Source organism: Falco cherrug, chromosome W (genome assembly GCF_023634085.1).
Source record: "Falco cherrug isolate bFalChe1 chromosome W, bFalChe1.pri, whole genome shotgun sequence".
NCBI classification, from domain to species: domain Eukaryota; kingdom Metazoa; phylum Chordata; class Aves; order Falconiformes; family Falconidae; genus Falco; species Falco cherrug.
The window spans coordinates 6,326,977-6,438,529 of NC_073719.1; the positions used below are offsets into that span (position 1 = coordinate 6,326,977).

The following is a 111,553-nucleotide window of genomic DNA, read 5'->3' on the forward strand; positions in this document are numbered from 1 at the left end:
GCAGAGGGTGCCAGTCGCACCAACAGAGGGGGTCCAGAGGAGGTGTGAAAGTGCAGGAAATGTGGTTATTCTGTACACTTACATTATGCTTTCTTATTGTTTGAGGAAGATATTCAGGAAATGTAAGACGTCTTTTGCAGAAGGCTTTGTGACTGTACTACAGCTCTGTTACTACTTCTGTTTGATCACAGCTCCTGAACCTAAAGAAGAAATTAACTGGAGCTGAGTGGAGTGGAAAAGTAAGACTTTGGATCCTAATACATTTTTAAGGGATTTCTGATCAATGTAGTTGGAAGTGTTTGTGGTGGTCTCCTTTGAGGGAAACATGACTCAGTTTCTTGAACTCAAAAGTTGCAATCTAGAGAAGCCTAAGACTATTTTTTCCAATAATTTGACCTTTACTCACATCTTTTCTTGAGTTCTTTAAAAGGCAACATTCAAACGTAGTCCTACTATCAGAAGAAAGTTTTTCTTCTGTCTTTAAATTTGTCTTGTCTATCCATTATTGTCATGATTATTTTGTAGCTCCAGAAATACTAGATATGTATACAGTGGTCCCAACTCTACTAGAGGAACACACATCTCCAGTTCTGTGTCTAATCCTCTTCTTCCTCTCCCAAACAAAGCTTATTCTGCAGTGTATGTATGACTTGTTTTTTTTCTTTAATGTTACAGTTTTTTGCTAATGGAATAAGGTGTCTTTGACCTATAAGCTGGTGGTCATTACTCATTTAAAATGAGAGACAAAGAATGAAAAATGGGATCTTTTTACTATTTTTTCTGGTGCTTTCAAATGATAATCTCAGGGACTTTTATGAAGCAGGACAGATGAAACAGTCAAGATACCAGAAGAAGCTGTAGCTCTGCGATCACATTTGTATGCAGAGCTTTACATGTGTCTTTGGATTCAGTATATGTAAAGTCTTGCAGAAGGCCAGTTCTGTCAAGCAAGTGAAAGGAGGAGAATTAATAGGCCCCTAAGGGCAGCATTATTCTCTCTAAATAATTCTCATGATAGTTGTCATTAAAATGAGAATGATCCTTAGGAGTTATGCTGTCCCAAAAGCAAATAGCAAATAAACTTGAAAGTGCAACAGAGCTTGATGGTAACATGTCAAGACCTAAACCAGAGCATCTGGCACTTTTAACATAAAATGGTGAAAGTGTCTTAATTATTTTTTTCCAGGTGTATTTGGCTGCTGGGCAATACTTCTGTCTTCAAATACGATACTGCAGAGGTCCATATAAGCAAATGAGAACAATATTCTTTAATTACCATGACCACAGTTAAGTACTACAGCCATATTATGTTTCTGATAGCCTGACTGAAATTATGGTATTCTCTCAACTTGGATTTGCCATGAGAGACTTGGGAAAGAAGTCTGTTACCATAGTTTATCAGTATACCCATTCACTCCAGTATAAGGCATACAGCAATATGTTGACTGTAGCAGAGAGAAACAAAAATTTGTCTTATGCACAGATAACCTTTTTTGTTATCTAGCAAATAAATGTCTCCAGGTTATTCATTATTCATTTAGTTAAGCTTCTTTGTGACAAATTTAATTTCTGAAATCTGGGAGTTTGGAACACTGAAATCTCCAATCTGAATGGGTCAAATTTTATTATCATATGCTGTCTTTCAAGTGTAACTCTAAGGTGTATTGGCAGGCATGTAGGTGCTAATAGGAAAGCAAACCTGGCCATTTTATCTTTGTTTCTTAGCAAGATATACTGATCAGCAGGATAAATTAATAGTTTGCCTATTTCAGCTGTATACTGAACTAAATTCTTCTCTGGTATAGGTCAGGTGATTGTACCATATACAGTACTTTGAAAATATTCTGTATGTTAATGTGGCTGTAAAATGACTAATACTACTAGGTTTGGAGTTTTTTTGTTTGTTTTTTAGGTTCATACCATCACAGAAACTCACCTTGAAGTATTTTTCTACCCTTCTCATCAATGTGATAAAAAGAACAGAATCGGAAAAGGGAGAACACTTTTTTTTCCTTTTTAAATATTGACAGCCTCACACTAACATTTCATGCATAAAAAAAGCTTTCTTTGCTTCATTTTTTAAATAGCAATATATAGTTATGGTTTTATACATCCTTATATTTCATAAAATTAAATGTACCAGTTGTTCCCAATACATTAGTAACAGATTGTTAATGAAATCTGGCATAACTTTTGGATGACTCTCAAGTACATGCTTCATGTTTGGAATTGTCTTTATAGATATTTAGTAAAATATGTATAGCTTCAAGCAGCATGACGTATGGAAGCATTAAACAATATAACCTTTCATCTTTTCATAAAATACATTAAAATATATTCAAGGAGCAAGTATAGTCTGCATTGATTTAAGATAAATACATGACTCTAGCATTGCCCATGATATGGGGCATGAGCCTAGTCCAAAATCTGAGGCAGTCAATGAAATTGTTTCCACTCACCACAGGCTTTGGCTCAGACCCAAAGTTAGCTAAAAATAATTCTGCCTAGATTTTGTAAAATGGTTTCTTCCACAGTGCTGTACTATATAAGGTATAGTTTTATTTTCCTGTGTTTCTAGAACATACATTTTGATGAATCTGTAGATTATTTTGTTTTTTAACTCAAACGAAAATTATATTGGCTTGGCCTTTGTATTGTCATCTGTTTCCAGTGTGCTTTTCATTAGAAAACATGTTCATGTTGGTAAAATTAATAAGGGCACGTGTGTGAGAGAGCATCTGCTCCCTTAAGGTGATCTGACCAAGGAACTTGTCAAATGGGACAACAAGGAAAATGGGGAAGCAATACATATAGAGGCACAAAGCTGAATGACAAACTTTAACAGAGACAATAACAAGAACCAAACCTGGTCAGTGACACTAATTGATAAGGGCATGTGAAGTGTGAGAATATTTATTTCAGTACAATTATCTGATTGAGGTCTTTGTCAAATTGGATGGTAAGGAAAAGGGGGAGGCAGAGACCTGACAGACAAACATAATGGGGACAAAACCAAGAAACCAACCTTTTCAGTCACACACTAATTGATGGGCTATCGAGAAACTGCAGGCATCACTTCAAAGAAGGCCAACCTGGACTTTGCAACTGATAAGGAAGCAAACATCCAGGTCCCAGGTATTGGGGGGGCGCAGCAGGTGTCAGTGGAACTGTGAACTGATGAAGGAATATGCAGGGAAAGGGAATTGAGGAACAGCGGAGGAATAGACAGAAAGGGGTAGGTCATATGTAAACTGTGGTGGGTCAGTATGCTTGTCTGACTGAGCCATGTGCTTGATCACTGCAGCCTGTCCTATCTTCTCATTAAATCTTTTCTTAACTATCTTTCTGTGTAATCTCAGTCTCTATCCTGCATGCGTGAGTGCTGTAAGGATGAGATGCCAGCTAATGGTGAGACTGGCATGAGTAGATTTGGTGCTAGCAACTGCAGTCAAACCGGGGGTGTGGGCACCCCAGCCCATGGTGTCAGCAGCTTGAGCAAGTGGGGGTCTCAGTGCAAGTGGCTGGAGGGAGTAAGGATCTCCAGCACCCGGGACAGGACCAGTGTGTGTCCAAAGTGCCAGCTACTGGGAGGGACCGGCACAAGTGAGGTGCTCATGCCAGTGGCTGCGAATCTGGAGAGTGTCATGTGTGTGTCTTCACTAATTAGTGACCTTCTATCTCTACCAGCCAAAGAAGAAGGGGACTTGGCTGTCTATGTTTTATGTGAGTCCTATACGTCGGCGCTGCTGAAGGCAGCGCCTTTATGGCAGTCTGTGTTGCTGGCTGTGTCAATGTCCTATGTGTATCCTCTGTGGGTGTCTCTGGGCTACATGCTCAACTTTACTACTGGTTGAACCTGCAAACCATGTCCATTGGCCTGGGACAGAGACCCTCTGGTCTGGGCTCCAGTGGTGAGATGGGACTGGAGGTGCTGGAGACAGCAGCTGCTTATAACCTCTCTTAACAAATCTGTTTATGTTTCTGAGAAGTTTGGGCATAAAGAACAAATTTTATGACTGTGAGCTTGTACTTCACTGCTTTTTATGGAAGGCAATACATCAGGTTCTGCTGTAGAAGGAAAAAAGAAGTAAAAATAGTAATTTGCATAATGATAAATGAAATTAGATCTGTGAAAGAAAAATACCTTCAGACTGCTCATTTTGTCACAGTCTTCTCTGAAAATTCAGCATTATCTTTGCTGTGTAATTTCCCCTTCTCCTCTTCCCTCCCCTTTGCTCATATACACATACAGGAGAAAAAAAAAAAAGAAACCCTTTGTCTAGTTCTGCTATATTATGTCAGAAAAAATGGTAGTCAGCTTAGTCTTAAGTGCCCCCCACCCCTCCCTTCTTCCTGGGATTAACTTTACTCCCAATTTTCTCTACCTCCTCCACTCCAAGCAAATGGTGCAGGGGAACAGGGAATGGGGGTTGTGGTCAGTTCATCACACATTGTCTCTGCCGCTCCTTCCTCCTCGGAGGGAGGACTCCTCACACTTCTCCCCTCCTCCAGTGTGGGATCCCTCCCACGGGAGACAGTCCTCCACAAACTCCAACGGGAGTTCTTCCCATGAGAGTCCTTCTCCTGGGCTGCAGTTCTTCATGAACTGCTCCAGCATGGGTCCCTTCCACAGGGTGCAGTCCTTCAGGAACAGACTGCTCCAGCGTGGTTCCCCCATGGGGTCACAAGTCCTGCTAGCAAACCTGCTCCAGCGTGGGCTCCTCTTTCCATGCATTCTCAGGTCCTGCCAGGAGCCTGCTCCAGCGCAGGCTTCCCATGGGGTCACAACCTCCTTTGGGCATTTCCACCTCCTCTGGCATGGGGTCCTCTATGGGCTGCAGGTGGATATCTGTGGATAACTGGCTAGCTGAAAAAGTTCACATAGACATAGTCCAGCTGGCTGGACAAAAATGCACATCGCTCTCAGCTTATCTGAAGTAAAGCAAAAATACACTATACTTGGCTGTTCTTGTTACACAATATCAGGAAGATTGCGGTGGGAAAAGAATGTTGCAGGTGGGAACAGATAGCTACAGAAGAGAAACTAGGGGCGGGCTTGGTATTTAGGCAACTAACCAATAATGAGCTTAACTTTTGTAATATGTATGAGCTAATTATAACAAGGCATAAAAGGTGACTGTAAGAGACAATAAACGAAGTCTGCTGATCACTCATATTGAGTGACTGCGTCTTCCCTCCGTCGCGACAAATGGCGCCCGAACAGGGACCCTAGAGAGGGCTGAACCTGCGAGCCACGGCTCGACGGAGATTCGGGTACCGGTGCTGAAAGCAGCGCAGGAGGCGGAAGGGCACAGTCCCCGCGCCCGGGAGCACCTACAGAGGGTCCCGCCGGCCACGCGTCGCCGAAGTCTCGCAAAGGCTGCAACAGCGCTGACGACGGTATGGAGAGACAAGCGACGTATGATTTGCTCATTTGCTTTTTAGAAAAGCGGAGCATTCGGGGCATAGATTGTATAAAGGAATTACCAGGGTTATTAGCGTATGGGGTAGCGAGGGGTCATTTTGGGAATCCAGATACGGTTTTCGAGCATGCAGAGTGGCGTAATTATGGGGACACACAGTTTGCCGAAGTAATAACCGACAATAAAACTGCCAAAAACCTGATGAAACCGTGGCAAGCTGTCACTAATGCCCTTTTGCAACATCGAGCCGAACAGAGAGCGGCTGCTGCTGCCTCTGAGCGGCTGGGAGTTGCATGCGGGACTGCAATAGCCACACGGCAGGGGGAATCGGCTTCCCCCCGCGATTGCCCGTTGCCTCCCTCGGTGCGTACGCTGACGGTTCAGCAGGGGGCTGCGGAAAGCTGGGACCAGTCGCCCTTCCCGCCGCCGCCCTCTTCGAATCCCTCAGCCCCTCCGTCGGGGAATGATGACGTAAGCGAGGAGATAGACCGTAAAAAACCGGTAGAGAGTAGGGAATGTACGAATCCTTTTGCAGAATGTCTTCAGGTTGCCCAAAATAGGCAAAAGGTCTGGAAGCAGATAGCAGACAGCGCTATGCTTGAGGGTGAACGCGATTTTGCCGCGGGAATCGTGCATGAGGCTTTCCCAGTCACGTGTTCACAGCCAGATGCGCAGGGGAATATCACGGTTTCTCTCACTAACTTAGATTGGAAATTATTAACTCAGCTACGGGCTACGGTGAGTGAGTCAGGTTTAAAAGGGGAACCCACCAGGCAAATGTTAGATTATATTTGGGGAACTAATATCTTACTCCCGAGTGACATACGCAGTATAATGAAGTTAATCTTGAGCCAACATCAGCAGCTTCTGTTTAACGCTCATTGGCAGGCTGCTTGTCAGGAATTGGTAGCAGTGGTTAGAAAGCCAGGGGACCCACTGCATGGGGTTACTCTACAGGAGCTGATGGGTTTAGGACCCTATTTTCGAACCGAAGCTCAGGCACTGATGGGACCAGATAAGGCAAAGAAAGCGATGAGGCTAGCTAGACTAGCGCTTGACCATATAAAGGAGCCCGGGGGAATCCCTTCATATATGGGAATCAAGCAGGGAACAGAGGAGCCATTTGGGTTATTTATCGATCGGGTAGCAAACGCCATACAGGCGGCTGGGGTGCAAGACTATCTCAAAGGCTCCATTTTAAAGCAGCGTGCCATACAGAATTGTAACCCAGCCACACGTAACATCCTAGCTACGCTACCAGGGACATGGACCATAGAAGAAGCTTTGGAAAGAATGGCACAAGTGCCAGTCGGGCCCCAGGCTATGTTAGTCGAGGCAATAAAAGAACTAGGGAGTGCTTTAAAAGAGCAGGCGCAGGCTACCCAAAGTCAGGTCTTGGCAGCCCTTGCTCCTTTGCAAGCCTTTGCTGAGCGATCAAATGACCGCGGCCCATCTCGTCTACGGTGCTTCCGTTGCGGTGTCACCGGACACGTGAGACGGGACTGCAATGTCAACTCTGTATGGTGTCGAAACTGCCGCTCAGACACTCACAACGAAGCTGCTTGTCATCGATCGGGAAACGGGCGACCCAGCGGGAAGAGCCGCCCTGCGCCGACACAAAAAGCGGCTGCTTGCCCAGCAGCACAAAATCCTTTCCTCTCCGACCCACAACCAGCGGAAGCCTCGGCTTGGACCTGGCAACAACAGTAGATTGTACCCTCTTGGACTCAAAGCCTACAAAACTTGCTACTGGCATACAAGGCCCAGTTTGTATAGGCGGATGTGGATAACTGACTAGCTGAAAAGGGTCACATAGACATAGTCCAGCTGGCTGGACAAAAATGCACATCGCTCTCAGCTTATCTGAAGTAAAGCAAAATACACTGTCTTTGGCTGTCCTTGTTACACAATAGCAGGAAGATTTTGGTGGGAAAAGAATGTTGCAGGTGGGAACAGAAAACTACAGAAGAGAAACTAGGGGTGGGCTTGGTATTTAGGCAACTAACCAATAATGAGCTTAACTTTTGTAATATGTATGAGCTAATTATAACAAGGCATAAAAGGTGACTGTAAGGGACAATAAACGAAGTCTGCTGATCACTCATATTGAGTGACTGTGTCTTCCCTCCATCGCGACAGGCGGACAAGCTGTTGGAGCATTACTCATAGGGCGTTCATCAGCCACCATGTTGGGACTCAATGTTTTGGTGGGACTGATTGATAAGGACTTTCACGGAGAAATTCATATTATGGCTCAGACGCTGTTTCCCCCACTCTTTATACCTAAAGGGACCAAGATAGCCCAGCTGATTCCACTACTGCATCTTGCAGGCACGCTCCAACCACTGCAAGAACAACCTCGAGGACAAGGTAACTTTGGGTCTACAGGGCAAATGGCTTTATTGACTATTGGCTTGCGTCAACAACCACGGCGATTGGTCACAGTGCAGTATGGAGACCAGACACTCTCGATTACTGCGCTGTTGGATACTGGCGCTGATGTCTCTATAATCAGTGCACAGAAATGGCCGGCGCATTGGCCAACCTGTACGACCAATGCCACAGTTGCAGGAGTGGGAGGATTGACCCTCGCTTGCAAATCCCCCCTTCTGCGATGGACTATAGCTGACAAAGTTATAAACTGTTGTGTCTCGATTATTCCACTGCCTGAGGGGGTGCATGCTTTGATAGGCCGTGATATCTTGGCCCAAATGGGGGTGGTCCTCACTTCAGACCTCCCTTTCTAGGAGCGGCCATTGCTTGGACTTTCCCGATCCCACTCCGATGGAAGACAGAGGAACCAGTGTGGATAGAGCAGTGGCCGTTAAAAAGGGAAAGTCTAGAACAGGCGCATGAACTGGTTAAAGAGCAGTATCAACAAGGTCATTTGCGTCTGTCAACGAGCCCCTGGAATACCCCCATCTTTGTTATCAAGAAAAAGTCTGGAAAATATCGATTGCTTCACGATCTGCGAGCGGTAAGCAAACAGATGTATGATATGGGGGCCTTACAACCCGGCTTACCCAACCCAGCAATGATACCGGAAGGGTGGCATTTACTCATTGTAGATTTGAAAGACTGCTTTTTCACAATTGCTTTACATGAAGATGATCAGCGCAGATTTGCCTTTACCTTACCCGCGATCAACCGGGAGGGACCAAACCAACGCTTTGAATGGACGGTCCTCCTACAAGGAATGAGAAATTCGCCCACCTTGTGTCAACTCTATGTTGCTGCCACACTACAACCTTTGCGACAACGCTGGGCTAAGACTTTAATCTACCATTATATGGATGACATCTTGTTAGCACAGCCGACACCCTTCTCTTTACAACAAAAACAGGTTTTAACAGAACAACTCAAGCATAGAGGCTTGGTAGTAGCACCTGAAAAGGTGCAAGAATCAAGCCCCTGGAAATATCTGGGGTGGCGCATTACTGATACAACAATTCAGCCTCAAAAGTTGTCACTCCATTTGGATATCCGAACCCTTCACGACGCCCAACGACTGCTCGGTGATCTGCAATGGCTCCGGCCTGTAGTGGGCATCCCCAATGAACTATTAAATCAACTACGCCCCCTGTTGAGAGGGACAGATCCTTCAACCCCAGTACAGCTTACTGAACAGCAAGAACAAACGTTACAACAAATAGCATCAATGGTGACTACGCGCTCCACGCATCGGCGTGTTGTAGGGTTACCCATCGATTTGACTATCTTATGTGGCACTCAGTACCTCATGGGTGCTCTAACACAGCAAAAAATAAAAACGGGGGAGAAAGGGGAGTACTCCACCATCGTATTGGAATGGATAGCTCCCCCGCTGCAACCACGACACACAATACAAGACAAGATCTCGACGCTGATGGAGCTGATCAAGAAAGGTCGCTGTCATATTTTACAGGTGGATGGCACTCCTCCTGGCATGATATGGGTGCCGATGAGACAGATCGACTTGGAGTGGTACTTGCAGAACTTCGAGGAACTGCAGGCTGCATTACTCCACGATGGAGCAGCGATAATAGTTAAACCACTCCCATCGCCCAACCTGTCGTGGATGGAGAACATGGGCTGGATTGTTAAGCTGAAGCGATCCAGCCAGCCTATCCCGCACGCTCTCACGGCCTTTACTGATGCGGGTCGACGCTCTAGGACCGCTGCCATAACGTGGAAAGATGAGCAAGGGTGGCAACACCAAATTCTACAAGCACAGCCAAAGGATTCTCTACAGACGCTAGAACTCTTTGCAGTGGTCTGGACATTTATTAGATGGAGAGATGTCCCACTGAATGTAGTCACAGATTCTCTCTATGTTGCCGGCATAGTCAGCCGGATTGAAGATGCAAGCGTGCGTGATTTAAAGAATCAACGCTTGACAGAACTGCTTGTGAGCTTGCAGCTTGCAATCACACAGAGATCGGAATCGTATGCGGTGATCCATATCCGAAGCCACCAGTGGGAAGAAGGCCTCGGAGAGGGCAATGCTCGAGCTGATCATCTCGTCGCAATCACTACTGAACCCCCATTAGCACCACATTGTCGAGCCCGAGAAGCCCATTTGATCTTCCATCAAAACGCGAAGGGGCTGGCACGAGCCTACAAACTCTCTGTGGAGGAGGCTCGGGCCATTGTGAAGGCTTGCCCTATATGTAGTCACCATAACTCAGGCTTAGGGCTCAGTTGCGGGGTCAACCCGTGAGGACTAAAGTCTAATGATGTTTGGCAGATGGATGTTACTCATGTTCCTGCATTCGGTCGATTGAAATATGTGCATGTTACTATAGACACCTATAGCCATATGTTATGGGCCACACCACAGCCCGGGGAAAAGGTCCGGGACGTGCGCCGGCATTTAACTAGTTGCTTTGCTGTTTTAGAGGTGCCTATTAGTATTAAAACTGATAACGGTCCTGCATATGGTAGCGGATTACTTAAACGCTTTATGCAAATGTGGAATATTAAACATGTTACTGCAATCCCTCATTCTCCAACTGGACAAGCAATTGTAGAGCGGGCTAACGGGACGCTAAAACGTTATATAGAAAAGTTCAAAGAGATTCAGGATGTAAGAGAAAGGGTAGAGAAGGCCCTTTTTGTGCTTAATCATTTGTGTGTATTTGGGGACAGTAATGAGCCGCCTATAATAAGGCACCACGCTGGCTCAGAACCCCCCAGGCCACCACACATGAAAGTACTGTATAAGGATGCAAAAACAGGACAATGGGTAGGTCCTGTGGAGGTGATTTATGTGGGGCGTGGTTATGTCTGTATTTCTACCAATTCAGGCACTATTTGGGTTCCCAGCCGTTGGGTAAAACCTGCTGTAGAGCATGCTGGAGGAGCTCGACGCGAGAACGCTGCTTCGCCTGCACCTTGCGATAGGCCCTGTTCTGGAATCTATTCGACATCTGTTCCGATCCCACACACAGAGGACCACGCGTGAAAAACTCGAACTTTTGACAGCAAAGATACAATCTCATAGCAAACGGGATTATTATTTTTGATCATTATTGTAATAGTTTTAGTAGTGCTTAGCTGTGTATTTTTCTGTGTTAAAACGCTGTTATTGAAAATGGTCAACCAAGCCTGTGTTGCCCAAAATAAAAACGGGGGATATCTGTGGATAACTGGCTAGCTGAAAAAGTTCACATAGACATAGTCCAGCTGGCTGGACAAAAATGCACATCGCTCTCAGCTTATCTGAAGTAAAGCAAAAATACACTATCCTTGGCTGTTCTTGTTACACAATATCAGGAAGATTTTGGTGGGAAAAGAATGTTGCAGGTGGGAACAGATAACTACAGAAGAGAAACTAGGGGCGGGCTTGATATTTAGGCAACTAACCAATAATGAGCTTAACTTCTGTAATATGTATGAGCTAATTATAACAAGGCATAAAAGGTGACTGTAAGGTACAATAAACGAAGTCTGCTGATCACTCATATTGAGTGACTGCGTCTTCCCTCCGTCGCGACAGATATCTGCTCCACTGTTAATCTCCATGGGCTGCAGGGGGGCAGCCTGTCTTACCACAGTCTTTACCATGGGCTGCAGGGGAATCTCTACTCTGGCGCCTAGAGCACTTCCTCTTCCTCCTTCTTCACTGATCTTGGTGTCTGCCATTGCTCTTGCACAGCAACTTTTCCCCCCCTTCTTAAATATGTTATCACAGAGGCACTACCATCTTTGCTGATTGGCTCGGCCTTGGCCAGCAGCAGCTCTGTCTTGGAGCCAGCTGGCATTGGCCCTATCGGACATGGGAGAAGCTTCTAGCAGCTTCTTACAGAAGCCACCTCTGTAGCCCCCTCAGCTGCCAAAACCTTACCACACAAACCCAATGCAATAATGATTAGTTCTGTTTCTAATTTCTAAAGCTTCTATTTCTGAACTTTCTTTTCATCAATTTACTTCAGATTCTTTAGATGTCAATTGATTCCAGTTGATATCAACTTTTAAAACAAACAGACAAAAAACAGAACAAACCACAAACACTTCCTCTTTCTGAGGTGAAGGGTTTTATATAAAGCAAGAGCATGGTATCTCCAGAGCAAATGTGAAATGGAAGATAAAGGAAATTTTTAGGAGTGAATTAGTTGCTAGCGAATATAACAAATGAATCACAGTTGAGCTCATTAAGGAATTTCCTTTGATTTTGAATGATTGGTATTCCAATAATAATGTAGCTTTAACTAATGCTGTTACAGACTTTGAAAAATTAAAGCAAGTCTTTTGAAAAATAAGATTAATTTTTACCATATCAACAAATTTCAAACATTATACTGTGTTACAAAGTTATGGCTGCAGAAAGGAAATATAAATGCATATATTTATATATTTTGAAATAAGATTACAAATTAGAACACTGAAAAATAAGATTTTGCTTTAAGGTTGCTTATGTCACTTCAGTTTGGTTCACATATTCATGCATTAGAACATTCTTTTAACTGATATATATTTACATTAGCTTCTCTTACTGAACCTCATTTGATAAAGATGATATGCAGAACTACAGAAAGAGCAGCTCATGGGAATTTTGGATTTTATTTGTATTAGTTAATGTGTGTGTGGTCTCTGTACTTTCTCAATTACTTGCTGAACTTTGCTTTGAAAGCAGAACTATTGTTTACTCAGAGTGGTTTGTCAAAGATTAGAATTGACATGTCCCCTTCCCCAACTCTGGCCCTTATTCTTTTAGGCAATATCTCTGTCCACTGTATTGGAGAGTCACGCTCTCTCCATTTTTAATTCAAAGTTGAAATAGCTTCAAAAAGAAAGCCTGAGATGATTTCACAACTTGTATCCTAACAGCTAGGACAGTAAGATGGAGATGTTGAGCTGAATCAGCTTTGTGCTTGAGAAGAGACTTAAAACAAGTGTATGATCTGATTGTTGAGCTGCTAAAAGAAAACAAAAGGTATCAACAGCTCATTTTCCTGTGCATTGTGGGAAGCTTGATCAGTTGTTCTCTATGAATTTTTCCATCCATGTTGATTGGTTTATGGATACTGAGGCATTTGAATGGCTATTTTGGTGCTTTGGGCAATGCCAGTATTTTTGGCCAAGTGAAGATTTTTTTTTTGTTATGCAACTTTTGGATGTCTAATTTAAGATAAATAGCTTCTTAGTTTTAAACATACTTGTCATTACAGAGAACTTTGAGTTAACTGGCTTTTAGTTGCAGCTTTGAGGATCCAGGTTTTTGGCAAATCAAACTCTGAAGTATGGATCTGAAAGCTTAGAATGTGAAGACAACAACAACAAACAAAAGAGCTGTAACACGTGTTTAACTTCATGCAGCAAGTCTGTCAGAACACCATGAAAAATTAACATCTGATTTTTCATTTCCAAAAAATGAGGCAGGAAACTATGAAAAGAAAGTATTTTGTGCTACTGTTGTCCATTCTTGGTACAGAGCTGTACCGTACCTTGCACTGAAAAATTTAATGGTGTGGGTTTTGGAATAGTAAAAAGTAGCATATGACCATGGAGTTAGTGCATCATAATACATGTGCACAAAGAGAAGGAATTAAGATTGCTTCAGTCCTTACTGTTAGTTTTGATGCATGTTGATGCTTTTGCTCAAACAACTGAAAACAATCACTAGAATCTGAGTTTGCCAGAGCAGAGTGGTATAGGTTTATGTGGCAAGGCTTTAGTAGCAGGGGTGGGGAACTGCAGGGGTAGCTTCTGTGAGAAGACACCAGAAGCTGCCCCCATGCCATGCCCACTCCAAGACAGAGCTGCCAATGGCCAAAGCTGAGCCAATCAGTGATGGTAGCACCTCTGTGATGACATATCTAAGAAGGGATAAAAAAAGGTGCACAGCAGCATCTAGGAGAGAGGAGTAAGAAAAAATGTGAGATGATCAGCCCTGTAGGCACCAAGGTCAGTGAAGAAAGAGGGGAGGAGGTGCTCCAGGTGCTGGAGCAGAGGTGAAGACCATGGTGATGCAGGTTGTCCCTCTGCAGCCCATGGAGGTCCACAGTGGAGGCCACAGAGGACCCCACACCAGAGCAGGTGTACGTACCCTAAAGGAAGCTGTTATCTTGTGGAGAGCCTACGCTGGAGCAGGCTGCTGGCAGGAACAGTGGCCTGTGGAAAGGAGCCCAGGCAGGAGCAGGATTTTTGGCAGGCCCTGTGGGGGACCCACATCAGAGCAGTGTTTTTCTGAAGGACTGTCTTCTGTGGGAGGGACCCCACACTGGAGCAGGGGAAGAGTGTGAGGAGGAAGGAGTGACAGAGATGAAGTGTTATGGACTAAGCACAATCCCTATTCCCCATCTCCCCTGCGCTGCTCTGTGGGTTAGGAAGGTAGAGGAGTGAGTTAGGAGTAAAGTTGAGCCTGGGAAGAAGGAAGGGGTGGAGGGAAGGTGTTTTTAGTTTTGTCTTTCTTTCTCACTATTCTACTGTATTTTTAATCGCCAATAAATTAAATTAATCTTCCCCAAGTTGGGTCTGTTTTGTCCGTGATGATAATTGGTAAGTAATCTCCCTGTCCTTATCTCGACTCACAAGCTTTGCATCGTATTTTCTTCCCTTGTCTTGTTGAGGAGGGGGAATGAGTGAGTGGCTTGGTGGGCGCCTGGTGGCTAGCCAAGATCAACCCAGCACAAGCATGTTTAGTTACTCTGTACAGTCTGGACATCTTTATAGGAGTTAGGAAAGGCTAGACAGTTGGGTTTTTAAAATCTAGGGCAACTCTACGGAACATATGACAACTGTTTCTGGTTTTATTGGAAACAAATAATAACACCAACTATAAATGAATTTCAACAGAGCTGGTAAAAGCTGCATCCCTGAGCCTGGTCCATAGCATAAGGAAGCTAGATCTACTGGGGAAAAAACATTGTCTGAACAGAAAGAAAAAAATATTAGTCCAAATAATTAACATGTGTCAAAGTTTTGCACAAAGGATAATTAATATGTTTTCTGAAATGGGAAAAATCAGTCATGTAACCTTAATGACACTATTATTGTTAGTCCCAGCTATAGTCTCTGAGAGAGAAAGAGATATTTTTATTAGCTTTACTTTGTTTTCTTTTTTCTTATGTGTTTTTGATTTAAATGAACCATATTTAGCAATAATTAACTTGATCCTTTTTATTTTCTGCTGATTTACAGGGTAAAAGAATGTTCATTTGGTAATTTGAACAACAGCTGTGAAGAATATTTTGAGATTCTTTTCTGGGTTTGAGTGTTCTGCTTTTGTTATTTTTCTCCCTCTTTGAGGCATTTCATACAAAATTCCAAGAAATTATTTTAAGGAAAAAGCAATGTAGGGTAAATAAGCTCCATAAAGAACATGTTTCTTCTGAATCTCTCAGGTTTGGAGAGAGATTGGAGACATGGAATAGAAAACCTTTTGTACTTTAAAAACTGGCTTCTTCCTTCTTACTCATTTGTCCATCTCACTAGGAAAAACACCTTCTTCTACCATTTTTTTGTATACACGTTCCCTTTAAGGACAGGTTATATAATTCATTTTTCTCTTTTGTGCCTGCCAAGTTATGAAAATGGATATTTCTCCTCTTGAATCAAGTTCTCAGTGACCTGGTCCCAAAAGCCATTTATGTTGTGCTGGCTGTGCCAGAATCTCTGTGCGGAGTGAAGACTTTGAGGTTTCTATCTGGCTGCCTGTGAGAGTTTCCATTAGCACAGGTGTGTGTGTGTGTGTGTGTCGGTGGCATAGGCCTGGCTCTTTCTCTGTTGTGGGAGTGGGATGTGACCAGGGCTTAGGCTCAGATTCAGAAACTTGGAAGTGCATTCTGTCTTCTGAGTCTAGACAGAGTCGTATCCAGTCGTGGGCCTACATTGGTTGTTCCTGCTTGCTTATTCCAGCTTCCTCTTTTACCACTTTGACAGATTCACGCCTTTCAGGCTTTGTCTGCAATGCTGGATTTTAAAGACGATGCTTGGCATATTGCTGTCCTGCCACTTTGCAACTAATTCCCTCTGCTTTTAAAGACAGGCAAAAAGCCCTCCTAATATCTGAAATTTAGTATTTACCTTGTGCTATGAAACCTTAAGATTAATATCTTTTATACATTTAAATCTTGCTACTGCAACCTTGGTTGTTCTTGTTATGCATATAACAATTCACTTTTGAATCCTAAAATTTAGGTCTCCTGTGATAGTGTCAGGAAATACTACATGTTAATAATAGTGCTTCCTTTTATCCATATTTAACTTGTTTCTTTCTTTTTCATTGGATCAGTCATATCAAATGCAATGTGTATGAATTCTGTTTTCCACAGTTTTAATGGAAAATGTCTTTTCAATAGCTTGGATTAAAGAAAAAAAGTACTGAACTGTTTGAAATCTTGATGCTAGTCTTATTCCTGTATAACAATTTTATTGTTAACAAAGTAGTTTATCCTTAAATAATGCTTTCTTCTCCTTTCCTCTAGGACTGCTAATTATAAGATTGAGTAATTGAACATGCAGTATTATACAACCTATATACTGTAACAGAATTGTGTTCTAGGTGTGTTTCCTTCTTTGTGATTTGAGGCAGAAGAGATTAAGTACAAATTTATTTTTCTTGACTTGTTTTTGTCTCTTTTTTTTATTAACTAAATGCACTGTGACATGTTGCTTTGCTGTATGGCAAATATTTCAGGCTATAGAAAATATATTTCACAATGATATTTGCAATGGCATTTTAATTTTCTTCCATTGCTTACTAAAAATTACTTTTATGAAATTCTCTCTTAGAGGTAAGCCAAATCTTAATGCTAGGCAAATGTTTAGCCAAGAAAATATTGGTTATTCTGCAACTAGATTTTAGTAAGAAAAACATTCTATAATCTGCTGGCTAGTACACTTTTCTGAGGAACTAGAACATGGATTTTTCCTCTGCTATTGGGTAAAAGTACTGGCCTAGTCTGTTTAGTTCAGTAGAGACATTAGGATTTGGAACCCCAAGTGAAAGGCAATACCTTCAGGATATCTCACAATTAGGAGCTTAACTCTCTCAGAACTGGTGTCATTGTGGTGACTGACAAACAGCCAACAGCCAAATGCCTGCTTCCCTCTCCCACAGGATGGGGAGAAAATAGAAGGCAGGCAAGAAGACTTGTGGATCGAGATAATGACAGTTAAATCAGTTAAATAAGGAAAGCAAAGGCTGCACACACAAACAAAGCAAAAAGAGGAATTCATTCATTACTTCCCATTGGCAGGCAGGTCCAGCCAGTTCCTGGAAAACAGGGTCTCGGCACGCATAGTGGTTCTTTGGGAAGACAAATGCCATAACCACAAATTTCCCTGAGCTTTTCTTGCTGAGCATGATATCATATGGAGTATTTGGTTTATGTGGCAAGGTTTGAGGTGGGGGCCTGCAGGGGTGGACTCTGTGAGAAGAAATTAGGGGCTGCCCCTATGTTGGACAGAGCCAGTTCCAGCTAGGCTTGCAGTGGACCCACCGTTGGCCAAAGCTGAGCCAATCAGAAAAGCTGGTGGTGCCTCTGTGATAACATATTTAAGAAAGGGTAAAAACCACTGCACAGCAGCTGGGAGAGAGGAGTGAGAAAAAATGTGAGAGAAAGCCCTGCAGGCACCAAAGTTGGTGAAGAAAGAGGGGAGGAGGTGCTCCCAGTGCAGAGCAGAGATTCCCCCCCATGGAGGAGATGCAGCCCATGGAGGTCCATGGTGGAGCAGATATCCATACTGCAGCCTGTGGAGGACCCCACACTGCAGCATGTGGATATGCCCTGAAGGAAGCTGCAGTTTGTGGGGAGTCTACGCTGGAGCAAGTCTCCTGGCAGAAACTGTGGCCTGAGGAGAAGAGTCCACACAGGAGCAGGTTTTCTGGCAGGACCCATTCTGGAGCAGTCTTTTCCTGAGGGACTGCACCCTGTGGAGAGGATCCACACTGGAGCAGTTCGTGAAGTACTGTATCCTGTGGGAGGGACCCCATGCTGGAGCAGGGGAAGAGAGTGAGGAGGAAGGAGCAGCAGTGATGAAGTGTTATGAACTGACCTCAACTCCCATTCCCCATCCCCTGCTCCACTTGGTTGGGAGGAGGTAGAAGAGTTGGGAATGAAGGAGTGAAGTTGAGCCTGGGAAGAAGGGTGGGGTGTGTGGGGGTAAGGTGTTTTTAGTTTTGTCTGTCTTTTTCACTATTCTGCTCTTTTTTTTTAATTGCCAATAAATGAAATTAATCTTCTCCAAGTCAAGTCTTTTTTGCCTGTGACAGTAATTGGTGAGCGATCTCTCTGTCCTTATCTTGACCCACAAGCTTTTTTTCATCTTATTTTCACCCCTTGTCCTGCTGAGGAGGAGTAGTGAGAGAGCAACTTGGTGGGTGCCTGGCAGTCAGCCACATTTAACCCACCACATGTATGGAACATCACTTTGGTCAGTTTGGGTCAGCTGTCTTGGCTATGTACCCTCCCAACATCTTGCCCGCCCCCAGCCTGCTTGCTTTGAGGATAGAGATGGGGAGAGAAAGCCTTGACGCTGTGCAAGCACTGTTCAGCTATAGCCCAAACATTAGTGTATTATCAACACTGTTTTAGCCACAAATCCAAAGCACAGCACCATACTGGCTGCTATGAAGGAAGTTAATTCCATCCCAGTCATACCCAGTACAGTCATGTAAGGCAAGCCCTCAGTCCTTGTATTTCCAACTGACTACTAAAATTTATTGAATTTAGACTTACGTTGGTTTTATGTATTCTTTTTTGTAATTATTTATTATTTTTTTCTGTACATTTCTATAATTATCATCATGCAGGGCTGAAATTTTGTCAGGATGTAACATTTTGCACAAAATGTAGAAAAAACCCGAAAACATTGCTTCCTATTTTCATCTTCATAAGAAAAGTTTTCCATCTGAAGTACAGAAAGGGTCATGTTCAAAACTCAAACATGTTTGTGTAAGCATTTATTTGTATTTAAGTCAGTTACAAGCTTTAGAATATTCATTGTGGCTTTAGGTAATTTTTTTGAGCTCATCATGTCACTTATGTGATATTCGGAAGGGACTTGTATGATACATAGGCTTTCTTCTGCCCTCCTGAATGGCATAAATACATATCTCTCTGTGTATCCATATATTTCATGGCTGTAATTTGCAAGGTTTGTTAAGTAAAGACTGAAATCCATAACATTTAATATAGATTGGGGGGAAAAACAATGCCAGATCTCTTTGTGTTGTGCAGAGCTCTGTGTTGATGAGTTAAATTATATTTGGGGGTGTTTTTGTTACTACTGTAGCTGTGTGGTGGGTTGACTCCAGCCAGCAACTAAGCACCCAAAAGTTGCTCGCTCACTGTCCCCCATCACAGGATGGGGGTGAGAATGAGAAGGGGAAAATTGAGAAAAACTTGTGGGTCGGTATAAAGATGTTTTTATAAGTGAAGCGGGAAAAAAAAGAAAAAAATTAAGTGGGACAAAGGCAGTCCCTCACGATCTCTCACCAGTAGAACAATGCCCAGCTAAGTCTCCAAGAAATGGCTAGTTTAGAAAGATTACCCTCCAGGTTTTATTGCTGAGCATGATGTTATATGGCATGGAATATCCCTTTGGTCACTTTGGGTAAGCTGTCCTTGCTGTCTCCCCTCCAAACCTCTTTCCCACCCCTAGCCTACTTGCTGTGAGTGCAGAGTGAGAAACAGAGAAGACCTTGATTCTGTGCAAGCACTGTTCAGCAACAGCAAAAACATTAGTGTGTTATCAACACTGTTTTGGTCACAAATCTAAAGCACAGCACCATACAGGCTGCTAGAAAGAAAGTTAATTCCATCCCAGTCAGACCCAGTACAATCTCTACCCTTTATTCCATACCATTTGCTCAGGTCCCACATTACTTACACATCTAAGTATCCTCTGATTGTACCATTTGTATATTTTTTCATTCCTATACCCTACTCAAACCTTTTTACTTACTTAACCCACACTGCATTGCAATATTTGATCCTTCTATCCCATACATTACCTTTCCCTTTGTATTTCTTATTTCCAAAATTCCCTCTTACCAATGCTTATAGCTTATACTACATACTTAATCCATCTTTACATCCAAGCCAGGTTTATACATCCTCATTAACCACCATCCGCTGTCCCTTGACATATACACACATATTAATCTCCCATTTTATGGGCCCCTTACCAAATGTCTGTAAGAACAGTTGTGGTAGGTTGACCTTGGCTGGCTGCCAGGTACCCACCAAGCCACTCTATTACTCCCCTCCTCAGCAGGACAGGGGGATAAAATAAGATTAAAAACTCGTGGGTCAAGATAAAGGCAGTTTAATGAAGGAAAGCAAGGGTCGCTCTTGGAAGCAAAGGAAACAAAAAAGATTTATTCTCTATTTCCCATCAGCAAGCAATGTCCAGCCACTTCCTGGGAAGTAGGGCCTCAGTACATGTAGCGGTTGCTTTGGAAGACAAATACCTTAATAATGAATGCCCCCCGTTCCTCCTCCTCCTTTCTGTTAGGTTTTATTGCTGAGCATGATGTTGTATGGTATGAAATATCCCTTTGGTCAGTTTGGGTCAGCTTTCCTGGCTATGTCCCCTTCCAAGATCTTGCCCACCCCCAGCCTACTGGCCTTTGGGGGTGGAGGGTTTGAGAGACAGCCTTGATGCTGTGTGAGCATCAGTAGCCAAAACACTGGTGTGTTATCATCACCTTTCTAGCTACCAATACAAGCACAGCACTATGGGGAAAGTGAACTCCATCCCAGCCAGACCCAGTATAACAGTCAATGACTTGGTCCCCATCTGTCAAGGACAGGGGAAGCAGTGTGTTGAATTGTTGGGCACAAAGAATGGCTTGGGTTGGGTCACTGCAACACTCACCTGGTTCCTTGTGAGGCTCATTCTTTGTCAGTTCAGGTGGTTCCTGATGTAGTACTTCCTATAACATACAACTCAAATAAAGGATTATTTTCCTTAGTTTTACACCCCAGTGCTTCCATGCCCCAATGCCCAATGCTCTCGGCATAGTCTTTAACAGTCCATTATATTGTTCAATCTTTCCAGAGACTTGTGGGTGATAAGGGGGTGTGATGCACCCTGTCGGTGCTGTGTTCTTGGCCCAGAAGTCTGTGATCTTATTTCAGAAATTAGTTCTGTTGTCTGATTCGATTCTTTCTGGGGTACTGTGTTGTCACAGAACTTGCCTTTCCAGGCCCAGGCTGGTGTTTCAATTGGTGCCATGGTTCACAGGGTATTTTTTAGACACCCAGTAGTTGCTTCCACCATGAGCATGTGGCACTTTCCTTGGCATATTTGTGCCAGTGGTCCAATATAATTGATCTGCCAGGCCTCCCCATATTGATATCCTGGCAACCATCCTCTGTTCCAGGGAGACTTGTGTGGCTTGCTTGATTGTGGCACATGTTTAACATTCATGAGTGACCTGCGTGATGGCCTCCATGATCAGGTCCACCTCTCAATCACGAGCCCATCTGTATGTTTCATTTCTCCCTAGATGTCCCAATGTTTTATGGGCCCACTGAGCTATGAGTAGCTCATCCTTACATTCCCAGTCCAGGTCTACCTGAGATACTTCAGTTCTTGCAGCCTAGACTACCTGCTCATTGTTTTGATGTTCTTTAGTGGCATAGCTCTTGGGCATGTGAACATCTACACGATGTATCTTTACCTTACATCAGTGTTTTCTATCCATGCAGTGATGTCTTGCCACAATGCAGCAGCCCAGATGGGTTTGCCTCTGTGCTGCAAATTGGTCTGTTTCCATTGCTATTGACAATCCCCACAGGGCATTAGCCATCATCCATGAGATAGAGTACTGGCCACTTCTTCAGCAATCTCTAGGGCTAGTTCAGTGGCTTTCACTTCTGCAAACTGGCTTGATTTGCCTTTTCCTTTGATGGTTTCTGCTACTCATTGTGTAGGCCTCCTTCCTTTGAACATCCAGTTCAGCACAGGCAATCATGTTGCCAAGAGGAGCTGTGTTTCTGTACTGACTACTTCTGAAGCAATTTGAAACCTTTCATATGCTGCTAATATTTTTTTTTTAGTCAGCATGTAGCAGGCCTCAAATCCTCTATACCCCCAGTTCTAAAACCATAGAGGTCAACCTCAAGTCTCTCTGGGTGCTTTCTACCAGAGGCTCCAGGTGAAGCCATACTCCCTGGCTGTAGCATAGAGCACACTTTTCACATCTGCTCCTGTCTGGACTGGCCTAAGGGCTACCGCATGAACTATCTCCTGGTTAATCTGTTCAAAAGCTTGTCACTGCTCAGGGCTGCAGTCAAAACAGTTCTTTTAGGTTATTCAATACAGAGGGCTCACAAGCTGACTGTAACTCAGAATATGTGTTCTCCAGAAACCCACAACACCTAGAAAAGCTTGAGGCAGTTGATTATAGGTGTGTTGGACACCCCTCCACATGAAAGCAAACTGTGGCCTGCACTCTGCTGCCAAAGGAATTGAGAAAAATGCACTGGCATATTAGTTGTAGCATACCGTTTGGCAGCCTTCAACTCCAGTTGATATTGGAGTTCTAGCATGTTCGATATGGCAACACTCAATGGTGGCATGATCTTATTCAGGCTACAATAAACCACTGTTACCTTCCACCCTGTCAGACTTTTGCACTGGCCATATGGGACTATTAAAGGGTACGTGAGTCTTGATGATCACTCCTTGGCTCTCCAGTTGATGAATCAGCTCACGGATGGGAACCAGGGAGTCTCAGCTGGTGCGATATTGCTGTCAGTACAATGTCATGATAGCAGTCAGCACCTGCTCTTCTTCAACAGGCAGACAGTCCCCCAACAGAAGGATCCTCCGAGAGGCCAGGCAAGGTAGACAGCTGTTTAATCCCTGTGTTCACAGTGGCTACAATAAAGACCCACCGGTACCCTTTCGTATCCTTGAAGTACCCTCTCCTGAGGTAGTCTATGCCAAGAATACACTGGGCATCTGGGCAAGTCACAATGGGGTGCTTTTCCCACTTGTCCCCTGTTAAGCTCACCTCAGCCTCTAGACAAACAACTGTTGGGAACCCCCTGTCACTCCAGAGATCCAGATGGGTTCTGTGCCCTTATATTCTGATGGCATTAGGGTACACTGTGCACCAGTATCTACCAAAGCCTTATACTTCTGTGGGTCTGATGTGCCAGGCCATAGAATCCATACAGTCCAGTAAACCCAGTCATCCCTTTCCTCCACCTCACTGGGGTGAGGGCCCCTCTATTCCTGGTCAGAGCATTCATTACCTGTCTCCTGGAACTGCAAACCAGAAGTCCCTTTATCAGGATCAGCCCTTCCACTGTGTCTGGGGAATTGCTCTACAGCAAGCGGAGCAGTCATCTTCCTGGGTGAATCCTTTTTGTGTACTGTTTTTCCTCACAGGGGGCTTCTAGGTTTGAGGTAGGTGCACCATCCTACTTCCTCATGTTGTCCTTGTGGTCGTGCAGCTAGAACCACAGGGTGGCACATAGCATATGTACATGGTTCCCTTTCCCTTGAGCAGAGAAAGGCTGACTCCATGTGCTATGCTTGATAGTTGAGATGCTGGACTGTAGGGACAAGGAGGAAGATATATTCTCTTTGAATTGCTGAAACTGTTAAGACAGTTTGTCCACAGCTGAGATGTAAGCCCATAGGGTCAAGGAGGAAGATAGATTCTCTTTGAATTGCTGAAGCTGACAGGCCAATTTATCCACTGTTGGTGCCTCAATATCTTTCCAGTCCATTATTGCCAGGGTGCTGGCATACAATGTCAATATGTTCCAGTACAAACTTCCAACACATGGACCACATGCACTGGACATCATCTGGATCTTTGGAGGCCTGGTTGTTTTCCAGGTTGCTGTAGATCACCTTCACCACTGCTAAGTCCCTAAGATACTGGACACCTTCCTCAACAGTGGTCCACTTGCCTTGGTAGTTTACAAGATCTCCCTTGAGTGGATACCTTGCCTTCATGCTCGACAGGAGCTGCTTCCAGAGGCTGCGGATTGTTGCTCCTCTTCTACTTCCTTTGTCAGTTCCCCAGTCCCTAGCAAGGGATCCTAGCTGCTGTACTTTCCTACCCTCTAATTTCTGACTGTTGACTCCAGCATCCCAGCACTGGAGCAAGGAGGTGATAATTTGCTTGCCTGGCTGATGGCTGTAATCTTTCTGCATATCTTACAGCTCATTCAGGGATAGGGATCAGGTATTTTCCGACTTATGATGTCTGTCTCTTCCCTCTCCTGTTATTGAAGCTGCTCTGCTGCAGAACAGACTGCCTCTTCTGATTCTTCCTCCTGTTCCTTCTCAGGAAGAGCTGCTTCCTCCCTTACTAACCAAGTTGACCTCTGCTTCCATTGTTTTTTCTTGACTACAGAAGTGACTGTTATAGTTGAGGGTTGGGTCTCTGGCTTAGCCACAGTGTCTGTTTGTATTTCCTCAGTTCCAGAGACCTTCTTGTTCCTTTGAAGTTGCTGGACACAGGCTCAGTACATGTAGGCAAAGCCCCAACAGAGTGCTAAAAGTTGTGTCTCTCTGGTATAGGCAAGGCATCCTTCCTTCCAGTGGTTTGCCACTTCAACAGGATTCCATGCCTGTTTGGGTTTGAAGTCCCAGACCATCAGAGGTGAAAATCGCTCTAAGCATCTGCCCAAATTCTCCCACTCACCTTGCCACCCATGACTCAACTATCTCAGAGCACAACCCTGTGTGGCATTTCCAAGCAGTTGGTTAACTGTAGGAAAAGCTGAAATCAGATTTATGGAACACACTAATATGAGCATTCTGGTTATGCAGCAATGTTCAAGAAACTGAAGGGCCATTGCAACAAGGCAGGAAACATCTGTGAAGAAAGGGGAGATGCCATTCTTCATTTTCCCCACCACGTGTCTCCTGGAGGAGGAGAAAGGTGTAATTGCCGATTGTCTCCATGAGATGGCTCCCAGAGTACTGGAATGGCAGCAGTGCAGGGCCCAAATACCAGATTAAGCTCCAAGCCAGTGCTTTTATCATAGCTCTCCCAGGAAAAACACAATAGTGATAAACAGCACAGCAAATGGCAAAAGCCAAAACCAGCCATTAACAAGCCCCAGAGTTTGATGTACAGCAAGAGAAGGAAAACTCCAAGGAGCAGATGAGGGACAAAATAAACTGGCAGTGAGAACAAACAAGTCAACATCATGACTAACAACAACATAGTCAAGAGAAAACCAGTTTAATAAGTGAAAGAAAAAAAACCCAACCAAACGATGCAAAGGCAGTCACTCACCACCTTTCACCAGCAGATGCCCAGCCAGTCCCTGAGCAATGACTACTTTGGAAAGACTCCCCCCCAAGTTTTATTGCTGAGCATGACTTTATATGGTATGGAATATCCGTTTGGTTAATTCAGCTGAGCTGTCCCAGCTGTGTTCCTTCCCAGCCTCTTACCCACCTCTAGCCTACTCACTGCAGGGGCAGAATGGGAAACAGAGAAGGCCTTGATGCTGTGCAAGCACTGTTCAGCAATAGCTAAAGCATCCATGTGTTAACACTGTTTTGGTCACAAATCAAAACCACAGCACCATATGAGCTACTGGGAAGAAAATTAACTCCATCCCAGCCAGACCTAGTATAAGCTGTTGTGATTATCATTATTTGTGTCACTGTCATCCTTAGGAGCTCCAGCTGTGGACTGCTACTGCATTGTTCTAGATGCTACAATAACAGAAAAACCTACAAAAGCTTGTATAAAGTATGTGAGAAACACAACACTGACACCAACAGAGAGAAGAGTACAGGCAAACAGAAAATGGAGCAATTTAGTTTGGAATGATCACTGCAGACTTTTCAGTCTAAGAGTTTTTAGGTTTTTGTAACCATTAGGGCATAGGCAAGAATTTGAAGAGCAGAATGAAGGTATTTTGCAGATACTTATAGGGAATATATTGCAAGTGAGAGAACAGGGAATTTCCTGACACCATCTTTGTGCTCACTCTGCATTTTTGCTCCATCATTCATTGAGGTCTGGAAAGGAAGAAAACCAAAGTAATTATTTCAGTGGTGGAAAGTGGGTTGCCTGTGGATTTATGAGTTAATTACCTAGTGGAACTCTGTGACCCACTGTGAGACAGTGATTTAGGGACTGGTTAAAATAATACCCTTTAGGATCCAACAGCACAAGTAACTAACCTGAGGCTTCACAGCAGCTGCAGGGGTTATTTCAACCTTGAGGCTGCAGTAGCAGCCAGGTAGTCTCTGTCGCAGAGATATTCTGTGTCTGGGAAGCAAAATTACATCTACATTAACGTTAGGCCTTTTTTACTCACAGAGTGAGTAGTAACAGCAGTTTTCATACCTAAAACATGTTCTTATGGCTTCCCAGTTGAGTTGATATACATGTAATGTGAAGACTAGACTATTAATTTAAGCTTATTTTCTTTAAAGGAAAAAATGAACACATTCTATTAGGATGGTAAAACAACAAATAGCACATCAGGAAATTACATTTAATAGTAAACTTTAACACAAAAGGAAGGTTTCCTTATTTTAAGGTGAAGAACTTGTGATGACAAGGAATACAGTGGCATACAGTTCTATTTAACTTAAACATGCTAAAGGAGAGGGAGGAACCTAGGTTGTTTAATTCAGCATTCACGACAGTTCATTATTAGATTACTAATTACAGACTTAAATTTAGGCCAAGGAAACAGAGATCTGCTCTCTGTCCACACATCCATTTCTGACTTTTGTATATGCTTCAGACTGGAGCAACTATAGTAGACTTATACAACTGCAGAGGATCAACAGGACTTGTACCCCTATGAAAAGACTCTCTTAAAAAACAAGAGGTTTCTGCTATTTTAATGGTAATAACAGAATGCTAAAATTTAAATGGCATAAATATCTGTACTACTTGTGCTATTGTTGTATCTTCTGTTTCTTTACTGTTGATGTTGTATTTGAGTTTTATATAATCACTTATAAGTGCTTTTAAAAAGAAATAATTGTAAATTACTAGAATATCTTTATCACCAGTGCATTGGGTATATATGGCAAGGTTTGGGGAATGGGGGGGAGTGCAGGGGTGGCATCTGTGCTGGACACAGCTGGTTCCAGCTGGCTTGGCAATGTACCCACTGCAGGCCAAAGCTGAGCCAATCAGTGAAGTTAGTGGTGCCTGTGTGAAAGCATATTTAAGAAAGGGCAGAAAACACTGCACAAACAAAGGAGAAGAGAAAAAGAGAGTGAGAAACAGCAGTGCAAACACCAAGGTCAGAGAAGGAGAGAGAGAAGGTGCTCCAGGCACCAGAGCAGAGATTCCCCTGCACCCTGTGGAAGAAACCATGACAGATCAGGTATTGTCCTGCAGCCCATGGAGAGGTCACACACTGGAGCCAGGGAAAAGTGTGAGAAGGAAGAAGCGACAGGGAGGAACTGTTATGTTGTGGGTTAACCCGGGTAGGCAGATAAGCACCACACAGTCGCTTGCTCACTTCCTCCCCCCAGTGGGACAGGGGAAGAGGAAAGGAACACTAAACCCAAGCAAACTTGAGGGTCAAGATAAAACAAACAAACAATTAAGTGAATAAGTGGAAGAAAAGGGAAGAAAAAAAAAAAAAGTGATACAAAAGCAATCACTCACCACCTCCTGTGGGTAGAACAATGCCCAGCCAGTACCCAAGCAAAAGATAGCTAACCCCCTAAAGCCCCTTCTTTTCCCTTTTATTGCTGAGCACGACATTATACGATATGGAATATCTCTTTGGTTAATTCAGGTCATCTGCCCAGTTGCGTCCCCTCCCAGCCTATTCACTGGGAGGACAGAGTGAGAAACAGAAAATGCTTGATGCTGTGCAAACACTGTTCAGCAATAGCTAGAATATTAGTGTGTTATCAGTACCGTTTTGGTAAAAAAATCCCAAACACAGCACTATATGAGGTGCTTTGAAGAAAACTAACTCTTAACCTAGCCAGGCCTAGTATATATATACTGACCATAACCCCCATCCCCTTTGCGATGCTTGGGAGAAAAGGCAGAAGAGTCAGGAGTGAAGTTGAGCCTAGGAAATGAGGGGTTGGGGGGAGGTGGTTTTCTAGTTTTTATTTTTGTTTCTCATTACACAAACCTATTTTGTCCCCCCCATCTTTCTGAGCAGAGAGGTGGGCATTTGGCTGTTAGCCAAGGTTGATCCACCACACACCAGTTAGAAAGATTTCTTTCTGACAGCACAAAAAATTTAACAGAACTTTTTTCATTATAAAGAAATTGTTTTCTTTTCAGGTACCATGATCAACAGGATGTTACAAGCAACTTCCTTGGAGCAATGTGGTTGATTTCAATAACATTTCTATCTATTGGATATGGTGACATGGTACCTAATACATACTGTGGGAAAGGAGTCTGCTTACTCACTGGAATCATGGTGAGTGTTTCAGAATTTATTAACTGGATATCAGATTAAGTTTGTTGGAATTAAACCCCAAAATCATGGTAGTCATAACAGAAATATTTGGGCCATATTTATGGACCAAATATTTATATGGTCCATAGTTTTCCATTGCTTTAAGTGGATTTACGTAGTGCAGTTTTCATTATAAGAGTTTTGTTACCATTGATTTAATTGCTAGATCATACACATTCAGTACATATTTATTAGCTGTACTTAATATCTAATTTCAATTTTTTTTTTATTGTAGCTTTTGGCCAAGTTAGATAGAGAGTAAGGCAATAAATTATAATAGAAATTTCTCCATATTTACAGTAAATTAGAAGTAAAAAAACTCCTGACCCTGACGCTTTTATTTGTATCAAGCTCCTGTGTACATGTCCCTGTGAGTGAGTTCAGGATGGGCATCATATATAATATATATGACAGTAAGATCCATTGATCATTAAAAGTAATGCAGCTTCAATATCTACCTTCTATTAAAACAGGTATATTGGGATTATAGATGAAAACAAAGGGTGGCAAAAAGTTTCCCTTTCTGACCATGTGTTTTAGTAAATCTGTTCTTTATAAAAGTATGTATTTTATGTTCAGAGCATAAAACAGAACAATGCATTTTTGTAGTGTTGAAAGCTTTTTTTCCAAATACTTCTTTTTTATTTTTTAACATCTGACAGTTATCAGGTCCTTAACATTTATTAAGAAAGACTTCCAGTAAATTTTTTGTAGTCAAATACATATCTCTAAGTACAGAGTTTGCAATCTAGTGAAAACACAGGTGGAAAGCACAGGAATGAATCGCAGAATCATTTAGGCTGGAAAAGATCTTTGAGATCATCGAGTCCAACTGTTAACCCAGGACTACCAAGTCCATCGCTAAACCATGTCCATAACCACTGCATCTACATGTTTTTTAAACACCTCCAGGGATGGTGATTCCACCACCTCCCTGGGCAGCCTGTTCCAATGCTTGACCACCCTTTCAGTGAAGACATTTTTCCTAATATCCAATCTAAACCTCCCCTGGCAAAACTTGAGGCCATTTACCTCTTGTTCTGTTGCTTGTTATCTAGGAGAAGAGACCTACCCCCACCTGCCTACAACCTCCTTTCAGGTAGTGGTAGAGAGCAATATGATCCCCCCCTGAATGTCCTCTCCTCCAGACTAAACAAACCCAGTTCCCTCAGCCACTTCTCATAAGACTTGTTCTCTAGACCCTTCACCAGCTTTATTGCCCTTCTCTGGACACACTCCAATACCTCAATGTCTGTCTTGTAGTGAGGGGCCCAAAATGGAACACAGTATTCAAGGTGCAGCCTCACCAGTGTGGAGTACAGGGGGACAGTCACTTCCTTTGTCCTGCTGGCCACACTGTTTTGGATACAAGCCAGGATGCTATTGGCTGCCTGGGCACACTGCTGGCTCACATTTAGCTGTCTGTCAACCAACTAGACCTGTATCTGCTGTCTTCTGGGGTATTTGCCTTTGTTCTTCATTCCAAGCTGGATTTTTATGACAGATAGAGTAAAAAGCGGCCATAAATTCATTAGGAAAAGAGAATATGCAGCATATATCGCCACAGGGATGTGCAGAACTCTGCTATAATGCTTTCCTTCTTCCCAGACACTGTTTAGAAATAAGAAGCAAATGCTTCAAGAAGCAGTTATTAGATCATTAGCCCTCCTCATTATCATCTCTGACTACATCCTTGACAACAGCTAAATTCTAGGTTAACTTGCCTTTAACATTTACTCAAAACAAATTGTCCAGCATTCTTAGCGTTTTCAGAATGAAAAAAAAATTACTGTAACAAATCTTTCCTGGTTTCCAAGCCCTGCAGAAGTGTAATGAAAATGTTAGTATTGTGTCATGGTTTAACCCCAGCTTGCAACTAAGCACCATGGTGCTGCTTACTCACTCCCCCCCACCTAGAGGAATGGGAAGGAGGATCAGAAAGGAATGTGAAACTCAAGGATCAACGTCACAGCACTCTCCAAACTATCAAGCTGCAACAAGATCTTTTACCATCTCTATACCAATATACTCTTCATACAGTCCCTCTGCTGCCTTCTCCTCACCTCATCCAGGCAACACTTCTCATCTTTCCTCTGCTTCTTCCTCCTCTCTCCTCCTTAGCTGCTCTCTCTTCACTAGCTGCCCAACGTCTTAACCAGCCACAGCTGCACCTTATCTACATCAGCCAACTCACTGCCCCTGAAGCCAGCCCACAGCTGTATATTATCAATGATAATTAACCCAGATTCATTCCTCTACAGGTTGAGATATGAACAATTTAATTGGTAAAGCAAAAGCCACACACACAGGCAAAGCAAAGCAAAAAATTCATTCACCACTTCCCATGGGCAGGCAGATGTTCAGCCATTCCCAGGAAAGCAGGGTTCCATCACACATAACAGTTACTTGGGAAGACAAACACCATAATACCAAACATCCCCACCTTCCTTCCTCTTCCCCCTGTTTATATACTCAGCATGACATCATATGGTATGGAATACCTCTTTGGCTAATTTGGGTCACCTGTCCTGGCTGTGTCCCCTCCCAATTTCCTGTGCCCCTCCAGCCCTCTGGCTGGCAGGGCCCAAGGAAACAAAAAGTCCTTGATTTAGTATAAACATCACCCAGCAACAACTAAAAATATCAGTGGGGTTATCAACATTGTTCTCACATCATAGCCAAAACACAGCACTGTACTAGCTACTAAGAAGAAAATTAACTCTATCCCAGCTGAAACCAGGACATATTGATACTAATCATCCATGTGTTTCACACTGTTATTGGGTTTATATTGATGAAAATAACAGCAGAATCTGGACTGATCTGAAAATTTTAATGGTTATGGGTAGGCCGTATGATTTTATTATGATGAAAACAAGGTAAAAATAAAATAACAGAAACAGTCTCCAGGTCCTTGCAAGTTTATTCTATGTGCTCATGAATGAACCGCACCAGAAGCTGAAATTATATGCTGTATTTGTCATTTTGCTTATGAAAGCACTATTTGGAATCAGGTATAGAATTATTTACAGCAGCTGTATCCATTGCTTTAGTGAAAAGCTACAGTACTGGTTAATATATACTGATTACACACATAGCATTTATTTTTCAGAACTGAAACAAGACCACTTTGAAAACTAGGGTTGTAAAAGGTACAGATGATATTCACCTGCATGTCTTTGGTTGCTTTTTATGATTGTAGTAGATTTGCATGGCAAGGTTGTTTTTTTTTTGGGGGGGGGAGGAGGGGCTACAGGGGGGCTTCTGTTCCCCCATGTCCAATGGAGCTAAAGCCAGCTGGCTCCAAGAAAGACCCACCGCTGGCCAAGGCTGAACTAATCATCAAAGGTGGTAGCACCTCTGTGATAGCATATTAAGCATGGGGGAAAAAACAAAGAAAAATCTGTGCCAGCAGAAGAGAGGAGTGAGACTATGTGAGTGCAACAACTTGGCAGACACCAAGGTTGCTGAAGGAGGGGGAGGAGGTGCTCCAGGTGCCAGAGCAGAGATTCCCCTGCAGCCCATGGTGAAGACCTTGGTGAAGCAGGCTGTCCCCCTGCAGCCCATGGAAGTCCATGGTGGAGCATATATCCACCTGCGCCCATGGAGGACTCCACACTCCCAAAGGAGGCTGTGACCCATGGGAAGCTCGCACTGAAGCAGGTTTGCTGGCAGGACCTGTGACCCTGTGGGGGACCCACGCTGGAGCAGTCTGTTCCTGAAGGACTGTACCCCATGGAAGGGACCCATGCTGGAGCAGTGTGTGAAGAACTGCAGCCCGTGGGAAAGATTCATGTTGGAGGTGTTCATGGAGGACTGTCTCCCGTGGGAGGGACCCCATGCTGGAACAGGGAAAGAGTTTGAGGAGGAAGGAGCAGCAGAAACAGTGTGTGATGAACTGACTGTAACCCCCAGTCCCCATTTCCCCTGTGCCACTCAGGGGGAGGAGGTAGAAAAGTAGGGAATTAAGTTAAGCCCAGGAAGAAGGGAGGGTTGGGGGGAAGGTGGGTTTTTTTCTGATTTGAATGGTAATAAATTAAACTATTTTTCCCCAAGTCGAGTCTGTTTTGCCTGTGTTGGTAATTGCTGAATAATCTCCCTGTCCTTATCTCAACCCACGAGCCTTTCATTATATTTTCTCCCCCCTGTCTGGTTGAGGAGGGGAGTGATAGAGCAGCTTTGGTGGGTACCTGGCATTCAGCCAGTGTGAAAAACTTATACAATGATTAAAAACTCTGCAGCTACATATGAAGCAGTAAGGCTCCAAGGACTCAGTAGTACTTACATAGTCAGGATCACGTGGTGAGTTTGAGATAAATACCTCCAGAGACAGAAAGCATTCTTAACAAAAAAGAGGTCAGGCAGGTAGTGTGTGATGGTAGTTAAAACAGTAATGAAAATCTGACCCTTAATTAAATTTTAAAGGCTATCAGCAATATGGCTTTGGCAAGCTGTCATCTTTGAGAAGAAAATTATGAAGCAATGTGAGAAATATTGCTGTTGAAATTACTGGGGTTTTTTTTGCTAAAGGATCTGAAAGATATGAAGTGTGAAACAGTGAACATATTAATGAACATATCCTCCAGACTAAACTCCAAGATCAAAAAGTTCATAGCTCTTAAATATAATTCTTTAAAAACAGCTACTCTTCCAAAACTTGTATAGTAACTAATTAATGTTTATTGTGGAAAAGATGTGATTTCAAGAAGAAAAATTTGATTCCCTAGCATCTAAAGTAGCAAGTAGATTACTATGATCAATACCCAATACCACTGAATTTTTGCTTTTGGATAAGGCCCCTGTTAAAATGTATAGAAGGGAAAATAAATAGAAATACTTATGAATACATGTTTAATTCAGGGAAACATCTGTAAATGACTGGTTACAAGAGTGGTTACAGAGACCACTGAAGAGTTAATGTTGACTTTGCAGAATTGATGGCCCAAGGAGGACTCCTTTTGTGTCTTGATCCTACAGACCAGAGAGAGCCCATGTATGCCCTGGCTGTCCTCCAGCTTTTGCCTCAGGAATTGGTTTCTGTGGGATGGAAATTGGACTACTCAGGCTAAAACCTGCATTGTGCTTCTACCAGGGAAATAGACTTTATGCAGTCTGCTGATGGCACCAAGTTGTGCTGGCTATTAAAACTGAAGTTATTGCTACCTAGAGGTACTGGTTCAAGTGATATGTTTTAAATTCTCCTGGAAAACAGGAAAATCTTTACATATTATTCTGATGATACTAAAGGAAAATAAGCAGTTGAGAATCATTAAGTGAGACAGTAGTCTAATTTATGTATTAGAAAAAGTAAAATAAGCAAAAAAACCCCTGTGAATCATTTGTATTCTTGAAAAAATAAGGTAAATATTTAAAGAATGTGTTCTGTCATATTGAACAATTTATTTTGGATCTTGAAAAACACTTAAATGTGTGAATCTAATGAAAATATTGAAACTGCAGTACAGAGTTGGTGGCATTGGTAAATGCAGAGGCTGTTTATATACTGGCAAGAGAAACTGAACTGGGTACCTCTCTAAATCACCTATCTGGTTTTGTAATGAGATTTCACTAGGAAGCAGTCTATTCAGACCATGCAGTCCATGCAGACTAGCAGACTATGGACCAGGTAGATGAGAAATTGGATAGTAAATATGTTCTCTACCTTCTCTATACATTAATTAGGCCTGCAGAGAGTGATTGATGAATAGAAATATGAGTGCCATCTTCTGTATCAGAACAGGATATAGAATAGATGGGGAGACCTGCACCATTTTTACCAGGCCATGCAACTTGTCTGAGTTTTGGCTACCCACTGAATATGCGGTGGTTATCAATGCATACCTGCCAGATCTCACAGTTCCTGGTCAACAGCCTGAGCTCAGCTACAGGTGGAGCACTTTATTTGTGCCGTTAACTTCAGTGGCACTGTTTATACATGGATAGTATTTTCATCTGATTAACTATTTTATAGAGTTGGGGCCTTGGAGTGTTTTTCTAATTTTCCTTGTTTTATGAGGAGTATATAATGAAGATAACAAAATTGTAAAGAAAGGAAGTAGAAATTGGTAGACATAAAAGGAGAGGCAATCATGAGAAGCTATAGAAATATGCATAATTATTGAGTGTGGGATGGGAAGAATTGGAATGAATGAATGAAGTATTAAAAATATATGAAGAATATGGAGGATATTGAATAGCTCCTGGTCTAGTATGAGAATAGGGAGTTTATTTGTCTATATTAAAATTCATTACATTTGGAACAAATAAGTAGAAGTAAGATAACATGGATGAGTTACAATTAACTGTTTTATCACAGGATGCACAGAGTAGGTGGCCATAGCTTGAATGAAGATTGCTTTCAATGAAATAGATATCCTGTAGGACAGGGGTCCTCAAACTATGGCCCACAGGCCAGATACGACCCCCCAGGGTCCTCAATCCGTCCCCCTGTATTTACAGAACCCCCCCGCCCCCCCCCCCCCCCGCCGGGGGTTGGGGGGGGGGAAACCAAGCAGCCACAGATGACCTCCTGCCACTTCATCCGCACGCCGGCCCCCTGTTTAAAAAGTTTGAGGACCCCTGCTGTAGGATTTTCATGTTGGCCTTGCTGTTGCTGAAATTGCAATTTAAATGCTTCTTATTTAAATTAATTCCAAAGAGATCATTAAGCCTATCAAAGAAGCAAAAAAATTATAAGGATTTTCTTAAAGGTGAATCATACAGGTAGGCAAGGAGATTAGATGTTTCTTTTGGAAAATTTTAAAGTAGCATCTTTTAACTATTGGATCTGAACCCCACCCATGTAGGTGAATAATTCTTATCAGAGCAGTAACAACGCAGTGTGTATAATCTAGCCTCCAGAATACTAGCTTTTTAATTCCAAGTACTGAATTAAAATTTACTCAGATACAATTGTAAAACTTCTCTTATAGCAATTTTTAAAGTCCATGTGGAAGTCTGCATTTGATTTAAAAGGATTGCAGATCCTTTCCTACACATGCTAAAAAAGCCACCAGAATGAGGTGTTTATGCTGTATGACAAGGGGAACTCTTCATATAAGGTTAAATTGTATTTGCTCATGGGGTTTCATCTCAGACCACCCTGGTCTTATCAACAAATATAAAGAAACATGCCATCTGCATGAGGAACATGGTAACTAGGATAGCATAATTTTGAAACATCTGATTTATGTTGGTAGCAAAATCTGATCTGTAACATCTTTGAAATTTAATAGTTACTAGATTTTAAGAAAAACAGAAAAAAGTAGATTCTAACTTCAGAGCTAACATTGGCTGAAGATCTTATGGGAAGATTCCTAAACAAAAGAAAAAGAAGGTAAACATCAGAATAGAACAGTGAAATGTGAAAATTATTTTATAGAACATATAGATAATGTACATAAAGGTCATAAATTATTTTGCATTGTAATGCCTAGAACATTGTGTGATTTTTAGGAAAAATGTTTTTACACTGTTTAATATTGTAATTATTTGCAGAAACACAGAATTGTTTATTAAACACAAAAATGTGTTTGGAATTATGCTCAAAGTGCTGAAAAGGTATGATTAATATACTGCCTTGTGGGTAGATATGTATGACTAAACTGATAGAAGCAACAATTTTCTGTGATAACAGTAAGAGAATAATAGATTGTATTGCCATTTAAAAGTTTACTTAGAACATTTTGCACATTTATCAAGAACCTATAATATTTTTAGCATTTCTAGCGTCTGGTGGCAAAAGGTCAAAGCAATGTGGTAAATAGTTTTGTCGATAAGAATCTCAAAAATCTAGAACACAGTTCAGTTTTTACTTCCTGAGAATATAGGAAAATATGAAAAGCTTTTCATGCAGATTGGTAGCATTTCAGGTCCACCTCTCAGATATATGGTTGACTATAATTAATTTGACTCTGTGAATTCAATAATAAATATCAGTGACCTCAGGATTCAGAACAGTTTGTATTTAATCCTTCTAACACAATACAATCTAACTGGAAAATCTGTCAAGCAGAAACATAAAATGGAGAAGACAGTTAAGGATGCTTGAATTATTAGGGTTGAAACTATTAAAAGTTGGACTGGTCAGAATTTCTTCAGCTCCTTTATTATTGTTGTTACAGCATATCAATTTGCCAAAGTGAAAACTTTTCTCAGGAACACTTACTTCTGTATTATTTTATGGCTGTGGCTTCCTGGGATAAAATTTCTAATTGGTGTAAAGAAATGAGAACATATAACGATTAAAATGAAGTTGAGTAGCTACAGAAAGATTGAGCAATCGGTCCCTGAGGCAGTAGTGGTTAGTGCAGTGATCTGGAATGCGAGAGAACAGAGGTAAAAGAAAGCCTCTGCTATTTGAGTAAACAAAGTCTTCTAGAAGATGTAACTATATTTTAGAAAAACACAAACACCCTCAGAAGCTCTTCATTTCATCCCAATAGAATAAGGAAGATTTTTAAATGTGAGAGGACAGGAAAAAGCTGTTTCCAATTTAGATCTAATTAGAAATTACAGCTGCATTTCATCAAGTTCAAAGGCAGTCAATTACTGACTGGAATAAACGGCAATTCTCCCAAGATATCTTTTTTCTACATAAATATTACTGGGGATGACTGAGGTACAGAAAAACTTTTGTTTTGAAAACATGTAGCTTGGTTTGGTTCCATCTGCAATAAGTTTGAATTTTAATGCAACAAGTTTTCATATACCTTTACATGTATTTTCATGAAACTTTTGTATTTATACTCTGGGTTGCATGATTTTTCATGACAGATGTTGGACAAGAGCATCCTTGGTAGACATCCTGAAATATTAAACTAATGTTTATCATCAGCATTATAGGCTGTTCTGCCTGCTGATTGAGGGAAATCAAATTTCACCTCCTTGCTCAGAAAAAAAGTTTTTGCATGCCAGGTGGCTGGGTTTTTGATATGGCGACACCTGGCAAATTGACTGTATTGGACCATCGCCACGAACATGCCAAGGCAAGCACTATATACTCACCATGGTGGAAACAACTACTGGGTGGCTAGAAACATACCCTGTATGTGCACATACAGGTCCCTGTAGTGCACATAGGGAAGTGGCTGAGGAAGGTGGTGTGAATTGCTCCTCCCATGGGAAAAGGAAAACCAATTTGTGGGATTGTCTTCACTCAAGGACCTGGGTGTACTTAGTGGGTAATGCAGAAGGATGGGGATACCCGGTGCGTGCCTCAAGGAAATTTAACCTTGGGGGGAAAAATAAGCTGTGATGCGAGCTGTACATTGTAGGAAGTAATGTAGCAGGAGTGACCTGAACCGATTAAGAGTGAGATTCTCAAGGAACCAGACAACTGCAATGCTGACCCAAACCAAACTGGTGCTGGTGCCCAACAATCGAACATACTGATTCTGATGTCCTGAGTACCCATCTTGACATATGGGGCCCAAGTCATAGCCTTTTGTGAATATCTGAAGGAGTAGAGGAAGCTCATGGAATGGAAAAGTAATTATCTATCATTTAAAGGACAGGGGATAGCAGTTAATGAGAATGTATAAATCTGTATGTTGGGTATAAAGATGGTTTAAGTCTGTAGTTTCAGTTGTAAGTGTTGGTAAGAAGGAATGTCAGTAATGAGAATGAAATACAGTGGAATGGTTAGAAGATATATATATGTATATATGTATTAAATTATGTGGGACCTGAGCATGACGCAAATGGTATGGAATAAGGGGTGGAGATTGTATTGGGTCTGGCTGGGTTGGAATTAATTTTTCCCATAGCAGCCCTCATAGTGCTGTGCTTTGTATTGATAGCTAGAAAGGCGGTGATAACACACCAGTGTTTTGACTACTGCTAAGCAGTGCTCTCACAGCATCAAGGCTGCCTCTCCAATATACTCCCCCTCACCAGTAGGCTGGGGGTGGGCAAGATCTTGGGAGGGGACATAGCCAGGACAGCTGACCCAAAGTGACCAACAGGATATTCCGTACCATATAACATCTGCTCAGCAATAAAGCTAAGAGAAAGGAAGAGGAAGGGCGAGGCATATGTTATTTATGTCATTTGTCTTCCAGAGCAACTGCTACACATACTGAAGTCCTGCTTCCCAGGAAGTGGCTGAACATCGCCTGCTGATGGGAAGTAAGGAATAACATATTTTGTTTTCCTTTGCTTCCCACACGCAACCTTTACAATTAGTTTATTAAACTTCCTTTATCTTGAGCCACAATTTTTTTTTCCATCTTATTTTCTCCCCCTGCATCCTGCTGAGGAGGGGAGTGATAGAGCATCTTGATGGACACATGGCATCCAACCAAGGTCAAACCACCACATTATTCTTTCTTAAAAAATAAAAAGAGAATGTACAGTTCACATTATAGCCAAAACACAGCACTGTACTAACTACTAAGAAGAAAATTAACTCTATCCCAGCTGAAACCAGGACAGTTTCCCACCAGTCATATGTCTGCAAAGCAGACACATGGATCCCAAGGGAAATGAGAAAGAAATGTGACAGCTGCATCCTTTCAGCTACAGACACGTATAGCAGTACATTTTTTGTGACAACTACAACACTAAACACTGAGATTCACTTCCAGTCCAGCTAAACCAAAGCTGCCAGAAAACTTTCAGCTAGCCACTGATACACCATATTCCTTTCTTACCGATAGCACCCTCTAGGCATATATATCAGTTTTAGGCAGACAATGTGGTTGCAGAAAATGCAAAAATGAATTGAACGACTTTCATAGAATGGTTTGGCCCTGGCTGAATGCCAGGTACCCACCAAAGCTGCTCTATCACTCCCCTCCTCAACCAGACAGGGGGGAGAAAATATAATGAAAGGCTCGTGGGTTGAGATAAGGACAGGGAGATTATTCAGCAATTACCAACACAGGCAAAACAGACTCGACTTGGGGAAAAATAGTTTAATTTATTACCATTCAAATCAGAAAAAAACCCACCTTCCCCCCAACCCTCCCTTCTTCCTGGGCTTAACTTAATTCCCTACTTTTCTACCTCCTCCCCCTGAGTGGCACAGGGGAAATGGGGACTGGGGGTTACAGTCAGTTCATCACACACTGTTTCTGCTGCTCCTTCCTCCTCAAACTCTTTCCCTGTTCCAGCATGGGGTCCCTCCCACGGGAGACAGTCCTCCATGAACACCTCCAACATGAATCTTTCCCACGGGCTGCAGTTCTTCACACACTGCTCCAGCATGGGTCCCTTCCATGGGGTACAGTCCTTCAGGAACAGACTGCTCCAGCGTGGGTCCCCCACAGGGTCACAGGTCCTGCCAGCAAACCTGCTTCAGTGCGAGCTTCCCATGGGTCACAGCCTCCTTTGGGAGTGTGGAGTCCTCCATGGGCGCAGGTGGATATATGCTCCACCATGGACTTCCATGGGCTGCAGGGGGACAGCCTGCTTCACCAAGGTCTTCACCATGGGCTGCAGGGGAATCTCTGCTCTGGCACCTGGAGCACCTCCTCCCCCTCCTTCAGCAACCTTGGTGTCTGCCAAGTTGTTGCACTCACATAGTCTCACTCCTCTCTTCTGCTGGCACAGATTTTTCTTTGTTTTTTCCCCCATGCTTAATATGCTATCACAGAGGTGCTACCACCTTTGATGATTAGTTCAGCCTTGGCCAGCGGTGGGTCTTTCTTGGAGCCAGCTGGCTTTAGCTCCATTGGACACGGGGGAAGCTTCTGGCATCTTCCCACAGAAGCCACCCCTGTAGCCCTCCTGCCACCAAAATCTTACCACGCAAACCCACTAAATTTGAGGTGGAAAGTTTCTTCAATGATCGTCAAGTCCAACTCCCCTGCACTGGGAAGGGACATCTTCAACTAGTTCAGGTGGCCCCATCCAACCTGACCTTGAACAAATCCAATGATGGAGCATCCACAACTTCTGTGAGCAACCTGTTCCAGTGTCTTACCACCTTCATCATAAAGAAAAAAAATCTTCCTTATATCTATACTGAATCTACCCTCTTTCAGTTTAAAACCATTACTCCTTTTCCTGTCACTACAAGCCCTTGTAAACAGTCTGTCCCCATCTTTCTTACAAGCTCTCTTTAGGTATTAGAAGGCTGCTCTAAGGTCTCCCTGGAGCCTTCTTTTCCCCAAGCTGAACAACCCCAACTCTCTCAGCCTTTCTCCATAGGAAAGGTGTTCCAGACCTGCGGTCATTTTCGTTGCCCTCCTCTGGACCTGCTCTAATAGGTCCATGTCTTTTACTGGGGACTCCAGAGCTGGACACAGTACTCCACGTGGGATCTTGCCAGAGTAAAGTAGTGGACAATAATCACCTCCCTTCACCTGCTGGCCACGCTTCTTTTGATGCAGCCCAGGATATGGCTGGCTTTCTGGGCTGCAAGTGCACATTGCCAGCTCACGTCTAATTTTTCATCCACCAGTACCCCCAAGCCCTTCTCTCCAAGTCTGCTCTAAATCCATTCATCCTTCAGTCTCTATTGACAGATAAGGAGAGTGGCTTGCAACTACATCAGTGAATTCCCTCAGGACCCTGGGATGTATCTCATTGGTCCCATGGACTTGTGTATGTTCAGGTTCCTCAGGTGGTCTTAAACTTGATATTCTGTGATGGGAGGGACTTCATTCCCCCAGTCCCTGCCTTGAGGTTCAGGGATTTGAGAGATGGGGGAAGAGAGATTACCACTGAAAACTGATGTAAAAAGATTGTTAAGTACTTCATCCTTCTCCATGCTGATTGTCAACAGTTCTGTCATATTTAGCAAGGGGGGGTAAGTTTTCTTTAATCTTCCTTTCTGACCAACATACCAGTAGAAGCCCTTCTTGATCTTCACATCCCTTGCCAAATTCAGCTCCAACTATGCCTTATCTTTCCTAATCCCATCCCTACACATCCGGGCAGCGTCCCTATATTCTTCCCAGGATACATGTCCCTGTGTCCACTGCCTGTGCATTTCCTTCTTACACTGCAGTTTGACCAGGAGGTCCTTAGCCTTGCTGGTATCCTGCCTTCCTTGCCCAATTTCATTTATGTGGGAGTTGAGAGCTCTTAGATTCTAAGAAAAATGTCCTTAAAGAGCTGCCAAGTCTGTTCAGTTCCTTTATCCCTGAGGGCAGCTTCCCAGGGGGTCCCCATTCACTAATTCCTTAAACAACTGAAAGTTCACTCTCCTAAAATTCAGGATTTTGATTTTACTTATTGCCTGGCCCACATCCCTCAAGACTGTGAATTCCATTAGGGCATGATCACTGCAGTCCAGGCTGCCACCAGTCTTGACCTCTCTAATTAGTTCATCTGTGTTTGTAAACAACAGGTCCAGTAATACTTCTCCTCTGATTGGGCTGTTATTGTGGCTTAAACCCCAGCTGACAACTAAGTACCACACAGCTGCTTGCTCACTCCCCCCCACCCCCACTCCCGGTGGGATGAAGAGGAGAACTGGAAAAATGTAAAACTCATGGGTTGAAATAAGAACAATTAAATAACTGAAATAAAGTTTAATAATAACAACAACTGTAATAAAAAGGAGAGAGAAAGAGAGGGGAATAAAACCTAAGAGGGAAAAAAACCCCAACAAGTGATACACAATTGCTCACCATCCACTAACTGATGTCCAGCCAGTCCCCAAACAGCAATTTGCAGCCCCTGGACAACTCCCCCCAGTTTATATACTCAGCATGACATTCTGTGGTATGGAATATCCCTTTGGCTAGTTCGGGTGAGCTGTCCTGGCTATGCTCCCTCCCAGCTCCTTGTGCACCTACTCACTGGAAGAGCATAGGAAACTTGAACAGTCCGTGATTTAAAGCACTACTTAGCAACAACTAAAACATCAGTGTGTTATCAACATTATTCTCATACTAAATCCAAAACAGCCCTGTACCAGCTACTAGGAAGAAAATTAACTCTGTCCCAGCTGAAATCAGGACAGCTGTCTATTACCTGGATTAAGAATTTATCCTCAATGCATTCCAAGAGTCTCCTGGACTGCTTACAGCTTGCTGTGCTGCTTTTACAGCAGATGTCAGGTTGGTTGAAGTCCCCCAGGGGGATCAGGGCCTGCAACTGTGATGCTTCCTGTAGTTTAAATAAGAACACTTCATCAACATCCTCCCCTTGATTGGGTGGCCTGTAGTAAATGCCAACCACAAGGTTTCCTTTATAGGTGAAAATTAAAGACTAAGCCAACAAGCTCTCAAACTGTTCATCACTGTTTTTTAAAGACAGCTCTGTGAAATCAATATTTTTTTTCTCTTACATAGAGGGACCCCCCCTGCCCCTCCTTCCTTGCCTGTCCATCCAGGTTATAGCCATCAATTGCAGCACTCCAGTCATATGATTCATCCCACCACATTTCATTGATAGTGATTAGATCATAGCTTTCGATCCTGCACAGAGGCTTCCAACTCCTGTTTGTTACCCATGCTGCGTGCATTAGCATAGAGGCACTTCAGCTGTGCTATTGACCTTTTCACCTTTTTAGAGAATCATAGAATGATTTGGGTTGGAGGGGACCTTAAAAGGTCATCTAGTCCAACCCCTCTGCAATGGGCAGGAACATCTTCAATTAGATCAGGTGGCTCAGAGCCCCATCCAACCTGACCTTGAACAATTCCAATGATGGAGCATCTACAACTTCTCTGGGCAACCTCTTCCAGTGTCTTACCACCCTCATCATAAAAAAAAAAAAATAATTCTTCCTTATATCTAGACTGAAGCTACTCTCTCTCAGTTTAAAACCATTACCCCTTGTCCTGTCACTATAGGTCTTGGTAAACATGTGTCCTCAACTTTCCTTATAAGTCCCCTTTAAGTAATGAAGGGCTGCAATAAGATCTCTCTGGAGTCTTCTCTTCCCCAGGATGAATGACCCCAACTCTCTCAGCCTTTCTTCATAGAAGATGCATTGGATCCCTCTGATCATTTTTGTGGCCCTCCTCTGGACACACTCCAACATATTCATATCTTTCTTGTAATGAAGACTCCAGAGCTGGACACAGTACTCCAGGTGGGGCCTCACCAGAGTGAAGTAGAAGGGGAGAATCACCTCCTTTGACCTGCTGGCCACACCTCTTTTGATGCAGCCTAGGATATGGCTGGCCTTCTGGGCTGCAAGTGCACGTTACCAGCTCCTGTCTACTTTTTCACCCACCAGCACCCCCAAGTCCTTCTCTGCAGGGCTACTCTTAATCCCTTCATCCCCCAGTGTTGTAGTTGGAATCCAACTCAGTCAGCCTCACACAGGGTACCAATCGTTGCAGCACAAACTAGTAGACTGCAACAAGGCTTTACCACTGGTCAGATTCTACTGTCTGTGCCGTATCACCTTTCTCCAGACACGACACGACACGACACGACACGACACGACACGACACGACACGACACGACACGACACGACACGACACGACACGACACGACACGACACGACACCCACTCCCACAAGCCTCAGGGCTATTTAACCACTTAGCAGAACAAACTACACCTGCACATCATCCATGTCAATCAACCCACTGCCGCTGAGGCAAGGCCACAGCTGCATGTTATCAATGCTAATCAACCCACTGCCTTCATTCCTCTACACCCCAGCCTGCATTGATAATGGGGATTGCCCCAACCTAGTTGCAGGACTTTGCCTTGTTGAACTTCATGATGTTCATGTGGGCTAACTTCTTGAGCTTGTTAGGTCCCTCTGGATGGCGTTCCATCCCTCAGGTGTGTCAACCACACCACTCAGCTTGGTGTCATCTGCAGATTTTCTGAGGGTGCACTCGATTCCACTATGTCATTGGTGAAGATATTAAACAGTACTGGTCCCAGTAGAAACCCCTGAGGGACATCACTCATCACTGATCTCCATCCAGACATTGAGCTGTTCACCATTACCCTTTGGATGTGACCATCCAGCCAAATTCCTTATCCATCAAATAGTCCATTCATCAAATCCATCTCTCTCCAATTTAAAGAGAAGGATGTTGTGGGGGACCGTGTCAAAGGCCTTACAGAAGTCCATATAGATGACATCCATAGCTCTTCCCTTGTCCGCTTATATAGTCACTCCATCATAGAAGGCCACTATGTCAGAAGGTCAGGCAAGACTTGCCCTTGGTGAAGCCATGCCGGCTGTCTTAACTCACCTCCCTGTCCTCCATGTGCCTTAGCACAGCTTTTAGGAGGATGTATTCCACAGTCTTCCCAAGCACAGAGGTGAGGCTTACAGGTCAGTGGTTCCCAGGGTCCTCTTTTCTACCCTTTTTAAAAACAGATGCAATGTTTCCCTTTTTCCCTTCACCAGAAAGGAGTTCTTTCAGCTGAGCACACTTGCAGCTATGATATCCACCACTGCCTTCAGGTGTCAGGGGGATTTCCAGGTGCTGACACTCCATGCAACCTAAGGTCCAGACAGCTATTTCAGTCCTCAGGAGGTCTGTTTGAGTAGAGACATAAGCATAGGTAAGCTCTAGTGCGTTTTTTTTGGGTTTCAGCCTCAGCCTTGCAGTTGTGGCGTATGGACACCATTTTCTTTCAGCAGGTCACAGTCTTTTTATAGTTCTCAGAAAAATAGCCCCATAAAATGTTAGTTCTTTTGAAAGATGCAATCCTTCTAATTCTCTGGAGAACTCAAACTTCTGTATAGGCTTGCACAGCCACCAGTTAGTTGGGATGACTGTTGAGGTTGCAGCCTAAGCCTGATGGTGAGTAGAGCATGCAGCAGCCCACTAACAGGCAAAGTGTGCAGCCCTTCCCACACAAACTGCTAACACCACTCCCTGTTTGCACACCCTAGTCACAGGCGCTCTGTAGGGGACGGTTATATGTGATATCCCACATCCCATGGTTTGAACCAGTCACTGGGAGCCCAACTCCCGCCCGCCCCTCTTGCAAGACCTGTTGCCTGCCAGCCAGTCCCTATACACACACACACAGCCCAAGGGTGCCGGAGCCCCCGAAAACTCCCTCAGATAACCCCGGGGGACATTACAAAACCTCGAGCTCCTCTCAGCACACAGCAGCTACTGTGTTTGGAACTTTACCAAAAAACCAAGTGGAAATGCAAGAGGCATTTACTTTGAGGAGTACAGGTTTTCTCTGAGTCCCACATTTTTAGTGATGATCAAATGCTGTTTTCAGTGTGGCTTCTCTGGCAGTGCTAATGATTCTTTGTCTTAGATTTTAAAAGACAACAAAACCACTCCCCAAACTTAACCTTTTAGTTAAAGATTTGCAAGCACTTCTCTTTGCTTATCACTAAAAGTGGGCCCTTAATGAAATGCTAGTCCCAAATGCTTGACTATTGAAGTTTGAGTCTGAACCTTTGTCATGGTTTAACCCCAGTTGGCAACTAAGCCCCACACAGCTGCTCACTCACTCCCCCTACATGGGGATGGGGGAGAGAAGTGGAAGAGTAAAAGTGAGAAAACTCATGGGTTGAGATAACAGTTTAATAGGTAAAGCAAAAGCCGCATGCAAAAGCAAAGCAAAATAAGGAATTCATTCACTACTTCCCATTGACATATATTCAGCCATCTCCAGGAAAGCAGGGCTCCATCATATGTAATGGTTACTCAGGAGGACAAATGCCATCATTCCAAATGTCCCCCCCTTCCTCCTTCTTCCCACAGCTTTTTATTGCTGAGCATGATGTCATACAGTATGGTCTATCTCTTCAGTCATTGGGGTCAGCTGTCCCAACTGTGTCCCCTCTCAACTTCTTGTGTACCCCCAGCCTACTCGCTGGTGGGATGGTGTAGAGAAGCAGAAACGGCCTTAACACAGTGTAAGCTCAGCAATAACAAAAATAACAAAAAATAACAAAAATATCCCTGCTTATCAATACTGTTTCCAGCATAAATCCAGAACAACTCCATACTAGCTACTATGAAGAAAATTAACTCTATCCTAGCCCAAACCAGCACAATTATTTACTTTAAACCAGCACAAAAATTTACTTTAAAACAGGATAAATGGAATGGTATTGGAAATTATAAAATCTAGTAATGTACAAAAAGACTTTTTTAGAATTCTATTCTCAGAAGATACTTTGTTGCAGTTGAAATAATATGGTAATTTTATTTAGCCTAAGTTATTTAGGTGAAAAAAGGGCTTCTGCAGTATGTAGTAGTGATATAAGAAAAAAACTGGGTATATGAGCATGAATTAATTGAAATCATGTGACTGATTTTCACATGAATAGGGATATTAAAAAACATAGTGAGTATGATACCATTTAAAAATAACAGTATTTGGGTGCCAAGATTTGGGATAATTCACACTTTATAAGTATTTTTAAGGATGCTGAGATCGTCAGAGGAACCATATAGAAGTGCAGAGCACTGTAACATAAAATATTAATTGAATATGTACTTGTATTGGGTCTGGCTGGGATGGAGTTAATTTTTCCCATAGCAGCCCTCATAATGCTGTGCTTTGTATTAGTAGCTAGAAAGGTGGTGATAACACAGCAGTGTTTTGCCTACTGCTGAGCAGTGCTCACACAGCATCAAGGCTGTCTATCCAACCACCACCACCCCTCCCCCCCAAGGTCAGTAGGTTGGGAGGAGACATAGCCATAACAACTGACCCAAAATGACCAAAGAGATATTCCATAGGATATGAAATGCTCAGCAATGAAAGCTAAGAGAAAGGAGGAGGGAAGCGGGGAACTGGTTATTAAGGTGTTTGTCTTCCAGAGCAAGTGCTAGGTGGCTGGACATAGCCTGCTGATGGGAAGTAGAGAATAAATGTTGGGTTTTTTTTCCTTTGTTTTGGTGCACAGCCTTCACTTTTTTTGTATTAAACTGCCTTTAAATTGACCCATGAGTTTTTATTGATCTTATTTTCTCCCCTCCGTCCTGCTGAGGAGGGAAGTAATAGAGCAGCTTGGTGGGCACCTGTTGGCCAGCCAAGGTCAACCCACCACAGCCCTTTAAGTAGGATTTCAATGTGTTATTTCTGTAAGCTGTTAGTCATTTAAAGAATGAGCATAATTTGTTTTCCTTCAATGCACTGCAAAAAATAAGCACTAAGATAGTAAATGTATATTTTGTTGAAATGCTAAAACAGCCCATTTTTAAATCCTGAGATCTTGTCATATCTCACAAAGCCAGAGGGGTAGCCTGAATCTAGAATACCTTGCAGTTGCAGTAAAGTGTTCTGGTGATAAGGAAGATAGCAGATAGGTATAATAAACCATAGAGGTGGTTTCCATAGCCTATCAGTGACTATGTTCTACTGCTGCAGGCAATGTCTTTCATATGAGACATAAAGCTACTGTCTTTAACAGCTTTTGGTCATTATAACTGCTGTGACACTTTAAATAAGCATGAAAGTTGATCCTAAAGGCCTGGAACAATTTAAAATCAAACTGAATTTCTTTTGTCTGTTGCTCTTCCTCTAGCCTTTTTTTTTGGGGGGAGTGGGGTGGGGGGTGGGGAAGATGTTTTTTTTCTAATATTTCTTTTCTTTGGCTTTTGTGCCACTTTGCAAATAGTGAGGAAGGCACTCTATATTATTCTCATACCATGTTGGCATCCTTGCTGTGAGCAGGTGCAATTCAGTTATGCCATTAAATCCACATTTGTCCCAGAGTGTTATCCTGACTTACTGGGCCAAAGGACTTTTTTTCTCTTCCTGTTCTTGCCATATATACCCAATACACTATTGTATGGAGTAATTTTATTTTCCTCTGACAGAAACCTCCTGCATATTACTTGTTCTTTCCTGCCCTCCTTCACAAGAAGCAGATGAAAGAAGAGTTGTCTGTTTTCTGGGGAGATTCTTTCTGTTGTATCACATAGGATAGGGCAGCTCCTGCCTAGTCCTCTTGTCAAAAGTCTGGGTGCATTTCTGAAGTGCTCAACCTTAAGCTGCATTTGCCATCTTCCTCCTCTTTTGCTCTTCATGGCATGTGAGGAAGCAAAGAAATTGTTATTATCCCATTTTTTCGCTCACCTCATTAGAGAGTGAGACTGACTATTTTTTCCATGAACTTCACTCAAAGTGGGGATGGAGAATGTGGGGAAGAAGGAACAACAAAGCTAGAAATCTTGGTATGGAGGACAGGAGAGAAATGGGATGTGGAAATGCAGCAAAACTACAAGGGAATTTTTTGAGAGATTCTTGAAGGCTGTTGGGCACAGAAACTTTGATAGCTCAGAACTAATTGGACTGAGTCTTAGTGAGGTAACATTAATTTATTGAAACAATCTATCAGTGGAGTGAAATTGGAGACTAATTAATTGGAAACTTGCAAAATTCATTTGGTTCATCAATAAGTAAGTAGAAAGTGCAGATACTTTTTTTTTGCAGACAATATGTGAATAAGGATTTCTAGTGAGTTTATTTTTCTGTTTAGTAGTGGAATTTGAATTTGGAAAGCTAGATTCATAGATGTTCTGGATTTTCTGGAGATAGTAAATTGGGTATAGAGAAGGAATGGAGAGAAATGGAAGAAAGGTGTGTGACTAAAAATCTAGTAACCTTCAACTTTGAACAAGACTGCTTTACACACTAACAGCTAAATGTGGGTGAACCTGAGAGTTAAACACAGTCTCAATATACTTAATGTACTTTTAATTTATTTATTTTTTTAAAGAACCTGTGAAACTTGGTGTGGTGGATTGATCTTGGCTGGATGCCAGGTGCCCACCAAGCCACTCTATCACTCCTCAGCAGAACAGGTAGGGGGGAAAATAAGATGGAAAAAAACTTGTCAGTCAAGATAAAAGCAGTTTAATGAAGCAATAGCAAAAATTGTGCACACGGAAGCAAAGAAAAACAAAAGATATTATTCCCTACTTCTCATCAGCAGGCAATGTTCAGCCACTCCCCAGGAAGCAGGACATCAGTACACATAGCAGTTGCTCTGGAAGACAAATATCATAAATAATGAATGTCCCCCCTTCCTCCTCCTTTCTCTTAGCTTTTATATCTGAGCAGGCATCATATGGTATGGTATATCCCGTTGGTCAGTTTGGGTCAGCTGTTCTGTTTATGTCCCCTCCTGACCTCTTGCCCACACCCAAGCTTACTAGTGAGAGGGCGGGGGAATGTTGGAGAGACAGCCTTGATGCTGTGTGAGCACTGCTCAGCAGTAGCCAAAGCACTGATGTGTTATCACCACTTTTCTAGCTACCAATACAAGCACAGCACTATGAGGGCTGCTATGGGGCTCATCCAGACCCAATACACTTGGTTTAAAAAAAATACTAAAGCAGCAGAATTTTAGTAATGGTGTCATACTAAATGATAGCTGGAGCTGTGTGCAATATATGCTGTTTCTGGTTACCTGATTAATTTTAGCTTCTTCTCCTTTTCCTTAAAAAAAATTAAATATGTGATGCTGTCATTTCAAAGGAACTAGCACCTGCTTGCTTTGGCCTGTTATGAACATGCATGTCTGTGCATGTACATGAGTATACACACATACATACATAGCATAAACCAGAAACTTGCAACTTTCTCCATCTAAGTTTTGAAGAAATGGTGCTGTGTATGTGTGCTGTTTTTAATGAGAAACAGAAATACTATAGGAAAAGGTCATTGTAAACCTCAGAAAACAACTGCCCGAATTGCTCCACGACACAACACACATATAAGTTCTTACACAGAAAAGTAACAACCCCCATCCTGCCATCAAAAATATTCCTGCCCCATAAAAATTAAAAATGGAACTCTACTAAAATCCAACTGAACAGAAAACATTCCCCTGCTATCTACAGTAACCACCCCAAACTTTGAAAACACCCAACAGCCATCCCTACAAAAAGCACCAAGACAAACCCTACACCATATCCCATAACATGTCAATCCCCTCAAGCCTCAAGATAAGGCTAAACTTCCAGAGACACAGAATAAACAAAGACCACTAACATCCCACCTAAATAAACCGTAAACAACATGAAAGATACAAAAGAAATCCCTAAACTCAACAACCATTCACACTCCATAACAGACGCTGGTACCAAACCCACCACTCCATAATACAGAGACAGATTAGACGCTACTGCCAGGCCTCCTAAAACAAAACACAATGCTAAAAAAAGCACAAAATAAGTCATAGTAGTTCCTGCTTGGCTTTTCTTCAAGGTCTATGGCCTGAAAAACTGTTGTCTCAACCACAGGAACCCATAAAGCACATTCCCCACCCCCCAACATTCTATGCATAATTTTACATTAATTTATTTACCCCATATACTATATTAGCTCAGGGAATACATTCAATATATGTACCATACTCAGTATTATGTAGAGCATACCTCTCTCTTCCCCATTCTGTTCTCAGGGGATTGGCAGTCTTATCTTCATAGATAATAACCAATAACTGTACTACAACCATCCATTGGTGTACTGTACATATACTAAAGTGATTAAATACTAAATTTATGATAACTTTATCTTTAGACCTTAAAGAACATTCTAAGAATTCTTTCTTTTTTCGGTGATAAACACTAATGTACTCTTATTTCTTCTTTAGCAATTTCTGTACACTCTAGACAATTGTTAAGAACAGGGTATTCTGTATTTATTTACTAATATTCTGGGTTTTAAAATTGTTCTGATCACCCCCTTTGTTTATGCACTAGAAATGGAATGTGTTTGGATTTTCAACCCCCAAAGGAAAAAAAGCTGAACTTTTAAATAATGCAGCTCACCAATTATTTTGATGCCTTGGCAGTTTACTAGCCTGCAATTGCTGACTTATTTTATTCTGAATTGAAATAGCTGTAGCATGTTTATCAGGGAACAATCACCTGATGCCTGCCATAGTTCTACAGCAAAAGAGAAACTTCTATTAAAAACCCTACAAAATGCAATAGTAACATCTTGGGGGTTTGTTTTATTGTTTTCAGGGTGCTGGGTGCACTGCACTAGTGGTAGCTGTGGTTGCAAGGAAGTTAGAACTTACCAAAGCTGAAAAACATGTGCATAATTTCATGATGGACACCCAGCTAACTAAAAGAGTAAGTCACACTTTATATTCACAACTGAAAAGAAAACGTATGTTAAATTTATTTCTGCATTTGTTTTAAATGGTGTCATACTTCATTCTCTTATTGAACTTTTTCATGGGTGTGTTTTTGCAAGGCACTATGTGGAGGAACTGAATGCCCAGAGCTTCTCTTCGAAGTTGAGGGTAACAGCAGGTTCTGAGAAGATTTTGAGGATTTGAATATTCTTTAGAGAGCCCTTGCAGCTGGAAGATAATTGATGTAACCAACAGTTAAAAGCTGTGAAACTAGACTAATATGTTAAACTGACAAATTTTCATGCAGCATATGAGAAGAATATATATAATTTTAAGGTTTATTCTATTCAGCTATCCTTCCTTCATATAAATCTAAATATCAGTTCAATAGTGTATCCAAATGGTGTTTTGGTATTTCAGACTCATGAAACTCAACAGAAATGAAAAGCAAACAAAACAAGCAACCAAATATTGAGATGTATTTCAGATCACAAATCCATTACACACACAGTAGAGAAGTTTCCTCACAGCCTGAAGATAGCCACATCTTGTGGAAATGCAAGGACTAGAGATCTTAAAGAAGTCTCTAAAAACTGATTCTGCTTCCACTGAAGTCAGGACCAAAGTTCTCCACTGCTTTTATGGTTTCAAGGCTGGGAGCTCCTGCTGGGAAGAGCCACTGCATAGCATTCCTAAAATGTCTTTACCTATATATTGGGTTACCTCTGACACTGCAGTGACTGGCATGATAGCCAGATGGGAGAGAAAATACAGATCAATAACAAGAACTGTTTGCCTGTGCAAGTAGCCTAGTAATTCTGTCATTAATCAACATTGCATTGAAATTCCTTGTCTATTGCTTTCAAGTATTCTTGGGAATATTGGAGGGCCTAGGAAGGAACTTTAGGTATTCTTATGTTAAACATTTTATAGAAAGCCTCATTTTAAAAAAAATCAAAGCACTCATAAAATAGAATACTGGGTACATTTATTGACAAGTTGGTTTTTCATCTCCTCTAAGAATGATAAGAAAGAAACCAGAATAAGGAAAAATATAAAAACCAAAACAAACAAAAAACCTAAGAGCTCTGAAAATTTATAAAACTGTTAAATAGCTAAGAGAAACAAAGGTAATAATGATACAACAGGAAAGAGAAATGTTACGGTCCTATAAAATGCATCTAGATAATTGCCATACAGATAAGAAATTAATAATCCTTCACTGTAATTTATATTGTCATAAACAACAAGTGGTCCTAACTCTTTTCAAAAGGGAGAAGTAATTTCCAGATGCAAAGAGAGCTTGTCCCAATATCACTTTTATAAACAACATGGAAATTGCTCAGCAATCCCTTTGGTCTGATAACAGCTTTCTGACCTCACTGCTGCAGCTTCTTCATGTACCCACTTACCACAGTTAGGCAGTCTTAAGTGCTTTAGAAAGACGTTAAATTAGAAAAGATAAAAAAGAACATATTACTATTTTTGTCAGCCTGGTGTTTTTCTTTTACAAAACAGGTGAAAAATGCAGCAGCCAATGTACTCAGGGAAACATGGTTAATTTATAAAAGTACAAAGCTGGTTAAAAAGATAGACCATGCGAAAGTAAGGAAGCATCAACGAAAATTCTTGCAAGCTATTCATCAGTAAGTACAATTTTACTTCATTCTCCCTGTCCAATCACTCTCTCTCTCCTCCCCTCTCGTTATCTTTTCTTATTCTCTCTTTCTTGTTCTCATTCTGCCTCTTGTTCTCTCTCATTCCCTTGCTGTATCTCTTCCTATTTCTCTCTCATTTCCCCTTTTGCTCTTTCACTCATTCTCATTCTCTTTTTTATTTTCTTGTTCTCTCTTGCTCTCTCCCCCCCTCTATCCATCTCTGTTTTTTCTGTCTAAATATCTCTTTTTTTCTCTTTCTCATTCTCTCTCATTCTTTATTGTTCTGTATTTTTGCTCCTTTTTCTTTCTCTCTTTCTTCCCCTCTCTCCCTTTTTATCTGTCTCCATCTCTCATGTGCCCCCCTTCATTCTCTCTCCCCCTTCCCCATCTTGCTCTCTCTCCCCCCCTTTCTCCATTTAATTATCTCTGTTTAATTCCCTCTCTCTCTCTCTCCCCCTCCCCCTGGCTCTATGTTTCTTTCTGACAAAACCCCGTGCTCTTCCCTCCCACAGCTCTCTCCTTCACATTGTCTCGTGTTCTGTTTCTTGGCTTCTCTCAATTTCTTGTTCTCTCTCTCCCTCTTCCTCTTTGTTCCTCCTTCTCCCCTCTTTTCTGTCTCTTTTTCTTCCTCTCTTGCCCACTTCTCTCCCCCTTCCCTCATCATCACTCATTCTTTATTGGTCTCGCTGTCTCTGTCTTTTCTCTTTTGCTTTCTTGCTCTCTTGTGCTCTCTCTCTCTCTCTCTCTCACACACACACACATTTTCCCTCTCTTCTTTTCTTTCTCTTGCACATGCTCTTCCTCCTCTTTGCATGCTCTTCCTCTCTTGCACACACTCTCCTTCCCTCACACATGCACCTCCTCCCTTCCTAGAATTGTGCTCTTGAGTTTGAGTTTTCTTTTTCTTTCAGAGTAAGACAAAGATAAGGTTTTACTGTAGTATCTATTTAGAAAAGAAAATACTCTGGTTATGTGCAGCACAGGGTAATGCAGAATTGTTGAGAGTGTTTGTAGGAGTTTTCTAAGTCACAACCAGATAAAATTGTACAGTGATTCAGTTAGTCTTCCTTGGACTACACTGGGAGAAATAAAAATACTTTTGTCTCTAGCAGCCACAGACTCGTCATAAGGAATATCCAGGATCCACGCTGATATTTGTCTGTTCTATATGAGATGCCTATCCAGCCTATGGCAACCTTTTCTATGACCTGTGAAATGGGTTTTCCGTGACATACTGGGGAGATGTAGACTGATTAAGGTTCATTTTGAACTGGTGTTTTGATAATTTTGAAGTATGGATATGTGTGTGACCCAGGCTGTGAGGAGAGCTGGGGGCAGCATCCAGCTGACCCACCTACATTCCTGAAAATGATTCCTATGTGTCATCTTGCATAAAAGAGAGGAAGGGAAGGCTAGGTTATCAAATTTCCTGTTAGTAAATTGAAGATATCATTGGTTCTCTGTCTCATAGCAATGTTGTAAGGACTCAGTAGCTAAGCTTTGAAGACATGAAACATTCTACAAACCTTAATTTCTTTATCATATTTAGCAAACTTTCAGGGTTAAATGTTATTGTGCTCTTTTAGAAAAACTTGATACAGTAGAGTCCACAAAAGCTGAGGTATTTTTGGGTAGATAAAAAGGTTTTTTTATCAGTTCTGTCATCCTGCTTAGCTTAAAGGATTGGGAGGGTGAGAAGAGTGGTAGGGGTTGTGGGGTAGAAGATGGCATGTTCTGTATGTCCTTTGCTGGACTTGAATCCCTGATTGCAAAGGTTACTCCATAGCATTTTAACCTTGCTATTTATTTTATGTGTGTGTGTGTGTGCATGTACATACACTTGTGCATGAAAAGAGGGATCTAAATTAAAAAGTATAGGAGGTTTGATCTGCAGCTTTAGATATTCACCCCCAAAGAGCTTCACAAGATGTAAAGTGATAGTCTGCATCTACCTTAAATATTTATTAATTGGGGGGTGGGGGTGGGGGGGTGGGGGTGGAGAAGGTGGCACCAGTCATATTTTCCTAGCTGTACCAGCCAAACTTTAAACATCTATGTTAATAATACATTTCCCTCTGTCCTTTAGCACTTTGCTTCCCATTCCAAAACTTGTTGTATTTAATCAAGAAAATTGGATAATTTTCTCAGTATGCTGAGGAATGGGCCATGGATAGAAACATTGCTCTAACAGTCTTCTTTCTTCCAGCTTCAGAAGAGTATTGTGTACAATTTGTTTTCTCTCCCCTTGTATCTTTGAACTTTTCTCAAGGGAACAAGGGACTTCATAGTAGCAAATGGCTCTCTTCCATCTTTCTGAATTCTTAAGTTTTTTTGTTGGTTCCCCTCCCTCACCTTCCCAGTCATTGGGCTGGAGACAGGAATAAAAGGTGTGAAGTTTCAAGGCCAATTTTATACAAGAAATCAGAGTAATGTCTCAAAGACACAATCACATCCCTAAAAGGTCTAAAAAATAGTCTGTGACTGCTACCTTCAGCTGGTCTCAGTCTTTTCTTTCTTCTTCATGCATATTTAATAAGACGAAGGTGAAATCAGTACTCTAAACAATAATATTAGAAGACATTTTATATATTGTATAAAGAAGAAAATCTGAAGGGGAAAATTAATGGGAAGGTTTGAAGGTACCATGATTTCCCTCATCATGAACATGAGAGAATTAGATTCTAAATGTGGTCGCTACTGACTGGAAGCAATAGCAACTCCATAGAACTTTTCACCTGCTGAACAGAGCCCACTGTGCTCATTCAGTTGTTTTAGTATATTTTACAGTTTGTCTTCTTCTGTTTTGTCTTTTTCTTTCAACAAAATGAAAATAGAGCTCGGAAGTAAGTTGTATGAGCTGTTCCTTCCTAAATTTGCCAAATTTACCTCTGTCTGCATGCAAAAAATAGTCGTTGTTAACTTCAATGGTCTGATTGCTGCCATGGAAACACAATCCAGAATCATGATCTTGTGCCATGATAAGTGAAGTTCATAAAATCAAATGTTTCATATTTCTTTGTAATGTATTTAAGAACAAAAGTCTGCCATTTTTATTTTAATCTGGCTGCTGCAGCTAAAAATTTACCATTACCTAGAGATATATGTTTTCCAGTCTGTGCCAGGTTTTGGATTGGTTACCATTAGGTATTATCACATTGATGTCAGCTGGTACTTTTTTTTATTTCTACAATAAAAATGGATTGCTCAAAATTTTAAAATTTGGCATACTAACTGGAAAATAGATGTTTCAGAAAAAATATTAAGAAAAGCAGAAAAATTCTACATATTCTACAAATTGTTTGAGAGAGTACTCACCAAAACACTAGGATTATCATTCTCTAGTCAAATCATTACATGCTTATATCTGAGTAAATATTTTGTTCTGGGACAGAAATGATAAAACTCATTACTTTGGAGGCTCCTCCATAATATTTGCTTTAGAATACCTGCCGCTTGCAGCCTCTGAAAGCATTATTTCTATAAACTGCATTTACATTGTGCTCTGAAGTAAGCCTCCAGGGGAAGAAGAATGTATGACATTCCAGTAACAAGCTGCTGGAATTTCAATTTTATATGAACAATTCATTTCTACCTTAACAGAGTTATTCCCACATATTAAGAAAATTACTTCACAGCATTCTTTTTCATGGAGGTTAGCCTAGATGTGAAAGGCAAATGTATGGTAACTAAATATCTGACACAAACTTCTGATTTTGGAGTATCTCCCCAAAGGCTTTTATTTAAAAAAATTGTAAAAAAAACCCCAAATTGATACATTGTTGAACTTAACAGTCTTCATCTGCTCAGAATTTAAGTGGTAATTTGTATCCATTTCCCCCAGTTTAGTTTGGAAAAATAAATATCCCTGAACAGGACTCTTTCCCAGCAATTCTGCATCCAGGTTAAAATAATTTATACCAGTTTTGAAAACATCAAGATATTTGAGATGAACAGATTGGTTGGCTTCCAGGAGTTTAAGGGAATAATCCTGATCCTGTTACCGAAATCTCGGAATGAAGAACTTATTGACACCAACGTGATGTAGATAAGCAGACACTTCTTTATTAACGGCCGGGTGCGAGTGAGTCTTCTCACGATCAACGCACACCAAGTTTCAAAATCAGACACCATATATAGAACTTATTCATACATATTCATTAAGTATTCATGCATAACCATGATATTTCCCGTAAATCATTAACATATTCTCCTCCTATATCCGATTCTGCGCAGTAGAGCTTAGAAAGGTCTAGAAATGGGTCTGGGGTACAATTTGGGTAGGTGGTATATGAGTCGGTGGTCGCGATCTCCCCCTGCCAGAATTGCCTTTTACTAAAGTTCAGGGTTTCTTGGCAGGTAACCACAAGCTGTTCCAGTCGACTCTCCCCAGTTTCCATTAATCTTATATTCTGACATTTCAATACACTTTCTACATACAGAAGACTAGTCAAATACAAAGAAACCTTTCAAACCCTAAATTTATTACCTAAGTTTTAACAATGATTCTAGCCCATTCTTCTGGCCTTGGTACGGGATGTACAGAGGATCTCATAGCAGCTTTTACTATATAACTATAAGTTTCATTAAAATATATTTCTTATCCTTCTATATTTCTATTTTATAAAATGATTTTATAAAATCAAATAATCAATCCAATAAAGTCAATCAATCTTAACTTATTAGCAAATCTGTAACAATCCAACTAAAGGCATTGGAAGTTTTGTCATTAATTTAAATAGGGTCAGAATTTCATCCCCCATATTCAAAACTGTCATGGTTTAAACCCCAGCTAGCAACCAAGTGCCATGCAGCTGCTCACTCACTCCCCGCCCCACCCGGATGCGATGGAGAGGAGAATCAGGAAAAAGGTAAAACTCAAGGGTTGAGATAAGAAAAATTTAATAATTCAAATAAAATAAAATTATATCAATACTTCTACTACTACTAATAACTACAATAACAACGACAACAACAACAATAATAATAATAATAATAGGGAAGGGGAGAGGAATAAAATCCAAAGGGAAGGGAAAAACACCCAAAAAATGCACAATACAATTGCTCACCACCCGCTGAACGATGCCCAGCCAGTCCCAAACAACAATTGACAGGCCCCAGCCAACTCCCCCCAGTTTACATACTGAGCATGATATTCTATGATATGGAATATCCCTTTGGCTAGTTCAGGCCAGCTATCCTAGCTGTGTCCCCTCCCAATTTCTTGTGCCCCTCCAGCATTCTTGCTGGCAGGGCCCAAGAAACTGAAAAGTCCTTGACTTAGTATAAACATTACCTAGCAACACCTAAAAACATCAGTGTGTTATCAATGTTGTTCTCACACCAAATAAAAACCACAGCACTGCACCAGCTACTAGAGAAGAAAATTAACTCTATCCCAGCTGAACCCAGGACAGTATTCACCCCTTATTCCATACCATTCACATCAGGCCACATTTTCCAATACACAGTCACCTTTCTTGTCTTTTACTATAAACACACAGATATCATTCCCTTAGTCTATGGACCATCCCTCTAAAAATCCATTGAGTTCATTTAGTCCATGATGTCGGGCTCCATCCATCATAAGTGTTTCAAGTCAGGAAAGATGGTGCGAGGTGTTGGATTGGTCCATGTTGAAGCCAGTTCTGATTCTATCACTGCCGCACTGATTCAGTTTCATTAAAGTTCATTCTTCATTAATGTGGTGATCGGAAGTCAGGTTCAGAACTCCAAATCCAGAATGGCAGACTGGTGCTGCAAGGTGCCCAGTGCAATGAAGGGCATACAGAAGTGATAATATACAGTGTTGTATAGCAATTAACATCACACAATTTAATTAATTGGCTATTTTTGCCCAGAATCAAATTCCCTTGAGGGATTTGAACTTCCCCATCCTCCCTCATTACCCACCAAGTGCACCCAGGCCCTTCAGCAAAAGCAATCCCATGGATGGGTTTGCCTTTGCCTGAGGCAGGAATGACGCAGACCATTTTCCCTAACATATTTTTTATGTGCATTACAGGAACTTTATCCCCTTCTACAATACATAAAAGCTTTGATTGGGTAGGACCAGCTCAGATGTCAGATCCTCTAGTGTTGACTAACCAGATGGCTTTTGCTAAGTGTGTATCCCAGTATTTGAAGGTCCCACCACCCATTGCTTTCAGTGTAGTCTTTAACAGTCCATTGTATCATTCGATTTTCCTAGAGGCTGGTGCATGACAGGGGATGTGATATACCCACTCAATGCCATGGTCTTTGGCCCAAGTGTCTATGAAATTGTTTCAGAAATGAGTCCTGTTGTCTGATTCAATTTTTTCTGCAGTGCCACATCACCATAAAACTTGTTTTTCAAGGCCCAGGAGAGTGTACCAGGCAGTGGCACAGGATATGTTTCCAGCCATCCAGTGGTTGCTTCCACCATTGTAAGCACATGGCACTTGCCTTGGCAAGTCTGTGGGAGTGTGATACAGTCAATCTGCCAAGCCTCACCATATTTATATTTCAGCCATTGTCCTCCATACCACAGAGGCTTTAACCATTTGGCTTGCTTAATTGCAGTGCATGTTTCACATTAATGGATGACCTGTGCAATAGTTTCCATGGTCAAGTCCACCCCTCGATCACGAACCCATCTATATGTTGCATCTCTTCCAATTGCCTTGTCAATGTCCCCTTCTCTAGAAATCAATCACAGCTGCTTGGCTTCCCTACCCTCTAATTCCAAGCTATCACCCCCATTATCCCAACATCAAAGCAACCAGGTGATAATGTACTCACCAGGATGACGGCTAAAATCTTTTTGCATATCCCACAGCTCATTCAGGAATAGGGATCAAGTCATTACCTCTTACTCAGCCTCTTCCTCCTGTTCCTGTTATGGCCCTGCTTCAACCTTCTTTACTAAACGAGCTGTTTTCCGTGTCCGTTTCTTCTTCTGTATAGGAGTGACTGATACTGGCATGGGTTAGTCCTCTGCATCACTCATCACAGGGGTTGGAGTAGTTGTAGTGCCACTTGTCAGATTTTGAGTAGCCACAGTCACCAAGATTTGAATAGCTACAGCGCTTGTCACTGGAGTTTGGGTACCCGCAGTACTTATCACCAAAGTCTGAGTAGCGGCAGTGCCTGTTGCAATGGTTTGAGTAGCCACGATGCTTGTTGCAGTGGTTGGAGTAGCTGCAGTACCTGTCATTGGGGTTTGAGTAGCTACAGTGCTTGTCACAGTGGTTGGAATAGCCGCAATGCCTATTGCTGGGGTTTGAGTAGCTGCAGTGTTTGTCATGGCCATTGGAATAGCTGCAGCTAGTCGCTTAATCCTCAACAAGGTTTGAACCACATTCAGCATTCCCAGCAATAGAACCAGGGCCACTAATATGCTGGTCTCAGCATCCCAAGGATACTCAAAATTTTTCAAAAGCCTTAAATGCTTCTGTAATTGGCCTAGAGGAGAAGGAGAAGGTGTAATGAGATAGACTGCATGACTGACTCTCCAAAAAGGAAAAACCAGAAGCACAATTATCTGTAATCCCTGCCAGAGGGCGTTCGAAGAACAGGGGCAATGGCAATGCTGAGTACACAGACCAGATTAGTTTTACAACCAGCGAGTCTGTCATATCATAAGCAAGCACTATAAAGTACAACACAATGATAACTTTAACCCTGGCCCCACGGACCATAAACAGCACCACAGGGAACACATACTGCAAGTAAAGTACGTAACGCAACCCTGACATCATGGGCAGCAACTTTGACAGCAAAGAAAACAACATTGTGGCCAGCGATTATTAAACCAATATAATGAATATTTATATCAATTTTGTTCTAACACACTCTAGTGAGAGCTGTCTTTATCTCAACCCTTCAGGCCCCACACTGGGCAACAAAAAGGACTGTCGTGGTTTAAACCCCAGCCAGCAACTAAGTACCACACAGCTGCCCGCACACTCCCGCCGCCACCCCCCCCCCCCCCCGAGGGATGGGGAGGAGAATCAGGAAAAAGGTAAAACTCAAGGGTTCAGATAAGAACAATATAATAATAATAATAATAATAATAATAACAACAACAACAATAATAACAACAACAATAATAATAGGGAAGGGGAGAGGGATAAAATCCAAAGGGAAGGGGAAAAAAACCCAAGTGATGCACAGTACAATTGCTCACCACCTGCTGACCAATGCCCAGCCAGTCCCCAAGAAGTGATCAGCAGGCCCTGGCCAACTCCCCCCAGTTTATATACTGAGCATGATATTCTATGATATGGAATATCCCTTTGGTTAGTTCAGGTCAGCTGTCATCGAATCGTAGAATCATTTAGATTGGAAAAGACCTTTAAGATCAAGTCCAACAGTTAACCTAACACTGACAAGTCCACCACTAAACCATGTCCCTAACCACTGCATCTACAAGTTTTTTAAACACCTCCAGGGATGGTGATTCCACCACCTCCCTGGGCAGCCTGTTCCAATGCTTGACCACCCTTTCAGTGAAGACATTTTGCCTAATATCCAATCTAAACCTCCCCTGGTGCTACTTGACACTGTTTCCACTTGACTGATTGCTTGTTATCTGGGAGAAGAGACCTACCCCCATCTGCCTTACAGCCTCCTTTCAGGTACTTGTAGAGAGAAACAAAGTTCTTAATGAGACTTCTTTTCTCCAAACTAAATAACCCCCATTCCTTCAGCCACTCCTCATATGACTCATGCTCCAGACCGGCTTTATTGCCCTAGCTTTGTTGTCCTGTCTGCGTCCCCTCCCAGTTTCTTGTGCCCCTTCAGCCTTCTTGCTTGTAGGGCCCAAGAAACTGAAAAGTCCTTGACTTAGTATAAACATTACTTAGCAACTAAAAACATCAGTGTGTTATCAACATTCTCATACTAAATCCAAAACACATCACTGCACCAGCTACTAAGAAGAAAATTAACTCTATCCCAGCTGAAACCAGGACAAAAAATTTAGAGAAGGCAAAACAATTTTTCACATTAGGGTTTGATTGGAGCACTTTGACGCATACAAAGCCTTGAACTGAAAAAGAATATCTCCTTTGCAACTACTGTGAATGTACTATATAGGCTGGCAGTGGCATGGAGTTCTTTTGTGCCATTGCAAGAGTTTTAGTTTTTGCTTTACAAGAACAATTTTATATGCTTTTGTGCAGTCATGTTTTCTTTATAAGTTATATATATAGCTAAGATGATAAATGAGAACTAGGCAGAGTATGTGTTAGCAACCTATGTGCCACAAAATGCTACCAACCTTATTTTCATTTGAGAGTTAACCAAACGGATGGCTTGATTGCCTGTTGAGCTACTAGTAGACTGCATGGCATCTATGACATGTTTTTATGATTTGATTTGTTGGTTTTGAAAAATGCTATTTCTTACTTAGAATATCCACCAGAAAAATCATTGAAAGTCCAAATAATTCTACCTTAGGAAGCATTTTTAAAAACCACTTATACTTAAGAGATAAATTGCTTATTTTTTAAAATCACATCTAAAAACCACTCCTTTAGTAGTTAATCTGAAAAACATGGAGTTTGATTCAGGGAACACATAGGAAAGTTCAATTACATATCTTTCAGAGTATGTGCATCACTACTTAATAATAATGCAGTTAGCTAAGCATTAAAGAGAAAATATACCCTTGATTCTTTCATAATTTTTACAGCAGTCTAGTTTAAAAAGTGCATTGGGAAAGGTATGCCTAAATTCACAAATATTCAGAGCAGTAAGAAAATTAAATGTATTGGCAAGTATGTTGGTTATTTAGCTGCTGGTCAGATGGAAGTTCTGTTTAAAGTAATAAGAAACTCACTTATCACTGTAATTCCATCAAGTTAAAACACCTGCTAATCCAATCCATTTCTGACAGAACAGGGCTAATACCTGTATCTAGTCATGTAGGCATGGGAAGATTCTTGATTGCTACAACATTAATGACAAAAAAGCATTTGTTCTGTTTCTTCCTATATCTACTTGTAATGATACTAAGGCTTTTGAGAAATGTTTTGGCTTTCTTTCATATAGTCTGGATAAATTTTTATCTCCCTGTTATCTCCTGCAATTTTACCCATGGCAAACAGTACTCTTAAGGACATGATATTTCCTTGCTCTTTTTCTTTTGCAATGTTGAAGAGGCATGCTTCTTATTGTACCAGACAGACACATGACCAATTCTGACTTTATACAAAGCTCTTGAGGCATTGTCCATGCAGTTATCTGTTCTTGTAAGTTTTATGCATGCTTTTTTAGAAGTTTTAAGATGACCGCACAGGTACACACATGCACACACAAAAATCTGACTTAAAATTCCACTTTTTAGATTAAGAAGTGTAAAAATGGAACAAAGGAAACTGAATGATCAAGCCAACACTTTGGTGGACCTGGCAAAGGTTAGTAGGCAATTATTGTTGTTTTGTGTCAACATTCATCCTTTCCAAATGAAGAGGTCATAAGTGAAAAAGTTATGAACTATATATGCAAATATCATTAACAAATTTGTTAATTCTAGAAAATGAAAACATCTTTTTGGGGGTTAACATTTATTAAGTGAAACATCTTGTTTATGGCTCTGACCAAGGTCTGAATGTACCTTTAATTTTTTGAACATTTGGAAAAGATTTCATAACTAAAGGGCTGATCCTGAGAGCTGCTGAAACAGACTCCAGTGATCATTGCAAATTCTTAGGATGAACTTTGACTAGGCAATGTTTGTGTAGTCTTGTATAATAAAAAGGCTTCTTGTATGGAGACAGACTATGCTGTGAGGGACTGTAGTTCACAGGCCCTCACATAGGCTGAACTTCGGGGTTTTGGTTTTCCATTCCTGTTCTCTTATGAAGCAGTGACTTTAGACAAATAACTTTAGATCTGTATTTGTTACAAATTTTTGTAATGAATAATAACTTCACACTTTGCTGATATATTATAAGGATTTGTTATTCTTTTTAAAGCCATTTGAGATCAACTAAAAGAGACTATTCAATTGCAAACTGTTAGTGGAGAAATATCAAGCCAGGTCCAGCAGTCTGACAGAGGTGAGGCTACTGCAGCTCCATGCCCCCTAGGTCCAACCATTAGCAAAGCTGAAGATATATTCCCGGTAGTCACACACACACACAGATGACATATAAATAACATATATACATGGCTGGCAACACAGATCACAGACAAACACACACATAGCACTCACATGAACACAAAGAGCACCAATGGCCTTCTGCTGCTCTCCTCTCTGGATGAACAGGATCACAGAATGGCTGAGGTTGGAAGAGACCTTTGGTGGTCATCTTGTCCAACCTCCCAGCTCAAGCAGGGCCACATAGAGCCAGTTGTCCAGGACCATGTACAGATGATTTTTTAATATCTCCAAGGAGGGAGACTTTACAACTTCCCTGGGCAACCTGTTCCAGTGCTCGGTCACCCTCACAGTAAAAAACTGTTTCCTGATGTTCAGATGGAACCTCCTGTGTTTCTGTTTGTGCCCATTGCCTCTTGTCCTGTTACTGGGCAAAACTGAAAAACGCCTGACTCCATCCTCTTTGCACCCTCCCTTCAGGTATTCATATACATTAGAATCATAGAACCATTTAGGTTGGAAAAGACCTCTGAGAGCATCAAGACCAACCATTAACCCAGGACTACCAAGTCCACCACTAAACCATGTCCCTAACCACTGCATCTACAAGTTTTTTAAACACCTCCAGGGATGGTGATTCCACCACCTCCCTGGGCAGCCTGTTCCAATGCTTGACCACCCTTTCAGTGAAGACATTTTTCCTAATATCCAATCTAAACCTCCCCTGGTGCTACTTGACACTGTTTCTGCTTGTCTGATTGCTTGTTATCTGGGAGAAAAGACCTACCCCCACCTGCCTACAACCTCCTTTCAGGTAGTTCTAGAGAGTGATAAGGTCCCTCCTGAGTGTCCTCCTTTCCAGACTAAACAACCCCAGTTCCCTCAGCCACTCCTCATAAGACTTGTTCTCTAGACCCTTCACCAGTTTCATTGCCCTTCTCTGGATACGCTCCAGCACCTCAATGTCTGTCTTGTAGTGAGGGGCCCAAAACTGAACCCAGTATTCAAGGTGCAGCCTCAGCAGTGCTGAATACAGGGGGACAGACAATCACTTCCCTAGTCCTGCTGGCCACACTGTTTCAGATACAAGCCAGGATGCTATTGGCCACCTGGGTGCACTGCTGGATCATATTTATCCAGCTGTCAACCAGCACCCCCAGGTTCTTTTCTTCCAGGCAGCTTTCAACCACTCTTTCCCAAGCCTGCAGTGTTGCATGGGGTTGTTGTAACCCAAGTGCAGGACCTGGCACTTCTCCTTGTTGAACCTCATACAATTGGCCTCAGCCCATCGATTCAGCCTGTCCAGATCCCTACCCTCAAGCAGATCAACACTCCCCCCCAACTTGGTGTCATCTGCAAACTTACTGAGGGTGCACTTGATCCCCTCATCCAGATCAATGATAAAGATATTTAAAAGGACTGTCCCCAATACTGAGCCCTGTGGAACACCACTTGTGACCAGCCACCAGCTGGACGTAACTCCATTCACCACCACTCTTTGGGCCTGGCCATCCAGACAGCTTTTTACCCAGTGAAGAGTACACCCCTCCAAGCCACGAGCAGCCAATTTCTCCAGAAGAATGCTGTGGGAAAATGTGTCAAAGGCTTTACTAAAGTCTAGGTAGAAAACATCCACAGCCTTTCCCTCATCCACTAGGCAAGTCACCTTGTCATAGAAGGAGATCAAGTCGTCAAGCAGAACAGGCCTTTCATAAACCCATGCTGGCTGGGCCTGATCCCCTGGTTGTCCTGCACATGCCACATGATGCCGTTCAAGATGATCTGTTTCATAACTTTCCCCAGCACCAAGGTGATAAGCCTGTAGTTTCCCAAATCCTCCTTCCAGCCCTTCTTGTAGATGGGCATCACACTGGGTAACCTTCAGTCTTCTTGACCTCCCCGGTTAGCCAGGACTGCTAATAAATGATTGAAATTGGCTTGGTGAGTAATTCTGCCAGCTCCCTCAGTACCCTCAGGTGGATCCCATCTGGCCCCATAACAGACTTGCCTGTGCCTAAGAAGTGGTGTAGCAAGTCGCTAACCATTTCCCTTTTGGTTATGGGGTCTTCATTCTACTCCTCATCTCTGTTTTCCAGCTCAGGAGGCTGGGTGCCCCAAGAAGAACTGGTCTTAGTATTAAAGACTGAGGCAAAGAAAGCATTAAGTACCTCAGCCTTTTCCTCATCCTTTGTCACTATGTTTCGCCCCTGCATCCAATGAAGGATGGAGATTCTCCTTAGCCCTCCTTTTGTTCCTACTGTATTTCTAAACATTTTAAAATGTCTTTTACATTAGTAGCCAGTTGAAGTTCTAGTTGGACTTTGACCCTTCTAATTTTTTCCCCTGCATAACCTCACAACATGTTTGTAGTCCTCCTGCGTTGCCTGCCCATTCTTCCAATGGTCATAGACTCTCTTTTTTTTTCCTGAGTTCCAGCCAAAGTTCTCTATTCAGCCAGGCCAGTCTACTTCCCTGCCAGCTCGTCTTTTGGCACATGGGCACAGCCTGCTCCTGCACCTTTAAGATTTCCTTCTTGAAGAATGCTGGGCCTTCCTGGACTCCTTTGTCCTTCAGGACTTTGACCCAAGGGACTCTGTCAACCAGACCTCTAAACAGGCTAAAGTTGGCCCTCCGGAAGTCCAAGGTGGAAGTTCATCTGACCCCCCTCCTTACTTCTCCAAGAATCGAAAACTCTGTCATTTTGTGATCGCTATGCCCAAGACAGCCTCCAACCAACACATCACCCACAAGTCCTTCTCTGTTCACAAACAACAGGTCTAGCAGGGCACCTTCCCTATTTGGCTCACTCACCAGCTGTGTCCGGAAGATACTTCCACACACTCCAGGAACCTCCTAGACTGCTTCCTCTCCACTGTATTGTATTTCCAGCAGACAACTGGTAAGTTGAAGTCCCCCACAAGAACAAGGGTTAGAAATCATGAGACTTCTCCCAGCTGCTTATAGAATATTTCATCTGCCTCTTTATCCTGGTTGGGTGGTCTTTAAAAGACCATGATATCTTCCTTGTTGGTCTTTCCCCTGATTCTTACCCATAAACACTGAACCCTTTCACCATCATTGTCAAGCTCTAGACAGTCAAAACAGTCTCTGCATTGATGAGAACCCCCCTGAGCCTTCTCTTCTCTGGGCTAAACAGTCCCAGCTCTCTCAGCCTTTCCTCATAGGAGAGATGCTCCAGTCCCTTAATCATCTTTGTGGCTCTGTTTTGCACTGAGAGGTTCTGGTTTGTTATGATCCCAGTAAGAAAGGCACTTAGGCTCTGTAAGGTATCATTTAGAATGCTATTTATCTAACACTATAAGGAGAGAATACCATTCCTTTAGATGCTGGGAATCCTGAGTGGTGTAGCGTTGAACAGGACTCCAACCCACATGCAGCATGCAATGCAGACCCTGTCCATAGCCGAGATTATCCCCTTTTGTTCTTTCAAGCCATTATAGGATTTTCTTACAAGGAAACAACTCTATTTATAATTTCTACTGTCAAAGAGAAAGGATGTTCACATAGGAACTTCTTGCTGTGCTTGTAGATACAGGCAAAGCCACGCAAGTGGCATAATCACCGGTACCAACTGGGAGCTGCTTGCAGGATCATATGTTACAATGAGCTGGCTGAGTTTATCTTGCGGCCAACAGATTTGTGCAACATAACAGGCCAGAAGACTACGATGTATGTGCACCATAGTGCAGCATGGCACAGCATAACACAGGCCTGAGCCCAGAACTGGACACAGGACTCCAGGTGTGGCCTCATCAGTGCTGAGTAGAGGGGAAGGATCACCTCCCTCAACCTACCGGCAATACTTTGTCTGATGCAGTCCAGGATACCATTAGCCACCTTTGCCATGAGCTCACACTGCTGGCTCATGTTCAACTTGGTGTCCACCAGAAACACCAGGGCTTTTTGTGTAGAATTGCTTTCCAGCTGGGCAGCCCCCAGCATATACTGATTGTTCTTCCCCAGGTGCAGGACTTAACACTTCCTCTAGTTGAACTGCATGAGGTTCTTGTCAGCCCACTTTTCCAGCCCGTCAAGGTCCCTCTGGATGGCAACACAACCCTCTGGTGCATTAGCCACCATCATCTGTGAACTTTCTGAGGGTACACACTGCCCCATCATCCAGGTCATTAATGAAGGTGTTGAACAGGATCGGACCCAATATTGATCCCTGGGGTATACTGCTAGTTACTGGCCTCCAACTAGACTTCATGCCACTGATCACCACCCTCTGGGCCCAGCTGTTCAGCCAGCTGTCTGCACATCCAGCCCAAACTTTGACAGCTTCTCTAAGAGGATCTTCTGGAAGACAGTGTCGAAGTGGAGTCAAGGTAGACAATAGCCACTGCTCTCCCCTCATCTACCAGACCAGTCATTTATTCATAGAAGGTTATCAAGTTGGTCAAGCATGACTGACCTCCCCTTGGTGAACCCTTGCTGACAAATTCTGATGTCCTTCATGTGCCTAGAGATGGCTCCCAGGATTAGCTGATCCATCACCTTCCCAGGGACAGAGGTGGTGCCGATCAGCCTGTAGTTCCCTGGTCCTTCTTGCCCTTCTTGAAGACAGGAGGGACATTTGCTTTCCTCCAGTCCTCGGGCACCTCTCCCAATTGCTGTCATTGTTCAAAGATTACTGACAGTGGCCTTGCAATGACATCAGCCAACTCCTTGAGTACTCAAGGGTGCATCTCATCAGGGCCCATGGACTTATGTATGCTTAAATATTCCCTGACCTGATCCTCTTCCACCAAGGGTAAGTCTTCCTTGCTCCAGACTTTCCTCCTGCTCTCTGAAACCTGGGTTTCCTGAAGGCTGGTCTTGCTAGTAAAGACTGAGGCAAAGGCAGCATTCAGTACCTCAGCCTTTTCCATGTCCTGTGTTGCCAAGGTTTCTGCCCCATTCAGCAATGGGCCCATATTTTACCTAGCCTTTCTTTTGTCACCTATGTACTTACAGAAGCTATTCTTGTTGTTTTTGACATCCCTTGCCAGATTAAATTCCAGGTAGGCTTTGGCTTTCCTCACTGTATCTCTGCATGCCTGGAAAATATCTCTGTATCCCTTCCAGGTTACCTGTCAATGCCTCTACCCTCTGTATACTTTATTTTTTATTTGTGAGTTCTGCATGGAACTCCTTGTTCATCCACACAGGCCTCCCATCATTTTTCAATCATGGAATCATAGAATAGCTCAGGTTGGAAGTAGCCTTGAAAGATTATCTGGTCCAACAGATCGTGGGAAAGGGAGCATAGATGAGATTATCTAGCATCCTATCCAATTGTGTCTTGAAAACCTCCAGTGATGGGGACTTTACCACATCCCTGGGGAGCTTTTTCCAGTAATTGATTGTTCTCACTGTAAAAATTTCTTTCTTATATCGAGATGAAACCTCTCCTGGTATAACTTGTGCCTGTTGCCCCTTGTCTTCTCCATGTGTTTCCTTGTCAAGAGAGACCTTCCGACCTCTTTGTAGCTGTCCTTTAAGTACTGAAATACTGTGATGAGGTCCCCCCTGAGCCTACCCTTCTCCAGTGAGAAAAGACCTAACTCCTTCAGTCAATTTTTGCCTGACTTCTTGCTTGTTGGGATGGACTGCTCTTGAGCTTGGAGGAGGTGATCCTTGAACATTAATCAGTTTTCTTGGGCCCCTATTCCCTCTGGGGCCTTATTGCATGGGACTCTACCAAGCCAGTACCTGAAGAGGCCAAAGTCTGCTCTCCTGACATCCAGGGTTGTGATCTGGCTTTTTGCCCAGCTCCCTCCCCTCAGGATCCTGAACTCTACCATCTCATGATCACTGCCAAGGCTGCCTTTGACCTTCACATCTCCAACAAGCCCTTCCTTGTTTGAGTATGAGGTCCAGCAGAGCACCTCTTCTTGATCGTTCCTTTGTCACTTGGATCAGGAAGTTGTCATCAATGTTCTTCAGGTATCTTGTGGCTTGCTTATGCCCTGTTGTGTTGTCCCTCCAGAAGATACTGAAGTGGTTGGAGTCTCCCATGAAGACCAGGGCCTGCAAACATGAGGCAGCTCCTAGAAGCTCCTAGTTGTCTGTAGAGGGCCTCATTTGCTTGTTCTTCCTGATCAGCAACCGCTACAATGCCACCCTTACCCATCTTGTCTTTCATCCTTACCCATAATCTCTCAGCTGTCTTCTTATCCATCCCCAGGCAGAGATCCATGCATTCCAGTTGCTTTCTCATATAAAGAGCAACTCATCATCATCATCTTCCTGTTCTGTCTTTCCTAAAAATACTGTATCCATCCATTGCAACACTCCAGTCATGGGAGCTATCCCACCACGTCTCTGTGATCCCAACAAGATCATACCCTGCACCTGCATATAGAGCTCTAATTCCTCATGTTTATTCCCTATGCTATGTGCATTAGTGTACATGTACTTCAGAGAGGCATCCCAGCATGCTAATTTCCCAGAAAGAATCTGCTGGGGTTTTTTTGCCATAATGGTGCCTTGTAGGCACTTCCTTGCTTACATGCAAATGTTGGAGGTGACCCTGTTTAAGCTCTATTTTGTTGATTTTCCATTCCTTTTCAGTCATATCACTCCAGGCATTTTGCTCATCAGTCCTGTCTATCACTCCCTTACAGGGCTGCTGGTAACTCCCTCACCTGTTGTTCCTAGTTTAAAGCTCTCCTTATCAGGTCAGCCATCCTACTGGAAAAGATACCTTTTCCCCACTTGATGAGGTAGAGCCCATATCTCCCAAGCACATGTTCATCCTCAAACAGGATCCCATGGTCATAGAAACCAAAAGTCTGTTGCTTACACAAGCTCCACAACCAATTGTTGACATTCTGTATCAATGCCCTCCTCCTTACAGCCTTTCCCCTTACAGACAGGATTGAGGAGAATACCACCTGGGATTCCATGCCCCTGACTATCACCCCCAAAGCTCAATAGTCACTTTTGATACTGTCCTAGTTGCCCCTGGCACTGTCATTGGTGCCCACACATAAGAAGAGCAGGGGGTAACAGTCAGAGGGTTGGACAAGCTTCAGCATTCTCTCCACAACATCCTGAATCCAGACCCCCAACAAGCAACAAACTTCTCTTAGACAATAGGTCAGGTCATCATATCAGTGCCTCCATCTCCTACAGCAGGGAGTTGCTCATTACTGTCACTCACCATTTTCTCCTGGTGGTCTTGCATGGTTTAGGGTCAGTTGGTCTAGATACTTTGCTTGAAAGCACATCCAGCTCCTCCTCAGCTTTGAGGACAGTGAACCTATTTTGTAGTTTTAAGACCTTAGGTGGAGCAGGAGCCTTCTACTGGAAGTCACCAGCTTCCATTCTTCACCTTCCCCAGAGGTTGCACTTACCATTCTGCTAGGGACAGATTGCTTGTGTCTCCATCACACCTGAGGTCTGGGGCTCTTGAAGCTGTTGCATCTCTGAGAAGATACTGTCTATCTCTCCGTCATCCTCGCTGATGCTGTGCAGCCTGTTGACTTCCTCCTGTAACTTCTTCAGGATGGAGTTCTATTAGTGAGAAAATATTTATATATATATACACACATATGCACAATGTGGAACTGTGGTGTGTTGACCTTGGGTGACTCTCAGACCCCCACCCAGTCACTCTCTTACTCTTCCTCCTCAAACAAGACAGGGGGAGAAAATATGATGAAAATGCTTGTGAGTCGAGATAAAGTCAGAGTGATCACTTGCCAATTACTGTCACAGGCAAAACAGATTCAACTTGAGGAAGATTAATTTTTTTCCAATTAAGAATAGAGTAGGATGGTGAGTAACAAAGACAAAAACTAAAACACCTTCACCTGACCCCACCTTTTTTTGTAGGCTCAACTTCACTCCTTCATTCCTGATTCTTCTATCTCCCCTCTCTGCCTCCCAAGCAGTGCAAAAGTAATGGGGTTAGTGTCAGTTCATAACAGTTCCTCTCTGCTGCTCCTTCCTCCTTACACTTTTCCCCTGCTCCAGCATAGGTCCTCTCCACAGGCTGCAGTCCTTCAAGAAAAAATCTGCTCCAGTGTACATTCTGCATGGGCCACAGTTCCTTCAGGAAATAATAATTTACTCCAGTGTGGGGTCATCCATGAACTGCAGTGTGAATATCTGCTCTGGCATGATCTTCCATGGTCTGCAAGGGAATATCTGCTTCAGTGCCCGGGGTACTTACTACTGCTACTTTTTCTATGACCCTGGTGTTTACAGAGTTGTTTTTTTCCTCACGCCTCACTGCCTGTCCAGCATTCTTGCCCTTTCTTAAATATGCTTTCACAGAGGCACCACCAGCCTCTCTAAGTGGCTCAGCTTTGGTCAGCAGCGGGTAAGTTGCAGAGCTGGCTGGAACCATCTGTGTCCAGCACAGTGCAGCCTCTTATCGCTTCTCACAGAAGCCACCCCTGTAGCCTGCCCTGGCTACCAAAACCTTGCCACTTTACACCCAATACACGATCCTTCCAGCAGCTGGATTCAGACACTCAGTATGCCCAGTAGCTCCCCCTGGAACCCATTGTCCCCAGTTACTGCCACCTGGATATATGAGTCCCTGAGGCCACAGTCCTACTCCAGTTGTTGGTACAGACCATCTTGCGCACATATGCATGCATGCATGCACACACAGACCTGGCTGGAGCTCCCCTGATTCCCTGGTAGTCAACCTCCCTTATGGTCTCACCCTTAGAGACACACATCCCCCCAGCAGGTTTCATCCATAGAGACACACAACACCACCCCACCCCCTCTCCCATCACCCCAGCATCTGGCTGGAACTCCCCTGGTCCTTCTAATAGCCAGCTCCTCCCATGGTCTTACCTTTAGACATACCCCCCCTGCCTGACTCTCAGGCCACTTCACCTACTCACAGGCTAGTCCAGCTTGATCTTTGCTAATATTCACACACTCACTCCCACACCACAGTTGTTCCAGTTACTGGCACCATGACCTCTGGCTCATGGTCCCACTCCAGTGGGACTTGGTCTCTCCAGTTGCTGGCAACACACACACACAAAGAAGCCCTCTGAGCCATGGTTTGACTCCAGTTGCTGGCACTCACACTCCCATACACATGTACATCAAACAGAGATTTGCTCACCCAGGAAAAGAGTTAGAAAGGAATTTAATAAGATAGGACAAACTGTGGTGATCAGGTGCAGGGCATAGCCAGATAAGTTTACTAACCAGCAAACTATTTGCACACAACCAACCCTTATTATCCCCTTACCCCTCCATTTTCCCACACTTGTTCCTCCCCAAATCACCTAGATCCCTCCTTTTCCCAGCCTTTGGTTCCTTCCCTAAACATCCCATAATGAGTCCTGTGCAACCCCAAAATATTCTTCCCCTGCATCCTATAATGTGTCCCATACCACAAGGCAGCAACACCCCTCGGTCCAAAACATGTTCCAGCATTGACTCAGGTTGATGGGTTTCACACCTGGACACTGGGGCTGAGGTTTTCCTCTGACAACTCTTGGAGGGGCCTGTCAGGGTGTCCCTTCCTCTGAGTCCTTAATTTGGGTTCCTGCCTGCCATTGCAAGCAGCCCAGCTGATTGTAAAGGATGCACATATATATTACCCAGAGGGCAGGTGTTGAGCAGCATGGTGACCACGTGGCAAAAAGCCATGTCCTCTGCTTCTCCTGAGCTTCTAGCACCTGGTAGAAGTGCAACCAATGCAGCCACACAGACAGAGCTCCTGTCAAAGCATGCAACCACACAGGCTTCAGACTGTGGGATGTGTGTGAGGATATTCCTGGAGATGGAGGGTGATAGTGAGCACACCTGTGGGAGGTGTGACCAGGTAGATGAATTGCTGGTGGCCCAGTTTCAGGAGAAGGTGGGCTGACTGAGGAGTCTGAGAAGGAGATTGACCAATGGAGCTGTGCTCTGCCATCTCTGGTACACAGAAACCAACTCAGCATGGCCACTATGGAGGTAGATTCAGGATCTGTTCTGTACCAGGAGGAAGGCAGAATTTTAAGGGATAGGGTGTGGTGGAAGCAGGTTACTGCACGGAGCTGTAAGAGGAACCCCTCCTTACCCTCTCAGCTATCTTTACAGAATAGGTATGAGGCCCTGGGTATGGTAGACAAAGCACATAATGAGAGAGGAGGAACCTATGCAAGCACTCTTGCCAAGGTCAGATCAACCAACTCCTCACAACAAGACCTGCATTAAGACCAGAGCTGAGAAGAAACAAGCGAATGGAAGCACCAATTTTCAGACTGGACCCTCTTTTCAGGGAAGTTTGCTGCCTCCCTGGGACCTGAATCAGGGATGTCACCAGACAACTGAAGAACTTAGTACAGCCTTCAGACTATTACCCACTCTGGCTTTTTCACGTAGGAACCAATAATGTTTCAACAAAATGCCCAAGGTCGATGAAAAGAGATTTCAGGGTTCTGGGAAGAATGCTAAAAGATTCAGGAGCACAAGTAGCGTTTTCCTTGATTCTCCTAGTAATGGGGAGACACTTTGGAAGAAACAGACAAACCCAAGATAACAATACTTGTGACTTTCCATTTGTGGACAGTGAAAATGTAAGGGACAAGTTGTATCAGCTGAATGTTCATAAGTCCATGGGGCCTAATAGGATGGATCCTAGAGTACTGAAGGAGATAGCAGATGTTACAGAAGGACTCCTCTTGATCATCTATCAAAGGTCTTGGAAGTCTGGAGAGGTCCCTGCTGGCTGGAAGCTAGCAAATGTTATTCCAGTTTACAAGAAAAGTGTGAGGGAAGACCCAGGAAACTGCAGGCCTGTTGGTCTAACCTCAGTTCCTGGAAAAATTATGCAGAAAATTATACTGGGTGCTATTGAAAGGCATTTAAAGAACAATGCAATCATCAGGCACAGTCAACATGGATTCACAAAGGGAAAGTCCTGTTAAACTACTTTGATAGCCTTCTGTTGTGGTTTAACCCCAGCCAGGAACCAAGCACCACGCAGCTGCTTGCTCACTCCCCCTCACCCAGAGGGATGGGGAGGAGGATCGGAAAGGAATGTAAAACTCAAGGGTTGAGATAAGAACAATTTAATAGGTAAAGCTAAAGGCATGCATGCAAGCAAAGCAAAACAAGGAATTCATTCACTACTTTCCATCGGCAGGCAGGTGTTCAGCCATCTCCAGAAAAGCAGAGCTCCATCACGCATAACGGTTACTTGGGAAGACAAACGCCATAATGCCAAATTTCCCACCCTTCCTTCTTCTTCCCCCAGCTTATATACTCAGCATGATGTCATATGGTATGGAATACCTCTTTGGCTAGCTTGAGTCACCTGTCCTGTCTGTGTCCCCTCCCAATTTCCTGTGCCCCTCCAGCCCTCTTGCTGGCAGGGCCCAAGAAACCGAAAAGTCCTTGACTTAGTGTAAACATTACCCAGCAACAACTAAAAATATCAGTGTGCTATCAACATTGTTTTCACATCAAATCCAAAATACAGCACTGAACCAGCCACTAAGAAGAAAATTAACTCTATCCCAGCTAAACCCAGGACACCTTGTACTTTAAGGTCACCTGCTTAGTGGATGAAGGAAAGGCAGTGGATGTAGTTCTTCTGGATTTCAGTGAGGCTTTTGATACTGCCCTTCACAGCATCCTTCTGGACGAGTTTTCCAACTGTGGGATGAGCATGTGCTGGGTGAAGAACTGGCTGAACAGCAGGGCTCAAAGGGTTGTAGTGAATGGGGCTACATCTGGCTGGTGACTGGTCACCAGCGGTGTTCCTCAAGGCTTAATTCTAGGGCCAGTTATGTTTAATATCTTTATCAACTATCTGGATGCAGGAGTTGAATGCAGCATTAGCAAGTTTGCTGATGATACTGAACTGGGGGATGCTGTTGATTCTCTTGAGGGACAAGAAGCCTTGCAGAGGGATGTAGATAGATCGGAGCATTGGGCTATGATTAATGGAGTGAAATTTAACAAGAACAAATGCCTGATTCTGCACTTGGGACAGAGTAATGCTGGGCACAAGTACAAGTTGGGAGAGGAATGGCTGGAGAGTGACCCTGCAGAAAGGGATGCGGAGGTGCTGGTTGACAGGAGGCTCAATATGACTCAGCAGTGTGCCCTGGCAGCCAAGAGGGGAAACCATATCATGGCATGCATTAAACACAGCATAACCAGCCGGTCAAAAGAGGCAATTATCCCACTGTATTTAGCAATGATGAAGCCTCACCTTGAGTACTGTGTGCAGTTCTGGGACTCTCCATTTAAAAAGGATGTTAGGGTACTTGAATGTGTCCAGAGGAAGGCAGCAAAGCTGGTGAAAGGGCTGGAAGGCATGTCCTGTGCAGAGTGGCTAAGAGCTCTGGGTTTGTCTAGTTTGGAAAAAAGGAGGCTGAGGGGTGACCTCATTGCTCTCTACAGCTTCCTGGGGAGGGGAAGTGGAGAGGGAGGAGCTCATCTCTTCTCCCTGGTATCCAGTGACAGGATGTTTGGGAATGGTTCAAAACTGCATCAGGGGAAGTTCAGACTTGACATTAGGAAACATTTCTTTACCGAGAGGGTGGTCAAACACTGGAACAGGCTTCCTAGAGAGGTGGTTGATGCCCCATGCCTGTCACTGGCATTTGGACGATGCCCTTAATAACATGCTGTAACTTTTAGTCAGCCCTGATGTGGTCAGGCAGTTGGACTAGATGATTTTTATAGGATCTTTCCAAATTAACTATTCAGTTTGATTTGATTCAGTTGTGGCCCTTTTCTCCTCTGGGCTTGTGGAGATGCACTGGTTATGGGCTGCTGGCTCCTTTTATGGGCCTGGGAGTAGCCATGGCATGGTATTATTCAGTTCCCCCACCTGTCATTTTCTGTTTATGCTTGTTTGTGCATGTGCAGATTAGATTTTATCACATAACCTATCACACACTACTTGCCTGTTGTTAAGTGTTGCTTTTTAAAAAAAACATAAACCAATAATGAGACATAGCGTTGAGCTGAGAGCATTCAATTTTTCACGTTAGACTGCAATATCTAACAGTTATTTTATATGAACTTCATTTGAAGCTTCATTAGAGGTGTTTATACACTTTTCCCAAGGGTTTCTCATACAAATGTCTTCATGTACCTCAAGACTCAGATCAATTTCAAGTGCAACATCAAGGCAAACTTTCAGTGTTTGTTCCTCTTTTGCAGTAGAGAACCACCTGACGACTTCAGTTACTGAAAATAAATTTCACTCTGCTTCTAGCAACCGATAAGGACTTTTCAAATATTATTTAATGTAGATTAGGTTTTTTTCAGCAATTATGCTAGCATCTTGAAACAGGGCAGACAAAATACATTATAGACACTTGTCTGATACTTCTGTGCTTTGCACTTCAGGTAGTCATTCAATTAAGTTTTCATTCCTTTATAATGGGTTATAAACTTTGTTCAGTTTATGTACTGAATTACGACCAGTTATTTTAAATTTAGGTTATGTCTAATCTGAAGTCTCAGTCTACAAGAGGGAGAAATTTAGTCATTAATTTTAGTAATTTCCCTGCATTAATTGCAAAAGAAACAAATGGAAGTCAAATAGAAAGTGACAGATTTAATGAATTAACATCCTTCAGATTCCATTTGTACTAAGCATTATGACATTTTAAAGTTTACTCCATAGACTTTCTGATACCAAACACCATTTTGTAGAGGACAGATAGATAGGGGAAGGTAGAAGTAGAGGAGTGTACATTTGAGTTTTTACTCCTTGCTCTGCATTTCAAAAACAATCCACCCAACTACTCTTATTACAACAGGTTGAAGCACAGTTTAAGTAGAAAACAAGCAAGCTGTTTTCTTTTTAAAAGTATGAAAGTGTTTAAAAATCAGAGGAAATAGAGAAAAGTGAAGTGAGCATCACTGTGCTTTTGAACCTTTGGTCTCCTTGTGACTTACACAACTAATTCTGTTCACAAATCTTAGGATGGTGCATTTTTAAGCATCTAAACTTCTAAAAAGGTCTGGCATTTTGTGAAATTCAATTAGAGCTTGACATTTTAAATGGTACTCAAAATATCAATGTTACATTTCTGCTCAATAAATTTAGCACCAGTAAGGAGTCTGTCATGCATCTGCAAGTAAAATTATTTCACAAGACTAGATCTTGTTAGAATACTCATATCTTCTATTTGTGAAATGCAAAAGCATTTCATAATCCTTTTAAAATTGCACTGCATGTTATGATATCTGTAAGATCTCTCTAAATCTTTTTTACATCCTTCTACTTTCAGACTCAAAACATGATGTATGATATGATTTCTGACTTAAATGAAAGAATTGAAGATTTTGAGAAGAGAATTGTTACTCTGGAAACTAAACTGGAAAATTTAATTGGTAGCATTCAAGCTCTCCCTGGACTGATTAGCCAGACAATCTGCCAACAACAGAGGGAACTCCTTGAGGCTCAGATACAAAATTATAAACATGTTGCCTACAGTGCTGAACGATCATGGTCTTTGTCAAGAAGAAGGAGATCCTCCTCCACAGCACCACCAACTTCGTCAGAGAGTAGCTAGAAGAGAATAAGTTAATTACAAAAAAACATACCACTTTTTGCTATCATATGGTTAATATTTTAGCTTTTATTGTAAAGCCTATGGTTCTAACCAGTGTTATCTGGATTCTGGTGTTGGAATCCTGGAAACCTGGGCACAACATTTAAGGCCAAAATGAGTGAAAACTATTGTTTCCCCCCCTCAGATGCACAGTGAATGCACTTATTATTGCTACATTAGATTGTTCCTCCTGTAATTCCACTAACTCTTTATTCATGCACTTCAAACAAACTTTATTACTACAGTATATAATAGTAATAAAAAGGTGAATTTCTGCACATATTTGCTTGCTTACTTGGACTTTAACAGTTAAAAAAAAGCCCATGATCAAAAGACTTAGTTCTAAAACCTTAAGAAACAAAATTCAAGTGTAATTATCCTCCCAGTATGAAAGCTCATTCTCTAAACTTTGCACTGGCTGGGGAAAAAATAAAAATCAAAACAAAAATAAAAAAATCAATGCTCATCTAACACTGTGCTGTGCATGTATAATCATTTTAAAAGGTCACTGACAGCTTCAATTTCTGAAATGATTAATTGAAAATATAAGTTACCCTAGAGATCAGAAAGACAGTAATGTAGAAAGTCAGAGCAGAGATGTACTAGGCAAGACAGAAGAGCTGTTCTTCCAAACACAAAAAATTCCACAAATAAAATACATTACCTTTCATAATCTGAAAATTGGCAAACATTTTAGGCCTATTTATAATAAAGGGTTTGCCTTTTTGGTATAAAGTATATAACTGATGAACATAAGCTAACTGATGAACATAAGTTATATCCATAGGCATTGCTTGGTTATAAAAAGCTTGAGAGTTTCTCCAATACCTTTTCTGTCCTTGGGAAAGATAAAGACTCCAGAGTATTTCCCTCCCCTAAATGAGCAACATGGTCGCATGCATTGGGAGTGTTTTTAATAGGTGGTGGTATTTTCTGACTGGAAATAATAAGCCCTATGCACAGTATTTGCAGTTGTGATTTTGTTTTTATGAAGTTCATCTTTTTTGAGTTACCAAAGGAAAAGATGGATAAAGTACTACTGATGTGCTAGGTCAGTCCTTGTTGACGGCGAGGGAAGTCAAGCGGGCAAACTCAATATGAGTGATAGAGCAAGCTTTGATTTATTACGGGGCAATTATGTCTTATATACAGTTCCAGTTAATTATGCCTACTAGTCATCTGCTGATTGGTTAAGCTCTAAAGGGTTACATTTTCATACGTCCTCCTACTTGCGGTTTCTGCGGATAGCTAGCTACATATTTTTTTTTCTCTCTTGTCTACGCAAATTCCTCAAAGTTATTTACAACATTAGGCACAAGGTCAGTGTGTTTTTCTCAGCTTCCTTCTCAGCATGCCTCAGCATAGCTGCAAGGCCTGCTTCAGCTAACTTACGCTAACTTTGTTTCACAAAGATCTTCAAGGGAGTAATGGCCGTGATCACATAGCCATTCTGCAACATTTCCCCCTTTTTCTCTTTGCGCAAGCAAAACTTGTCCAGTTACACGCTCGAGTAATTTTTGAATACAAGAGAGAGCACAGCTTAAACATACGAGTGCAATGATAACAATTATTACTATAAGCAACACACTTTCAAACAGCCCTTTCAAAATACCAGAAGACCGCCCTAATAATAGAGCACCATAACTTTGTCCATTAATTATCAGAGGTCCTCGGACACGAGTTGCGATGTTTTGTGGTCGGTTGTCAATTAATGTTGTATCTACTGCTGTTGCCAGGTCCAGGCCGAGGCTCCCTCGGGTGGCGGGTTGTAACATGGTATCTGCCGATAAGAGTTGGTCATGTCTCCTGGAGGGGGTGTCGTGAAGGTGACAGGTGTCGCGATTGGGGTCGACGCGCTGCGGCTCCTCGCGCTCGGTTTCTCGTTTCCCGTCTGCCGACAGACGTTGGTGCTGTGGGTCCCTCGCTGACTATTTTGGCACCACACTTGACGTTATCGACATCGGTCACGGGTATGTCCTGGCTTCCCGCATCGATAGCAGAGGAAGTCTCGGCGCTTGGTGGTCGCTGGCTTCCGGGGCGCGGTAGCCCCAGGGGGGCGCAGAGGCGCAAGCGCTGCAAAAGCCTGACTTTGGGCTTGCACTAAATCTCTCCCTACTGCTTGGATTGCTTCCACTAGCAAGGCTTGCTGACCTACTGGCACCCAACTCATTCGCTCTAGCATTGTTTCTACAGAAGAATCTAAGGGCAGGGTTACTAAAATTCCTTTGGTGTAACTGTTACTATTCTCCAGAATACATTGGCGCAATAACGGCCCTTTCATAAAGTTAGGTATAGCTGGTGGGCTCACTGTGGAGGCCTGACTCATTCACTGTACTACGTAACTGACTTAATATTTTCCAATCAAAGGCCTCCCAGGTTCCTTGTCTTTGGTTAGCGGCATTCATCCGATACGTTACAGGGAAAGCTTGTGGGGGGTTGACTTGCTCAGCAATATCAAATATTCCCTGAGCAGCCGCTTCTTGTGCTATTTTTTGCCAATTAATGCGCGTAGAACACAACAGTTTGTTTACTGTATTTTTTTAATTAATTAATTAATTAATTTATTAATTTATTTATTTATTTATTTATTAGAATTTTGTATTGACTGCCCACTACTATTTTCTTCCTCAGCAGCACTTTCGTCTGATGTGTCTCTGCCCTCTGGCCCCCTCAAGGCTACTGCGCCGGGGGAGGGGGGCCCCCCCGAGGCTACTGCGCCGGAGGGGGGGGGGGCGGAGGACACGAAGGGTCTGGAGGTGGTGCAGTGGGCTCTATAGGTGGTACAGAGGGCACTGTTTGTGATAAAGGGGGTATTGGAATGTGATTTTCACATGGCATAATTTTTTTGCATTAGGATCTGCACTTGCAAGTCAGCTTGTTGCTGCCGCAGCAAGGCGTTTTTCTGCTTGATATCTTTTTATACAATTAGTTACTTCATGCCATGATTTTATTAATTTTTTTTTAATTTTTTTTTTTCTGCCTTATCGTCATCTATAACTAAGTCCCACAAGCAGTCTCCAAACGCACGCCACTCCTCTACTTCAAACATTTTTTCGGGGTCTGTAAAAAACCCTTTCACTTTTCCCATAGTAATTAACCTGGCCAGATCTTTTAAAGGGCCTACTCCCCGCTTTTCTAAAAAGCATCTTAATAATTCAAAGGCTACCGGCTACCTCTCTTTCCATGATGCGCGCACTCTGTAGTCTCGCCCCCCTTCTTGTCAGGCGAGGTTGGATTTCCGCGACCTCCCTGTTGTCTGGTCTGGAGCAGCGATTTCGCTAGGTATCCTCCTTCTCGGCTGGCAGACCCCGCCTTATTGCCGAAGGTCCAAGTGGGGAGACGGCGAACAATATCTTCGGAGCCAGTCCCCCGCTTCCCGGACGCTGCAACCGGGGCCTCAACGAGCACGCTGTCCACCAAAGGAGGAGTGGGGGTCCTCTCTTCATGGGAACATAATGAAGGCGTCAGTCCCTGTTCAGGCGCCACTTGTTGACGGCGAGGGAAGTCAAGCGGGCAAACTCAATATGAGTGATAGAGCAAGCTTTGATTTATTACGGGGCAATTATGTCTTATATACAGTTCCAGTTAATTATGCCTACTAGTCATCTGCTGATTGGTTAAGCTCTAAAGGGTTACATTTTCATACGTCCTCCTACTTGCGGTTTCGGTTAGCTAGCTACATATTTTTTTTTCTCTCTTGTCTACGCGAATTCCTCAAAGTTATTTACAACATTAGGCACAAGGTCAGTGTGTTTTTCTCAGCTTCCTTCTCAGCATGCCTCAGCATAGCTGCAAGGCCTGCTTCAGCTAACTTACACTAACTTTGTTTCACAAAGATCTTTAAGGGAGTCATGGCCGTGATCACACAGCCATTCTGCAACAAGTCCTCAGCCAGATGAGATTTTTGAAAGGCCATGAAACCATCTCATTTACACTATTGGCAGGACAGGATTAGATGCATTGATTAATAATATGGGATTTAATAGTTAAGTATCAGGATTTTTTTCTTGAAGATCTTAATTTTTACATTATCCCAATTTTCATGTATAATTTCAAATATTTTTCCTGTTACTGAATGTGAAATACCCTTTCTTTACCTTAAATGCATTGATTTTTGTCTTGCCAGCATGAAATAGCTCTTTTCTCACTTATGAAAGCATAATCTTTTTTAGATTTGTAAATTTTGGGTTTTTTTTATTTTTCCTCCTCTAGATTGTATAGCTTTTTTTAAAGAACTATGGTAACATATTGAAAATTCTTGCCAGTCTGTGACAATTAACTCTGAGTTAAGATCTGACTACAAGTACTGAGCTGGCTTATCCTGCTGTGAAAGAGCATCTTTCACCTCTCAGTTCTCTGTTACACAGTAGGACCCAGGAGCCTGAACATAATAAATTTTTTTCCATAGCTTTATGCAAGCAGGGGTGTTAGATGTAATGGGACTATTCACATCAACAGGATTTTATAATGGTCTGCCATATTTGTATTCCTTTTTTTTTCTAATGCAAACAACAACTGATGACACCATTGAATACTCTGGTTCAATTTCTTAATTTACTCTAAAGTTCACTACAGATATTTTATCTGCATAATTGTGATAATTCTTTCCTTCTAATACCTAGTTTTGAAAAGTACTTCTACATGTGAATCCAGTCCAAGTAAAGATGGATATAAACTTCTATTGAGGAAAGCACAAAGTACTACGGGTTTAATTTTCTTATTCCTGACACAAAATTTCTTTTCATCTTTCCTTGTTTGTATCTTGTACCACAAAATCCTTTACTGAATTTTTATTTCCAAAACATAAGCTTCTTCACGGTGTCAGTATATTAGGTCACCAAAAGGAGAAAGTAGCATTATGGCAGATCTCCAAAACTGCTTCTGTACTGATTATAGATTTTTCTTTGAATGATTGTTTACAAATAACAAGGTATCTCTCACAAGAAGCACATGGCATATTTACTGTATTACAAATTGAAAAGCCTCATGCATATATCAGTTTAGTCTCACTGGAAAATTCAGCTTTTACTTGCTCGTGAACTCCTTTTCACTGCATTCCAGATACTGATTCCTTTTATCAGTTACTTTGGACTCTTGTTACTTATCCCTGTATTTTTAATGACTCTTAGCAAAGGTATCATGCCTGTAAAGACTTAAACATAATATCACAAACAGGCCCATTCACCATGCTTAAAACTAAGTACATTAAATAGTATTTTTAAGTTATATTTAAGTCTTTGCAGGATCAGAATAATATGTTCACAGCATAATATGCTTGCAAAATGCTCTGCAGATCTTTATTTTGCAAATCAGTATCTATTGTAAGTCTGTAGATCTTCCCAGATAGACCTGGGCAACTAGGCTTTTCTTTACCCCCCACAGCTCCATAAAGTTGGCATTGATGCAGAAGGAGCTTCATTAGATAAAAGTTAAAGATCCAGCTTAGGAGCTCTGAACATCTTCTGGAAGCCCATACATTTTCTCATGAGCTATTTTAGTTCTTTTGGCTACCTAGACTGGGTGCTCTGAATCACTGTCATCATTAAAGGTCAAAGATAGGGGATAGGCATATTGTTTTACTGTTGTTCAGTTTTTAAGACTCTTTCCATGTCAGATCATACATGGACATTCAAAGGGATGCATTAGATACTAAAACAATACTTAAACAGAAAAGAATAAATGGTTTAAATATGAGTGTCTAATATCTAGAATAAAACCTATTACCCATATCAGTTCTACAAATGCAATTGCCTGAAAGCTCTTTTCCCCTCATTGAGTTATGAAAAATTCTCAATAAGTTTTATCTTCAGAAATAATATTTTCTAGTTAGTAAGTTTTTTGTCTCCATTTATTAAAGTTGTTGTTGCTCTTATTGTTCTTTTTTTTTTTAAAGTCACAATAATAAAAAAAGCACAAGCACCTCCTTTGGCCTTTCTACTCCACCCTTCTCAAAATCATTATTATTTCGATATTTCTCACCACTTAAAGAGGGAAATGGAGGAAAAAGCTAATACTGCAGTGTCTCACTTTTTAAAACCTAGTCCCTAGGAGCATATCTACATGCTCAGGTAGAAACGGTAACAAATTTCTTCCACCAACAGTCCTGACTACCTAGATACATGCTAGATGTAGACCAGGGAAAGCACTGCCATATTAGTATAGTCCTGAGGTGGAGCTTATACACATTCAGAGCTAACCATTTATGTATGTTGAACTCTATGTATGCATAATAATAAAATTAACCTACATTGGTCAATCAGGGCTTAAGGCAATAGGGATGCACTGTTTGTGTTTAATAGTATCCATCACCTCATACAGAGAAAGTTTCCAAACTATTATGAAAGTGTGAGGGCTGCTCATCACACCAAAATGAATTATTTTTTTAAAAAAGAGCTCAAAATCTATAATAAAAAGAAGAAGAAAATATGAAAGAGCTTGTGGTAGATTAACATCTCAAAGGCCAATCTTGCCAGGCATCTAGCCTGTGGAAAAATTGCAAGAGATGAGGTTTCAAGCGCTCTAAAACCAAAAAATTTAAAAAACCCCTACCTCAGTAGCAGTTTTGGACTCTTGAAAATGTCTTTTAAAAAACCTTTATGATGTTCTGAGTAGCAAAATCTGCCCAAAATGAAGTGTGGCAGTACTCTAACACTACAGAGTGAGAATCCAGATTCCTTTATGAGAAGTTAGAAAGGTCTATGGAAACATGGTCAGGACATGAACTTCACATGTGTGTATAAGAAAAAGAAATCTTAAGTATCACCCCTAAATTTAACCTGCAGTTTCAAACACTTGTGGCATACAGGGTGTGGTGGGCTGACCCAGGCCAGCAGCCAAACCACCACCCTGTCTCTTGCTCACTCTCCTCTTCTGGGGGATTGGGAAAAAAGTAGAAGGAAGGCAAAAAGACACATGGATTGAGATAATAATAGTGTGAGAGGGAAAGCAAAATCTACATGCACAAGCAAAGCCAAAAGAGGAATACATTCACTACTTCCCACTCAGGCAGATGTCCAGCCCCCTTGATTTTTGCTCAGTGGATGCAAGAAAGACATTGTCAGATGCAAAGGCCTTTTGTAACCTTCTAGGTTAGTAGAAAAAACACCTGTTATTTGTGTATGAAATGGTGGCATATGAATGCATGATTCAGGTTATGAAGTTCTAGCTTTATTGACTTGCGCTATTTACCCTGCAAGAAGCTAAAGAACCTTGCATTGCTTCACACATTGTTTGATACTTTTTTGAACATTTATGGTGCAGTTTGACTGAGTACATGATACATGAGCTGAGCAAGGCTAATAGTTGGTTCTAAGAGATTTGACCATTGCAACTGGTTTGGTTTTTTCCCCCCTCTGCTTCCATCCCAGAGCAAGAAGGGAACAGCAAGCAGAAAAGCTCTAAAAATCATTTCTAGGACAAAATGCTACACAGGGCTACCTCAGTTTATACTTGCTCCACAGCTTGGCTTTGTGCAGTAAATAATAAAACTCACCTCAAAGATTAAGGAAAGTTATCTGATGCCTGACCTTTATTCCTTTTACTGCCAAAAGAGGATGCGTTGCTTGTGCAAGATATCTCAATTATTTCATAGAATGATAGAATTAAATACCATCATACTCTAGGAATATAGTGGCAGCCATGTCAGAAGCATGTGGGGAAGTGAAAAGTGGGTTGATGATATATTTAGAAAATAGACTTCTGGAAAAGAACACCAAGGCTAGGTACAAGGCAACTGCATAAAGGAGTCTAGCAGGGGAGGTAGTTATTTTGGCTTTTTAAAGAATCAGGAAGCAATTTCCCACTGCTCACTAAATCATTTAAGCAGAGACAGAAGTTTCCATGAAGCTGCACATGTATTACTGTTCCAACTTGCAAGATGGTCGTCAAAAATCTTGATGGCAAGTAAATTCATATTTCAGTTGCATGCCTTGGCAATCTACCATTTATGGTAGATAACTCACCCAAGAAAGGAGAGTCAAAGAGAACAATAGGTTCATCTATCCAAACTACTCTATAGGAAACACTACTCTTTTCCCTCATATTAGATTTCTATCCCCTCAGGGGTGGATGTACATAACCCATACTTGCTAATATACTTGGAGTTCAGTTGTTCTGCCCAAGAAACATAGAACCATAGAACCATAGAATCATAGAATGGTTTGGGTTGGAAGGGGCTTTAAAGATCATCTAGATCCAACCCCCCTGAAGTTTCCTATGATTGTTTGAGGAAAAAACAGCTGAAATAACCCAAAAGCTGGGTAATAAGGGCACTCATAGGAAAAGAAGATTTTTCATTTCAGCAAGAGGTTTTGGTTTAGCTGTCTCATTTTCTATACGTGTTCAGAAGACCAGAATATTAAGATACTTACTATAGCAAGAACCGACATGCAGATTTCTTCAGCTCCTTTCCAGGAGCATGCTATAATGGCTGCACATCAGTCAACTTCATTCTACCTGTGGCATGAAGCTCTTCCCTAGAGAGCAGGAAGGCTGGGCTAAAATCACCACAGATAATAAGTATCAGGTATATATTTCCCAACAGTGTCTCTCTTGCTTTACTGGATAGGAGGAAGCCCTGGCAAGTTGGTACTTTACTACTTCCTCTTTAAGGAGTCAAAGATTGTCTAAACTTTTACATTGGGCAACACTCTGCAAGTGTAATATTGAAAAGAATAAAGTAGTTTCTGGTGGGATTTGGAAGTGAACTGGACACAGAGTAGTTCAATGATACAAGTGCCAGCAATGCTGTGGTGAGTTGACCCTGGCTAGCTGCCAGGTGCCCACCAAGCCACTCTATCACTCCCCCTCCTCAAGTGGACAGAGGGAGAAAAATATGATGAAAGGCTTGTGAGTCAAGATAAGGACAGGGAGATCACTTAGCAATTACTTTCATAGGTAAAACAGACTCAACTCAGGGAAATTAATTTATTGCCAATCAAAGGTCAGAGTATGATAATGAGAAATATAAACAAATCTTAAAACACCTTCCCCCCATCCCTCCCTTATTCTTGGGCTCAACATCACTCCCAATTTTCTCTAACTTCTCACCCCGAGCAGCGCAGGGGAACAGGGAATGGGGGTTACAGTCAGTTCATCACACGTCTCTGCTGCTCCTTCCTCCTCAGGGGGAGGACTCCTGACTCTCTTCCCCTGCTCCAGCGTGAGGTCCCACCTGCTGGATACAGTCCTCCATGAACTTCTCCAACGGGAGTCCTTCCCACAGGCTGCAGTTCTTCATGAAATGCTCCAGCATGGATCCCTTCCACGAGGTGCAGTCCTTCATGAATGGACTGCTCCACCATGGGTCCCTCATGTGGTCACAGTCCTGCCAAAACCTGCTCCAGCATGGGCTCCTCTATGCCTTACTGTACATTTTGTTGCTTTAGGAAAACAAGTTATCTTAAAAGGTCACAGAGAGGATACTTAACACTCTACTAATAAATGCTGCCTTTAATAGTAAAGAATGTGTTTATATTTTTATTGCATGTTATGTTTAACATTGCAATAAGCAAACGAAGACAATAATAAAGTTGGTTGTGGCTTGACTGCCACGTACAAAAACTAGCAAGCTGATAAAAGCTAGACTGAATGCAATTTGAGTGATGGTTATAGGAAAGCTTAATATGATAAAGGTTAAAAATGCTTAGAAATTAAAATGACAACAGTTATAACAACTAAATGATCAGAGTTTAAGAGCATTAAGTACCATTTTAATGCTAATGTCTCATAAAAGGTTTTGAGCAGCTGTTGTCTTATTAGTGATGAACTAGGAGACAAGGAGTATTTTACTGTGATTTAAGGGACAGTCAAATGAAACAAGAAAGAGCTTAACTCCAAGAGAAGGAGTGGGGTGATGAGCCCAGAGAGTACTCATTGCCAAATGCCTACATCCTTCCCCCCTCCCCCAATTTACCTACTCAAGTTTGTATATTTAGGCATTTTCCTTCTAACACTATACTTCCTACCTCCTCACCAGAACAAGCTGATTCAATACAAAAATATTTGTTGAATGAGTTATTTCTCCCTGTTATTTAGGAGAGGCTTTGGGTACCAAATCCAGGTCTGAGGATTCCATTAGACAGCTTGACTGCCTTGGGAGGAGGTATGAAAAACCCACCCAAACTCTTTTGGGACCCTGGCTTTAAAAATACTATAAAAAATTACTTTTAAAATCTCAGTTCCCCCTCAATTCAAATGGGAACAATATCTCTCTTATCTCCCAGTGCACTGTGGGCACAATATATGAATTTTTGCAGTAGACACTCATGCAAACACAGGTACTGGAAAAATACAAGGTTATACTGTAAATTAAGGGAAAAAGCTAAAAAAATCAGTTATTGCAATTCACTTTTCACTTGCAAGAAGTTAATGAAATGTAAAATGCTGTAAGTGCTTTCATTTACAAGAGGTGCAAACATTTCAGAGGCAATTTGCAACATGCAACTATTTGGGCCTAACCAGCCATTTTTAAAAAGTACATGAAAATTTCCTGCTGAAATATTTATGCAACCTCACTGATTGTGACTATACTAGACTCTACATGAAGTACATGGGATGAATTAACATGTTATACTTCTGCCTTCCTTCTTTCAGATTTGCATTATTTGACTGTTCCTTGAATTACTGGCAAGAGATTAGTGCTGTGGATTGAAGAAATAATTCCATGTAAAGTTCTAAGAAATTTTTTTTAAACAGGGATGCTACTTGCAAGCCTTACACCGAAAAGAGCTCCTGCTTCACAGTTGATGACCTACTTTCTTTCAGACTTGCATGCACTTGTCATTAATATTTTCTTTAAGTAGTGTCAAACACATAAAAGTCTACATGAATACCATTTCCCATCAACTGATCCAAAATAATGTTTTTGCTACTCAACACCTCACTCCTCATTCCAGTCAAAGAAGTTAAAAATTTACAGGATTACAGAAAGCTTACATTAATGGTCATGAACCATTCCCTCATGGTGCTATAACCAATGAAGACAAAGGCGAAGACAAGCAGAAAAAAAGTCTAAAGTATGCCAATAACAGGGAATGGGTTACAAAAGAGTAGTAAGGATATTGGTTAAAAACAAACAAACAAAAAATTTAAAAATCCCCACAGAAGCAATTTGAGGGCACGAAGACAAATCAGTCTCAAAGAAATGTAAATATATAACAGCAGTAAGGTCATGCCAGTGCCCAGAAATTCTGGTGTTCTGCAAGAGTACCCAGGTCAGAAGATTGTCTTTTTTTTCTCAAGACTTGAAAAGTCTTAACATCTGGAAATCTGAATAGCCATCTGCTTCTGTTGCATTAAAGGGGATGGAGTAATTTAGCAGGAAATACACACACACACACACTGCCTTGCCTTCCAACTCTCCTCACCAACGTGGGAGGTTAGGTGCAGCTAGGTTTAAATTCTAGCTGATGTCCAATTTCCCACTCTCAGTCCAGTCACGTTTAATATGTATATTAAACTACCACAGGTCTGGATACACTAATAGCAGTCTGCACCACCAGTCCAGTCGTACTCATGAACTAGCACGGCCACACTCTAGGGTATGGTCATATTCAATGAGAAAATGCGACGACCAGCTACTTTAACAGTGCGGTTTTATTTGTGCAACAGATATACAGGTTCTTCGGATTGCCGGTGATAGTGACTGTCTGCAAAAGGCACATGCAAATAAAATGTTATAAAGTATGAAATGTGCGAAAAGGTTACAAACAACACAGCCTGGCTACAAATATTAAAGAGTAACTCTCTAGAGATATTTCTAAGTCTCGCAAAGAAGCACTTAGTTTAAGTCTCACCCAAGGCGTCCCAAGGCGGAGAGAAGAAAGGCTCAGCCCATCGGTCGATCTCAGGAGTCAGTCTCGGTGGCGCCTTCCCTTAACTTGTTCTCGGTGGTGTCTTTGCCACTTGTCCCCTCATTCATTCACCTCTTATACTTCTCTTTACTCTCAGGTGGAGCTTGAGTGACTGTAGTCATACATTCCTTTATTATGATTGGTCTAAAGTTCTCTCGCTTTCATTTAAAGATACAGTTAATTTTAAATGCACTGTGCATGCTCCCAGAGCAGGGGATTCACTCTCTTCAAGGGGGGGGGCTATTTGAGTAGGACATCACTATCTCCCACTACCACAATTATTTTACCCTAGCATCCTTGAGTTTTATCTCTTAAGCAGTTTGTTTTCTTTTAGAAGTTAGCATGTCCTCATCAGAAGGCTTTGAAGTGCTGAGCAGGTCTAGTTCCCAACCTTCTCTCACAGATAATGAGGCTCTTGCTTGGTCTTCGCCAGAGTTTTTGGCCCAGCAACGGACATCTCATATATTTTACAGCTGCCATGCAGCTTATCAGCTGTATGGTACTATCGCGTTCCCAATCCTGCAGGGAGTACAGCAGAGCCTGGCCATGGTGTCTCCACTCCAGTCCACCCTCCACTGCTCCTCTAGGATAGCAGGTTGTGTGGCTTAGGGAACTGTGGTGATGTAGATTTCATGCATGCCAACCATCCTGAAAGTGATAGCTGTATTTTACAGTAAAAAACTTTCTGTAACACTATGCTTCTATTAGGACCCAATTTTTCTCTAATTCCCCATCAAGATGATTTCTCCACAGCTTCCTACTACTATTTTGTACCCAAAACTTGGAGTGTCAATACCAAAATCTGATGAAAAGTGCTTGTGGTAGCTCTTTTGACAGCAACATTGTTGAACTGTACATTCTCTTTTTATTTTTTAAGAAAGAATACCAAGCTGCTCTATCACTCCCCTCCTCAGCAGGATGCAGGGGGAGAAAATAAGATGGAAAAAAAAATTGTGGCTCAAGATAAAGGAAGTTTAATAAACTAATTGTAAAGGTTGCGTGTGGGAAGCAAAGGAAAACAAAATATGTTATTCCTTACTTCCCATCAGCAGGCGATGTTCAGCCACTTCCTGGGAAGCAGGACTTCAGTATGTGTAGCAGTTGCTCTGGAAGACAAATGACATAAATAACATATGCCTCGCCCTTCCTCTTCCTTTCTCTTAGCTTTATTGCTGAGCAGATGTTATATGGTACGGAATATCCTGTTGGTCACTTTGGGTCAGCTGTCCTGGCTATGTCCCCTCCCAAGATCTTGCCCACCCCCAGCCTACTGGTGAGGGGGAGTATATTGGAGAGGCAGCCTTGATGCTGTGAGAGCACTGCTTAGCAGTAGTCAAAACACTGGTGTGTTATCACCGCCTTTCTAGCTATCAATACAAAGCACAGCACTATGAGGGCTGCTATGGGAAAAATTAATTCCAACCCAGCCAGACCCAATACAATCTCCACCCCTTATTCCATACCATTTGCGTCATGCTCAGGTCCCACATAATTTAATACATATATACATATATATATCTTCTAACCATTCCACTGTATTTCATTCTCATTACTGACATTCCTTCTTACCAACACTTACAACTGAAACTACAGACTTAAACCATCTTTATACCCAACATACAGATTTATACATTCTCATTAACTGCTATCCCCTGTCCTTTAAATGATAGATAATTACTTTTCCATTCCATGAGCTTCCTCTACTCCTTCAGATATTCACAAAAGGCTATGACTTGGGCCCCATATGTCAAGATGGGTACTCAGGACGTCAGAATCAGTATGTTCGATTGTTGGGCACCAGCACCAGTTTGGTTTGGGTCAGCATTGCAGTTGTCTGGTTCCTTGAGAATCTCACTCTTAATCGGTTCAGGTCACTCCTGCTACATTACTTCCTACAATGTACAGCTCGCATCACAGCTTATTTTTCCCCCCAAGGTTAAATTTCCTTGAGGCACGCACCGGGTATCCCCATCCTTCTGCATTACCCACCAAGTACACCCAGGTCCTTGAGTGAAGACAATCCCACAAATTGGTTTTCCTTTTCCCATGGGAGGAGCAATTCACACCACCTTCCTCAGCCACTTCCCTATGTGCACTACAGGGACCTGTATGTGCACATACAGGGTATGTTTCTAGCCACCCAGTAGTTGTTTCCACCATGGTGAGTATATAGTGCTTGCCTTGGCATGTTTGTGGCGATGGTCCAATACAGTCAATTTGCCAGGTGTCGCCATATCAAAAACCCATCCACCACCCTCTATTCCAGGGAGATTTTACTCAAGTGGCTCGCTTGATTGCAGCACGTTTCACATTCATGGGTGACCTGTGTGATGGCATCCATGGCCAAGTCCACCCCTCGATCATGAGCCCATCTGCATGTTGCATCTCTCCCTAGATGTCCTGATGTTTCGTGGGCCCATCGAGCTACAAATAGCTCACCCTTATGCTCCCAGTCCAGGTCCACCTGAGCTACTTCAATTTTGGCAGCTTTGTCTACCTGTTCATTCTCTCAAAGTTCTTCAGTGGCGTGGCTTTTGGGCATGTGAGCATCTACGTGATGTACCTTTAGAGCCATGGTTTTTACCTGGGCAGTGATGCCCTGCCACAATGCAGCAGCCCAGATGGGTTTGCCCCTGCACTGTCAATTGGTCTTCTTCCACTGTTGTAGCCACCCCCATAGGGCATTAGCCGCCATCCAGGAGTCAGTATAGAGATAGAGTGCTGGCCACTTTTCTCATTCAGCAATGTCTAGGGCTACTTGGATGGCTTTCACTTCTGCAAACTGACTTGACTCCCCTTCTCCTTCAGTGGCCTCAACAACTTGTTGTGTGGGACTCCATACAGCAGCTTTCCACTTCTGATGGTTTCCTACCACACAACAGGATCCATCAGTAAACAAAGCATAACGCCTTTCATCTTCTGATAACTCATGGTGGTGCCTCTTGGGCACGAGTCACCTCCTCAGGCAGTGCTCCAAAATCTCTGCCTTCGATCCAGTCCATGATCTCTTCCAAAATTCCTGGGTGGCTGGGATTCCCCAGTCGAGCTTGTTGCGTGATCAACGCTACCCACTTACCCCATCTAGCGCTGGTTGCGTGTTGTGTAGAGGGGAGGTTTCCTTTGAACATCCAGTGTAGCCCAGGCAATCATGGTGCCAAAAGGAGATGTGCTTCTGTACCAACAACTTCTGAAGTGGCTCAAAGCCCCTCATATGCTGAAAGTATCTCTTTTTCAGGTGGGGCATAGTGGGCTTCTGATTCTCGATACCCTCGATACTCCAAAACCCTAATGGTCGACCTCGAGTTTCTCCTGATGTTTTCTGCCAGAGGCTCCAGGTGAGACCATGCTCCCCAGCTGCAGCGTAGAGTACGTTTTGCACAGATGGTCCTGTCCAGACAGGCCCAAGAGCTACCCCACAAGCTATTTCCTGTTTGATGTGCTCAAAGGCTTGTTGTTGCTCAGGGCCCCACTCAAAATAGTTCTTCTTTCGGGTTACTTGATGGAGAGGGCTCACAAGCTGACTATAACCGCATTCTCCAGAACCCCACAAAGCCTAGGAAAGTTTGTGTTTCCTTCTTGCTATCTGCTGGAGACATAGTTGCTATCTTGTTGACCACATCCATAGGCACATGACGGCATCCATCCTGCCATTTTATTCCCAAGAACTGAATCTCCTGTGCAGGTCCCTTGACCTTGCTTTTCTTTATGGCGAAACCTGCTTTCAGAAGAATCTGAATTACTCTTTTTCCTTTCTCAAATGCTTCTTCTGCCTTGCTGCTCCACACAATGATATCGTTGATGTATTGTAAATGTTCAGGGGCATCACCCTTTCCCAGTGTAGTTTGGATTAGTCCATGACAAATGGTAGGGCTGTGCTTCCACCCCTGGGGCAGTCGATTCCAGGTGTATTGGACATCCTTCTGCGTGAAAGCAAACTGTGGCTGGCACTCTGCTGCCAAAGGGATTGAGAAAAAGGCATTGGCAATGTCAATTGTAGCATACCACTTGGCTGCCTTTGACTCCAGTTCATATTGGAGCTCTAACATGTCTGAGTACAGCAGCACTCAGTGGTGGCGCCACTTCATTCAGGCCACGATAGTCTACTGTTAACCTCCACCCTCCATCAGACTTTTGTGCTGGCCATATGGGACTATTAAAATGTGAGTGAGTCTTGCTGATCACTCCTTGGCTCTCCAGTTGATGCATCAGCTCACAGATGAGAGCCAGGGAGTCTCAGCTCGTGTGATTTTGCCACCAGTGCACCATCCTGGTAGCAATTGGCCCCTGCTGGTTTTCAACTTGCAGCAGCCTCACAACGAAGGGATCTTCTGAGAGGCCAGGCAGGGTAGATAGCTGCTTGATCTTCTCTGTATTCACAGTGGCTACACCAAAAGCCCATTGGTACCCCTTTGTGTCCTTGAAGTGTCCTCTCCTGAAGTAGGCTATGCCAAGGATACGAGGGGCCTCTGGGCCGGTCACAATGGGGTGCTTTTCCCACTTGTCCCGTTAAGCTCACCTCAGCCTCCAATACAGACAATTCTTGGCATCCCCCTGTCACTCCAGAGATGCAGATGGGTTCTGTGCCCCTATACCCTGATGGCACCAGCGTACACTGTGCACCAGTGTCTACCAAAGCCTTATACTTCTGTGGGTATGATGTGCCAGGCCATCGGATCCACATGGTCCAGTCATCCCTTTCCTCCTCTTGGCTGAAGGCAGGGAGCCTCTATTCCTGTTCCTGGTCAGAATATTCACTGTCTGACCCTTGCAGTGCCAGACCAGAAGTCCCCTCACCAGGATCAAGGGAGGCGATTTCAGTTCTTCTGTGTCTGGGAGAGCATTGATTGCCTTCTTGTGTCTTTACAGCCACTACGCTGACAGCCTTCTTGGGTGACCCCTTCTTAACAGTTCTTAACTCTCAGTTCACGTACACGGGCTTCCAGCTTAAAGGTGGGTTCACCATCCCACTCCCTCATGTCCTCCCCCTGGTCATGCAGGAAGAACCACAGTGCACCATGCGGCATGTGCCTGGGGCTCCCTTTCCCTCAGACTGGAGCAGGAGAGGACTGTTTTCTTGGGGCGCCCTTGACAGCCAAGGTGCTGGCCCATAGGGATAAGGGAGTACAGAGATTTTCTTCAAAGTTTTGGAGCCAAGAAGACACTTTCTCCACAGTTGGTGTATCCATATCCGGGCAATACATTGCTGCCAAGATGTTAGAATATGATGTTGGGGCACTTTGAATCACCTTCCTCCACACGGCCTGTGTGCACAGGACATCCTCTGGATCTTTGGAGACCACACCATCATCCAGATCACTGTAGATGACTTCCAGTACCGCTAGTTCTCTCAGGTACTGGATGCTTTTGTCTGCGGTAGTCCACTTTCCTGAGGAGTTCACAAGATCTTCCTTGAATGGATGTCTCGCCCTCACATTTGAGAGGAGCCATCTCCAGAGACCACAGATTCCTGCCTCTTTTCCAATTCTTCTCTCAAATCCCCGGTTGCTAGCAAGGGATCCCAGATGTTGGGCTTCCTTGCCTTCCAGTTGCTGACTGTCAGCCCTGTTATCCCAGCATCAGAGCAGCCAGGCAGCAATCCACTCACCTGGCTGGTGACTGTAATTTTTCCACATATCTCAAAGTTCTGATGAGGTCAGGGACTGGGTAGTTTCTGCTTCTTGTCCATATTCTCTCACTCCTTCCTCCAATTTCTTTGTCAAAGGACTGGTGTCTTGATCAAAACTTTCCTCTTCTTCCTCCTCCCTTTCTAATTGATATGGCCCCATTGTTCTTCTTGTCCACTGTTTCTTTTTCACTACTGGGTCAATTACTGTAGTTGCTGTTGTTTGTGTCCCTATCTCAACCATGATGTCCTCAGATGCAGTTTGGGTCCCTGCCTCAATCACAGTCCTTTGAGAGTACTGAACTGTGGCTCAATATGCACAGGCCAGGCCCCAGCACAGTGCTAGAAGCTGTTGGTTTTCATTGGGGTAGGCAAGGCACCCTTCTATAAGGTGGCGTGTCAGTGTGCCAGGGTTGCTTGCCTGTCCAGGTGTAAAGTGCCAGGTTATGGGAGGTAATAACCGTCCCAGGAATCTGCCCAAATCCTTCCACACACCCTGCCACCCCGGGACCGGCCACCTTTAGGGCACATTTCAGTATTGCCTCACCCAAAAGTTGTCTTCTCTTACACCAGGACGAGACGAAATTCCAAAAAGCCTATAATATGCCAACAGTATTAATTAACAGTATGTCATGGTTTAATCCCGGCTGGCAACCAAGCACCACGCAGCCGGTCACTCACTCCCCCCACAGTGGGATGGGGGAGAGGATCATAAGAGTAAAGGTGAGAACACTCATGGGTTAAGATAAAGACAGTTTAATACAGAGGTCCTCAAACTATGGCCCGTGGGCCGGATACAGCCCCCCAGGGTCCTCAATCCGGCCCCCGGTATTTACAGAACCCCCCCGCCCCCCCCCCCCGCCGGGGGTTGGGGGGGGGAACCAAGCAGCCACAGATGACTGCCTGCCACTTCATCCACACGCCGGCCCCCTGTTTAAAAAGTTTGAGGACCCCTGGTTTGATAGGTAAAGCAAAAGCTGCACACGCAAGCAAAGCAAAGCAAGGAATTCATTCACTATTGCACATCGGCAGGCAGGTGTCGCAGCACTCTCCAAACTATGAAGCTGCAACAAGGTCTTTTACCATCTCATACCAACATACTCTTCATGCCAGGCCCTCTGCTGCCTTCTCCTAGTCTCTCCTCATCCCAGGCGCACATTCTCTCTCTCTTCTCTCTGCTTCTTCCTCTACAATTCCCCTTTTTTTTTTTTTAACATTTCATACCTTATGTTTTTAACAATCATTACAACCTTTTAACAAATAAATTTTTCATACAGTCCTCTATAATTCTTCTACAGACAGCCATCTCCAGGAAAGCAGGGCTACATCACGCATAATGGTTACTTGGGAAGACAAACACCACAATGCCAAACGTCCCCACCACCACCTTTTTCCCCCAGCTTATATATACTCAGCATGATGTCATGTGGTATGGAATATCCCTTTGGCTAGTTCGGGACAGCTGTCCTGGCTGTGTCTCCTCCTAATTTCCCATACCCCTCCAGCCCTCTGGCTGGCAGGGCCCAAGAAACTGAAAAGTCCTTGACTTAGTATAAACATTACCTAGCAACAACCAAAAACATTAGTGTGTTATCAGTGTTGTTCTCACACCAAATCCAAAACATATCACTGCACCAGCTACTAAGAAGAAAATTAACTCTATCCCAGCTGAAACCTTTGGTCAGTTTGGGTCAGCTGTCCTGCCTATGTCCCCTCCCAACCTCTTGCCCATGCCCAGGCCTACTGGTGAGAGAGTGGGGGGATGTTGAAGAGACAGCCTTGATGCTGTGGGAGCACTGCTTAGCAGTAGTCAAAACACTGCTGTGTTATCACCACCTTTCTAGCTACTAATACAAAGCACAGCACTATGAGGGCTGCTATGGGGTCACAGCCAGACCCAATACACCTTTGTAGGACACTTTTAACTTAAGAGATTTTACAAAAGGGACCAGTTCATTAAATCTGAACATAAGTCTAGCTTCTAATTGCCACACGGAGAAAAATAAATCTTTGACAGAATAATATTATGTGAAATATAACTCTAAAGAAAACAGAAGTCAATAAATAAAACAAATGTTTGGTACAGTACAAGGTATACCTTGATTTTCCTTAAACATAATAAAAAAACTTCAAAGTTTTAATGCTGTTACAAAGACTGATTATTAGCCTTCATACAAGCTACATGGTCACAAGTGCCTGGGTGAACAAGTTTGTGGAGAAATACTGGCTTATTTATGTGTCCACATATGGTTCCAAACCCCATATTGCAATACATAAATAACTAGCTAAATTTCTGAGCTTGGAGAATTCATTACCTTCTGTTAGAGGAAAATATATCATGCTAGAACCAACAGCCTGAGAGAGATGAGGCTGCTGCTGCTCAATGGCTTCCAGTCCAACCAGTAGTGAGACTGAAGATGTATTCCCAGGAGGCACATGCACACAAAGCACATGTATATACCACATATATACATGGCACTCACAAGAATGTAGGCAGCACCAATGTCCTCATCCTGCTCCTCTCTCTAGCTGAGCAGGATGGAGTTCAACTAGTGAGAATATATATACGCATATGTACAAGGTGAATCCCTCCAGCAGCTGGGCCTAGACAGTCAGTTTGTCTAGTAGCTGGCCTCTGAATCCCAGTCCCCCCACTTGCTGGTACATGGACATACAAGCCCCCAAGGCTGCAGCCCCACTACAGTTGCTGGTATAGATTGTCACATGCGCACACACACACACATACAGATGACTGGGATTTTCCAGGTCCCAATACCTGACACCCCTTTGGTCCCATACCCTTTGGCAGCAACCTCCCTTAGACCAAAAGGACTTCCCATCTGTTTGCTGATGGGAAATAGTAAATTAATTCCTTATTTTGCATGTACTCCTATGTGCTCTCGCCTTTAGAGATGCACAGGCACTTTCACACCCATAATTAGATGGAACTCCCCTGATCCTATATCTGACTGCCCTGTGCTCTTGCCTTCAGAGATACACAGGCATTCTTACACTCAGAGTTGGCTGGGACACCCCTCATCCCACAGCCAACCCCCTGTGGTCTTGCCTTTAGAGCTCCCACAAACAGTTTTGTAGGGACTCCCCTGGTGTCATAGCTGACCCCCCTGTGCTCTCACCCTTAGAGATATACAGGCACTCTCACACCAAACATTGACCCAGACTCCTCTGGTCCAATAACTGAACTCCTTGCTCTTGCCCTTAGAGATAATTAGGGAGGTCTCACTACAAGAGTTAGCTGGGACTCCCCCAGTCCCAATAGCTGACCCCACTGTGCTGTTGCCCTTAGAGATACATAGGCTGTCTCACTTCCACAGTTCTCCCATTCTCCCCTATGCCCTTGCCCTTAGAGATACATAGGTGCTCTAACACACAGGGCTGTCTTGGATTCCCTTGGTTCCATAGCCATCTCTGCTGTGCTTTTGCCCTTAGAGATACACAATTGCTCTCACACCCAGAGCTGGCCCCTGGAGACCCACTCACCCCATTGCTCACAGGCCATTTCATATATTCACCTGCTAGTCCAGCTTGATTTTTGCTAGTGATCACACGCACAACCATACCCACTCCAGTTGCTGGCACCGTGGACACATGTGCCCTCTGACTCGTGATCTGACTTCACTTGCTGGCATTCACCCCCCCATACATGCATATACACACAGAACAAAGAGCCCCTCATCCAGGAAAGGAATTAGAAAGGAATTTAATAAGGGAGGACAGACTGCACTGATTAGGCACAGGGCAAAGCCAGACAACTGTACTAATCAGCAAACTATTTACATACGACTGGCCCTTTTCATCCCATTGTGCCTCTATTTCCCCACACTTGTTCCTCCACAAATCACTTAGATCCCTCCCTTTCCCCACCTTTGCTTCCTTCCCTAAACATCCCATAATGAGTCCTCTGCAATCCCAAAATGTTTTTCCCCTGCATCAAATACTATGCCCAATACCCCTATGCAGCAACTGAAAGGTGATCTGGAGAGCTGCTCATCTTGATGGATTTCATACCTACATTAAGGGGGCTGATGAGTCTCCTGGGACATCCCTAGGAGGGGCCTGGAGAAGGTGTTCTTTCCTTAATTTGGGTCCCTGTATGGTATTTTGTGCTCCTGTGCTCTTCTGGGCTTGTAGACATGGACCTTTCATGTGTTGCTGGTCCCTGTGATAGGCCTAGGAGTAGCCAAGCAGGGTATTATTTGGGCTCCCCTTCCTGCCACTGTCTCTCTGAGCTCCTTTGCGAGTGTGCATGTGAGCTTTTATTACATAACCTAACGGCTTCTATCAAATTTCCTGATCCTTCACATATTATATTACTTGGACAGGACTTTGCATCCATAAACAAAAGTGTGCCATTCTAAATTTTTTACATCTTGGCAATTAAGATTATTTATTTATGTCTTCTGTGAATAAATGGAATTGAAGCCTGTCATGTTGGACTGGGTTTACATGACAAGCTTTTGGTAGTGGAGGGGGGGGCTTGCAGGGGTGGCTTCTGTGAGAAGAGACCAGGGGCTGCCCCTGTGACAGTCACTTCCAGCCAGCTCCATAACGGACCCACCACTAGCCAAAGCTAAGCCAATCAGTGATGCTGGTGGTGCCTCTGTGAATAACATATTTAAGAAAGGGTAAAATCGCTGTGCAGCAGTGTGTGAGAGAGAGAGGAGCGAGGGGGAAAAAATGTGAGAGAAACAACCCTGCAGACACCAAGGTCAGTGAAGAAGGGGGCAGAGGAGGTGCTCCAGGTGCTGGTGCAGAGATTCTCCTGCATCCCATGGAAGAGACCATGGTGAAGCAGGTATTCCCTGCAGCCTGTGGAGAGGATCATGCCAGAGCAGTTCTTCAAGACCTGCAGCCCATGGGAAGGACTCCTCGCAGAAGCAGGGGAAAAGTGTGAGGAAGAAAAAGCAGCAGAGGGGAACTATTATGAACTGGCTGACTGCAAACCCCCATTCCCCATCCCCTCTGCACTGTTTGGGGGGGGGGGGGGGGGAAGAAGGTAGAAGAGTTGGGAATGAAGGAGTGAAGTTCTGTCTAAAGAAAGGTGGGAAGAAGTTGTTTTAGTTTTTGTCTTTGTTTCTCACCATTTATCCTATTTTAATTAGCAATAAATTATTTTTCCCCAAGTAAAGCCTGTTTTGCCCATGACAATAATTGGTGATTTCCCTGTCTTTATAAAAGCCCATGAGCTTTTCCATCTTATTTTCTCCCCCTGTGCTGATGAGTATGGGGACTAAGAAAATGGCTGAGTGGCCTTCTGGCAGCCAGCCAAGGTCAACCCATCACACATGTAAACTGAAGATGATTGTCTGTTTTGATTGGCTGACCATAAAAGCTTTGGCAGCACCCTTGTATTTGGTCTGGCTGGGGTGGGGTGAACTTGTTGCAGAATGTCTGTGTGATCATGGCCATGACTCCCTTAAAGATCTTTGTGAAACAAAGTTAGCGTAAGTTAGCTGAAGCAAGCCTTGCAGCTATGCTGAGGCATGCTGAGAAGGAAGCTGAGAAAAACACTGACCTTGTGCCTAATGTTGTAAATAACTTTGAGGAATTTGCGTAGACAAGAGAGGAAAAGAAAATATGTAGCTAGCTATCCGCAGAAACCGCAAGTAGGAGGACGTATGAAAATGTAACCCTTTAGAGCTTAGCCAATCAGCAGATGACTTGTAGGCATAATTAACTGGAACTGTATATAAGACATAATCGCGCCGTAATAAATCGAAGCTTGCTCTATCACTCATATTGAGTCGGCTGCTTGCTTCCCCTCGCTCGTCAAAGTGGCGCCCGAACAAGGGACCCCTAACCTTGTTCTTCACCGGACAGCGAGGACGGAGAAGCACTGGTAGCAGCGACCAGAGAGCAGAAGATCGGCTGATGCTGGCATCGTACCCGATCCGTGCTTGAGCCCAGGATAATTCAAGAAGGGGTTCGCCGTCCGTGAGCTGCTACCCAAGGGAAAAGGCTGCAACAAAGAGGACTTTAATGAGTGCACAATGGAAAAAGAGGTAGCGCTAGCACTTTTACAGTGCTTTTTAGAAAAGCGGGGGAGTAGGCCCTTTAAAAGATCTGGCCGGATTAATTACTATGGGTAAAGCAAAAGGATATTTTGCAGATCCTGAGCATATGTTTGAAGTAGAAGAATGGCGTAATTATGGGGATTGTTTATGGGATTTAGTAATAGATGATGATAAGGCAGCAAAAAAATTGATGAAATCATGGCATGAAGTAACTAATTGTATAAAAAGATATCAAGCAGAAAAGCGCCTTGCTGCAGCAGTAACAAGCCGACTTGCAAGCGCAGATCCTAATGCAGGAAAAATTATGCCATGTGAAAATTACATTCCAATACCCCCTTTATCACAAACAGTGCCCTCTGTACCACCTATAGAGCCCACTGTACCACCTCCAGACCCTTCGTGTCCTCCGCCCCCCCCTCCGGCGCAGTAGCCTCGGGGGGGCCAGAGGGCGGGGACACATCTGACGAAAGTGCTGCTGAGGAAGAAAATAGCAGTGGGCAGTCAATACAAAATTAAAAAAAAAAAAAAAAAAGGAACAAAAAATACAGTAAACAAACTGGTGCGTTCTACGTGCATTAATTGGCAAAAAATAGCACAAGAAGCAGCTGCTCAGGGAATATTTGATATTGCTGAGCAAGTCAACCCCCCACAAGCTTTCCCTGTAACGTATCAGATGAATGCCGCTAACCAAAGACAGGGAACCTGGGAGCAGATGAGAGAGGAGTGAGAAAATGTGAGAGCAACAACTATGCAGACACCAAAGTCAGTGAAGAAGGAGGGGGAGGAGGTGCTCCAGACACCAGAGCAGAGATTCCCCTGAAGCCCATGGTGAAGACCGTGGGGAGGCAGGCTGTCACCCTGCAGCCCATGGAGGTCCACAGTGGAGCAGATATCCATCTACAGCCTGTGGAGAACCCCACGCTAGAGCAGGTGGATGCCTGAAGGAGGCTGTGACCACATGGGCAAGCCTGCACTAGAGCAGATTTTCTGGTAGGACTTGTGACTCCATGGGGGACTCACGCTGGAGCAGTCTGTTCCTGAAGGACTGCACCCCGTGGAAAGAATTCATGATGGAACAGTTTGTGAAGAGCTGCATCTCATTTGAAGGAGCCCCATTGGAGAATTTCATGGAGGACTGTCTCCCATGAGTGGGACCCCATGCTGAAGCAGGGGAAAAGTGTGAGAAGTCCTCCCCCTGAGGAGGAAAGAGCGGCAGAGACAACGTGTGATGAACTGACTGAAACCCCCATTCCCCATTTCCCTTGCGCCACTCAGGGGGAAGAGGTAGAGAAATCCGGAGTGGAGTTGAGCCTGGGAAGAAGGGGGGGGGGGGGGGAAGGTGTTGTAAGATTTGTTTTTATTTCTCATCATCCTACTCTGAGAGGGGGAATGATAGAGCAGCTTGGTGGGCACCTGGTGTCCAGCCAGGGTCAACCCACCACAGTGCTATAGTTACAGTAGTTATTAAGCGGCAAGTTTTTGTGTGGTCATGGAGTTTTCTGGCTGCACTGCTTTCCTCTTTATTTTGCCAAACTTGGGAACATGTTAATACAAATAATGGCTATGTGCTTTGCCCTGGCATTGATGCCCTTACTGTGCTGGGGGAGTTGTTTTGTGGAGAGGATGAGGGAATGCATCTCTCTCTTCCCATCTAGGATTGATGTAGGTGTTTTTGTTGTGCAGGCTCCTGAGGTACAGGTTCACCCTTACATGAGCTGTTTAATACTACTAATTAACACTGTTGACTTATTGTTGGGATTGCGCAATCTGGTGTGGTCCTACTGTAAGAGGAGACAACTTTTGGGTGAGGCAATACTGAAACATACCCTGAGGCATCCAGTCCCTGGGTGGCAAGGTGTGTGGAAGGATTTGGGCAGGTGCCTAGGGCCATTATCACCTCCCATGGCCTGGGATTTCACAGCTGAACAGGGAAGTAACCCTGGTAAACTGGCACACTGCCTGATAGCAGGGTGCCTTGCCTACCCCAATGAAAACCTACAGCTTCTACCACTGTACTGGGGCTTGACCTGTGCCTATTGAGCCACAATTCAGTACTATCAGAGGACTGTGATTGAGGCAGGGACCCAAACTACCTCTGAGAATGCCATGATTGAGACCAGGATACAAACTACATCTAAGAACATGATAGTTGAGACAGGGGCACAAACTGCATCTGAGAACACCATGGTTGAGATAGGGACCCAAACAACAGCTACAGTAGTTGCCCCAGTAGTGAAAAAAAAAACAATGGACAAGGAGGTCAACAGGTCCATAGCGCTGATTAGAAAGGGAGGAGGAAGAAGAGGAAGGGTTTCATCAAGAAGCCGATCCTTTGGCAAAAGTGAGAGAATTCAGACTGGAAGCAGAAACTACCAGGTCCCTGACCTCATCAAAACTTATCTGAATATATGCAAGGCTTACCTTTACTCTAGGAGCGTCTGCTATTTAGTGTTTCTGGGAAAAAATTTTGTTTAGTTTATACTAGAACATCATCCATGAAAGAACTTACAGATATATGTAAGTTATTTCGCTGACTTACACTTCTCAAGGTACAACTGCAGACGTGATTTGGTTTTCCCTTTTTCGTCTTCCCTCCTCCTTCACAAAGACAATTTCCTTGAAAGTATTTGGCTACCATTTCCTTTGTTATCTCATAGAGGAAGCACACAGGAAAAGAAAGACACACACAAAGCTTTTGATCCATGTTCTGTTCTGAAGCAGGCTGTTTAGGAAATGTTTTTATTTTTTACACTGCTTTTTGCTATAAATGGGACTTCCTTACATGTAAAGGAAGTTCTTGTTTAAATATACAAAATTTTGAAAGAAAAATGGCTGGTTTACCATAATCCATAGTGACATCAGATGCTATAAAGCACAAGACAAGCATCCTTGCATTTATGTGATGCTGACTGAGTGCATTTGACGCTGACGTATTAGAGGACCAGGGGCTACAAGAGAAACAATAGCATTGGTTCCCTGTTCTGCTTGTCACCAGCAGGTCTTCACATTAATTCTCAGTCACAGTTGGTGTTGTATCTTGTTCTCCAGCTACCAAGGTAATGTTTCACATGCAAATAGGTAGAGGGATGCTGTCTGATATTTGTAGTTAAGTTTTATTTTGAAATAGATGATTTTAAATGAACTTCTGTGGTGGGTTGACCCTGGTTGGATGCCAGGTGCCCACCAAGCTGCTCTATCACTCCTCTCCTCAGCAGGGGTGTGTGTGAGAAAATAAGATGGAAGAAAAAATTGTGGGTCAAGATAAAGGCAGTTTAATAAAGGAAAAGTAAAGGCCGCGCATGGAAGCAAAGGAAAACAAAAGATGTTATTCTCTACTTCCCATCAGCAGGCAATGTTCAGCCACTTCCTGGGAAGCAGGGCTTCAGTATGCATAGCAGTTTCTCCGGAAGACAAATGCTGTAATAACAAATGTTCCCCCTCCTTCTCCATTCTCTTAGCTTTTATATCTGAGCAGACATCATATGGTATGGAATATCCCTTTGGTCAGTTTGGGTCAGCTGTCCTGGCTATGTCTCCTCCCATCCTCTTGCCCACCCCTCAGCCTACTGGTGGTGGTGGGTGGGGAATGTTGGGGAGACAGCCTTGATGCTGTGTGAGCACTGCTCAGCAGTAGTCAAAACACTGGTGTGTTATCACCACGTTTCTAGCTACCAATACAAGCACAGCACTATGAGGGCTGCTATAGGGAAAGTTAATGACGAGCGAGGGGAAGCAAGCAGCCGACTCAATATGAGTGATAAAGCAAGCTTCGATTTATTACGGCGCGATTATGTCTTATATACAGTTCCAGTTAATTATGCCTACAAGTCATCTGCTGATTGGCTAAGCTCTAAAGGGTTACATTTTCATACGTCCTCCTACTTGCGGTTTCTGCGGATAGCTAGCTACATTTTTTTTTTCCTCTCTTGTCTACGCGAATTCCTCAAAGTTATTTACAACATTAGGCACAAGGTCAGTGTTTTTCTCAGCTTCCTTCTCAGCATGCCTCAGCATAGCTGCAAGGCCTGCTTCAGCTAACTTACGCTAACTTTGTTTCACAAAGATCTTTAAGGGAGTCATGGCCATGATCACACAGCCATTCTGCAACATTTCCCCCTTTTTCTCTTTGCGCAAGCAAAACTTGTGCAGTTACACGCTCGAGTAATTTTTGAATACAAGAGAGAGCACAGCTTAAACATACGAGTGCAATGATAACAATTATTACTATAAGCAACACACTTTCAAACAGCCCTTTTAAACTACCAGAAGACCGCCCTAATAATAGAGCACCATAACTTTGTCCATTAATTATCAGAGGTCCTCGGACACGAGTTGCGATGTTTTGTGGTCGGTTGTCAATTAATGTTGTATCTACTGCTGTTGCCAGGTCCAGGCCGAGGCTCCTTCGGGTGGCGGGTTGTAACACGGTGTCTGCCGATAAGAGTTGGTCATGTCTCCTGGAGGGGGTGTCGTGAAGGTGACAGGAGTCGCAATTGGGGTCGACGCGCTGCGGCTCCTCGCGCTCGGTTTCTCGTTTCCCGTCTGCCGACAGACGTTGGTGCTGTGGGTCCCTCGCTGACAATTTTGGCACCACACTTGACGTTGTCAACATCGGTCACGGGTATGTCCTGGCTTCCCGCATCGATAGCAGAGGAAGTCTCGGCGCGTGGTGGTCGCTGGCTTCCGGGGCGCGGTAGCCCCAGGGGGGCGCAGAGGCGCAAGCGCTGCAAAAGCCTGACTTTGGGCTTGCACTAAATCTCTCCCTACTGCTTGGATTGCTTCCACTAGCAAGGCTTGCTGACCTACTGGCACCCAACTCATTCGCTCTAGCATTGTTTCTACAGAAGAATCTAAGGGCAGGGTTACTAAAATGCCTTTGGTGTAACTGTTACTATTCTCCAGAATACACTGGCACAATAACGGCCCTTTCATAAAGTTAGGTATATCTGGTGGGCTCACTGTGGAGGCCTGACTCATTCACTGTACTACGTAACTGACTTAATATTTTCCAATCGAAGCCTCCCAGGTTCCCTGTCTTTGGTTAGCGGCATTCATCTGATACGTTACAGGGAAAGCTTGTGGGGGGTTGACTTGCTCAGCAATATCAAATATTCCCTGAGCAGCTGCTTCTTGTGCTATTTTTTGCCAATTAATGCACGTAGAACGCACCAGTTTGTTTACTGTATTTTTTGTTCCTTTTTTTTTTTTTTTTTTTTTTTTAATTTTGTATTGACTGCCCACTGCTATTTTCTTCCTCAGCAGCACTTTCGTCAGATGTGTCCCCGCCCTCTGGCCCCCCCGAGGCTACTGCGCCGGAGGGGGGGGCGGAGGACACGAAGGGTCTGGAGGTGGTACAGTGGGCTCTATAGGTGGTACAGAGGGCACTGTTTGTGATAAAGGGGGTATTGGAATGTAATTTTCACATGGCATAATTTTTCCTGCATTAGGATCTGCGCTTGCAAGTCGGCTTGTTACTGCTGCAGCAAGGCGCTTTTCTGCTTGATATCTTTTTATACAATTAGTTACTTCATGCCATGATTTCATCAATTTTTTTGCTGCCTTATCATCATCTATTACTAAATCCCATAAACAATCCCCATAATTACGCCATTCTTCTACTTCAAACATATGCTCAGGATCTGCAAAATATCCTTTTGCTTTACCCATAGTAATTAATCCGGCCAGATCTTTTAAAGGGCCTACTCCCCCGCTTTTCTAAAAAGCACTGTAAAAGTGCTAGCGCTACCTCTTTTTCCATTGTGCACTCATTAAAGTCCTCTTTGTTGCAGCCTTTTCCCTTGGGTAGCAGCTCACGGACGGCGAACCCCTTCTTGAATTATCCTGGGCTCAAGCACGGATCGGGTACGATGCCAGCATCAGCCGATCTTCTGCTCTCTGGTCGCTGCTACCAGTGCTTCTCCGTCCTCGCTGTCCGGTGAAGAACAAGGTTAGGGGTCCCTTGTTCGGGCGCCACTTTGACGAGCGAGGGGAAGCAAGCAGCCGACTCAATATGAGTGATAGAGCAAGCTTCGATTTATTACGGCGCGATTATGTCTTATATACAGTTCCAGTTAATTATGCCTACAAGTCATCTGCTGATTGGCTAAGCTCTAAAGGGTTACATTTTCATACGTCCTCCTACTTGCGGTTTCTGCGGATAGCTAGCTACATATTTTCTTTTCCTCTCTTGTCTACGCAAATTCCTCAAAGTTATTTACAACATTAGGCACAAGGTCAGTGTTTTTCTCAGCTTCCTTCTCAGCATGCCTCAGCATAGCTGCAAGGCCTGCTTCAGCTAACTTACGCTAACTTTGTTTCACAAAGATCTTTAAGGGAGTCATGGCCATGATCACACAGACATTCTGCAACAAGTTCACCCCACCCCAGCCAGACCAAATACAAGGGTGCTGCCAAAGCTTTTATGGTCAGCCAATCAAAACAGACAATCATCTTCAGTTTACATGTGTGATGGGTTGACCTTGGCTGGCTGCCAGAAGGCCACTCAGCCATTTTCTTAGTCCCCATACTCATCAGCACAGGGGGAGAAAATAAGATGGAAAAGCTCATGGGCTTTTATAAAGACAGGGAAATCACCAATTATTGTCATGGGCAAAACAGGCTTTACTTGGGGAAAAATAATTTATTGCTAATTAAAATAGGATAAATGGTGAGAAACAAAGACAAAAACTAAAACAACTTCTTCCCACCTTTCTTTAGACAGAACTTCACTCCTTCATTCCCAACTCTTCTACCTTCTTCCCCCCCCCCCCCCCCCCCAAACAGTGCAGAGGGGATGGGGAATGGGGGTTTGCAGTCAGCCAGTTCATAATAGTTCCCCTCTGCTGCTTTTTCTTCCTCACACTTTTCCCCTGCTTCTGCGAGGAGTCCTTCCCATGGGCTGCAGGTCTTGAAGAACTGCTCTGGCATGATCCTCTCCACAGGCTGCAGGGAATACCTGCTTCACCATGGTCTCTTCCATGGGATGCAGGAGAATCTCTGCACCAGCACCTGGAGCACCTCCTCTGCCCCCTTCTTCACTGACCTTGGTGTCTGCAGGGTTGTTTCTCTCACATTTTTTCCCCCTCGCTCCTCTCTCTCTCACACACTGCTGCACAGCGATTTTACCCTTTCTTAAATATGTTATTCACAGAGGCACCACCAGCATCACTGATTGGCTTAGCTTTGGCTAGTGGTGGGTCCGTTATGGAGCTGGCTGGAAGTGACTGTCACAGGGGCAGCCCCTGGTCTCTTCTCACAGAAGCCACCCCTGCAAGCCCCCCCCTCCACTACCAAAAGCTTGTCATGTAAACCCAGTCCAACATGACAGGCTTCAATTCCATTTATTCACAGAAGACATAAATAAATAATCTTAATTGCCAAGATGTAAAAAATTTAGAATGGCACACTTTTGTTTATGGATGCAAAGTCCTGTCCAAGTAATATAATATGTGAAGGATCAGGAAATTTGATAGAAGCCGTTAGGTTATGTAATAAAAGCTCACATGCACACTCGCAAAGGAGCTCAGAGAGACAGTGGCAGGAAGGGGAGCCCAAATAATACCCTGCTTGGCTACTCCTAGGCCTATCACAGGGACCAGCAACACATGAAAGGTCCATGTCTACAAGCCCAGAAGAGCACAGGAGCACAAAATACCATACAGGGACCCAAATTAAGGAAAGAACACCTTCTCCAGGCCCCTCCTAGGGATGTCCCAGGAGACTCATCAGCCCCCTTAATGTAGGTATGAAATCCATCAAGATGAGCAGCTCTCCAGATCACCTTTCAGTTGCTGCATAGGGGTATTGGGCATAGTATTTGATGCAGGGGAAAAACATTTTGGGATTGCAGAGGACTCATTATGGGATGTTTAGGGAAGGAAGCAAAGGTGGGGAAAGGGAGGGATCTAAGTGATTTGTGGAGGAACAAGTGTGGGGAAATAGAGGCACAATGGGATGAAAAGGGCCAGTCGTATGTAAATAGTTTGCTGATTAGTACAGTTGTCTGGCTTTGCCCTGTGCCTAATCAGTGCAGTCTGTCCTCCCTTATTAAATTCCTTTCTAATTCCTTTCCTGGATGAGGGGCTCTTTGTTCTGTGTGTATATGCATGTATGGGGGGGTGAATGCCAGCAAGTGAAGTCAGATCACGAGTCAGAGGGCACATGTGTCCACGGTGCCAGCAACTGGAGTGGGTATGGTTGTGCGTGTGATCACTAGCAAAAATCAAGCTGGACTAGCAGGTGAATATATGAAATGGCCTGTGAGCAATGGGGTGAGTGGGTCTCCAGGGGCCAGCTCTGGGTGTGAGAGCAATTGTGTATCTCTAAGGGCAAAAGCACAGCAGAGATGGCTATGGAACCAAGGGAATCCAAGACAGCCCTGTGTGTTAGAGCACCTATGTATCTCTAAGGGCAAGGGCATAGGGGAGAATGGGAGAACTGTGGAAGTGAGACAGCCTATGTATCTCTAAGGGCAACAGCACAGTGGGGTCAGCTATTGGGACTGGGGGAGTCCCAGCTAACTCTTGTAGTGAGACCTCCCTAATTATCTCTAAGGGCAAGAGCAAGGAGTTCAGTTATTGGACCAGAGGAGTCTGGGTCAATGTTTGGTGTGAGAGTGCCTGTATATCTCTAAGGGTGAGAGCACAGGGGGGTCAGCTATGACACCAGGGGAGTCCCTACAAAACTGTTTGTGGGAGCTCTAAAGGCAAGACCACAGGGGGTTGGCTGTGGGATGAGGGGTGTCCCAGCCAACTCTGAGTGTAAGAATGCCTGTGTATCTCTGAAGGCAAGAGCACAGGGCAGTCAGATATAGGATCAGGGGAGTTCCATCTAATTATGGGTGTGAAAGTGCCTGTGCATCTCTAAAGGCGAGAGCACATAGGAGTACATGCAAAATAAGGAATTAATTTACTATTTCCCATCAGCAAACAGATGGGAAGTCCTTTTGGTCTAAGGGAGGTTGCTGCCAAAGGGTATGGGACCAAAGGGGTGTCAGGTATTGGGACCTGGAAAATCCCAGTCATCTGTATGTGTGTGTGTGTGCGCATGTGACAATCTATACCAGCAACTGTAGTGGGGCTGCAGCCTTGGGGGCTTGTATGTCCATGTACCAGCAAGTGGGGGGACTGGGATTCAGAGGCCAGCTACTAGACAAACTGACTGTCTAGGCCCAGCTGCTGGAGGGATTCACCTTGTACATATGCGTATATATATTCTCACTAGTTGAACTCCATCCTGCTCAGCTAGAGAGAGGAGCAGGATGAGGACATTGGTGCTGCCTACATTCTTGTGAGTGCCATGTATATATGTGGTATATACATGTGCTTTGTGTGCATGTGCCTCCTGGGAATACATCTTCAGTCTCACTACTGGTTGGACTGGAAGCCATTGAGCAGCAGCAGCCTCATCTCTCTCAGGCTGTTGGTTCTAGCATGATATATTTTCCTCTAACAGAAGGTAATGAATTCTCCAAGCTCAGAAATTTAGCTAGTTATTTATG

The 111,553-nt window shown here is 43.2% G+C and overlaps 1 protein-coding gene and 1 long non-coding RNA gene across 2 annotated transcripts; both read left to right on the forward strand.

The window, feature by feature from the left end:
* Positions 1–28,123: 28,123 nt before the first annotated feature.
* LOC129734475 (small conductance calcium-activated potassium channel protein 2-like) lies at positions 28,124–79,453 on the forward strand. The gene is made up of 5 exons (XM_055698034.1): positions 28,124–28,261; positions 51,133–51,243; positions 52,767–52,894; positions 63,237–63,306; positions 78,221–79,453. The coding sequence occupies exons 1-5, from the start codon at positions 28,163–28,165 to the stop codon at positions 78,503–78,505; spliced, it is 693 nt and encodes a 230-aa protein (XP_055554009.1). The 5' UTR covers positions 28,124–28,162; the 3' UTR covers positions 78,506–79,453.
* A 2,270-nt stretch (positions 79,454–81,723) lies between these two features.
* Positions 81,724–107,369, forward strand: LOC129734485 (uncharacterized). The gene is made up of 2 exons (XR_008730065.1): positions 81,724–82,017; positions 106,004–107,369. It is a non-coding gene; the product is annotated as an uncharacterized LOC129734485 (long non-coding RNA).
* The last annotated feature ends 4,184 nt before the right edge of the window (positions 107,370–111,553 follow it).

Coding starts and splice junctions, on each gene's coding strand:
- LOC129734475 (XM_055698034.1), top strand. CDS start 28,163: ATGTGGTTGATTTCAATAACATTTCTATCTATTGGATATGGTGACATG. Junction 28,262..51,132: donor GCTTACTCACTGGAATCATG/GTGAGTGTTTCA, acceptor TATTGTTTTCAG/GGTGCTGGGTGCACTGCACT. Junction 51,244..52,766: donor ACACCCAGCTAACTAAAAGA/GTAAGTCACACT, acceptor TTTACAAAACAG/GTGAAAAATGCAGCAGCCAA.